Source organism: Spea bombifrons, chromosome 3 (assembly GCF_027358695.1).
Source record: "Spea bombifrons isolate aSpeBom1 chromosome 3, aSpeBom1.2.pri, whole genome shotgun sequence".
NCBI lineage: Eukaryota > Metazoa > Chordata > Amphibia > Anura > Pelobatidae > Spea > Spea bombifrons.
Genome location: NC_071089.1, coordinates 33,696,817 through 33,840,995, shown reverse-complemented (window position 1 = coordinate 33,840,995; position 144,179 = coordinate 33,696,817). Strand labels below are relative to the sequence as shown.

Here is a 144,179-nt window from a genome sequence, read left to right as displayed (position 1 = left end):
TAATTTAAATTATGCATTAACATTAGTTTAAGAAAAAATGTCGGTGCGCTAAGCTAGTCACAGGCTCAAATAATACAAATGTGTAATACGAGGCCTACCAAACAGGTGTAAGCATGCTGCGAGAAACAGTGTATTGGCTGTACAATGTATACAAGAAACAAAAACTGACTGCGCTTCTTACCCTAATAAAGTTGGCAACAAATATATAAACATAATATAAATGAGAGGTTTTGGTTATATGAATTGGCCAAAGCATAATTAAGCTCACCCGCCACGTCAAGGCACACTCTCAATTGGTAGGCCTCGTATTACACATTTGTATTATTTGAGCCTGTGACTAGCTTAGCGCACCGACATTTTTTCTTTTCCCTGTTTGCACATATTTGAGGTTGTTGGCTCCTCATCAGTCTGGTTGCAGCTTGCTGTCCAGGGGTTAATAGGGAGGAGGTTTAATTGCACCTCCCCCAACACATTAATAAGGTTTTGGTAGCAGTATAAACTGCTTTGTGTGCCCACTATGTAGGAGGTGAGAGTAGGTTCTCACCCTATTGAGAGTGTGCCTTGACGTGGCGGGTGAGCTTAATTATGCTTTGGCCAATTCATATAACCAAAACCTCTCATTTATATTATGTTTATATATTTGTTGCCAACTTTATTAGGGTAAGAAGCGCAGTCAGTTTTTGTTTCTTGTATACATTGTACAGCCAATACACTGTTTCTCGCAGCATGCTTACACCTGTTTGGTAGGCCTCGTATTACACATTTGTATTATTTGAGCCTGTGACTAGCTTAGCGCACCGACATTTTTTCTTTTCCCTGTTTGCACATATTTGAGGTTGTTGGCTCCTCATCAGTCTGGTTGCAGCTTGCTGTCCAGGGGTTAATAGGGAGGAGGTTTAATTGCACCTCCCCCAACACATTAATAAGGTTTTGGTAGCAGTATAAACTGCTTTGTGTGCCCACTATGTAGGAGGTGAGAGTAGGTTCTCACCCTATTGAGAGTGTGCCTTGACGTGGCGGGTGAGCTTAATTATGCTTTGGCCAATTCATATAACCAAAACCTCTCATTTATATTATGTTTATATATTTGTTGCCAACTTTATTAGGGTAAGAAGCGCAGTCAGTTTTTGTTTCTTGTATACATTGTACAGCCAATACACTGTTTCTCGCAGCATGCTTACACCTGTTTGGTAGGCCTCGTATTACACATTTGTATTATTTGAGCCTGTGACTAGCTTAGCGCACCGACATTTTTTCTTTTCCCTGTTTGCACATATTTGAGGTTGTTGGCTCCTCATCAGTCTGGTTGCAGCTTGCTGTCCAGGGGTTAATAGGGAGGAGGTTTAATTGCACCTCCCCCAACACATTAATAAGGTTTTGGTAGCAGTTTAAACTGCTTTGTGTGCCCACTATGTAGGAGGTGAGAGTAGGTTCTCACCCTATTGAGAGTGTGCCTTGACGTGGCGGGTGAGCTTAATTATGCTTTGGCCAATTCATATAACCAAAACCTCTCATTTATATTATGTTTATATATTTGTTGCCAACTTTATTAGGGTAAGAAGCGCAGTCAGTTTTTGTTTCTTGTATACATTGTACAGCCAATACACTGTTTCTCGCAGCATGCTTACACCTGTTTGGTAGGCCTCGTATTACACATTTGTATTATTTGAGCCTGTGACTAGCTTAGCGCACCGACATTTTTTCTTTTCCCTGTTTGCACATATTTGAGGTTGTTGGCTCCTCATCAGTCTGGTTGCAGCTTGCTGTCCAGGGGTTAATAGGGAGGAGGTTTAATTGCACCTCCCCCAACACATTAATAAGGTTTTGGTAGCAGTATAAACTGCTTTGTGTGCCCACTATGTAGGAGGTGAGAGTAGGTTCTCACCCTATTGAGAGTGTGCCTTGACGTGGCGGGTGAGCTTAATTATGCTTTGGCCAATTCATATAACCAAAACCTCTCATTTATATTATGTTTATATATTTGTTGCCAACTTTATTAGGGTAAGAAGCGCAGTCAGTTTTTGTTTCTTGTATACATTGTACAGCCAATACACTGTTTCTCGCAGCATGCTTACACCTGTTTGGTAGGCCTCGTATTACACATTTGTATTATTTGAGCCTGTGACTAGCTTAGCGCACCGACATTTTTTCTTTTCCCTGTTTGCACATATTTGAGGTTGTTGGCTCCTCATCAGTCTGGTTGCAGCTTGCTGTCCAGGGGTTAATAGGGAGGAGGTTTAATTGCACCTCCCCCAACACATTAATAAGGTTTTGGTAGCAGTTTAAACTGCTTTGTGTGCCCACTATGTAGGAGGTGAGAGTAGGTTCTCACCCTATTGAGAGTGTGCCTTGACGTGGCGGGTGAGCTTAATTATGCTTTGGCCAATTCATATAACCAAAACCTCTCATTTATATTATGTTTATATATTTGTTGCCAACTTTATTAGGGTAAGAAGCGCAGTCAGTTTTTGTTTCTTGTATACATTGTACAGCCAATACACTGTTTCTCGCAGCATGCTTACACCTGTTTGGTAGGCCTCGTATTACACATTTGTATTATTTGAGCCTGTGACTAGCTTAGCGCACCGACATTTTTTCTTTTCCCTGTTTGCACATATTTGAGGTTGTTGGCTCCTCATCAGTCTGGTTGCAGCTTGCTGTCCAGGGGTTAATAGGGAGGAGGTTTAATTGCACCTCCCCCAACACATTAATAAGGTTTTGGTAGCAGTATAAACTGCTTTGTGTGCCCACTATGTAGGAGGTGAGAGTAGGTTCTCACCCTATTGAGAGTGTGCCTTGACGTGGCGGGTGAGCTTAATTATGCTTTGGCCAATTCATATAACCAAAACCTCTCATTTATATTATGTTTATATATTTGTTGCCAACTTTATTAGGGTAAGAAGCGCAGTCAGTTTTTGTTTCTTGTATACATTGTACAGCCAATACACTGTTTCTCGCAGCATGCTTACACCTGTTTGGTAGGCCTCGTATTACACATTTGTATTATTTGAGTCTGTGACTAGCTTAGCGCACCGACATTTTTTCTTTTCCCTGTTTGCACATATTTGAGGTTGTTGGCTCCTCATCAGTCTGGTTGCAGCTTGCTGTCCAGGGGTTAATAGGGAGGAGGTTTAATTGCACCTCCCCCAACACATTAATAAGGTTTTGGTAGCAGTATAAACTGCTTTGTGTGCCCACTATGTAGGAGGTGAGAGTAGGTTCTCACCCTATTGAGAGTGTGCCTTGACGTGGCGGGTGAGCTTAATTATGCTTTGGCCAATTCATATAACCAAAACCTCTCATTTATATTATGTTTATATATTTGTTGCCAACTTTATTAGGGTAAGAAGCGCAGTCAGTTTTTGTTTCTTATTAACATTAGTTTGATGATCTGAGACAGGTATGACAAATATGCAAAAATAGAAAAAACGTGGCAAGGGAAAATACTTTTTCACAAGATTATATGCGAGTAATGTAATGATCATATGAGTGATGAAGAATCTATGCATGCGAGAGAGTATGATGCCTCTTATATTCAATTTCTTAAAAATTCACAAGGCGTTGGTACACACATTCCTTTGTATTCCTACATCCATCCTCTTTCCGTTTTAGCTATATGTGGACTCAAAGGCACATTCAATTTCCTTCATGTGTGAGCTTGTAACTTTACATCATATGGGTCTCCTCTATTACTGAATACTCAATAAAATAACTTGGTAGCTCATCTTTTGTTTATCTCATGGAGAAACTTGACAGCACTTTCTTGATTTAGTAAATCCCAAACAATGTGTAGGTGACACACCCAAATAAAATAGTCATAGTAACAATATAATACAAAATAAATTAATTTTAGAAGACATGAAAATTAAACACATCCAAACAATAGTTAAACGTATAGCAGCAGCATAGCCCATTAATGAATTCTGAATAAACAGTCACATCTGTTACCCAAGAAAGCTCTATGAGTGGGAGTGAGTCACTTAGCCATGGGCTATATGTGGGTACAACTGAACAATTAATTAATACTTGCTCCCATTGTATTTAAAGAGTAATATCATAGACAAGATTGGATCCCTGAGTAGTAAGCAGTAATCTTACTTAAGGAACAATGAGTAGACTTGTAAGGATTGTTGTGTAAGATACAGGTATCTTAAAAATAGATTGAAAGAGCCTCATCAGCTTTTTTGCTTACCCACTTTTTCTTTCTACCAATGTGTTCTTGCTTTAACGTCCTAAATTCATCAGGCGAATGAGCAAAGTGGTTGTTTGGGCATCAAGCGATTATAGTTCATTTCTTTGGTACATTCCAAGCATAGATATGTATCTAATTCATGGCCTTCAAACCAAAGCAGTCTTAAACATTACCCAGTTACATTTTCTTAAATCCATTCATTTTAATTAGCCCCTATATGATTTCTGCAGCACAAAGTTATCGCACCTGTCAAGTATTTATGTATGTGTCATGCATACAGTGAACACATTCCACATTTGTTCTATTTCATCTACTACCCTTCATAAAAATCCAGATTTTGGAATTTAAGTTGACTGCAATGTGTAATTGTATCAACAACCAAATGTAATTATAATTTAAGCAGAATACTGAGTGACATAATGGTTTATAACAGCCATGTTAATATATATATATATATATGTTTATTTTTATAATATAACAAAATGCAAAGTGAGCGAACAAAATAAAAATCTAAATCAAAACAATATTGTGTGAGACTACCCTTTGCCTTAATACAGCATCAGTAATTCTAGGTACACTCGACAGGTAGGTAGTTCCAAACATCTTGGAGAACTAACCACAGTTCATTTGTGGTTTTAGCCTCAGTTGCTTCCCTCTCTTTGTGTAATTCTAGACAGAGGCGATGATGTAGAGATTAGGGGGGACATACCTTCACGTCTAGGATTCCTTGTTCTTTGCGCTGAACATAGTTCTTAATGATTTGGCTGTATGTTGGAGGTCATTGTCATGCTACAGAATAAATCAGGCCAGACAGTGGTGACTCTAGGGACAATATATAGAGGGGATACATAAGATACCACAGTCAAAACTGGGGGGGGCAATAATAAGTTCCACCATTTAAAAAAATAAATATAAATATGATGCCAAAATACCAGAGTATTGCAGTATGCAATGATACCTTTTTATTTGATTAGCATAATACTTAAAAGACAAGCTTTCAATAGTTTTCCTTTCTTCCTCAGGTATTGCTTTAGACCTAAGAAAGAGGGCAAACTCTCGAAAGCTTTTCTTTATAGTTTACAAATAAGTGCACAGACAGAGCAACAGGCTCTCGCGCTGACTGGTTGTTGTGAGCAGAACTGTAGTTAGCTCCTTTTGCACCAGAGGCAAGAATGCAAAATTGTGCTCCCCTGCTATTTTTTTTTACAGAGGTTATTTTATTGACATTGTCTTTGCACACAACTACTCCTAAACACACACATACACATACACTGCCCTTACACACAACTACCCATAAACACACATATACACATTCACTGCCCTTACACACACCTACCCATGAACACATATTTATATACACTGCACTTACACACGACTGCCCACACACACTGTTTTTACAAACATCTGCCCATACACATACACTGCCCTAACATATGACTGTCCATACACACACATGTACATGAACACTGCCCTGACACTCCCCTGCCTTTACACATACACACACATACACACCAGCTTACAAACACACAAATTCCTACACTGCCCTTGGACACATCTGCTCATACACATACACCTGCTCATACACACACATACATACACTTCCCTTACACACACCAGCTTACAAACACACACATATATACACATACACTGCCCTAACATATACCTGTCCATACACACCCCAGCCTTTACACACATATACACATACACACACCAGCTTACAAACACACAAATACCTACACTCTCACACACCTGTCCCTACACCTGCCAACACACACACACATACATACACTGCCCTTACAAACACCATCTTACAAACATACACTGCCCTTACACCCCTTTCTTCCTATCTTTTTTCATCTTCCATCCCCCATCCTGTTGTGGAAGTGTTTGGTCGGTCATTTCAGACCTCTGCTTAAGTTCTCCCTCATCACTATGCACCAGCTATTGATGCAGAGTGCATGGGTATGACATCATATCCCGGGGCTCAGAATCAATTGCCGCGCGTAGTGATTAGGGAACACAGAACCCGAGGTCGGAAGTGACAGACCTCGCTCTCCCTAATGTTGGGTCAGTTAGAAGGGGATTGTAATCTCCCCAGCCAGCCCTGCTGATCGGGCGACCAATCTTGCTCCTTCCTCAGCACAGCCCTGAAGACCGGCCCAGGGAAGGCAGCCTCTTCTCTCACCCCTCCCCAATATATATATATATATATATATATATATATATATATATATGTATGTATATATGTATGTGTGTATATATATATATGCAACTGTTTTAGGGGCTTTATGGTGAATCACATTTCTGGCAGCAATGTGATTCACCACGGGGCCCCCAGAATGCAGGGCACTTGGGCAACTGCCCAGTATGCCCCTACCTTTAGATGGCACTGTGCCACTTGGTCCTGCAGTTGGGGGGTTTCCAAATTCAGGGGGGCGACTCCTATGGTTTGTGATAGCCCATCTGTTTATCCCCTATGTTATTTTGGCCCCATACCTGTTTTCCCTGTGTTACACTCCATCCCTGGGTTTTTCCCAAGGATTAAAGGCTCACGGACCCTGTATACCCCTAATGTTGGTTGGACTCCATCACACCTGTGCTTGGTGCCTGACCAGGACCTAGTCGCAGATTCATGGAACTGTAAGGCAGCTAGAAACCGCGTTAATGCCTCCTGACAATTAGAACTGCATCGCTACGGACATCCTTTGTCGCTCTTTTGAGGTTACATTAAGCTTGAGGTGGGCAACACTCGGTGGTGGTTGCGGAGAGGTAGTTCGTCTCTGAACCCTTGTTTTAATACCAATCTTTAGGACCAGGGTTTACACAGCCGTGACTATGGAACTGTGGCCCGGCTACTGCGGGGACTATACCTGGGGAAGTTTCCAATGCTGACACTCAGGGTCCTGACGTCAGATCATGTCGTTTTTTGGATCTTCGAACCTTGAGCTCTCCATTGGTACCCCGTGATTGACGCCGTTCCATCTGAATTACCCCGAAATAGAGAATGTCGGGTGGGCATTGCTGGCCATAGAACTGTATGGAGGCATCGGGCTGTCTGGTGGTTGATGAGATTATACCCTTAATCCTATCATGTCCTATGTAAAAATATCTGTGGTGTCTTCAATAAACTGAGTCTGTTTTACCCCTACACTAAGTCTGGGCTAATGTTTGGGGGGGAATATGAGGGGTTAATCCCTTGAGCAATTAAGAGTTCAGCGGCAAGGAATATCTCTACGGCAGAGCTACTCATTCCCAATACAGGTCTCCATCACAATATTGTAAAACACAACTCACCAAGAATGTGGATGACGAACACATAAATGCTATGTCTTTGCAAATTTAAATTGTTGTCTACGGCTAACACGGTACCAACTCTCATTGTTAAATTGCAATTCCAAATGAGATGTTTAAAAGTGAAATTCTTCCTTTGACTAAGGTTATTTTTTTGGGAAATAAGTCCTTTACAGGTCCACTAAGAATTTCCATTCTCCTTGGTTTCTCCATTTCACAATTCATAAGGTTTCCCCTTCCTTTAATCAGACCTGGTGTAACTACAGGATAAAAAAATATACAGCCTGCACTCGTACATGCAAGTGTGTTACAGAGACTAGTCTTTGGTAATGGAAATTATGTCCACATATTGGACTGTTGAGAAGCCAGAAAGATCCTGCACTACTGACACATTTATTCAATGTTTCCAGTACTTATGCACAGAGTTTACAGACAGGATATGCATTCAAAGTGTAATGTGGAAAGTCAAAGAAGAAACAGATTTTTCAAATTTGGCAAAGTAGACTAAAGGGAGGGGTTTCCACTCTACTTGGTTTATATATTTATTAACAAGTGATGCGCATAATATAGACATAATACTAGTTGCTGGTGCATTTTTGATGTCTGGAAAAACATTGAAAATGACCTAAACCACCATGCTGAAAACCTGAAATTTTCTAGTGATCGTATTCCTCAGTAGCTTCAGACATTGCATTTAATTTAATAAGCCCTATATCATCTGGCCTTGCTTTTAGGTTTCCTGTTCCTGCTAATATAGTCTTTCCTCTACGTGGGTTTAGAAGGTAAACCACTGGACCTTATGGGCAGTTTGTACTGGTAATGTCCATGCTTTAGCTTTGCAAGAGTGGTCCTTTTCCATTATCTTGTCTTCTTCCTTTGTTTCTTATACTCTTCTTTTCTCTGACCTCACACGTTGTTCATAAATTCGGCAGTTCTGTTTTATTAAGAAACAACTTGCCAGTTTAGATCTAGGTCAAAATACAGGATTGGTCTACATGATATTCCTCAGAGTATCCAGGAAAAGTGCTTCAGGTCAGTGTCTTTTTCTCCAGGTAGGATGTTTGGCCATACCTCTTCCCTGTTTGAAGTAAACAGGGAAGAGGTATGGCCAAACATCCTACCTGGAGAAAAAGACACTGTCTGGTGCTGGTCTGACCCTTGCTTAGCTAACCTTACCCAATGCGCAACCAGCATCACCTTTAACATGTGGTTAGCACCACCTCCTCATGAAGTCAGCCCCCCCCCCCCCAAAAAAAAGGGTGTACTCTATGTAGTTTACCCTGGGAAGTTTTCAGGTATAGTAACGTGGATACAAAAAAGTTATCTTTAAAGACATTTTTAAATTGGTTTCATAGTTTCTTTGCATTTATATATTCATATGTTGTTTTTCTTCTTCTTTGGTCTTATTTTAGACATGTAAGAGTGGTTCATCATTGTATAACCAGGGGGAAATATGAGGGGTTTCTCTGGAAATACAGAAGCCTTTAACCTATTCACTATCCTATGAACATACTGGTACGTCCATAAAAGGTGAGGCAAGATGTCCCTCAGGACTTACCTCTATGTCCAGTCTTCTTTGACTGCTGCACAGGCTGTCAAATGACAGATCACGTTTAACGGTGCTTGGTGCAAGCAAGCTTTCCCTTGTGGTATGACTCAATGTGGATACCCACCAGAGGGAAGTATTATTTTTTTATGAAATATAACTAAAAAAAAGATATATAACTAAACTATATAGAGACCTGTCACCCTGAGATCACTGGCATCTTTAACAGCTCACAACCTTAGGACATACTTTGACATCCAATAAAACAGGCCCTAGATAACTGAGGTAGTTGTAGGAAGTACATCGCTCTGCCAATACATGGGAGATCATGGTGTCATTTGACAGCCTGGGTTCTTCCCTGTGAACCGATATGGTATAATGGAGCTTACACTGAATAACGGAATAACGCAGAATACCCAAAGAGAAGTTCGGGCAGTCTATGCCGGCGGTGTTGGAAACCACATTAAAAATGAAAAGGCTCCAGGAGGGTCTATCACAGGTACTGCAAACAGAAGTGCAGTGCAATTGAGCCTCGCTTACTGATCAGCAGCAGTAAGGATCAACGTGTTTCATAGTTAAAAAGTATAGAAAAATAAAAAATGAAATAAAATTAAACAGACTCCAGTGATGTCACCATGACATCATAAAAGGTACCATCCAGTTCCAAGAGATTTCCCTGATATCTTTATTGAGGGATTCCCATGTGAAAAAAGGTAAAAAAAAAAAAAAAGAAGAAACAAAGGCGCTCAAACACCTCTCACCCTCCCACTAGAACTATTCTTTAAAATAACACTTTCTTTACCTTACTCCAAAGTTTAAAATTAAGTAAAAAATAATGCATGTAAGGGAGTATTTTGCTCCCTTATAAAATTAAAAACCTCAGGGGATGTTGCTAGATACAAATTGGGGGTAATTTTTTATCAGTACCTAATTTGTGGAATAAATGTTAAGTAAAATGTTCTAATTTATTGTGTTTTGTATACTATATGAAAGACTATTGAAAAAAAGTGGCACAAAGAGAAAACCCTAGCTGTTCTTGAAAAAAACGAGATAGAATTTATGTGGATACACTAAACACGGAAAAGTGGAATCATGGTTAAACAAAGATATCTCTAATGACTTAGAGGGGTGAACCCCTCTTTCACGAATGGGGTAAGATACCCTCAGAGGGATCTCTATCCCTAAAAAGCCTTAAAAAGGATGTCTTATTTGTGTAGGTGCATCAAACACAGTGTGGTAAAAATGAAAATGATGTGGTATTTAGGGTATTAAAAACCCTCTCTACTAAAGAGGTTAATTAGTATTCTGTTACCAATCCATCCAGGATTAGTGTATCTTAATCTTACTATAATCACATGTACTTTGACACATTTAGTGGAAGAAAGGTTTTTCAACACATCATTCTCGCTTTTAATCTTCCACTAAGGGTTACAATTTCAAACTGTGAAAGACGCCCTTCAGGACGTGGGTGATTGTGATTTTGTTATACAGCCTTTGATTTTAATAAAATCACTTTCACAGGAGTGTAGTCCTAAAGGCTGACATGTACCAACCTGTTTTATTGTGCATTTCATCTGAATTTGAACTGTCAGCGAGAGGCTATATTAATGTCGATCAGTTGAGATATACGGAAAAAAAGTGAATTTCAATTTCATTTTTTTTACCCACATACCTGTCGTACACAAGAAAATATGCAAGATCTGATTAAAAAGTTCTGATACCACAAATACAGGTGGTGATATTGCTCTAATGAGCTGCTCTTATGTGTTTTCAAAGTACTAACCTATCCCAGAAACAAACCATTTCCCCATATCTAAGTCTAGTGTTCAGAAAAGGGTATTGAAGGATATGTATCTCTTGTGCTGTTGTAATAAAATAGCTAAGAATGGGGAATTAAGTGTTTGGATCCAGTTTTTGTGTGAAAAATATAAAATTGGAACCTTAGCATATTTCAAAAACTGCCTTTAGTGATGGGTGTCCAAGAAGACCCATGTTATTGGTGACCTTCAACCTCATGCTATGATGAACTGGTTGCTAAGGTGGAAGAAAACTATTTTGAAATTATTAATGGTAAATCATACTGGAGTCTGCTTTGAATTATGTCAGGAGTTTTTGTCAGAAGATGTCTGCATGCATCAGGGTCCTGCAAAGTTTATCCCAAAATTGTTAAAACGATTTTTTCTGTTCCCTAATTAAAAGAAAGCTGAAATGAAATATATGTGATGATATTCTTACCAGGATAACAAACATACCTTGGTCTCGGGGTCAGATTCTTCTTTCTCCAGGTAGGGGAGTGATATCTGGCCATGTCACTCCTACCCACTAAGGCTGTCAAGGGCTAGTTGTATCCCTATACATGTCTAGCCTTGTCTCTTCCTAATCTTAGTCACAACACATGGGTGCAGCAGAGGGTCACACTGCAGCAGTATTTGCCTAGTAATGAATTATAGAAACTAGTTTATAATGAATGAATTATAGAAATGAGTTCATAATGTACTTCCTACCTCTAACTTTGAATGTTTTATAAGTTCAATGTTCTCAATAAGTCTCATGAGACGTTTACTTCCCGTGTGCAACCAAATTTAATAACATTTCCTAAGAACCAAAATGCATGAAAGGTCCTTGTATGAGCTGATCTACAAATATATAGCATATCTGAATACTTCTGAAGTCTCACAGATCCCTTTAGATGTTGGCTTCAAAGGCAATACACAATCATACTACTGTACAATATTCAACAAAGAAAAATTACTTCCCTCTTTGAATAAGCCGCAATGTACAGTTAGTTATTGTTCTTGGTCTACACAACATGTTGATAGTTAAATAAATGCCTTTGAATGTATAGTTGTGAAAAGTAAAAAAAAATGTGAAATGATGTAATGGGTGGATCCCTACTGTCCTTCAAAAAATAGCATATTATCATGAAAATAGAGAGCTTTAATCTCTTTTATGATGAAATAGTATGCAGTGAAAAATGGTAAAAAAAAAAAAAATCTATTGAACAAACACAATGGTTCCCAGCTCAGGGGATCATCACTGAGTCCCCTCGTGCACACACAAAAGCTCCTCTATAGTAAGGACAGTTATGGTCAGCATTATTGGCATCCTTTAATATTTTATAGATCATGTACAATAACTCTTGACAAAAGTGTGCAGTGAAAAAGCTTTTGTCGATGTAACCTAGTACATTTAAACAGAAAAGCACAGTATAAAACAATAAAAAAAAAGAATTAGGAAGTATAAACATGCAAATATTGCTATGGTATGATTATTGTCAACCTCTGAAATAACTCAAATCAGTTTGAAAAGCAGAACTAGAATGTCTGTGCTGTAAAATTAGACTCACCCGTGATAAATTGTCTGTGCGCTCATGGCTTGAATTAGCCAATCAATGATGGCTTAACGCCACTTTTATTATCTTTTCCTCTTATCATCAGAAACACTATCACCAAACATATTCTAAAGGTGTACAAGGACATCTTCAAATTACTTGCCCTCTCTTGGTTAATAGTTTGTAATTAAAACGTTTGCTGCTCGTCGAACTGTCAAGAACATATTGGGATGTGGTAGCAGGAGAAAATTGATCAGCGAAATCCTTGAAGGTTGGTGCGAACTGGAAAAAACACCATGTAAGAGATCCACACAGCTTAAGAATGATAGTTCCAACACACCACACAGTAAACCAAAAAGGGATTTATGGGCAAAGGCCAAGAAGGACCCCACTAGTGAAAGCAAAACATAAAGTGATGATTAATCTTTGCCAATACCTACCTAGTAAAAAAAAACAATTATTCTGGGAAAATGTTGTACGGACAGATCAAAGCAGAGCTCTTTGGCAATGTAGGCAAGCAGTAAGTTTAGAAGCAACAAAGTTAAACTTATAAGGAAAAAAAACACTCTACCTACAGTGGAGGATCTATAATGTTTTGGGGTTGTTTTGCCGTCTCTGGTACTGGAAGCCTTGAACATATTAAGGGAACCATGAAGGATTTCCAAGACATTTTACAGTGAAATGGGTAAAAAATCATGGGTCTTCCAGGAGTTGTGTTTTAGACCGGCCATCTAGTAAAAATCAGCCATTGTGAAACAGAATCCTACAAACATTGAAGAGGTTAAACTCCAATTGAAGAGTTGGAGAAACCGTCAGCAGACCTGGTGCAAGAAGCAAATATTAGAAAAGGTGCTTTTAATGCTGTGCAGGTCATATCTTATGTTACTTCTGTCACATCAGTCGAAATTACTTTTTCTTTGTTGAGTACATTTGGACACCCCATTTAACCTTTCCAGTTATTTATGAAGATATTGCATATGGTGGCAATAATGTTAACCAAAACTCTAAGCTTCACATTTAAACTAGACTCTGATCAATGGACAGATAATTCTGCTTATCAATTGGCAATGGCAAACATTTTGGGACTACAACTCCTGAGTGTGATGAGAATTATATTCTACAAAAGCAGGTGCTCTAGGGGTACCAAAGAATAGCATGCTTGAGGAAATATGCATTGTTCTCCCTCTTTGGAAATAGTGCCCCCTGGTGTATCACTGCTTAATGGGGCAGTTACAATGGAGATCTGGAATCTTTGTATACTATGGTAGCTTTGCTAAACCACCTCTATAACCAGGATTCAGAAGCAAAACTAATTTATGTGATCTCACACTAAGATCTCAAAATCAGGAACATTAAAAGAAGTGGAAAGTTTACCTTGTAATCATGAGAATGAAGATGTTTGTGGTATTATTACTAGTTATACCCAATACTTAACAGAAAATCATATAAATGTCCCAATTTTTATTTCACTAAAGAAAACCCCTTTCCAGGTGACATTCCACTTGAAACTGATCCCCACTAACCCAAAATGTCCCCAGCCACCAGTAATTTGCAAAGGTAAAAGTATAAAAGTATTATCAAAATATTGACAAGTTTTTTTGTATTCTAATGGAAATAGGCCACAAAGAATTAGTGATCTTAAAGTGCCACCTAGTGGATTTATTGCCAACATTTATTTTGTTCTGTTTTTCTTAATACATACATCTTACTCAATTAACCTGTAATGAGAACGCTTAGAAAAAATATATGTGAACCCATTACAGTTATGTATGTCCAAATTCAACGCAATGCAACAATGGTTGTGTTGGTGAATATATAAACATATACTATAAATTATAATAAAAAGGCTAGGCTGAGATATCTGTTAAAGAGTATGTCATAAGTGAACAGTGGTCAAAGTGTACAAAATACCGTATTTGCTCAATTATAAGACGACCCCCCCCAAATTTGAATATTAATTTGGGAAAAAAAGAAAAAGCCTGAATATAAGACTACTACCCTATAGGAAAAAAAGTTTTCCCAGTAAATAATAATTCACATGTAAACTATTTTTTCATATTTAATAAATTATTTGCCACTCTGCCCGAGTTATGAACATCTTCCCCCCAGATATGCCTTATACTTCCCTATATGGCACTCTGCCCCCCCGACATGCCTTTTAAGCCCCTTTTTGCCACTCTGCCCACCAAGATATCCCTTGTACACTCCTATATGCCACTCTGCCTCCCTAATATGCCTTATACACCATATATATCGCTCTGGCCCCAGATATGCCTTTTAAGCCCCTATTTGCCACTCCGCCCACCCAGATATCCCTTGTATACCCCTATATGCCACTCTGCCTCCTCCCTAATATGCCTTATACACCCTATATGCTGCTCTGGCCCCAGATATGCCTTATACTTCCCTATATGCCAATCCGCCTCCCTGACATGCCTTTTAAGCCCCTATTTGCCAATCTGCCCACTCAGCTATCCCTTGTACACCCCTATATGCCACTCTGCCTCCAGAATACCATTATACCCCCATGCCAACCCCCCAACTTACAAATGCATCCCTAGACTTGTCCCCCATGCTTCAGACTCCCTGGTGTCTAGTGGGGCAGCCGATGGAGGTCTGTGCAATGAGTGCAGAAAACCTCCGCTGCTGCTGGCCGATACTTACGTCGGGGCTTCTATGACTGAGAGGAAGTGCCGGCAATGTGCATCCCACACAGACCTCCACCGGCTGCCAGAGAGGAGGATCCAGGTCCCATGCAGCTCTGCGGGGGATTCTGGATCTTAGTCCTGTAGTCAGACGTCTATTTGAGGTCTGATTAGAAGACAACCTCAAATATAAAAGATGAGGGATATTTTTCAGAGCATTTATTCTGAAAAAAATCTTGTCTTATAACCGAACAAATACGGTATTAACCGATGCTGTTCTACAGCATGTGGTCACTGACGTACCTTAGCCAACTCTGGCTAAGTAATGCAACACCACAGAATCAGAATGATTACAATAAAGAATCCCTGCAGTGTTCCTTCTTTAGAATTCAATTTAGATGATATACCACACAGATCATCTGTGGCTCAATCACATGGAGTAGTAATAACCAACAACAACAAAGAAATCTAACAAAGGGTTGCCATTATGTTGTCCGATGTTTTAGACAGTTTTTTGCACTGTAACTACCGTAAATAAGCCAAGAATTTTAGGTAAAAAAATAAATAAATAAAAATACACCGCAAAAATTGGATTCAGCTTATCTCTGTTCATACCATGCCTGGACCTAGGGCTGGTTTGCAGGAAAGACTAATTTTAAGGAATTGGGGTCAAGTATCTTTTCTTGACCCATGCTTAAGAGCGCACTGCATAAATAACAGGCTGAGGCTCCTGAGGGTAAGTGTGTAGCGTGTGTGTATACGCGTGTGTTAGTATGAGTGCCTGGGTAAGTAAGTGTAAGGGTCAGCTTTTCTGTGAGTATATACAGTACTAATTGGTTACAAATTCTAAAAAAAAAAAAAAAAAAAAAAAAAAAAAAAAACAGTTAATGATACTCTCACTTGTACAATCATAGTGGTAGGTCTCAAGACCATCTTGCATAAATGGATCAAGCCTTCAGAGCCTACAATGACTTATTTCCAGTAAAACAGATTTTTTATTTTCTGCATGACCTGTTTGGCGGTCCAGAGAACCTACCCAGAGAATACTGGAAATTTATATTAATATATTATCCCTTACGACCAGACTCCAAATAGAATCAGCATTCCAAAATTCACCCTGGTACATGATACAACTTCTACAGGGCAGGGACCCAATTCCTATATCCACAGGTCTTGGTGTGACTGTCTGATCCATTATTGGCCAGTTCTATAAAGCAGGTTATAGGAGGTCGACCTATTCACCATAAGCACTTACAGAGGGAGAGGAAGAACAAACTCTCTAGCTGTTTTAAGCTTTCAACGTCTGGAGCATGTCTCATCTATACTATACAATACAATACAATACAATACAATAAGGTTTCCTTGAAGACATCAGTAACCATCAGGTAAGTTATTAAACAGCATATCTGCACAGAATAAGGACAGATTTAATTTGCCATAGTAATTGTTTTATTTCACCCTAAAACTTAACACACGTGAACACAATATATTTGGCAGGCATCGCTATGTTAAGTTTCCAAGAAAAGGCAATGCAAGAACAATACAGTAGAAAGAAAACCAGCAATAATTCAAATCTACTTGTTCAAAAGCAATCCAACCACCTTGCGGGTTATTTAAAGATTTTTATAAACAAGCTGCCGATGGTTAGAAAAGCAGCAATTTTTATTTTTTATGCAGATTTACACAACAGCTTTGGACAAACAATTCTGAATCTGGAAAATATTTTTGTATCTGCTTACATGATAGTTTATACTAACCAATAAGATGTAAATCATTCCCTTTAAATGCATTTTCACTCTACCTGTACTATGCATTACATTTTGTGCGTTTATGTACGTCTTTAAGTGCTTTATGTTCTATGAATTAAAGAATATATTATTCTGTAACAACTTGAGGGGAAAACAAAGAGTTGAAATTATCAAACATTCAACTAAAAATTACAATGGCTAACAGAACAATGAGGCGACAGAGCCGATGATAAACCTTTATTTTTTTGAGGACCGATATCTTTCAGCAACATTCTCCCAGTTGATTACATTCCAGATGGCTTTCAGATAGTCAGGTCTCACATTTTTATACTGTAGGTAGTAGGCATGTTCCCAAACATCGATTCCCAGAAGAGGAATAAGACCTAAAAGAAAAAGGAATTAATAATCAACTCCCCTACAGATTTTTTATTCTTTAACATAAAAATGACAAAATTCCAGCATTGTTAATGTACTCTAATGTGAAAGCAAATATTTCATCTCCTGAGAATATTTTCAATCAGGTAAGCTAACGTACACACTCTTATTTTAACATTAAGCCAGAGAATATATGGGACATATTCCCCAAGACAGGAATATGCAGAAGAATTTGATGTTTCAACATCCTAAATGCAGCATGATTTCATCAGGGGCTCATCCTAGTGCATCTTTGCCTTTGTCTCAACAGAACTAGTCTCTACAATATCTAATTATATATATATAAGCAAGGTCTGTATATAGATAATTATTGTGGTACTGGTGGTTAGAGATGTTAAAAAAAATAAATAAAAAAAAAAAAATTTCCTTCATCAGAAATGTCACCTGTTGTTCCTTGTAGAGGATCCTGGTTGGAACATGACGCTAATTGAAGGCGGTTGGCATCTTTGTTGTAACCCAGCCAACCCCATCCAGATCCTTGGACACCAGCTGACAAAGCAGCCAACTTTTCCTTAAGTTTGTCAAAAGAACCAAAGTCCCGCTTTATGGCCTCAAGCAGTTCACCTGATAAGACATAAAATGTTATGCAAGGGAAGGAAAAGCAGAACAAGATCTGTGTTTACCATAAGCTTAGCTTAAAAATGAAACTCAAGTTACACATAACCCAACTACAAGTAATATCTGTGTAATTCAGTAATATCATATGACTCCAAAACATAATTACTGACCTTGAGGTTGTCCTCCACCATTTGGAGAAAGGTTTGTCCAAAAGATTGTATGATTTATATGGCCACCACCATTAAACTTAATCGCTGGCTGAAGAGATACCTGTGCAGTCAAATCCCCTAGGGAAATAAAATTAACGGACATATTCTCAGACATTACATAAGCAATACAGTTTTGATGGCCACTACGTTGTAGAACATTAAAGCATTAATTGATACTAGCCAACAAACTATATAATGTCAGTGAGTGATTTGCTGAAGTATCATGCTCATTTTTACAAACAATTATATTTACATTTAATATTAAAATTATTTAAGAGTAATTCATTATTCTAGTCAATCATATTGAGAGAGAGAGAGAGAGAGAGAGAGAGATGTGTTTACAGCTACCACCAATCACAAATAGAATATGTTTGATGGGTTAAATCAATAAAGTACCGTATTTGCTCGATTATAAGATGACCCTGATTATAAAACGACCCCCCAAAATCTGAATATTAATTTATGAAAAAAAGAAAAAGCCTGAATATAAGACGACCCTATAGGAAAAAAGTTTTACCAGTAAATGTTAATTCATGTAAACTATGTGAACATTTTGTTTTTAATAAAAGCTATGATTGAGAAAAATATTTCGTTTTTATTTCCTTTTTTCAACCTGCCCCCCCCCCAGTTATGCACATCTGCCCCCTGGCTTGCCACTCTGCCCCAGAAATGCCTTATACCCCCAATATGCCACTGTGCCCCATGATATGCCTTTTCACCCTCTAAATGCCACTGTGCCCCATGATATGCCTTTTGACCCCCTATGTGCCACTCTGCCTCCAGAATTGCCTTATACCTCTATATGCCACTGGCATTTAGGGGGTTAAAATGCATATTATGGGGCAGAGTGGCATATAGGGAAGTATAAGGCATTTCAGGAGGCAGAGTGGCATATAGAGGGTTAAAAGGCATTTCTGGAGGCAGAGTGGCATTAAGGGGGTAAAAGGCACTTCACAGAGCACTCTGCCTCCTGAAATGCCTTAGGCCCCCTATTTAACACTCCCTCCCCCTCCCTCCTCCAAACTTACCGGAGCATCTGAGTCCCCGGTGCGTAGTCCGGGCAGCATGTAGAGCTCTACACGATTCGCGTAGGCAACTTCCGCTGCAGCCGGGAGGAGGTGCGACTAGCAACGGGGGTTGTCTGCGTCCATCGCGCAGACCTTCCCCGGCTGTCAGATCACGGGGAACTACGGTAATATTATTTTCTGTTGTAGCTTCCAACATGGTGCAGGCTTACACATTTACCTTTAGCTAGAGCTTCTGCATACTTTTCTTCTGCAATATTCAGGTTATTTACATAAGCAGCATGGTGTTTACTGTGGTGGAGCTGCATAATCTCTGCATTAATATGAGGTTCCAGTGCTCCATAATCATAAGGCAAGTCAGGCAGAGTATGCTTCTGTCTGGAGGTCAGGCATCCCAAGGCCGAGGTTAGTCTAATGTTCGCCCTGTGAATGTGTAGAGAATAAAAAAACACTTTATTAAACCCTTAAAACTACAGCTTACGCCTTTAACAAAGAAATATCTCCCCAGCAGGGATTTGCTTTAACCCCTTAAAGATCAGGCTGTTTTTTTTTTCCTTTTTGTACTCTTCATGACCAAGGCTGTTTTTAACATCATGTTTAGCTGTAATTTTCTTCTTTCTCATTTAGCGTACCTACACAAGTTATATATATTTTTTCCCAGAACTACAAGAGCTTTCCTTATATACCATTATTTTGATCATATCACCTAATGTCCTATAAAAAAATAAATATGGTGAAAAATGTAAAAAATATATATATTTTACTTGTATAGAAAAGCCAATGTAAAAACCTGCTATTTAGATTCTATTTGTCCCGAGTTTAGAAATACCCAATGTTTTTAGCAAATTATAGGGTAACAAATAAGTAAAAGGTAGTGTTTTGATATTTCAAAACCATTTTTTTCCAATTCTGGTAATCCTTTCACCATGTTCTATTTGGGACATCATTGAAGCCGGCCAATTAAATTTACCCCCATCAGGCCACATGTTTGACAATTAGCCACCCCAGGGTATTTCAAATGCTGGTATTTTGACACTCTCTATACACTAATTTTACTAGCAGTCAAACTTTGTGGTAGTAATTTATTTAGATATAAATTTACAACTCCTGGTATATGTCACTTCAAAACAACACCCCAATATGTGTTTAACATCTCCTGAATACAGTGATACCACCCAAGCATAAGTTTGTTTGGAGGCTAAAAAAGTCACATTTGGGAGGTGCAAATGTTTCTTTTTTTAATGCCACCTGGTCAGTATGTGCCCATGTCCTATTTGGGACAATCTGCCCCATCAAATCATACATTAAAGTAGACACCCCACAGATATTTCAAATGTTAGTATTTCCATATCCGAAATTTTTGGGAAGATACAGCGCTAATTTAAGCACTTGCTTATAATAATCAAGTTTTGTTGGGTTTTTTTTATACTTTTACATTTTGTTGGAACTGGATGGTTCTCCTGATGGTGACATCACTGCATAATTATTTTTAAATGTTACCACATTTTTAACTAATTACATTGTGACTAGAAAGCTGGGGTCCATTAACTTGCATGGTTGAATGCAGTACTTGTATTCAACCCGCAGGGTAGGCCATTGTTCTCAGAAGGGTCTGGAGGCACTGGCAAAATCTCTCACAACGGTGGTGGGGGGTTTTGGTTTCACTGATGGCCTCGCTTATGAGTCATTTCAGCAACACCATTTAAGATTGTCAATCTCCTACTAAACTCTTTTAAATCAATATGAGATATATATATATATATATATATATATATATAGATAGATAGATAGATAGATATTATTTATATATATATATATATATATATATATATCTATTATAGATGGTGTTGCTGAATGCCTCAACATCATTTAATGCCACGATGTGCCAGACACATCCCCTGTACGGATAATAGCGGGAGGCAGGCAGAGAGGCAAATGCATATGGTGGATTCTGCAGAAACCCCCTGCAGATCTGCAAAAGTGACTCCATGTAAATTTAAAGGGACCTTTGAGCATGACAGTTGGCGTTTCCCTTTAAATTACTCTTAAGAGGCAAATATTTGTTAAGCTGTTGCACATTTTTTGTTTTGCTATGCGTGGGGTAGATGGCTTAGCCGTACTGTTATATACTTCGGCTTAAATTTCAACACGCCTCCTCCAAAAATTCCTTTTGCGGAAGGTATTCTCAGGAGAGTTTGCCATTGCATTTCTGCAGTTTTTAAGATAAACAAAAACTATATAGGTCATAGACCCCCCCCCCCCAAAAAAAAAATAATCCCTTTTCTTTTCTGGAAAACAGCTCTTGAAAACTTCCAAGCAGCTTAATGTGCCTTAGATGCTGTCTGTCAGCATAACTAGTCTTAGTCGGTAAACAGCCGAGTTTATGCAGACATAACAAACAGTTGCTTTACTAGGTGAGAATACGCATGTTCGTCACTACAAAGTGCAAACTAAGCACCCGGAGGTACATTAATTGCACAACATTATGCAGCAATCGCTTATTAGACATACTGATAAGACAGGGTTTTCAGAGCACGTTATGGTAAATATCCTCTGCACTGTCATGCTCGGTCTAAGTTTAGAGAAAAGTCCTTGAGGGTCCTTTACTACAAGCTATGGAACACTGCAGACTCACCTGCTGCATAAGCTGACTCTGCCAAGCATGTCTGCGGTAATTAGATCGCAGTGCGAGCACACAAAACACCGCAGCGGTTACAGCTAGGCACCAATATCAGCGTTTATGCCCTTGCCCTCTGTCTCCTCCTCTTGCTGTCAAATATCTACTTCCGGGTCATGCTGAGTACACGCCCCCTCCTGCTAGCACGCACCACCCGTTGATTTTAAAATACACAGTTGATGCGTATTTTATTCTTCTGAAGAAACAGTAATTGCAGGATTCATTAATACAGCTACATCACTAGCAATAATACCTACTAAATTCATAGGTTTTTGAAAAATATATATATATTTTTTTTAAGTCTGATTTGAGGTGGGAGAGCATTGACAAGAACATTTTTGAGCAAATAGTATATGTATATATATATATATATGTATATATATATATATATATATGTGTGTGTGTGTGTGTGTGTGTGTGTGCACAATTATTAGGCAAGTTGATTTTTTCAGGATTTTATTATTGACCAACTACAGTGCTCCGTCAAATGTTAAGAAACCTTAAACCTGAATATTTAACAAAGTAAAAGTGAGGTTTTGGCTTTCTAATGAGAATATCTGTGTGCACAATTATTGGGCAACTATTGGCGTGCAGAATTATTATGCAACTAAATGAAAAATGACAATTTTCCAATCGTACGTGTTTATTTTCATCTAATAAAGCGAGAATACTAAACAAACAACTCAAAATTTACAAATAAACATTTGTGACATTTCCAAAAAAATCAGCGACCAATATAGCCACCCCTCTTTTCAATAACAGGCATTCATGGAGTCTGTCAGTTTCCTGATCTTTTGACGATTAACTTTTTGTGCAGCAGCAACCACAGCCTCAGCGTAAATCTGCTGTTTAAGAAGGGCCCACAATTTCTTAATAGGGTTTAGGTCAGGTGAGAAAAGAGGGCATGTCATTATTTTTCATCTTTAAGGCATTTACGGGCTAGCCACGCAGTGGAGTGCTTCAATGCATGCAATGGAGCATTGTCCTGCATAAAAATCATGGTCTTCTTCAAAGATGCAGACTTTTTTCTGTACCACTGCTTGAAGAAAGTGTCTTCTAAAAACTGGCAGAAGGTTTGGAAGTTGAATTTGAGTCCATCTACAACCCGAAACGGTTCTTCTAGCTCATTTTGGTAATATCTGCCCATACTATTACCCCTTCTCCACCTTGCTGGTGTCTGAGTCTAAGTGAAGCTCTGTGCCCGTTACTGATCCAGCCTGGATTGTCAGGAGTCACTCTCATCTCATTAGTCCATAAAACCTTTGAAAAATCTATCTTCAGATATTTCTTGGCCCAGTCTTGATGTTTCAACACCTTGTACTTCTGGACACTCCAGGTAGGATGCAGTTCTGGAATATGACAGCACAGGAGGATAATGGGTTGCTGGTAGCTTCATGCTTTATTCTTCTCAACTCTAAGGCAGGTAATTTTCTTGCGACCCTGTTGACTATTTGCAACCACACGTTTGATGGTTCTGTGATCACGCCCCAATATCTTAGCAATTTCATAAGTGCTGCATCGCTCTGAAAGACTTTTTACAATTTTTGACCTTTCAGAGTCAGCTAAATCTCCATTTCTGCCCATTTTGCCTGAGAAAATTAAGCTGCCTAATAATTTTGCACACCTTGACATAGGGTGTTCATTTCCTTAGGCCACACCCTACCTCGTTACACAAATACACATCACCTGATATGCTTAAATCCAATAAGTATTCAAATTTATACAGCTTGGAGTTGGAAAATATGCATAAAAATGATGATATGGTCAAGATACTAACTAATAATTGTGCACACAATGTATGAGACCCTTCCGGTCCATCTAGTCTGCCTGTTTTTCCTGATGTAATGGCTCGTCTAAATCAGTCCTTGGTCTCGAATTCTTTATGGCTCTGATATTCTGTTAAAGTATACCTCTAGTTTGAGATTATGACCTCGTGTCTTAACATTTGTCCTCCTTTGACATAAACTTCCCTCCTGTACTTTAATCCCTTAACGACCAATGACGGTCAGCTAACAACAATGGCATGTCTGGCACATCATGGCATTAAACAAACTTAGAAAGTGATCTACGATAATTTTCTTCTCTTAAATGGTGTTGCTGTAATGACTTGATGTCAAGGCATTCAGCAACACCGAGATCGGCATCAGGGGCCATGTCTGGCTGTTCCCCGGGGCCTCAAAGTCTGCCATACTGTGTATGGTGGCGGATGCTCATTTTAAAAGAGTTTAGAAGGGGATCAATGATCCCCTCCTACGCTTCAACGGTGTCGTTGAAATGCCTCCATAGCTAGGCATTCAGCGACATTGAACACCCACCCCAGGACACAACCACTTATAAAACGACTTCGAATATAAGACGAGGTCTTTATAATCGAGCAAATACGGTATTAAAAAAATACGGTTTGATGGGGTAAATTGGAGTGGCCGGCACTCGGCATCAATTGCCGGCACGTAGTGATGAGGGAGCAGTAAAGCAGAGGTCTGAAATGACAGACCTCACGCTCCCACAACTGGATGGAAGATAGAAGATGAGAAAGGTAAGAGATGGGGAGAAAGGGGTGTAAGTGCAGTGTATGTGTATTTATGTGTGTGTAAGGTCAGTGTATGTGTATGGTCAGGTGTGTCTAAGAGCAGTGTAGGTATGTGTGTGTTTGAAAGCTGGTGTGTGTATATATATATATATGTGTGTGTGTTTGTGTGTGTACAGGCAGGGGTGTGTGGTGAGGGCAGTGTATAAATGTGTATGTATGGACAGGCGTATGTTAGTATGTGTGTATATATATATATATATATATATATATGTGTGTGTGTGTGTGTGTAAGGGCAGTGTATGTATGTATGTATATGTCTGTGTATGGGCAGTGTATGTGTATATGTGTGTTTGTAAGCTGGTGTGTACGTGTAAATGTGTGTAAAGGAAGGGGTGTGTGAGGGCAGTGTATGTCTATACATGTGTGTGTGGACAGGCATATGTTAGGGAGAGCTGACCCACCCAATCCAAGCAGGCTTTGTATACAACAACCAGCCAATCAGCGGTAAGGTACATCGCTTGCTGTGAATGGCTGGTTGTTGTATACTGCGTAGAGGGGTAGTCTTATACGGCGAGTATAGCCCAAACTCTATATTTTAACTGGAAAAGTTGGGGTCGTCTTATACGCCGGAAAATACGGTAGTAATATAAATGATGAGGCTTGAAGATTTTAAAATGTTTTATTGGACATAAATTGTTCTGATTGATGCTAAAGTTTTGGTTTATTTCATTGTCATTCAGGTTTTTGTCATACATATACTCTTCAGAACTCAGAAGGAGACCTAAAATAGTTACAATGTTTTGTTTGACTCATTAGGTCTGTACAATGTAATAAAACAGGCCAAATGAATGTCTGACTGCACCACACCACACAACACTTCTTCAACCTGAGCCTTTGGATTCTGCTGTTCTACCAATCCTGCCACTAGAGGGCTCTGCCTTTCCGTAACTTTGGACAGTTATCTAGATTTCACTTTGAACCTGTGTTATGATTAAATTTACCTACATTTCTGACTTTGCAATTGATGCCTTACAGTTGCAAGCCATGTAAATGCACAAACTCTGGTTGGTAAGCACATAAGAAAATGTATACAGTGAGATGTCATATTAGGCAGTGCAAAAAAAAACGACTTATTTTAATTTAGAAAACTAATATACCACCAAGTGGCTCCTTCATCATCTCCTACTACATGTGGCAGGAACCCTATCCTTCTTACCTGGTTTGATTACATTCTCATTGGTTAAATAGCAGTATCTGCAACATGATTTCCCTAAAAGAAACACTATTATAATGTAATTTTCTCCACTAAATATGTGTAGTTCGTACCACTATGTGACAGTAGAACTATGATGGAGCTAAACACACACTTCACAAAAGAGCCAAGCTGTACAAAAGCAAAGACAACAGGAAAAGAAACACTCCCCAAATAAATAATGATTGAGTGTTTTCTACAAGGAGTTCGACGCACAATAGCTTTTGATTCTAACTCCGTTATCAAATCAAGTCGAGTTTCCACAAAGTGATAGGCAAAGTGTTCGTACAAAGACACCAGTATCCGAGGCAAGGTTTGTGAAGGTCCATATAACATCATTAAATTAAATCCACCACATACCTCAATAAATGTCCATCATGAACAATGTTAGTTCCTACGCCTGATTTTGAGTGGATGATGTCTGGAAAATTCTTTGAATTCCAAAAGCCGTTTCAATAAAATCAACAGCAGTTGAAAAGATTCGTGAAATGAGTTTGCACCACACACTTCCATTCTAAGGGAAGGGCTGGCAACTTATGGCTCAGTGGCAGGTAAAGCCAAGAAGCCATCAGCCTCTTGCTTCCCCAGGTAACAAATGCAATGGCACACGTACACACTCTCACACATACTGTAACACACACTCCAACATACACTAACATATGTGCACTCATGCTAAACACACACACTTGCATACATACATTCTTACCCTCTCACCTTGGCTAGAGTTTTTCTTTACTTTGTCCCCCTGCCCATGCCTTTCAACATTTCAAATAATATAAGAGGGACACCTTTGTTTTAGTGGTATGGTTATATGTGTGGCTGTATCAACCTTATGACTTCTAGAAAGTAATTTATGTAACCGAGTTAGGCATTTAGACTTTTAGACCTGAGATACACTCATACCCAGCAAACAGTATGAGCACCTAGGAAAGAGGGATCACTTAAAGTCACAAAAACCAGACTTGGGTGCCGGCGGAAAGTTGATGTTCGTTGGAAAAAAATTCTTCGTATTCGATGAAGTCCAACATTTTCCTTTTAAGAAATCAATTAGTTTGTCTGGTTGCCATGGAGACAAGAAATTAACACGTAAAAGTTCAATAGGGAATTTGAAACCAATGGATAGAAGAAATAAGGCCAAAATTAGGTTAGTTATAGGGTTAAGGTTAACTGGTAGTGAACTAGTTAAATTGTCTTGGGACTGCAAGTTTGCACCACCATATGCAAATTTATATATGGTCTGGTGACAGGAACACTATTTGTTTTGTCAAGAGAATCCCTTTAGGAAGAATATTATTTTCTTTGGTCGCTATATTGATGATTTACTTTTAATATGGCAGGGTGAACCAGAACAGATAGATTCTTTCTTTTGTACATTAATCACAACGATATTAATTTGACTTTTACCCATGAATTTCATTTCTGGACCTTTGGCTTCAGGGAGACACATCTAACATTTACAAAAAAGGTGTCTGACAACATACTCTTACATGCTAAAAGCTGCCATCCAGGGCATGTTAGAAGAAGCGTCCCTACCAGTCAATTTGTAAGGTTAAGGAGGAATTGCTCTTTGGACAAAACCTTTGAATCGCAGGCTACTGATCTCTCTGATCGCTTCAGAGCCAGGGGCTATAGAGATAAATACATTACTAGGCCTTTGCAACTGGCTATAGGGAGAACATGCCAGGACCTCTTAGCTAATAAAAATTATGACCAAAATAATAATGAGTTTAATGATATTGTGTCGTTTGTTACTCCCTATAGCCAAGAATTTAATACGATTTGAAGCATAATTCATAAACATTTAGCCTTCCTCAAAACAGATGAGGTGCATGGTAAAATAGTGAAACAGGGCATAAGATTTGTCCCCAAAAAAGCATGCTCCCTGGCCAACAAACTCTCTTCAAGCCAGCTTCCTAGGATCAATAATATTAAAACTCGCAATTGGCTGGATAGTACAGGACTGTTCCCCTGTGGTCATAATATATGCAAGTGTAGTACATTTGTAAATAGGTCTAGAGAGTTTAAATCTTCAGTCACTAATGCGACGCATACTGTTGAACAATATACCTATTTTTTTTTATAAATGTTCCCTATGAATCCTCACATAATTAGGTAAAGTGATGGAAAATCCCATCCAAGTTTATCAATTCAGGTGTCCTGATTTCAGAAATACCTAATTAATATAGTTTTTCCATACTTTCCCAGCACTTATAGGGAACATACTATAAGGTGTACATTATTCGTAGAATTTTTATGCTTATGGCTTAATGGGTCTGGGGGTTGTGAACAGGGGCAGGAGGGTTATACTGGGTAGATGTTGTGTTACGGCAAATCGATGTAAGTTTTTTATTATTATTATTATCTTTTTTATATATTTTTTTTATTTTATTTTAAAAACTTTAGAGAGTCTTAGACACTGTGCGAAATGGCAGGCTGAGGCTCACCAAGTCTCATACAGAAGAATCTCACTCTGTAAAATGCTCAGATGCAGCACAGCAGTATCATATTTTTTTTCTTCGAAAGACGCAGAACAGCCATTGGACAAGCCTTCAGCATGATGTGACAGAAGTGAGCTTATTGAACAAAGATCAGCTCACTCAATGTCTCTCAACAAGCAGGCAAAATGGCGAGATTCTCCTCCTTAGTGTAGGTAAAATGGCGGCCGCGGCAACTAAAGAAGATCTTCATATAGTGCACATTAGTTATTAATTTCTTTTGTCCAATATTGCATTTGTTTGTTAATTCGTTATTTAGAGGAATGGACAATGGTAACATTCAGCATGAAAACGCATTTGTCCGAAAACGAATGAGCATACCTGGGAACTTCTCAGCTCCGGCTACGCGGAGCCTTCCCTTGCGGGACGCGGCCAGTACTGCACACTGACACCCCCCTGTAAAGGGAAAAATGGGCAGGGGTCGCGACCTGGAGGATTCGGGTCTTGACCCGGAGAACCGGAGGAGCAACGCTCAGCCAGCAATCTCCAGGTCAAACCCGGAGAGTTCCCAGGTATGCGAAGATCAGCTTGCCACATATGTTGTCTACTTGCCCAAACGCATTTGTATCATTTACTTGAGATAAATTGTTGTCTGTGTCCATTTAAATGATTTACATTAGAAAAAGTGATATGCGAGTCATTATTAATATGGACTGGCATACAGATTGATTCCTATTTTAATTTGTATGTTACTAAACCAATCCTTGTCAATCTCAGCTTCTTAACAGCCAGCAGTGAGGACAAGATAACGGGGAAGAAGACCTCTGTCGCCATTTACCTCAGCGAGCCAACTCTCTGTATAGGAGGTGCAGTTGGCGGGATAGACAGGCGTAAAGCGGTCACTAGGGGTGTGTCAGCGTGTAACATGGAGGCTGGGCTTGTTTCATTTCCTCCTCCACCGCCATTTTGCGTCGGAGGCACCCAGAGAGAAAGAAAATAGAAGAGGGAAAGTAAAAGAGGTGGATAAAACCGAGCGGAAACCAAAGGAGACGCTGTCACGAAACAGAATCTACCGAGTATACGAGGCGACGTTTTAGCTCGTGGAACAGTACGCGCCACACGCACCAGACTTATCCCCTCGCCCCGGTGTCCGCATTAGCCCTCGGAGAGGGAGGTGTGGGTGAGAAGCAGGAGCCGCCCGGGCTGCGCAGCTCCACTACGAGGTGAGAGGCCGCGGTATTTTAGGCGGTGCACGCGAATTAAGGCCCGTGTGGCGAGGCCGTGGGGTTTTTAGCCGTGGATTCATGTAGTCCAGGATCTGCGTTACGCCTCCACGTTATAAAAATGGCGGAGCGGGAACTTGGTGCGGCCTTAGGATGGAGACAGTCGTTGCTACTAGGCCCAAGGGCAGAGAAACTGCCTCTTATTCTATTTATGTTTTATTGGAATACAAAATTTAGAATCGCGCCAGTGGCCGTCTGGATTACGGCAGCCTGGGGCGCACGGTATGCGGGGACAGCAAGTACATCCAGATATCCTCCTCAGAAATAGAATTATTCAGCCTTTGCTCGCCAAAAAGAAAAAACATAGTAGCCACCGTCACTGTTTTCCACTCACGCTATGAATGCAGAAGGGTTCTTGTAAGATAAACTAAGGCGTCCAAAGTAATATTTCAGGAGCCCTGGCTACGTGATTAGCGTTTTGTTTCAAATGTGGCCATTATTTGAGGGACACTATTCAGTAAACTTAAAGGCAGTCGCTTTACGCACCTGCTTCTTCCAGAATTTCCATTTAATTGCAGTTTTAGTAAAGGAAATGTTTCATCGTTAGGGTTAATGTTTTCTGTGGGACGTTAAGCAATAAGATGGGGACGCTTTTTTTTTTCTACTATTGTGATCTCGATGATGCTTTTGGGCATGTTTTAAGATTTGATATATTGATGGGCAGTTAATGTAAGTCTATAAAAAGATTTTACAGCCATTGATTTTTCATTTCAGTTCAGACCATTACTTGAAGTGCATCTCGATCACATTCTTATTCACGGTGTAGCACGAGGCAGTTTACTGATTGCTGACTTTCGTTGTCTCATCTCGCTAAGTTGAGTGTTTTTTGTCTGGTATGGAGACGCAAGCTGTTCCTGTCATGTCTGTTGTGGATTTCTTAAGTGAGATGCACATTAGAAAAGAAAAATCACATGATCACAGTAATGGTTTAGGTTTCAGTATGTTATACCTTGAATTGAACAGATACGAAGTATCACAGGGCTGCATCTGTGTGATTGGGAGATTTAATAACAAGCGCAGTGCTTCGGCCATTCACCGTTTTGGTTAATTTAAAGCCGAAAACCATGGTTTTGAAGTAGCTCACCGTACCCCGTGTTTATTTCCTGCTTTGTAGACTAAATCTGTATTTCCATCCAGGTTAAATGGAATTTGGCGTTCAGATTTTATGGTTATCTCTTGCTCAAGCTGCCTTTCTGTCCTCTTGGTCGATTGGGATTTGTTAGTGATTTCTGTTTGCATGAAGGATGGATCTCTCCCCTGTGTGACAGTGCGGCAAAGTAAATAATGCCGTATTCTGTGTTAAAATATATTTCTCCGTGAAACAGTGGATGCATTTAGGGGATAACGTGATTTTATGGAATAGTAAAATGTTAAAAAAGAAAAAAGCAACTCGGCAGTAACCGTAATGTTGTTACCATAGCAACAAAAGGGATGTCGCTACTGATGTACAAACTGACACTGAAATATATTTTATATAAAACTCAGTGATATGCCTGCTTTTATTTAACCCTTTATGCAACTGGGCATAGCCTGAGCTGTTGCAGCATGACACTAGTGGGTCACAGAAACTGGCTTCCACCTTTAGAGGATGCAATTTATCTGTAATGTGTGTGATGCTAGGTGATCAATAAACGCTGGGGTAGGGAGCTACATGTCCCGACCCTTCGCACTCGGGTTAAATGCAAAAGCATCACTTTAGACTGTAAGATTTTAATTAGATGGTGCAGCTGCATTATATGGATACAGGTCTCTCAGGGCCACATCTATTCTGAAAAACAAGCTTTATCCCTTGATACTGTGGATCTTTCCCCGTTATTTGTCAGGTCAGATTGTGGATTCTCCAAGATTGTGCAAGTGGCAGTTTAATTTCTTATTTGCAATGGTATGTTTAAGGATTGCAACACTTGGTGTCCATTGGTTTCCCTTCCTCTATTGTAGGTTTATTTTTAGTTGTTTGGTTTTTTTTGAAAGAGTACTCAACAATGACTGATCGGGGGCACTTTCCATGCATGAGTTTTGTTACTTTTTTATGTCTTAACAGCTGTGACTTGCTTATTGGTGCAGAAATCCAACAGGTTCAGCATATCTTGTGGCGAACCTGATAATTGTTTTATTGTTAAAACATGTTGCAAGAAAAAACTTCAGTTTCATTGACTTCAAAGGAGAGCTATAGCCATCCCAACTTTTAGCCAACTAACTTTTATTAACTAGCTACTGGATGTTTTTTCTTGTAATAAAATGCCCTTTGATCCCCCACTTGTCTCTTAATTGCAATTACGATAAGAGTAAAGCTGTAAAAAATTGTCATGTTGCTCGCTTTACTTTTATCTTAGGGGGGGATGCATTTTACTGACATTTAAATGTTTGTTTTTCAACCACTGTGCTTTAAGACACTAGGTTAACAAATAACATCATTCAAATGTTGTCAGTACAGAACCTATCCTCCTAATATGAAAGTAAAGAGTGCAACATGACAACCTTTATTCTATTTTTTCTGTTTATATCAACATATATCACTAAGTGTTTTTTTTTCCTTTTAATCAAGAATCTGTTTATTTAAAAAAAAAAAGCATGTGACAGGTTATAGGCTGGGCCTAATACGCAACCACGTGTTTATTGAAACTTCCTTTTCTTTGTTTTCTCTCCTTCAGGTCACCATGACAAATGAAGAACCCCTCCCAAAAAAGGTCAGTCCACAATCTACTAATTATTCTAAGCTGCATTTCCATTGATGTTCAGTCAGTTTTTTAAATTGGAAACTTGTTTGATTTTCTTCAGGTTCGCCTCAATGAAGCAGACTTCAAGGTGTTGACCAGGGAAGAGCTATTTGTGAGGTAACGTTTTGGTACCTATTGTTACCCCACTGGTTGGTTAATCAATTAAAAGGTGCAAGCTGCATTCTGCTCAGCCACACAGAAGTAATTAATCTTTATTTGCAAACAGTACAGCTTTTCTAGGTATCTAAAATATATTGTCAGCTTGCTGTGATGAACGAGTTGGGTAAGGTCAGAAAGTTGCATGTAAAAGGTGGTACACCCTGGTAACAAATTACATGTTCCTGTTGATTGGGCAGATCGATGTATTGCTATAGTGGTAGGACTACTTTGAGGCCAGATGGAGTTTAGACTGGATCTTTCACCAAAAATAGGCTTGCCTTCTGTAAAGGGGGTTAAAAAAACCCCCGTGTCAGTAAGATTTTTTTTATTATTTAATGTGATTCAAATTAAACATAAAATTCTGTCGTTTTTATCACTAGTACCATAATCACAGTTTTGTGTCTGAAAATGTGTGGAAAATAAGTTAAATGATGATTTCAGTAACTTGAAGAAAGAAGAGCAGGAGTACCTGATGACATGCGGATTATATGGTGCACAGGAAGCTAGTTAATATTCTGAATTGCTATAAATTACCACCACCAGAGCTCCGTTATGTACAATAGTACCAAAAAAGGCTCCAATGTATAGGTAGATTTCTAAGAATTTCTTGGTGACTGGATTTGCCAAAAAGTAAGTGTTGGCAAGTTTAAACTTTTTAGTTAGGTGAACCTATTCATATAGTTAGAAATTTAAATTTGGTTTCTTAAACATGGTGGTCTATGATAATTTAAATGATTAACCATCTGCACCAACTCTGCCAGTAGCAACTAACAAGTAAACATTTCTAAAAATGTAGAGAAATTAATATAAGCTCTGTATGTCTTGTGTTCACATTAACTGTAGGTGGAAGCAGTATGAATCGTATGTGCAAGCTCTGGAGAACAAGTACACAGATCTGAACTGTAAGTAAAAACAAAACAAAAAAAAATAATTCGAATTCAGTAATATGTTACCATGTTATATCTTTTTGTGTTATGGCAAGAATTTAAATGTACTTGCCTCAAACTTTTTGGGGGGGCATGGTAGTGATATTTATTTCAGTGGACTTCTAGCTTCGGAAGGTGTGTAATAACTACACCTTTGTGAAAATACTGTAGTCTCAGTCACAATTGATTTGTGTTCCATATGTTTTGTCTCCAGCCAATGATGTGTCGGGACTAAGAGAATCTGAGGAAAAGCTAAAACAGCAACAGCAAGAGTCTGCTCGAAGGGAGAACATACTGGTGATGAGATTGGCCACCAAGGAGCAGGAGATGCAGGAGTGCACGGTTAGTATATTTGATTCATGTATTGTTTTCATGTTGTTTTTTTAATACTAGTTTTATGTATTCTTTTATTTGGCTCTACTCCCTACTCGCTTGATAAGTGTTACCCTCCCTGTCAGATTTTGTGCACTGTTGCATATACTTTTACATTCAGCAAGTGACATCCGACATCCAACATCAACATTTGTGTTTTTATGTTTAGAGGAGAAAGGGTAAACACTGGGTCTTGTTTGGGCCTGCACAGTATCTATCATTTGAAGCAGGTTTGGATTGTTGTCTGTCCTGCCAACATCTCTTGCCAAAATGCAAGGCATAAAACTCATCCATGAACTCACAAAGGATGCATCTGCAGGTCTCTCTTGCCTAAGTTATGGTCTGTGTTAATGACTCCAATATCAAAAAGACAAAGGGAAAATGTGGAATTAATACAACATGCCATCATTTACGGGACCGATAATTCTACTTTGTTTCCGGGGTACTATTGAGAAGATTTTTGGACCAACTGTTCATAAACTGGGGCATGCAGCAAGACAATAAGAAACACACAAGTATACATCTAAATCCAGATAAAACAAGACGTTCAAGGTTTTGGAATGGCTTTGATCAAACCCCCAAATGTCACCAAGTTAAAGTGGTTCTACATGGAGGAGTAAGCCAAATTTTGCTCCATAGCAGATTGATAGATTAACCAGTAACTAGAAGGAGTTTGTGTGTATTGTTGCTCAAGCAGACATGAGGAGGCTTTGGATCTTAAGAAAACAATGTATCACGTGGGGGCACTTTGTGTTGCTTACAGTTTTACGTATTAACATTCTTTTTTTCATGCCCCCCCCCCATTTTCCATCTAAACCTTCAGTTCCAAATAGATATACATCTCCATGCATATAAAACACCACCTCCTTTTCCATGCTCATCTCTTTGCATGTGAGGGCCTTCTGTATTTGGCGGGTAAATCTGACCCAGAGTCATGTTCAGCTCCATATCAGTCTTCATACCTTTTTAAATGCTAGGTTAATGTTACCAAACTCCAGCATTGTTGAAAAATTTAGAGACCCTTATCTTAGTGGGCAAATCCCCCCTTTGTCTGCCTTCCCAGTGCTACCACATTGTTTTACTTGGTTTTTGGCCAGCTTTATTGAAGATATTTAAACAAGAGCCAGCATGGTAACTGCAACATAGTAATTGCCCTTAAATATAAATTTATAACTGTTGTTGTGACAATCCTAACAATAAAAATAGAACGAGAGACGCATCAGAAACTTCAACACTTAATACTCAAAATCCTAAATAGTACCATTAGGTGCAAATGATGCAGTTTTCACATTTGCCATTACTTTATGTATAATGTTTAACTGCTTTTGATTTCAATCAGTTTTCTTATAAACAAATGTAAAATCCATCAAAATACAATTCAATTGACATCTGCCATTTAAAATGCCAGTTTCAAAAACTTGAAATAGTTGAATGCCCGTGGCACGTATTACATTGCTGCATGTAGCAATTGTTGTTATGCAAACTGTTTCCCAGTCAAGTACTTTCATGGGACTAACTTGAAGCAATGTGGTTTTTATTGTCCTAACTAATGACTGTGAAATGTTGCTGTTATATTGCAGACATTTTTAGAACATTATTTTTAGTAAAATATGTACCATTTGTAGCATTTATGTACTCAAAACAACATTTTTCATATGTTATTATCGCTAACATTTGTACTTGGGAGCACATTTGTTTATGGATCATCAATGCTACCTGCAATTTGTGTATACAAGGCCTGAGATGAACTCGTGTTCTGTAGAAGAAAATTTGTTCTTTATCACCATGACTTAAAAAAAAAAATTCTCTATGCGATTTCATTCTTATTATAGTAAAGTAGATTTTTGCAATAGTAATGTCAGTGTCTGCATATAAAACAAGTTTGAGGAATAGGAAACAAAAACCTACTTTTGTTCACAGCTGTATACAACAATGAGATTTGTTTTTCTCCTAGGTACTTCCCCCTTTAAAACAGTCAGTCTTAATGATTGCCCTTCAGCTGTTAAGATAACTATTTATGGTATATTATTTCACGGTTTTACTGTAGCCACTTTTTAGTTATACCATTAGGCCCTCGGCATCACAAACTTCTGATATTAAAAAAAAAAACAAAAAACTGTAGAAGTGCATATATATATATTGAATAGGTGTAAGATACATTAAACTTTTTAATAAGAATCATGCCTCAAACCACCTATTGCAATATTCATGGTTAGTGGAGACAGTGTCATGTATTTGGTTCAGTCTTCGTTGCAGCCGTATTAGCTATTTACCAATTGCTTGCTTCAGATGGGAACTGTTGTCTTTATAATTATTAGTAATCTATGACATAACATTTATTGTTTTTTTTGGTCAGTGTAACTAAGATATTTAGTTCGAACATTTGCATCGAGGAGCCTGAGATGTAGTAAAAGATTTCAAGCCTAGCATAATCTAATCAACTTTCTGTCCTCAAACTGCATCTGTACCAAAACATTACCATCTGTCTCTGTACAATAACCTTTGCTTTTGTAGTTTTAATGATGACCTTCTAATAACTGTTTGGATTCCTCTGTGCAGAATCAAATTCAACACCTCAAGCAAGTCCAGCAGCCAAGTGTTGCCCAGCTGAGAACAACAATGGTTGACCCAGCCATCAACTTGTTTTTCCTCAAAATGAAAGGTGAACTGGAACAGACTAAAGACAAACTGGAACAAGCCCAAAATGAACTGAGTGCCTGGAAATTTACGCCTGATAGGTAAACAAACCAAATACTCCCCAGTCAAGACTTCCCTGACAATCCCACTGCGAGAATGCTATGGTGGGATGGCCAAGTACTCGTTTTGCACCAAGACTCAGACTATTGTGAGCAACAAAAAGCCACATTCTTACACTGTCCAGCTTGTATTGCTTAATGTAAAACTTATCAGATGAACCTTGTATTTCAGCTTTTTATTTTCCTCCCCTCATTTGCTTCAGAGGCCTGAGATCGTCGGACTATTCCGAAGAAGCGGCCGCTTCCGGTCCCCATTTTCTAGAACACTTAGACACTTGAAAAAAAAAATGGTTCTGATTGAAGAAAATAGAGGGAGCAAAAGAAGTCTGGCACAATGTGTCGGCAGCCATTTATGGAGGAGAGAACCTAGTGATTTTTATTTTTCCTTATAAATCATGAATTGATCATGTAAAAAGTCCCATAAAAATGTAAAAGGCGGAATGTTTTTTTGCTCTTAATTATGAGCCTAGTGACTTATAGACACTAAGTCCGTATTTCCAAGTAAGACTCTGGATTTCGTGATTGTTCATTGAACTGCTGGGCCCAACCTCAAACTAAGGTGATTTTTGCTTTAAATGGGTTATTGTCCAGTAGCCCTGGGCTTGAAACGGTGACTTATCGCACCAGAGTAGTGTATGCTTCAGAACAACCGGCTAGTATAGTACACAATTGTAATTTGTGTGCTTTAAGCATACCGCTCTGATGTTTGATAAAACAATGGACTTAAAACAAAAATGCAAATATGCTAATGGTGTGGTAAAAACCTCCACGGAAACTCGAAGAGAAACGTTTTGCGTTTAATTATTGCAAAGCTAGCTGTGAGAAACAAAAACCACGTGTTGAATTTTTCTTCAGAGAATGCGCTCTGGTCTTTATTTTTTTGAGGCTGTAGGCTTACTTTGAGGTGTTTGCACTTGTCCTAGCATTCTCTTTTTTTATATCGCTTACATAAGCCACGCTGTAGCACAGAAGACCAAGAAAGGCGTTGGTTAAATATACACTGTGCTGTGTTTGAAAAGAGGGATACTTTTATTTTTTTGTAACCCAAACCTGAGGATGCTCGGGTAGTAAATGATTAAGCATACATGCGTGCTGATCTGTACATATGCTATATTTTAAAGTCATTTCTTCTGTGAAGAACATTTGATAAACTGAACTAAAATATTCTGCATTTACCATTTTTCACATTGTGGCTGCAGAAGGTATAAACTAAAGCATTAATGTCTTTCTTTCCCTGAGGTTTGTTGTTTAATATGTGTATTCTGTTCAACCAAACCTTAAGTATCTACTTCGAGCATGATGTCAGGTAAGCTGTCTAGGTTGTGATGGTTCATTTGCAGATGGCACCTTGGTTGGCAGTGATGAACAGGTTCATTTTAAACTGAGTGTTATAAATGGGGGTTTTAACTTGGTCCACTCTTATGGTTTGGTATAAAACAAGTTTAGAAGCTTTAAGTTTTTATATTGAAATTGTAATGTTTTAAAATGTATGTCATGTGTTTTTTTATGTTTTTCTTTAGAGAGAATATGTGCCATTAGGAAAATACTTAGTTTCTTACATGAAAATAGCCTTGTTTGTTAACCCCTCCTTTTTTTTTTTCTTTAACCCAGAATATTAAATACTGGATATTTAAAGTAAGACAAGGCAGCCTATTATATATACTTAAGGCAATACTTATTTGTATTTAGCAATGTAAGGTATGGTGGTTGGAAAGGAGAATTGGTTTGATGAAATTTTTAACTTGGTCACTGAATTTTGTCTGTTTCAGAATTGTTTGCAAATGTTATCTGATTAAGTTGGTTTATTTTCCTTGTTTTGCTTTAAGATGGCCTATTTGGGGGGGGTGCAGACTGTGACCAATGACCCTGATTAAGTTTACTGCTTTGCTCCTCGCAAGCAGTACCAAGTTGGTGTGCAAAATCTTGGTTATTCTTAAAGTAAGCCAGCAAAACGGTACATTTAAGTGTTGGGGGGGAAAACACTTGTGTGACAGAACATAATTCCATAACTGTTGCATCTGATTTGTGGTTCTTTTCCACACTCCATAAAATTGCAGGAAAAATGCTTCTAGCTGTAACAGGAGCAACATTTTGGAACAAAGAAGTATGAATTTGTGGAACGTCTCAAAATCACTGACTAGTTATTTTTGCTTTTAATTTATGGCTATTTTTTTCTTTAGCTGTCTCAAGACATCCTGCTAATTTTGTTAATTTTTGGAACTAAATCATGTTTGTTCATTTAGTCCCTTTTCGTGAAGTGTATTTATAAAGCATAGCCCTCCCCCCAGCCTCATTAACATTCTCTTCCAGTGGCTGCTACAAAGGTTTATACTTTGACCAGACACAGAATTAGTATTTGTTTTGAGCCAATCCCTTTTGCGACTGGATTATTGCTGAAGTGTGTTAAAAAAGTTAGTTTGCATGAAAGTTAAATATTTCAAATTGGGCATTAAAATTGCTTTTTTTTGTTATTTGTTTCCTCTTGAGTCACACAAAGTAGATTATTGGGAGTTGTAAATAATATACCTGAACTTTGATAGCATGATTTTTTTTAAGAGCAGAAACCCAATTTAACGTGAAACCTATTTAATTTTATATTGAAAAGCCGTGGAAATAATTTTTTTAGGTTAATGCATTAATATTCAAGTTTAGTAATGCTCAGAATGGATGACGTTGGCAGTTAAACTGTTCATCCATTGTCTTACCAGTGTAAAACACTTTATCCTAGTTGAGTTGTAAATGTACAACTTTAAAATCTTAAAGTTTATAGCTTGCCAGGAATGGTGCATGAGGTTAAACGCTGCACAGACTTTATACTACAAATTAGAATATTTAGTGGCTTTATTAAAACTACCTTTAGTTTTCAGTCACTGCTCATTAATTTTCAGGTTAAAATGTATGTCCTGTTTTACCTCAACAGTATTACCTTTGGCATGTGGGGTAAAAATGTAAATAAGGCTTGGTATCGCCAATATGATTCCTTATCACTCCTGTTTCTATGGGAAATAGAGGGAAGGAGAATGCCACCACATTGAAATTAGATCAGTTCTACAGTGTGTATAGTTTGCCGAACAGAAAAGGTGAACTGAGGTCTGGGGGTTGTTTTTAAATAAAGGTTAGTCAATTATTCTTTTGAGGGTGGCGAGCCAAACAGTTCAGGTCTCTTTGAAGCCCCTGATTAAAAAATAAACTTTTGCATCTGCCTCTTCTGTCTCGCACACTCACCAGAATGTACCCTAATTCACCAGAATACATCCTTCTAAGTTTATTTAAAAGAAAGACCGTCCCGCTTTTTGGCCAGAGGGTTTGAAATATAGCATGGATAGAAAAGAGGCGAGGTGATTAAAGTTCAGTTTTAAATACACCCAGAGAATGTTTGCTTCCGTGCCTACATCACTTGTTTCATCCAGTACATTGCAGTTGCACATCTGTTAAACATCCATGTTTGTTAAATACCTGGTCATTGAAATTGGGATGTTCTTTAATCTGACCTGAAAATTAAAGGAGTGTGCAAACTTTTTTGCAATAACTGGAAGATCATTAAAATTGCGGGCTCTCTCTCGCTCTCTCTACATATAGCTAGAGAGAGAGAGAGATAGCGCAATTTTAATGATCTCCCAGTTATTGCAAATAACTTTGCACGCTAATATATATATATATATATATATATATATATATATATATATATATATATATATATATATATATATATATATATATATATATATATATATATAGCACAGTTTTAACGTTTTCATTAAATTCCAGCAAAGATTTGTGCTAGATTAAATTTTTTTCTTGCATTCGTTGGTGAGCAAACAGATACCTTTTTGTTACTCATTAACCTGGTTTGAGACAAAAGCTAAACTTTTTAGATTATAGCTGTTATGGAGAGTCATTTTAGGCCATTTCTAACAATAATTTACTAAGCTGTTACAATATAATTACTTAAAGCATCAGTTAAAGGTCCACCCCGACCCCATTTTCATGTTAAGTGTATACTGGAGTCCGTTTTGCATCGACCCAAATTTATTTTACAGCATGCAGATCGATGCAGGCTTCTTTTGTTTATTGGCACTAAATAAAGTGAGATTTCTGTCTCTGCTGGCTGCTTCTACTGAAATCAGGAACATGTAAACTTCTTGCACATGGCTTACTAGCCCTCCTATTCAAGGCTATGGGACACATGCTCCCATTGAAATCAGGGGGAGGCTAGCTCTGGATGCTGAGTTTTAATTGACATACACTTAAATGGTTAACACTATTGATTTCTGTGCTAGCTTCCTGCTAATACTTGCTGGTTTCAGTAGAGACAGCTGGAGATGAGTTAAATGAGGCCGACTGTGTTCATTTCATGAGACCATTCACTCAAATCTGAAATATATTCTTATTGCTTAACAGCCACAATGCTACATGCTCTGGGTGAGATCCATTCTGAATTTACAGGTGGCTTAGGATAGTGTAAATCCTTCTAGAATGAATTGTGAAAGGAGAAGATCGCCATCCTCTGGAAGAACATTGAGTATCTAGGCAAGAAACCTGCCTTCAAAATATTCCTTGAGAAAAGATGAATCGTTTTAAAAATGCTGGATTTCCTGAATAGAGCTTCTTACGGTGGTGCGGCTGAATATGCAGACTAATCAGATGTCAATGTTTTTGACACGTGACTCTTTCTTTACAGCCAAACAGGGAAAAAGTTAATGGCAAAGTGTCGAATGCTCATCCAGGAGAATCAGGAATTGGGGAGGCAGCTGTCCCAAGGCCGCATTGCACAGCTTGAGGCAGAATTGGCATTACAGAAGAAATATAGTGAAGAACTGAAAAGCAGTCAAGATGGTAAGAGCGGTCATTTCATTATAGTTCATAGACGCATCAAATCCCTTTGGTTAAATTGTCAGTCAGCTTGCCCAGTCATACCACAAAGCTAGTAATGTCTCCTTTTTAAACTGCACTTCATTTGTCCAGTAAAGAGAAGCCATTCTTCTGCTAATTTCACATACTTTCTGTGATAAAATATACAGGTAACAAAAAGTGATGTTCAACAGATTCTTGCTGATCTAACAGGGCTAGAGTAGTAGAACCCCAGCAGCTACAGGCCTACCGATTGGCTGCTCCTGAATTATATGCAAAGACTCTAGTGTCACTGGCCATAGTTTTTAGAGAGAAAGCCTTATAACCTGGGATGTCCCAGGGTTTGGTTTAGGGCCACATTTTAGCAATTATGGACTGCATTACATGTGTGCGTTTTACAAACTACATCTTATGTTAGTGTTTTCATTATCCTCGTTTATTTTTAATGGATCTGGTCAATGGTTTGTTTTCCTTGCTGCAGAACTGAATGATTTCATCATCCAGTTGGATGAAGAGGTAGAGGGCATGCAGAGCACAATCTTGGTACTGCAGCAACAGCTGAAAGAGTCCCGGCAGCAACTGTCACAGTTCCAGCAACAGCAAAGCTTGGGTAACAGGTCGCTGTCCGAGCCTAAAGAAGACTCCGAGATTGCTGGCAAAGACTGCAGCCGGCTGCCAAACGGACCGAGTAACGGTGGGTCCTCCCACCAGAGAACTCACAGCTCAGCGGGGCTTTACAGGGAAGGAAGCAGCACAGAAGAGGACTTTCCAGCGTCTCCTGTGAATGAAGGCAAACTTTCAAACCACTCAGATGAGAGAACTGGTAGGGGTGGGAGCAGTTACATGAATCAGCTTAGTACTGGGTACGAGAGTGTAGACTCTCCCACTGGCAGTGAGAACTCTCTCACTCACCATTCAAATGACACAGACTCCAACCATGACTCTCAGGAGGAGAAGCCAGTGAGTGGGAAAGGCAAAAGAACTGCGGGCTCACGCCATATTCAGAATGGTTTGGACTCTAGTGTGAATGTACAGGGTTCTGTATTGTAAATTAAAACTAATTTTGACATTTCCCCCCCCCTTTACTTTTTTTATACATCGTTTAATTTTGAGAACATATTGTCCACAAATAGTGCATATTTTGTCACAGATTTGCCTTTGAGTTTTTTCGTTGGTTAACGTAATACCTCCTGCCAATTTGGACGTTTTAACAGTTAGTTTATTTGAAAGTTAAAAATTGACATTTTGTGTAGACCATTTATTTTATGTGAGTTAATGCGAAATTTAAGAACAAGTTCTGAAATAATATAATGTCTGTACAACTGTTGATATCTAAAATATTTGCTGTGTAAGGGCATTCTCACCAACTTCTCTGAGCTCTTTAGACCTAATCAACTCGTCATGGTATCGTGAAAGTTTGGCTGCCAAAGTTTACCCGTAGTATAGTTTTATCACACACAGTTGGATTCATAGGGAAGTATGTTGGTAATTTCAGTGTTAATTGCAGTTTTTTTTCCTCACTTTATTGGCAACCATCTGTACATACTTATTTTTCTTCAATAAATGGCTGAATATTTGAGACTGTGCAGATAACTACTCAGTTTTAAAATTGGCTGTATCTTGTTTATGCATATGATTCTGTGACTCCAATATTACCTTGCCTGTACTGACCAAACCAAAATAAAGATTTTTAATAATGTCACCTCATATCCCCTTGAATTGTAATTTGTAATTTCTTTGCCTGAAAATATGCAGCATATTAACAAGGTTAGAACTATAATAAGAATTTTTCAGGCATAGGCATGATGAATATTTTGCTTTGCTGCATACATGATGTGCAGACAGAGCTAGCAGCTGCTTAAATGAACAAGGTAAGTGTCCGGTCTATAAGAATTAATTGGGAATAGTTTTGTTTTTTGTACTGCAAGTGGTTATAGGTTTTTCCTTCTTAGCAAACTGGGAATAAAACTGCGTGGAACCGCAATAAGCATGCATGGTCTGCAAGCACTTGGCACTACATTGAGCCTAAAAAACGAACCTTGAAGGACATCTGGGACGGGTGGATCTAAAAGATTGCCATGTATGTGCCAGGTAGTTATAAACCTAATTACATTTTACTAAACTGACGTAGACACTGAATTTAGTCACAGATGAGAACCATTCAGTCCTACTAGTCTGTCCATTTTTCCTGATCCCTTAATCAGGAATTGGTCTTATCTTAGATTCAGGATACCTTTTTATGCCTATCCCATGCATGTTTACATTTCCTCATTTTAAATGGCCTCTACAACTTCTGGGAGGCTGTTCAATGTATCTTTCACCCTCTCAGTAAAGTATTGGCTAACCCCCTTCTATTTAATAGTATCTGCCCTTGGTTTAAAAAATGGACACTGTCATGTTGCAAAGATGAACGCCCCCAAAAGGTATGCAAATCTCTATGCGAAATAGTGGAGACGTAACATTCAGAAAATCTTGAGAAATGTATCACTGCTTAAGCTGCGCGGAAACGTTTTCTTTGCTTAAAGGAGGACTCCCGCCATGTTTAAATAAGATTAAAGTTTTCAAGAGTGTTGCGTTTTGGATTTTTTTTTTTTTTTTTATTATAAACTGCATGTGTTCTAGTGGTATCATCTTACTCCAATTTACGAGACAAACACCCTTTCTTCTTGTACTGCCAGGTGGTAAAAGAATGGCTCAAACGTAATCACCCGGTTGGACACTAACACATCTGTGGAGGAACAGCCTTAATTAGCATTGCCATAAATTAGCTCAGTGTGGTGTTTAAGCAGGGATAGTCGACCAAAATATTGTGACTGACACAATGGCAGCCTGCAGGTAGAAGGAAGTCTATTGGAATCCATTTATCAATGATGTCCTATGTTACTGTGTACAGCACTTTTTCATTGTCCACAGACTCCATAAACATTGGCTCTGAAAAACCTGTAATGATAGATATCCATACTGCTTTTCAAGTGGCTAGAGGAACTGGTACCACAAGGTGCCTACACCCTGTTGTCTCTAAACTTATTTCCTAATTTATGATTATATATATTAATTCTAGAGCATGATTTATTAATTTACCCCAACCGGTGGACAGCTGCTGAGTTGTTTTGGACCTTCTGATTCATTGAAGGAAGAGGAAACCTTCATCCTGTCAACTTTGTTGGGTGGGACTTCTTGGCATGACACAGCTATCATTGAGTCAAGAAGACTGGGTGGGACACATAGGTGCTAAACATCAGTAATTTTATTATTAACTGAGAAAAAGTTTTAAAAAGAATTATTTTAAAACTAGGTTGATTAATTTTGCTATTACATTCGTCATTCGGATGAATTAACGTGATGCGTGCAGGCAACCTCCGCTGCTGCCGGCACTTCTGCCGGGGCTTCTATGGTGGCGCACCAGAAGGTGATTTCATGCTGGCGCTCCGTCATAGAAGCTTCGGGCAGCAAAGCTTCCCAGTAATCATCATGGGGGGATGATTCATAGTATTGCGGGGAACACTTAATTGCCATATGACAGAAAAGCAGGCAGCTAGGTGGTTATCATGGTAACTGAAATAGCTTCTTAAAAGCTCATGTGTTTTTATATGTGATCAAAACCTGTAGATGAAAGACTAAACTCTTGTTTAACACGCTCGAAGAGGAACAGCACCTTTAACTTTAATACATTCTCCGAAGGAGAGCAGCGTGTGTAGAAATGATGAATTTGGTCCTCTTCGCCGACAGGTGGCGATGTTTTCCTGGCAGAGGCGTAGGGCACAGGGAGCAGACAGCCCGCTGGTATATAGGGAGTAGAGGAGCTGTCACGGTTCACATCTAGTAGTCCGGCTTCCTTGCTGCGTGTTGAGATATCAGAACTGAAAGATGAGTCCAGCTCTAGAACCGGTGGTGATCGTCTCTGCAGCTCGCACTCCTATAGGTACTATTTGCATTATTTTGCAACTCTATGAGTAAAGATACCCAATAGCAGAAAAGTCATCTATAGAAATATGCTCTTTCATCTGGTAGACACTTTATGTGTATGAAATCAAGGCGACTGTATATTGGTTGTTATATGCTGTATAATGCACTGTATTCTCTATCAGAAATCTTTGATAATGTTATATATATATATATATATATATATATAGATTATACTACCTAGATCTTATATCAACGTTATCATTATCATATCGAGTTGCTATACCTGTAATTTATCCAGCCTTTTTTTTTTTTTTTAATTTGTAGATATTATAGCATATTTCAAAGTTAGGGTGTGATCATTATGTATGGGGAAAACGTGTTTAATTTATACTGATATGTGTGGTGCAAAAGCTTTAATTCAGATTAAGTAGGATACAATTACTGTTTTTAATTAACAAAAGCAACGTATTACCCTATTGCAGGACTGCTTATAGCGTGCTTTCATTAACGCTATACAATCCCGGCGCGCTCCGTTGTTATGGGGGCCGGGGTAATGCTTTTGGATGTAGTTTATGAATATTCAGCAGATACGAGTGTGGAGTGCGGTGAGGTACAATCAGCGTTAATGCTGATTGGCTGTCTTAGGTAGAACCATGTCAGTGTTTTACATTCTGATTGGTTGGTTACATGACAGGTTTCCCCCCTGGGTCCTGATTGCTTGTCTGGATAGAATCGTTTCATTTTGCTGTGCTTTGATTGGCTAGGCGGATCTGCATGAATACTGCATACTGCTGAGCTAAGGCGGGGTTACATGGGGTCATACTTGACACAGAATAAAGTAAGATTTCGATTTCCAAAATAAATACTGTTAAAAGGGACACTGTCGGCATAATAAATTCGGGTTTTTTTAAACGGTATTTTACTTTTTGTGCAGTCAGTGTAATTTGCTTTTAGCGTATTTATTTTAAAATTAGAAAAATGGAAGCTGAGATTTGTGGCAAATTATGACAGAAATGGCATTTTTTGTTGCCCTCATAGTATTCCCCCCCATTGTTTAAGGGCATATTGTTATTATTTCTTATTATTAATAATCATATCTTTTATTTATATAGTGCCAACAATTTATGCAGCGCTTAATATAATACATATATTCGAGGCATATGAAAAGACTTGTATTGACCAAGTAAGACAAACAGACACGTTAGGTGGAGATGGCGCTGCTTACAATCTTGAGGAATATATATGAGACCATTGTTCTCATTCTAATGCTGTTTATTCTTTCATTGTCAAGTCAAATTATGTCATATACTACTTGTTATGCCCTGTCTACCCATTTTACAGCGGTATATAAAACAATAAATAATAATTGTGTTCTATATCTGTGTTCCCCAGCTTTTTTGAGTGGGCCGTAGATCACAAGGACAATTGTTCTGGAGAGCTGGACTAAGGCACTTGAGAACATATAAATAGCTCTAGCAGGCCATGTGTCAGTCGACCTTTAGCCTTGGTGTAATGTTCAATGCAAATCCAAATCTCTCCATGTCTTCCCCAGGTTCATTCAATGGAGCTTTGTCCAGCTTACCTGCTCACGTCTTGGGCTCTACAGTGATCACAGAGGCTTTGAAACGAGCGAACGTTAAAGCCGAAGAGGTCTCTGAAGTAATATTTGGACATGTTTTGACTGCAGGTACATGGTGTGAAAAATTAACTGAACCCACTTTATTATAGTCTACAGTGCTGAGGGGGACAGTTTATCCAAGAAGAATGCATACTATGGTACTTTGTGCTTTAGTATACATTCTTTAAGCAAAAATAAACATGTGCTTAGGTAGAAGCTGCAGCTACCTACCTCCTCTGATGATTCTCACAACTGATTGGCTGCTTGAAGAGAGCTTTCTGTGCATGCACTGAAGCTGACTGATAGTAAGTATATCACATGCAAGGAGATGAGTACAGTGCTGTACCCATTTTTTTTTTTTAACATATGTTTTTCACACTCAAATGCTTCAGATCATCAAACTAATCTTAGTATTGTATAACCCGAGTAAATTCAAAATGCAGTTTTTATTTAATTATCATTTCATTTATTAAATGACAGTAAAAAGTTAATCCCCAGAAAAAAAACATGCAAAAGTAGTAGCCTTGTTTCTAATACTTTTTTAAAAAATATTTTTCAGGTGCAGGGCAGAATCCCTCTCGACAAGCCAGTGTAGGTGCTGGTATTCCTTATGCTGTTCCTGCCTGGAGTTGCCAGATGATATGTGGATCTGGCTTAAAAGCGGTCAGTTTAGGGGCTCAGTCTATAATGACCGGAGAATCAGATGTTGTGGTGGCAGGAGGAATGGAGTGTATGAGCCAGGTGAGAAGTGCATTTTAATTTTTTCAATTCTTTGAAAAACCAGCTAACAGCACATGTATTGCAATGACATAATCTAGATACTGTGGAGAATCCACATTAGACAAGATTGTAAACTTGCAAGCAGTGCTATCTCCGCCTTTTGTATCCGCTTGTCTTAGTCTGTCAGTTCTAGTCTTGTCGTACCCCTTGAATGTATGTATTGTAAGAAGCGCTGTGTAAATTGTTGGTGCTATATAAATAAAAGATGATGGTAATATTAATAATAACAATTTGACGAAGTATTGCATATTCTTCCAAAACCACATGTTCTAGGCTTTATTCATCTATAATTCAATAGTCTGATTATTCCTTAATATTAGATTAAAAAATATGATGTAGGATAGTACATATTGGCTTTGTTCGCGCTGCATCACACCTCCCAAATGTCCCTCATTATGAGGACAAGCGCCTCTGAGATGTATGTACAGTATCACAATTGTTAGATATTTCTCTATTTATTAAAGTTGCGGGTAACCTTAGGAATGGGTCAAGCCACAGTAGCAGTACCCTTCTCAGTACCCTTTTCACTACAGGTTTTATTTATTAGTACTTCCCTTTAAACAAGAATGGAAGCTGTTGACTGCCTTTTGACACAGGAAGGATAGATGTATTAAAGTGTGAACAGTGATGAGACTCCAACATTAGTCAGAAAAGCTGCACCTTCAAAGCACTCACTTTCCCATGCAATATATTTCTCTCACAAATGTGGTTTCCTGACTCTATTTCCAGGCTCCTCATTTAGTACACATGCGATCTGGAGTAAAAGCTGGTGATGTCTCCCTACAAGACAGTATTCTTTGTGATGGCCTAAATGATGCATTTTACAAATACCACATGGGGATCACAGGTAAGAAAGTAGTCTCAAACATCTCCTGCCCAATAATTTTATACAAATCCATAGAAGAAAACCACAGCACGGAGCGCTTATAGGTTCGCCATTTTAGCCTTTAGACAATTTTTTTTATTTCACTGTAATTGCCATTTAATTATTTTTAGTGCCAGATAAATAAGCAATGTAGTTCCATCTCTATATAGCTACTGTAAACTATATTCACAGCACCAACAAGAAGGAACCTAGCACATGGCTATAAACCTTATCAGCATTGAATGGATGTACCTTGCAGTATGTTCTGATCTGAACAACAACAAAATGTTCCTCACTTGTCTTCTGGACCAAACAGCACTTTGGTTTATGTGGGAAGTTTCTTGTATATCATCTAATTTGTGTGCGTTATACTGGACAAAATCCGTAGTGCTTCCAATGGGGTGACATTTTCCTTTCCTGGTGGGTCTCACTTAAGGGAATACGCATCTCTCCAAATAACCCTTTGGCCAGTTGCCTCCTTTTACATAATCTGTTACATTTTATCTTTTCAGCGGAAAATGTGGCCAAACAATGGAACATCTCCAGAGAGGAACAGGATCAACTTGCTGTTCAATCCCAGAACAGGACAGAGGCGGCACAAAAGGCTGGCTACTTTGACAAGGAGATTGTACCTGTTTCAGTGCCTTCCAGAAAGGGTAAGCAACCATATTTTTATGTTATATATATATATATATATATATATATATATATATATATATATATAATAAATTAGATTTTCTTTATTCAGACATGATATAAAATAGTTTGTTTTGTTAAATCCTTTTCCTGACAATATAAAAACGAACTCCTTGATTGATAAACATGATGGATGTTTACTAAAGTGAACTCTGCTCCAACAGCCCTTGGTTTAGTTGCAACTAAAGAATTGGCTGAACTTGCTATTGGGTTAGTTATGAGTATCTGCTCAAAGTCTATATACTTTATAGGAGTTTTTACAATTGTCATAGTAATTGGTACACATTTCTAATCAATAAAGCATTAAGAAATTATTTCTAGTACAATGGACTGTTTTAACTCTTCCTGGAAATAATTCTTTCCATCAAATTGTCTCGTTAATCAGTTTTGCCTGGAACGCTTAATTGCCATGTGACACAAAGGCATACAAACTGAAAAGTTGTTGTCTTCTGTGTTTGGTGTGTTCAAATTGACATTTCATTATTTATCCAAGGACTCATCGAGTTTGTGGCTCTCACTAGTAACATTTTTTCCCCCCTAGGCCCCGTGGAAGTGAAAACAGATGAGTTTCCAAGACATGGAAGCAGTGTAGAACAAATGGCAAAACTAAAACCTTATTTTCTTAAAGATGGAAGTGGCACAGTAACTCCCGCTAATGCCTCAGGTCAGTTACAGAAAAAAATGTGCATCTGTGGTCTCAATCAGTCTTATGAAATATTCTCGCAACCTTTTTTCTTACGACTGACCTGTCTCTGCCAGGTATCAATGATGGAGCGGCTGCAGTGGTTCTCATGAAGAAGTCTGAAGCACAACAAAGAGGCCTTTCTCCGTTGGCACAGATTGTGTCCTCTGCCCAGGCAGGAATCGATCCATCTATTATGGGAGCTGGACCAATCCCAGCAATTAAAAAAGCTGTGAGTTTAATTTCAGTACAGCCAATAGTCGCAGTACTCTGTTATTTTTGGAATATAATGTTGCGAGGCTTCATTGCTCAAGTTGTTTTTGTTTGTTCAGGTTATGGTACTTAACAAACAAATAACATACAATGTTGGTGAGTTTAATAACATTTATGAAAAATCTATGTGCTTTACATAGAAACATAGAATTTGACGTCAGATAAAAACTGTTCAGCCAATTTTCCCTGATGTAAAGACTCCAACAACAATCAGTCCTTGGTCTGGTACCATAGTCATGATAGGATAAATTTATGCCTATCCTGTGCGTGCTTAAATTCACGCACTGTATTAGCCCCCTCCACATCTGCTGCATAAAAATAAGCTTCCCTCCCGTTTCTATTGTATCTTCCTTCTTCTTTCCTCAAAGCTAAACACATTACGATCCCTTAGTCTTTTCTGATAATTTATATCCTGCACATTTTTGTAGCTCTCTCCAATGTGTCAATATCCTTCTAGAGATGGGGTCTTCAGAACTATACAAAATACAGGCCTCATGGGAGCTGTAAAGTGGCACAATAAACTCCCCTTTCTACTAATGCCTCTTGCTTTATTGCATAGCCTGCTGACTTTTACATCAGAAATATTTACTCCTAAGTCTCTCTCTTCCTTTGTCATTATCCCCAATGCTATATTCTGCTTTGGGATTTTTACGTGCCAATTGCATTATTTTACTTATCAACATTTAAACAGCAGCAATACTCTCGACCATTCTTCTAATTTACTTTAAATCGTTTGCAATTTCACTTGGTCTATCCTGTTGCAGACCTTGGTATCAATACATACTTTGCCATTAAGACCTTCTGCAATATCACTAAGATATTAAGTACTGGTCCCAATACTGATCCCTGAGGTACCCAAGTAGTAACAAGTCCCTCCTCCGAATAGATACACTGTTAACTACAACCGTTGTTGTGTTATCAACTTTTTTTGAGATCCAAAGACTACAATGTATTTACTATGGGTGCAGTGTGGCAAGCCTTACTGAAATCTAGATTAACTACTCCTCCCTGGTCTATTTGTTACCCAGCCAAGAAATAAATAAAATAAAATCTTGCCGATCTAGGCTAATGCTTGAAACTTGGGTATGGCACTTAAATCTGAAATCTCATTACATTTTATTTTTAATATTGCTCTCTTTCTTTCTTAAACGGTTCTTTTGTATAATGCATGTATGCTTATTAGTCATTTGTTTTCTAGCTCTATCTTAACACTCTGACCTTTTATCATACTGCCTGCAGTAAACAGTAGAATGGTTCATTACTAATCATTGGGCTGTACACTGACAAAAGGTAAAGGACTTCATTAGAATCATTTCAGTGTAGTGATTGAGCAGGGAAAGTCACCCAAAATATCATGATTGACAGCTAGGGCATCAAACAAATCAGCAAGTAAGGAACAAAATGAGATAAAACCAGATGTTTGCCATTACTGTATATAGCACTGTATTTTATGCTTAAATATTTTTTTCCCTTCCTAGGGGTTTCTGGTAAACAATAATATATAACAGTGGTCATATATGTGTTTTCTACTTATAAATGGGTGCATATCATGCAATATTTCCAAGACCATTTCAAAATGGATAGGAATGAACTTGCCTTTTCCATTTTTTTCCTTTGCTTATAGGTTGAAAAGGCAGGATGGAGCCTTGATGATGTGGATGTTTTTGAAATAAACGAGGCTTTTGCAGCTATTGCATGTGCAGTGACTAAAGAGTTGGGGATTAATCCGGAAAAGGTAAGGTTTAGACATCAAGTAAAATGTACTTACCAAGGACTTGCCTGCAGGAGTTGCATCTGCCCTGGAGAGGGAACTTTTCACATACCTCATTTTCTTAGACATCTGACCCAATCTCATCCTATGCTTTTGTCCAGCGGCTGTATCTAGTATGATCACTCACCAGGGGCAGTTTCTTAGATATACTCTTACTAGGTCACACAGAGAAGTAGCTACTTCGTTTTGTGCCCGAGGCAAGAACAGAACTGTATTTCTACAGAGGTTATTTTGAGGAAAGTAGATGAATAAATAACAAGAAACTAATGATAGTAGAACTGTTTATTTCAGTTCCATAAGATTCATAAAGATATGTTACTTAGCATGAGTAACTTGCACGAAACAAAAATCACAATTGTCACAACTTGTATACAAAATAAACTTGGGTAAACAAGGTATCAAAAATACCATAAAAATACAATTTTACACAAAAAAGTGTTCTCTGTATTCATAAATTTAAGTATTAAAGTGTTTTTTTCATGGTAATTCATGAAATATATAACCATAATTGAATACTTACAAAAATAGAAAAAAAAATATAATGCAATAATGTTCAGTAAATAATAATAAAAAAAAAAATCTATAACTTTCACATTGTAAGTGTGCAATGAGTGTTTATAGAGGGTTCCTTTTTAGTTGCATACCACTGTGTTCCTCAAGATAGTATACAAGTATCCTCATTGTCTATGAGAATATATGAACCAGTGCAGTTCAGATATATTACTTCAGGTATCCATAAATCCACACATGTAACCATAAGGCACAAAACAAATTCTCGGATGTCAAGTGTCCAGAGATCTAAAACATCAATCAATATAAATAATTCTAAATAATAAAAAAAAAAAAACAAGGAGCTTATTAATTAAAAACAAAGTGTGCCAGCAAAAACTGCTAACAAAAGGCAAATAGGCAAAGATATATTTTATGTAAATAAATGCAGTGAATAGGTTTAAATAATTGCAAATGATCAGTAAGTTAGCTTTGCACTGTAGATCCCATCATCCTCTGCCAGACAAAAGTATGTGTGATGTGAACCATGTCAGCAGTGGGTTTGTTCTTACTTTTCTTTTGTTTTCACCTAAAACTATAATTATATGTGATGGAGTAAGAGTATATTTAAAAAATAAAATATGGCATATGTATATGGTCTAAACACCCCCCCCCCATCTCTTTGGGTTATTGATGGGGTTCCTTGGTAGTCCAAATAGACACTTCCCTAATGATCGTTGGTTTGCAGCATCACAAGCAGCCACGAGCATTGCGAGTGGTAGGTATATGGCTTCATATCTCTGCGCTTCTCTGAATGGCTGGGCGTGCAGCTCAGGCTAAGCAGAAGACAGAGATTTAACCCCCCCATCATCCTATCATCAGTCCCTTTTTCCCCTCCTTTCTTATGTCACAACTCTTTTCCTCCCCCAATGAAGTTCAGTTATAGATCTTCTGACAAATCACATGCATTTAAGGTAAAGATTAAATAAATGATGCATGGAAACCCTAAACTGAAAGCATAGATCACAGGTTCCACACTCCAGAAGCCAGCCCTAGCACCCAGATTGCTCTCATAAGCACTTGCCCCAAAGTTCAGATTGCACCTCTTCTGGGAGGTCATCTGACCCCTGACTAGGGATAGGCATGGACATTTTCACAGTTGCTATACCCAACAAAGTTTCATTTCTTTAAAAGGGTACTGAATCATTCTATGGCCTTTCGGGCCCAAGACAGTAACGGTAATGGATACACACTCACACTCTCTCTCACTTAATGGATACACACTCACACTCTCTCTCACTTAGGGCAAGTACATCTAATGTACTAACACTTTCAAAACAAAAAAACACACTCCCACAATTCCTTCCTTATCACTTTGATCCTCCATTCTTTCTTACTCTTTGATTTTTTTTTTCTTCTTCCTCATCTTTCATCACTCCCCATCTCTCTTCTCTTTATCTCCCTCCCTCATTAGTTTTCCATTTTCTTACTCTCTCTCTTTCTCCCCGTCCCTTACCTTTCTGAAATCATGTGGTCTGTCCATACAGACCTGTCTCAGTGCTCCAGGCCCGTGCATCGGCATCAATAACTGCCACCCTTTACACGGAAGCAGTGAAATAAAGTATTCTTTGTGAGACTTGCTGTTTCAGATGCTTATGAACTTGCCTAGTTGAGCCAACGGTTATGTGCTTTTTTGTGATCACTTAAGAAAATACTGTGTATCATTGTACACTTGTGTTACACTGCCCCTGGTAAAACACTTATTATGTATATATATATTTCAAAATCTTTGGTTCACTTTGCTGTTTTAATGGGAAAACAAGGGAACTTTTTAGCTGTGCTAACATAATTGCAAAGGGGGTTTTGTAATGATCAAAACTTGGATTTGCGAACACAATGTGCCATCGGATCACTGGTGAGATGGTTGCCGATAAAGAGTCTCTGTATGACTATGAAGATGTTCCATAAAAGAAAAACAAAATCAGCTGTTTCCAGCACGGAAACAATCTCTTGTTCTTCGCTATATTTCTGATCTTTGATGTTATTTTAACAGACATATAAATAGGTATGCTTACACAGAAGACATTGTTAGAGAACAATTTTTCTTAAGCATGATTCTTTTTCATTTTTTTATGTTTCCATGCCAATTTAAGGACAGTGCTTTCTGTTGGTACCATTTTAGATGTATAGTCCAGTATTTAATGATTATATTAAAATCAAACTAGATGAAGGAAAAAAAAAACACATTTTACTACTACTGTCCTAAACCAGTGCAGTTGAACAAAATACCATAAAATATGAGCACAAAATGGAACATCTCCGTTCCCTTTTCCAAACATAAAATTTCCAAATTACCTTTCGTTTGGGACGGTTTAGCAGTCCACCAGCTCAAAATACCCCCACATAAGTATATATTTTTGGAGAGGAGCCTACGAGGGGCATTTGGACACCAATCACTGGAAGAGGGCCCGCTTAATTTTTACATGTTTTTATAGGATTGTTTGTGAAGAAAATGAAGAGAAACCCACCAAAGTACAGCCAGATTATAGAAATACCCCGCATGCAATAGTTTCTGCATATGGTTTGAAAGCTACAGGGCACACATGACCTGTGCATTGCATCACAGCACACAGAATAGGGTGATAATACACTATACAGTTTAGATAAAAAAAGTATGCTCGTTTTTTGCTTTTCGTGTTCAGCCGATTTTGTAGACCACAACTCCCATTACCCTTTTCAGCTTGGCTTAGGGTGATGCGAGTTGTAATCTGAGTCATCAGCCCATTTCTAAAAAGAAAAAGGTAGTGTTTAGTGATTTTCTAATTGGGTGACTGCCATGTTTGATCCCCTGCATGACAGCAGGGATCAGCCTGTTTCTTCAGTGTGCCAGCCAGCTGATCTAACTATAACTTTCAAAAGCTGCTGCTCAGTCTGCAAACCAGCAGCACACCCAGATGAATGGAGCATCAAGTTTATTGTGGACATCATGCAAGACTTTCTACATAGGGAGGATGAATGGCAGTTCCTGAGGGTGGATGTCGATCACAGCAGTCATTTTCTAATTTACTGTTAACTTTTATTAACTAGGTTCTATGCTATATATATATATAAATGTTTTTTAAGGCAGATTTGTTCATGTCATAATCATGAAGGTTTTAAGAGGTTAAGATTGCAATGGCATTCTTTAGGCAACCCACATTAAGTTGTAACACTATAAAGCTTCCTGCAACTGTAGTTCAGGGCAGAGTTCAAAATAAAAATAACTAGCACTTATGTATTTTATCATATTGAAAATACTTTTTGCTCTGTTCATAAAAAGGTTTACATACACTTGATATTTTGCATCTTTCAAGAAAAAAAAGGATTACATAGATCTATAGTTTTAAATGTGATAAATCTTCTTCGTATTCCAGGTAAACATTCAAGGTGGAGCCATATCCCTGGGTCACCCTCTAGGAATGTCTGGCTGTCGTGTTTTGGTTACACTTCTGTATGCGCTGGAGAGGACAGGTGGAAAGAAAGGGGTAGCTGCACTTTGCATAGGGGGTGGCATGGGAATAGCCATGTGTGTCGAACGAACAGGCTGATTGCCTAATTTCATGGTATATGGGTATATCAAGGCACCCGTAATCTCACATTCCAGGAAGTCAAACCGCTTGTTACTTTGGGCATTTTGGGAACTAATGTGACACTAATACAGTTAATTTTAATTAAACGTGTTGATTTCTTCTTTTTTGTGGTGCTACACAACTAAGGAGCTGCCATAACTTGCCAGTGTGTGAATTGAGAGGCTGTGGGAATGAAGAAAAACCTAAAATATACACCTGACCCAAGGTTGTATTAACATATTAGGCTGTTTAGTGCTGTTGGCAGCATGTAAACACATACAGAAGTTAACATGAAAATGCAAAACCACTACTACTTCATTTACCAAGATTTTAACACTACACAGCATTTAAACTTCTTAAATTCCACACATCCTTTAACAGCATGAGCTCCCCTTTAACATCTGCTGAATGTGAAGGTATTTAATTTAGCCACCAATGTCTCAGTAAACCTAGTTCATCAGGTTTTTACAAAAATAAATAACTCATTCTTACACTAGTTAAATCAGTTGCCATGTTATGTTTATTTAAGTGTTGAGTTTTGGTGCAAGACCAAACAAGTGCAAGATGAACAGCTATTACTTATAAATTAGGGAATACAAAAAAAGGAGAACAAAGATACGGCAAGTTAACCTTCAATTGACCCAGATTGAACCGCTTCATGATATTTCCCCTTCTCCTCTTTTGCTTCTGGGTGCAATTTAATTAAATCATCAATCCGCAGAATAGTAATTGCAGCTTCTGTTGCAAATTTTAAACTCTTTGTCTTCACCATTGTGGGCTCAAGGACACCTGCTTGCTTGTTATCACGCGGTTTACCATTCAGCAAGTCAAGGCCAATCCTAAGATAGAAGCGCAGAACAGATGAGCATGGGTTTAGTAGTCTGTCACTAGATATTTTCACTTGTTACATAAAGCGAAACACACAATATATAAGCTTTCTATTACAATTTGACTGTTCCGTGCCGTACACTACATCTACACTTTTCCCCAAAGACCCTGTTCCGTAAACTCTACTGAATCACGTTTTTGCAATACAGCTTTAAGAGCATCATCACTAATGTAGTTTTATATGGCAATAACTCCACTTTTACTACTGAAGAACCTAATATAATCAGGTTGTTTTATTCACTGCAAACTAAGGCATTTACTATACCAGAGCTTATAACTACAAGGCCATATTTTAGTAAGGTATCCCTGCAAAGCAGCATACGCTTTTTGGAATCTTAGGTTATGCTTTCTGGTCTTACCACTTCAGGTTCTTGCGCTCTGGGTTGACCTGGGCTTCATTGTGGAAAGCACGAAGCTTCGCAACCAGGTCAGTGGAATCTTGAGCGGCATTCACAGCTAGGGTTTTTGGGATAACAAGCAGGGCTCTTGCAAACTCTGCAATTGCCAACTGTTCCCTGGATCCCTAAGACATCAAAAGAGCAGGATTAGAAATAGTCCAGTTACACACATTGCCACAAAGCTGTTCCTCTGTTACACATCAAAATGAGAGGGAAATGACTGCAGCACTAATTGTGATTAAAGCCACCATACAAACCAGTGACACTATACACATTTCAGCTGTGGTGCTGCGACAAGTAATATCTTACCATACTAGTAGCATAATTCTCAAGGTAAATGGAAAGGGCAGCTTCCACAGCACCTCCTCCTGGTACCACAGACTTGGACTCCAGTACTCTCTTGACTACACACAGAGCATCATGGACAGAGCGCTCCATTTCATCACACATGAAGTCATTAGCTCCACGTAGAATGATGGATGCACAGGTTCGAGCCTTGGTGCTATTAAGAAATGAAAATGTTATAAGATTCTCACATTTTAATTAAGCAGCTGGCTTACCAAGAGAAAATGATGTAGCCTACACAAAATACAGCAAATTCATAATTATCAGGTCAGGTAACAGAATAAAAAAGGGCTATTGACCAGTACACTGAACACTGTGTGTGACAGTCACCCCAGCCTTCTATACGAGTACAGAGATCAAGGAGTGCATGTAATTCAATGCTCAAAATTGTCATTAATATTGATGAGCCACCACTTAAAACTGCAGCAGCATGCAACAAAGAGTTGCATGTGCAGATAACTCATCTGTCAGAATAAATTCAGCTGCCTTAGAATTTTAAAACAGCCAAAAAAGAAAATAATTTACTCCTGTGTGTGCAGCCTCTGGAACAGGAATAAGCCCAACTGATTATAAGCTCACCACAACTTCCAGAGGCAACGCATTACTTTATCCCACGCGTATAACTGCACATAGCACAGACAAGCAAGGCAGCAATTAAATGGGAAGAGTTTGGAAAAGATGCTGTTAGCGATTTACACTTACTTTTTAACGAGGATCAGTTCATCATCACATATCCTTTCTTGTACAACCTCTTCAGCTTGTCCCAGCATTGATGCTTCAAAACTCTCTTCTCCATCCAAATTAGCAAGAGTTGAACAAACAGTAGCTGTTTAAAGAAATTAGATCAATTTTAGCATTGTGCAAATATATATATATATATCTAATGTATTGAAATCGCATCAGAGAGAATACAACATCCATTAAGAACTATATAGCAATGATGCAGAGGTGGGGTAAAATAAAAAGTAACCCCGATGCAAACCTTGAGATGTCTTATTACCTTAGCAACCAACAAAAATGACTACTTTGGTTACTACAGAGAAAATCAATTTTCGCTCAAACAAAATAAAATAAATAAATAATAAAAAAAAATGAAGAGCCCTGACAAGACTTACCTCCAGTAGCTTTAGCAATGCGCTTCAAGTCCTTCTTCAGAACTCTACGTACTGCCATGGCTCCCACATCCACAAAGTACTTGAGACACATGTCATCAATGCCACCAGTTGTAAGTATTACATTAGCTCCAGTAGCCAAAATCTTTTGGATTCTCTCTTTAGTAATATCAGACTCCCTGGAACATAAAAGTAATTTATGAAACATGGAAAAAAAAATGTGTCAGGAAAGGAAAAAGTAGAACAAGCAACATGTAGAGACTGCCCCGGTGGTAAAAACACAAAGTAATGTTACCAATTACAGGAGTAGCTACATTGATTTATCCCACGCGTATAACTGCTCATATAACTCAATATATATGGCAGCAAATAAAATGGGAATGAATATAATCCGGGGAGCTGTCAGCTGTGTTGCAAGTACAGAATTTAAGTTTACAATCATGTTTAAAGGGAAAAAAAAAAATGTATGCACATATACCTTTGCCTGATCTGATCTAATTTGCTTGGGTCAGAAATAATGACTTGGACTCCAAGTTTCATTTTAGTCTTCTGCAGGCTGAAGTCCAGACAGGCAATCTTTGCATTAACAATTCTTTTTGTCATTCCTGATGAATGAAAGTATTGCACATTAAAAGACTTTTTTCAAGCACATAAGTGTAAAAAATTACACAAGGATACAGAATACATACTATGATTGTGATCTTAAATAGCACAGTACTTACCTTGTGAACCCACTGTACAGTTAAGTGCATAGCCATTTACAAGAATACTCTCTTTCTGACTTCGCCCATGGGCTTTCAGCACATTTACAGAATTGATTGGGTACCGGGCTACACCCCTGGGATCAACATACTTTACAGCAAGTGCGGCATCAACGACCATAGTGGCGAAGAAGTCGCTATCACTGTGTACAGTTGTCAAGGCTTAACCAAATAGAATGAGTAATTAGCTGCTAGAGAAACAAAGGTGCAAAGAAACCAAAAACAAGCTTAACAGGCTCATTTTTCTTATTTAATAAAGTGTCAAATTAAAAGCTAGGCTAACCCTTCCAAAAAATGTTCTTCCAAGATATTCATTGCACTCACTAGTAGGTGAAAGTGACAGATCTGCTAAGATGTTTGCTCAATCTGGTCCTAAGCCAATCAACTACCCTAGTACACTACATTGGGAGCCTACGGCTCCAGCATGAATAGGATGGCATCCTGTGTCCCACTTTGACAATCTCATACCACATAAACTTTTGGCAACGAAAGGGTTAAAGGCAAAAGCTATAAGCCTGAGAAATACATGAACACAAGTAAGATTACTTAACAGAGACAGCTAGCTACCAAAGTAAAACTTGTCAATTGAAAGGATACACGCCAATAATTTTAGAAGACATTGATGTTTTTGCAGCATTAAGGAGACATTCTCTTCCAAGTTCATCAGTATTGATGGTCAGGTTCTCATTAATATACCTTACAGCTTCCCTAGAAAAAATAAAGTACATATTGTTACTTAAAAGTAGTATTATGCTCAATGTTTGCATGTTCAAGACTACCAACTGACAATGTTATCATGACTTAATAAAGTAAGCATTTTCTACATTGAGACTAATTAGGAATAGACACTTATAAGACACAAAATAAATATGCTGTAGTACAAATTAAAACATAAAAATGTCTAAGATAAAATACAAACTCACTTGCAAGCAAGACGGTAACCACCAATAATCGAAGTGGGATGAATTTTTTGCTTAACAAGCTCATCAGCATTCTTCAGAAGCTCCGCGGCAATGATGACCTGTGCAAAAGAGCTGTTTTCACTACGTGTTGCAAAACAGAGCCAGCAAAAAAGTGATGAAACGAGTAAGGGGGTTTGCCACTAAAAACCAGAGTTTAGCATTTGGGGAAGCCAAGGGTAACCTGCAGCAGGCATTATTGGGAATGCTTGGTGAATAGCTTGTCCAGCATCTACTGGCATCCATTCACTATTTGAATAAAAAACCAAGACTTTAAAGAGGACTGAAATCATTGTGGTCTCCAATTAATATTAACAAATAAAGACGCCTTTGCCTAAGGAAGGTAGAAGAAACTTACCACTGAAGTTGTGCCATCTCCGACTTCGTTGTCCTGCAGATCAGCCAGCTCACAAAGGACTTTGGCTGCTGGATGTTCAACATCTAGCAGTTTCAAAATGGTAGCCCCATCATTTGTTATTGTCACATCCTGACACAGAAAACCAAACAGGTAATTAAAACTCTAATTAGCAACCTAGATCTACAGTATTACATTATTTAAAGGAGGAGAGGTGAAATTTTGTAAAGTTCACCACCAATAATAGAAGATAATACTTCCTACAAAACACTAAAAGATAAAAACTGTAACCGAAAGCTATACTATTTAAGAGGACCAGTTTAGCAGAAAAGCAAGGCTTTGGCCAAATCTCTTCTCATGAAGAACAGATTAAGAATTATCCTGACAATTCATATAGAGAAAAATGGATGCAACATCTTTCCCTTCAGACGATGGCAGAGATTGCTCTATCCCATTAGCATAGCCACTAATTCTGTAGAGCGAAACAGCGGTACTAAAATGGGAATATTTAAATTGACTCTTAAAAAGTTTGCATTATCAGTAAAGTTAAAATTTATACATTAGAACATTACACACACACACACACACACACACACGTGTGTGTGTGTGTAGTTGCTGATTTAAAGAGACAGGGTCACCCAGTTATAGTGGTGTCCAACTGGGATGTAACAAGAAATAGCATTAAACTGATGTAAGTGCACTTACCCCAATATCATCTACTAGCATTTTATCCAGACCAACTGGACCTAAGGAGCTTTTAACGATATTCGCAATGGATGCTGCTGCCATAACTGCGGTGAAGAAAATCATAATAAATCAGGTTTAACAAGTTATCTTTGAGATTGTGGTACAGTTGACAGTTTACAGAAAACAAACCAACACGAAAAGGTGACATGCCAAACATTATAGTTGCTTTTTGATTACATCACTTGACTGTTTAAGACCGCAGGACTGAGACAAATGGATTAAATTGGGGAAAAAAAGCTAATGCCAGCTTATTACAAATGCAAAGTGCTATTTAAAGTAAGAGGGAAGTCATTTTGCTAGTTGCATCATCTATTGTGTATCTCGGTTTGGTTTTGTCTATTCTAGTTTCGTCGTAGCTTTTGAATGAATGTACTGTAAGAAGCGCTGCTTAAATTGTTGGCGCCAATAAAAGATAATGTTGCATTAAATCTAGGGCTGCAACTAACGATTATTTTAATAATCGATTAATCGGCCGATTATTTTTTCGATTAATCGATTTATCGGATAAAAAAAACAATATGCAAATTTTTCGTTTATTTAAAAGAATTTAATGAACTGGATGTTAAAAAACAACTTAAAATTTACATTAACATTCTTATTTTGTTATGATGTAATAAAAAACAATATTTTCAAAGTACAAGAACCCAAACACAATATTTATGAAACAAAATAACCCCAAACATTCTGAAAAGAGGTGGACTATTACTGTTCAAGAAACTTTGCCCCAGCACTTTGCACTTTGCACCCAGCACTTTGCACCCAGCCCTGGCACTTTGCACCCAGCCCTGGCACTTTGCACCCAGCACTTTGCCCCAGCCCTGGCACTTTGCATCCAGCACTTTGCACCCAGCATTCAGCACTTTGCACCAGCACTTTGCACTTTGCACCCAGCCCTGGCACTTTGCACCCAGCACTTTGCACCCAGCCCTGGCACTTTGCACCCAGCACTGGCACTTTGCACCCAGCACTTTGCACTGTGCCCCTGCACCCAGTCTCTAACTCTGCCCTGCACCCAGCCCTGCCCCCACATTCTGCCCTGCCCCCACACTCACACTCTGCCCTGCACCCACTCTGCCCTGCACCCACACTCACACCCTGCCCTGCATCCCCACCCCCACTCTGCCCTGCACCCAGTCTCCCACTCTGCTCTGCACCCACACTCACACCCTGCATCCCCACCCCCACTCTGCCCTGCACCCAGTCTCCTGCCCTGCACCCCCCACCCCCACTCTGCCCTGCACCCCCACCCCCACCCCCACTCTGCCCTGCACCCACACTCACGAACCGCTCTGTGCGAATGGAGCCACTCGCACAGAGCGAACCGCTCTGTGCGAATGGAGCCACTCGCACAGAGCGAACCGCTCTGTGCGAATGGAGCCACTCGCACAGAGCGAACCGCTCTGTGCGAATGGAGCCACTCGCACAGAGCGAACCGCTCTGTGCGAATGGAGCCACTCGCACAGAGCGAACCGCTCTGTGCGAATGGAGCCACTCGCACAGAGCGAACCGCTCTGTGCGAATCGCTCTGTGCGAGTGGCTCCATTCGCACAGAGCGATTCGCTCTGTGCGATCTGTGCAGAATACTTACCTCCGGAACGCGTCACATCCGTCACGTAGCTAGAAGGCGGAGACTGCAGAGCATGTAGCAGAAGCGGGGAACGCTCGCGGAGGTAAGTAAAAGGAGCCGAGTGCTCCAACAACGAATTGATCACTCGATTAATCGATAACGGAAATCGTTATCGATGATTTCCGTTATCGATTATTATCGATTTTATCGATTCGTTGTTTCAGCTCTAATTAAATCATTTAATAGGGTATCAGCCAGACCTTGCTTGTGAAAGAGGACACATCTTTGCCCAAAAAGCACCTGGTATTAGAACTGTCCTGCCAATTTATTTAGAGAAAATGAACACAGCATCTTTCCCTTCAGACGATGGCAGTTTTGTCTATCCCATTAGCATAGCCACTAATTCTGTAGCGTGAAATAGTGGTACTAACATGGGAATTGTTAACACTCATGATGTTAATGTATCAAGTGTGCATAAAGAACTGACCGCGGAGGTGGTATATTTCCAGTAAGGTTTAAATACGGTAATTGGATTATATTAATTAATACATAAGTATTTGAACACTGTGATATTAGCACATGTACGCATATTTAAATTTCCACTGCCTAAAATATAAAGGCAAGAACAGTGATCAGCAGACCCTACAGTAACTGTATGAAGCACTCGTACACCATATAAGGATCTACAAGGCACTCATCGCTAAACATTAGGGATTCCTGTAAGTGAAATTATGCAGCTTTCAGCAAGAACATTCTCCTGGTAGCTATGGTGATTGCACCAAAACGGAACTTAACTGAATCCGTGTCTCTTGAGTTTGATGACGTTAAAAAATTTGACATGCCTTGCATCGGATGCTTCAGCAAAACATTTTTTACGGTCTAAAAACCCCCACAGTACGGCGCTGCGGGATACGACAGTTATAAAGCAAATATACTATATATATATATATATATATATATAGATATATATTATAATATGCGTGCATGGATATATATATATATATATATATAAAACAAATCTTATAAAGTCGTGTCAACAGCCTGATAGCCCACGTTGCGGCCTTCTTTCCTCCATTGTGAATGCTGCTGACTCAAGGCCTGCGCAGGAGATCACTTAAGAACTGTAAGGCATCATCTCGTTCGTGAAGAGATAATCGTAGTTACCATTCTGACTCCTTACAGCATCCCCGGTGCTGCGATCTCCAAACACTGCTAGCGGGCCGTCCATTTTTCGTTCTTACTCAAAATCACGCACACATCGGCTGAATACCCGCTGCAGCGTGCTCAACAACCGCCGCCTGGCCGAAAAGCACGCTGGGTAACCCCACCCCCTCGCCGTCACCCAGGGACTTGGTCCCGCCTACTAATGCTGTTCCGAAAGTGCCGGGTTGGAAGTACGCAACGAGATAAAGTAGAAGAAAAAACATGTCTCATTAAATGGGAACGAAGGGGTTACGCGTTTTCGGATGTCTACGCTATTGGGCGTGGCTAACGAACGCTTATGGAACGACACTGAAAGACTGAGAATGTTCTAGTGCTGGGGAGTGTGTGCGCGGGCTCGTGCCCGGCGCCACGCCTAGTTATCCAGTCTGTATTCTACAGTTGCTGTGAATCATGGCAGTTTTGAGAACCAACAATCGGTGTGAAATCTGACAGAAGTGAAGTGAATCAACGAGGATTCTGGCGCCCTTTTCAGAAGATGTAGATAAATTAAACCGTTCTTTGTAGCAAAGTGAAGTATACTAGCAGACGTGTAATCAAGCTTTCTAGACACTGTCTGAAGAAGAGACCTGTATAGTCTCGAAAGCTTGCAATCTAAGAAATATGGATTGTAGGGTATAGCAAAGGTTTTCTCCCTGAGACGGGTGCAAATTTTGAACTATGGAGCTAATCACCCTGTTGGGCAATCAGGCTCCAAGTAGCTCAATAGTCCAATGGCTTGTTCTAACATTTCTCCTCCTTTCAAATAAGTCACCTCGTGACTCTACTACATTCTTATTTAGTGACATCCTAAATTCTGTACAAGGATGATATTTTAGGTAATTGGTAGATAGGCCAACAAGGGAGGAGGCTATGCTAGAGTTAATATTTATGAATTGAGACTTTATTTCAGATGTTACTGTAGGAGAATAGTTGGGCCCCAGCAATCATCAGTGTGGTTTAATAAAAGGAGGTTGTGTTGCACTGCACAATAACGTTTGTGATTTCAGAAAGGCTGATTTTTCCTAAAATGAAGAGATATGTAGATGGGTCTTTGATGGTCTAGACATCTTTTGATGGATGTCAGAAAAAATTGAATTACTTGAGAGACGTTCTGCTAGAGGCAGCAGAACATTGCATTAAGAAACTTTTTATCGAAGCCCAACATGCAGATGCTTCATTATGAAGAATGTGTTAAGATGATTAAGAGCTGCAATGGAAACTAGAACCCCAACATCTTATGAGGAGGCACTCCATATGGCGTTATGCCTCCCCTTCCTTCTGTCAGATATTTTAGGCTGGAAAGAAAAGTGTAGTATATTTTAGCATATTACACGCACACAAACATAATTGGTGGCGCTACTGAGATATTTCCTTTAAAATAATTCAAATTACATACATGTCTGTGTCCAGCAAATCGAGTACTGTTTCTGGTAAAGATATTTTGATATCTGAAAAGGAAGTGCTGGCACATGTTCATAATGTCAAACATGATATTATGAAAGGTTATCAAAATATACAAATTTAAAGAGACTTATGAAGAGTGGCTCCAATCCCTTAAGGGTGAGGTCATTTTCTCTAATAAATTAATGGTCTGAAGGATCACCTTTGGTTGGATATTTGAATACTATTCAAAATATATCAAATTTAAGGGAGAGAGAAGGGTTAATCCTTTCATCATGGCCCTACTTTCTTGTTGTGGCTTCTTACTTAATTGTCTAGTATCCAAAAAGAGTTAGATGCTTTTAAGGCAGCCTTAGATCAGGCAAAGGAAACCCAGACAGAGTACAAACAGTTGAGATTAAGGTTTTATGAACTAACCGATAAGCATTTTACACTTAATCGCCAGTGCTCTGATTTTAAGAGCAGGAAAACGGATTGTCGGTAGGATCTTGATAACTGTCATAGGGAGATATGAGAACTCCAAGCCCAAATGTCTAAAGACTAACAGGATAGTGTACAAATGCCTTAGCTATTTTTGTATGGTGAAGGCGATGAAGGGGTTAAAAGCCACACCACTTTGACAGAGTTTACTGTTCAAAGTTTGCGTAAGCAATTACAAACTGTACAGAAACAGGTTAATCATTTGGCTTCTGTCCAATCACAATAGGATCTTAAGGTTAAATTCTCTGATACATATGATTCCCCTGATTATGATGAAATAAGATGATGGCTGAGAGTGATGAAAATCAGGAGAGTAATAAAAGTGATGGTGACTTCTGAAGTGTGTTCAGAAGGTCATATTTCAGGCGATCCATCTGTGATGTTACAGGGTACCACTACGGCCAGAACACACAGATCATACAGGTATAACTCTAGAGGAGTGAAAAAGAACACCAAGAGGTTACCCTACCTGTCTATGATAATTGGATTCCTTAAGAAGATGTTCCTGAATTCTCTAAAAAGGCACAGCAGACCATTTAGAATAATTTGAAAGGACAATGTAGTTTTTAGGAATGCATGATGATGCCCTCTGTGCACAGTGGAGGAATGGAATGAAAACCCTTGGCAAGGGGGACATTTTACAGGACTAATAGGGACAGATCTAGCCAATCTGAGTCAGATAACGTCCAACAACCTCTGCCATACAACTCCAAGCCAAGTAGGAATGGGAAAAACTATTTACGCCACCATGTCAAGCAAATGAGTTAAACTATGGCTACAGCAACCACCAATCCTTTTTTAAGGGTAGGTTCTGCTACAATGCCAACTCCTCCACAATGACGGTTATCAGATGATGTACTGATGGTAAAACCTATGTGGTTCCTCCACTCCTGAATATGGGGGAGTTGTCTGTAATTTTTTCTTCTATATTGCAGTCAGACCAGATGGGCTGGCAAGCTAACTTGTCTTTTAAAGCACCTAGTTGCCAGGAACTGGCTCTGAAGGGGTTAACCGATGAGATGCCAACTGCTAGTAGAAGCCTGATTGCTCAAGACGTTCCTGAGAAGGAAGAACTAGTGGGTAAGAATGTGCATACATTAGTGCAGGTTAGAACTACTGCTCAGACAAGTGACATGGAAGACAAGTGATATGTTGACACATTCTAAGTTCTTATGTGAACTAGAAGAACATGAAGGAACAAATTATATTTATGTAGACATACAGGAGTCATTACCACATCCTTTCATGGGATTTATAAACACCCGGTCACAGGCAATCATATTGTCAAATGTGTACTTTCAACAGGTAATGGACTTGGTAGCGGAAAAGCTGAATTTAAGACGCTTCCCAATTTCTCTACTGAGTGTTGGAGGTAATTCCCTTCGTGTCATATGTTCTACCTGGTTAAAGTTTACAATAGGTAATAAGACCTTGAGACACCCGGTAATAGTAGTAAATCTCCCCTATGACCCATTGATTCTGGGTATAGATATGACACAATCATAGATTGTGTGAATGGGATTGTCTGGGCACAAGTTAAAGTACCCATTGCATATGGTAAGTCCAATCATCAATCCAGGCGTAATTGCCATGTGATTGAAGAAAGGCCGGACTCTATTGAAGTTTATTTTAGGAATAGTCAGTCACTTGATACAGTTACAGTTCTACAAGATAATGATTTTATTTTCCCTGCAGATGATCATTCCATCGCAAATGTCTCTCTGGAAGGTGATGTTTTAACCAGTTCTCTTTGCAGGGATCATGTGGAGTAACCAGGTCATGCTCAATTCCTTGCCAGAATTAGAAGGGTTAATAACACTTAATTTTTTCTGTTCAAGTGAATGATATAGGGAGAAGTAAGAATGCCAAGCTGAACTTGGAAAGTGAAAACAGCTATATTAGCAAGAGTCTGTTAAAGCAGATTGCTAATCCTAAAATGATCCTATATCATTCTCCACAAGAAAGTTGGATCCATAATGTGGACGCCGACTCAGAAAGTCATAATGTTATCGCAAAGTGTTTATTCATTTCCATTGGATGTAAGACAGCCAAACACCTGTTCCATGTGTTAGACTACCGTTACCAGATTTATGTTGGGAATTATATCCTACATCGCTTTGCTATCTATCTTGACTTGATTAATTCTATTATTTTGACCATGTTAAAAAGGGATCCATGAGGATGAAGCCATGAAATAGGCACAGGTATTTCCATATGCAGTCAGTATTCAAGTTACTGGAGATGTAACCATTCCGCAAGGGACTAGTAACTTTGTTTTAGCCATACATCTTAACAAAGGTCAGAGATTGAGAAATCCTGACACATTAATCTTCTTATGCAACCGGACTCAGCAGCTAGGTATCACCCACGCCAATGGTAAGCTTTTGTCAAAACCCTATTTGTGTTGTTGTAAACAACATACAACCTCATGATGTTGCCTTATCCAAAGGTACTGTTGTAGGTTTGGCATTGGATTCAGAATGTTATACTTTTGGGTTCCAAAATCAGGTTATCGGTCTCATCCCTCTCAACACCTGACAGAAGAAAAGATAGTGGAACAAACTTTTTATCATATACCAGAAGGTTTATTCACTATCCAATCCATCTATCCTTTCAGTATAGTTGAAGGTTAATACAAGATTGAAGAATCTATCGTCTTTTACCATCCGCTTAATGAGCAGGAGTCACAAGAATATCATGACCAAAAGGAAAAAGTAAGTCCATCCGGGAGGGATCTAACCTCTAAACTTGAAGAATCCTTTGAAATAGGTCAACCTGAAATCTTTCCTCGATTTCAGGAAAGGGTGGGAGAGCAGATATCCTTGGCTGATGGTTCCTTTAATGACAATGAGTTAAGGGAAATCCTAATAGAATTCCAAGAGATCTTTGCCAAAGATTCCTATGACTGTGGGTTTACTAACCTTCATGTCACTAGAATCCAGACTGATCCCAGTCTGCCACCTATCTGTATCAAGCAGTATAGACTTCCTTTAGTGTCCTATGATGTGCTACAGGATATCATTTGGAATTTAAACGGCCGGTGCACAGTTCGTATAATAACCCCATCCTAGGAATTCTAAAGCCTAATGGTCAATGGTGTTTATGTGCTGACTTAAGACATCTAAATGAACATGTATATATGCCTGGCTGTCCTGTGCCATACATAGACCAATACAAGAATCCAAAATACTCACTGCCTTAGATTTTTCCCAGGAATGCTGGACTATTCCGGTACACAAGGAGGACCACTTTATATTGACCTTCACATTTGGGAAACAGCAATATACTTCGACCCGGATGCCTTTTGGTTACATAAATTCTGGACATGAATTTGTGGTGTTCATGCATAATGCAATGCCTGATGGATTCGAAAGGGGGACCTTAACCTATGTGGATGATATCTTACTCAAAAGTACTTCTTTTGACAGACATCTTGGAGATCAGACATGTCCTTAATCAGTTAAGAGAGGCAGGAGTTAAACCTTCATTACACAATGGTGTAGTACCAGAGTCAACTTCCTTGGACATGAGGTAACTGCTGGAGGATTAAATCCACAGAAGAAGAAAGTTAAAGCTGTTCTAAATGCCAAAACTTCTAGCAATGTCAGGTCGTTCCTAAGAATGACCAATTATTCCCATAAATTTATTGTTAACTATGCAGAAATAACATATTTTACAACTGTTAAAAAAAAAGATGAAAGTTGGAACTGGGGGGAAGCCCAGGACAAAGCTGTAGATGAGTTGAGGATACAACTCACTCAGGTACCCTGCTTAGCATATCTGGAGGCAGGTAAGCCTTTCTATCTGGAAACAGGGTTTACTAATTTAAGCATAAGTGCAGTTTTGTATCAAAAAACAAACAAGGTTATTGCATATGCTAGCAGATCTAGATGTGTCCTTAAAAATCGAAATCAAGTAAAAATGTGTGTTTCTGTATGGGGTCCTGTCCGCTATTTATGCGTAGGGTGTGTTCTAATGTGAGACATCCGGGGGGAGGAGCTGTGTAAAGTAGTGTCGTGTCTGTGGATCCAGGGCTTCCTGACATTACGTTGTGTAGGAGGAGACACCAGGTTTCGTAGTTGCAAACTTATTTGAAGAAGGGAGGGGAGTGGATGATTGGGTCCTCAGACCTCCCTCCCAGGCAGTCACGAAGAATCATCTAGGGGCGTCTCCTCAGTTGGCTACCCTGCACAGATGGGTTCGCGCGTAGCTCCACCAGAGATGATTTCAAGGGACAATTGCTTTTGCCTTGTAAAGTTTATGACGAGGGATATAGGTGACCACTATTATGTGTATACATAGATGGTTGCTCATTTCATACCACAGTTGGTAATGAACGGAAACTGGTAGCAGGTATTGGAGTTGCCTGGATAGGTGATTAACCAAATATATCTGTAGGAAACAACATTGGTCCCCAAAGTAGTCAGATAGCTGAACTCTGTGCAGTATATAAGACCATCCAATTGGCAACTGAATATGGCATTAAATAATTTGTTATCATAGTTTGCAACACTTTTGTCGAATATCTACCTAGCTGGAAATGTAACCAAATGCTGGAAAATAACAATAAACCTGTCATGCATGGTAAAATTGATGAACTAGTAAACAAAATTGGGTTAACCATTTAAAACCAGAAAAACCAAAAGTAATTCTAAGATACAAAGTATTGATAAAGAAGGCGATGACTTGACTAACTCATTAGCAAAACAGGCTGCCGTCACTGGAGATCTTTTTAACATTGATGATCTTACTGGACCACTTCATATTGAAGCAATAACTAGACGGCAAGCTAGAAATAAAGTGGACCTTAAGATTGCACAATTTAGTCAAGAATTTCCTAACAAGGATTTAATCACTACTGTAGTCAAAAGAACAATCCAATTATTGGTTGGTTCTATGAGTATCTAAAAGATCCTACTGCCAATCCTATTACTGATGATGATTGTAAATATAATGAGGACTTGCGAATCTTAATGCAACATAAAGTCCAATTTAGTTTGATGGATAAAGTGCTGATCAGAACATCCAAACATGGTATACAATAATGGATAGTTCCTAATGTTGCATATGCACCCACTTCTGGTCATCGTGTGGATAAGATCACCTATGAGATACTGTGTGATTATGCCTACTGGCCACATATGCTAAGAGATGTGCAAACCTATTGTCGAGAATGTTTGATTTGTCCGCAATTCCAACCTCATGCTCAAACCCATCGTGCACCACCTCAGAAATGGGGAATGTCTGCCTTGGTCTGATATACAAATTGATTTCATAGGACCTGTAACTAGATCCTCAAGCGATAACAAGTATATGCTTACATGTATGTTCACAAAATGGGTAGAATGTATTCCATGTAAAGAGAACACTCGTTCTGTGTGTGCCGCATTATTAATTAATCATGCATTTTCCAGATTTGGCCTTCCTCAAAGGATCGAGTCAGATCGTGGAAGTCACTTCACAAGTGAAATGATGACAAAAATGTGAAAGGTCATAGGTGTAAAGCGCAAGCTACATATCACCTACAGTGCAGCCCCTGGCAGAAGGGTAGAGCGTAATAACCAGTCCATAGTTAAAATACCCAAAAAGTATGTGAAAGAGTCTGGTAAGGAATGGTTAAGTTGCCTTTAGTTTTGATGGCTATTAGAGCTACACCTAGTACTGCTACAAAAATGTCAATTGATGGTAGGAAGATGGTTTTACCTATGGTTTTTACCTATGCTATATCGTACATCTGATCATAATTTGATCAATGCTGCAACAACCCACCAATGTTGAAAATCTGCATAAGCACCCCTAACATGCATTTAATCTCATTTTTAATTTTGGTGTGATATGAAAAAAATAGGATTAGAGATAAAATATAGGGTGTCTCTTTAAATTCATAGTGTGGGTGTGATAGAGTGCCAGAATTTTGTGTATGTGATAGAATATTGGTTTTGCCTAATTTATCTCATTAATATCCCTAACACTTCCCTCCCAGACATGAGCTTGAAGGAAGGCTGGATCTTCTTGGTCTTCCTCATAGTGCAAGGTGGAGGACCACTGTAAACTTCAGGAAGAGGCAAGAGCCACAAGGCTTCAAACATCTCTCCCACTAAAAAGCCGGGATCCAGCTTTACTGCGGCATTTCCAGTGTCCAAAACTGTGAATCAGTGTCTGTATCTATTTACACCATGGAAAATCATTCAATGCTTAAAAAAACATACTATGCCCATGTGCACACAAAGAAGTGCAATCAGCCGGTATAAATGTTTTGTCCTCACCTGGAACAGAAGGGCCAGGGAAGTGAAAATAAGCTGTGTGGCATCAGGGTGATCTTCATACACTTATTTGCGCCACACAGTGATGAGCCCCAATCAAAACTGTGAGTGCGCCCAGAAAACTGCACTGGGCACTGCACGGCTTCCTCGGGCTTAAGGCCAGAGGATTAAGTTTCCCCCGTCACAGGTACTCACTTGATCTTAGCCAAAAGACCGAGAAGCGATGGAATTCACAGATGTGTCACATATATTAAAAGAGGAGAAGGAAACATTAATGAACTATAAGCAGACTAAGAATAAGGTAGATGACTGCAAATATAAAGCTAACCTAAAGGAGATAAAGTCTGTTATAATATGAGTGTAAACGTGGAGGAGAAAATAGCTTAGATGATAAAAGACCTCCTGGTCTTGCTACCTGTGGTGTAGCAGCACTTGAGTGTTGTGCACTCTATGCACCCACCTCAGAAATCCCCAAGACCAGCACACGCTTGGACTGCACCCTCTACAGTACAATGTAAATTATTACTTAAATTTTTTATTCTTTTTATTTACATTTAAACATATATACAAAATCAGGTCAGTACAGTTCAAGCATTATACAGTTTGATGTAGTTTGACAGGTTATAAACAAATACGTGTAGTCCATATCTTATTGCCCTGCACTTAATGTTAAGTGTGATATTTCTCTATGTTAGAAACATTGCCAAGACATCATACTGCTGCGTGGGAGACCTTGACAGCCTGGACTAACCCTGTTAGCAAGTTACATGAAGAATGCGTGATTGGGCATTCCCTTCTGGGAGATGTCTGTCTAGACCTCTACTGGTCAATCATATGTATTGCAATTGTCAATGAGCACTAAAAATAATAAAATAAGCAATAAAGTAAGCTAAGTGATGTAATTGTGACATCACTAGCATAGAAACATATTTTCCATATGGCACCAATAACGGCAAAAAATAATAATAAACCTTACATCCCATTGCCCTTTCTCTTCTTTTAACTTAGAAAGACAGAAGTTCTAGTGCTTTGAAAAGTTCCCTGTCTTCCACTGTAGGTTTAGGTAAGTAGTAAGCTTTTTGTAGTAAGGACATTCCCATCACTATGTCTAAATAAATAAAAGCTATCATTAATACTTTTAGGGTCCATTGATGGTGGAATTATCTGCAAAGCAAATATGTGTAATGTTATGTCTTGAAAACTGAGGCTTAATAAGCCTAGTGAGATTACCTTACTAAATGTAATTCAAAATTTGTAGAAATAGTGTTTCAGATATCCTAAAGTGCTAAAAGTCATTTCAGGGAGGTGGCTTCATCGGCCACTGCGACACCCCCTTCCCAGCCACCAAACATGTATGAACAAGGACATGGCATTGTATTATGACCGAACACGATTAGTTAACAAGATATTACACAGTCGCTAATGCAAATAGCTGTTCTACTTATTTTGCAAACTTTCATTTTGCTGGAAGTCTCAACCTTGTAGCAGTCTGTGTCTGTAACATAGTAACATAGTTCATAAGGTTGAAAAAAGACCAAAGTCTATCAAGTTCAACCTATATACCTATTGTGTGCCTACTGTGTTGATCCAGAGGAAGGCAAAAAACCCTTATGAAGCAGATGCCAAAATCCTAATTCTGATAATCTTTCTGGGTACTGGAGTCCTCCCATTCCCCTTATTACTCTGGTTGCCCGTCTTTGAATCTTCTCCAGCGCCACTATATCTTTCTTGTACACTGGTGCCCAGTACTGTACACAGCATTCCATGTGTGGTCTGACTAGTGACTTGTACAGTGGTAGAATTATTTCCTTGTCGTGGGCATCTACGCCCTTTTGATGCACCGTCTCAACCTTGAATCAGTCTTCTGATTCAAACTCTTTGACTCAAAATATGAAAGAAAAGTTGGCCATTGGTGCAGCAGATGTTCCAAATCTTTTCCTAAAGAAGGTCAGCGTGTAGGGCAATGCTTTCTAATGTTTGACTTGAACAGCCAACATTGTAGATATGAGGGGCTAGTGCTTTCACTCTTGACAGAGTTGTTTTTGCCAATCATCCCATTGCAGTTGTCACTGCTAAATCCTACACTGATAGACCATTCAAGGCCTTTGTCATGTATGAATGATGGAATGCAGTTGAATATGTTTTCAGCTTTGGCATTATTGCACACTGGCATGTCTGGAAATCCAACTGCTACTTTATCTTGTGTTTCATTATAGTACCTGGCTAAAATAGCACATTCCTTCTTACACATGATATCATTGCTTTCGTCAACCAAAATACTGTATGGCCTATTTTCTGTCCGGATTAACTTGTACAGATCCCCTGAACATTCAGGTTCCAGTGCCATGTTCACAAAAGCTACTGTCTTGGGTTATGAGCAGGCATCGATTTTTACTATATCTGAATCTGGAAACATTTTCCTGAATAGCTTGCCTGTGGGCTTACATACCTGGAATGGCAGGTTATGCTCAACAATGAAAGATGTTAAGTACACTTCAGCTCCATCAGATTTTGGTTTTCTGCTGAGAAGAACTTAACTTCCTAATACGTAGTGGTCCCTAAAAGAAATAAAAGCATAAGGTGTATCCTTATTATATTTTCTTATGTAACGGAAAACATACATACTTTGTTTTTGTGATGTAACCTAATAGAAGTCTGGTATATGCGGAAAATGTGACATTAACCTTACCTGTGGTGGTCATTAACCTTACCTGTGCCCTGGTCCTCCTCTGTGGTAGACGGTCTCGGGAGAGGGAGTGACCCAGCGTACGTCCTTATTTAACACAAAAGAGAAACATCAGTTCCAGGATGTCTGTTGGGTTTTTGCGGGTGTCAGGGAGACGGTATGAAAATGTGGAAGACTCCCGGAACTTCCAGGAGAGTTGGGATGTCTGGTGTTTGGTATATTCTACAATATATTCTATGTGACTGGGCTCTCTTCTTCAGAAATGTGTCTAATAAGAGCTTTGACTGATAGTATTGTCTTTTCACTTCTGCAGTAGGAGGTATGAGATTATGCGGATAAAGCATCTTTGCCTTTACCCTAGGTTTTTTTGTTTCCCCATATAAAACTTTATATGTGTTTTTGATAAGAGTTAATGTTTCCTTCGGAACATGAATTGGTAAGTCTCTGAATAAAAAGAATGCGAGGGATCATATTCATTTTAATGGTGGCTATTCTTCCGACACACAAGATGGTCAATGGTCTCCACAATTCTAGGTCTTTCTTGACCTCTGACCACGGTTTAAGATAATACATTTTGAGGGTCCTTAGTAAGCTTTATCCTGTTGACATAGTTCTTCAGTCAAATTGTGTCTTGCTGGAGTTGTTTTTGCAATAGGACACTTATGAGAATAGTTTCTCCAGGAGCTGTGGAATAGAGTAGTGTGGGTTTGAGAGGGCCACTATAACATCATCTGCAGAAGGGCCAATTGCTGCCCCCTGTGACAACCCCACCTGGTCAACGTCAATAATGGAGTCGATGTTGTTCATGCAATTGGCCGGGAGTCTTACATAGAGGATGGCATCAATATTTAATAGAAAGATTGTGTCTCTCTAAAGTTTGCTGAAATGTTTGAGGTCTTCCCAGGTTTTGGGAGTGTGATATCTGCAAACTTCCAGTAATTCCCCTGGGGTGTTGACAAAAAAAAAAAAAATAAATGTCAAGTGGGGTATGAGTGTTGGTTTGAAAGTGTGATAATAATTTGTGAAACCGTCAGGGCCCAGAGTTTTGGAGTTTTAGAGAGCAAGTACAGAATCTTGGATTTAGTTTGCCTGCATTTCAGCCTATTCACTAGTATTTTCTCTGCTTTGTTATTTTGAGAGTAGACTTTTATCTAATATTGGCCTAATTCTTGGTATTTGTTCTTCTATCCCTTTTTTGATCTGTAACATGTGTGCTTCTCTCTGTTGCATGTTCTGTTGAAGGTAAAGTTTCATACATTACTGCAATTTAATGTCCAGGTCATCTAGTTGCTGTGTCCTTTAATTTTTTTGATAGGTGGGCACCTCTCTGAATGAGTAGTCCTCTTATGACAGCTTTGCGTGGGGGCCAGAGGGATTCAGCCAGCCTCTCCCTCAGTTCAGCCTTGAAATTCAGATTTTTCAGTAGCGAATCATTCAAGAGCCAAGCCTGTGACCATTAACACTTCTACCAGGGCATGGTCTGACCAAGTGATATTGCCCAACGGGATTTTTGCACATTTTGTAAGATGAGTTGCTCTAAATATTTAAATGCTTCTATCACACCTCCCTCTCTCTTCTTTTCCCCAGGCTATACCGGGCTTAGTCTTTCTGGAACTGGCTCCCTATATGTGACAGATAGGCACATTATCTATGGTTCAGTGGCTTGAACCATCAGAATATTTAAGAAAGTTTGCGGTGTGTTAGATTCAGGTAATCCAATTAAGCCTCTTCAAAAATTTCAGTGGTGAAGTCTGATTACCCCAGAGAAACATAAAGAGAACCAAAGTCCTACTCTAGCTGGAAATGGATACCAAGGTAAAGATTGGTGTTCACTCATTAATGGTATCCAGACCCAGAACTTACACCTAAGGTACTAATTGGCTAATTACACTGTTGTGCTTGCTCTTGTAATGCAATGCTATACTGCTATTCACACCTATGCTGGTAATATAACAAGTTTGCAGACGTGGGACTGAAAACATAGACACGAATTAGTTTAGGGTGCTAAAACAGGATTTAACAAATAGTTCTTAAATCATTAGCATTCTAGTAAGTTATAATTATTGTCTTATTTATATAGTGCAAACAATTAGCGCAGTGCTTCTTACAATACATATATTGTATATGCCAAAAGAATTGTCAGAATTGCAGTGGTCAGTATCAAAGGTAGTCCAAGAATGGAAAAGCGGTGAACCAGCACCAGGGTCATGGGCAGCCAATGCTCATTGGTGAGCAAAGACTGGCCCATGTGGTCAGATCCAACAGATCAAATTGATGAAAAACTTAATGCTGGCTCTGATAGAAAGGTGTCAGAACACACAGTGCATCTCAGTTTGTTGCGCATGGGGCTGTGTATCTGTAGACCAGTCAGGGGCGAAAGCGTCTACAATGGGCACGCAAGCATAAGAACTGGACCACAGAGCAATGGAAGAACGTGGCCTGGTCTGATGAATCACATTTTACATCACGTGGATGGCCAGGTGGGTGTGCGCTGCTTATGTGGAGAACACATGGCACCAGGATGCATCCATAGAGGCCTCACCTTGCAACTTACAGGACTTAAAGCATCTGCTGCTTACATATTGGTTCTGGATGCCACAGCACACCTTCAGAGGTCTAGTGGAGTCCATGCCTTGACAGGTCAGGGCTGTTTTAGCAGCAAAAGGGGGACCTACACAATATTAGACAGGTGGTCATAATATTATGGCTGATTGGTGTATTTTTCTGAGTGGATATGTGAAGGAAACAAAAAAGTATTCAGCAATACTTCTTCACATTTATTGCAGGTATCAGGATAAATATCTTGTACACATGGCAGGGTTTTTGCTGAAGTTTCTTCCCTTCTTCCCTTTCTTGGGTTTTGGGGCAATTTTTGAATTGTTTTTCGTATCGTTCCTTCTCTGGGTTTGGTGCCTTTTTTTTATGTCTCTCATTTTTAAATGCTGTTTTTGGTGTCTCTCCTTCCTTGCATGATAGACATGACAGTGTCATTGAAGGGGGTTAACGCTGCGTGATCACTCTCGTGGAGCGATTGGGCAGCACGAGAGGGTCAGGGCTAGTCCTTACACTTGTGTGGGGACCGAAGAAACAGTCACTTCTGGCCCTGAAGCTGCAGCTGTGACTCGATAGCCGGGAAATTTCCCGGCGATTGTCAACATAACCCTGCACGATTGCTCCTGTGGGTGCAATCAAAGGCTCATAGAGGCTCCTCCTCACTGTTGCTGGTCTGCCTGGACCTGTAGGCAGACTGCTTCAGCAGTGCCCCCCACCCCCGAAAGACACGTATTAGCCCCTAAAATGGCATTAAAGGGGTTATTACTGCTCCTGCGATCGGGCACCAGGGGAATGTTGGGACTGGTCCTCATGAGCAATCCCCGACAGCCCCTTTCCCTGAAGCTGCCGTGATTGCTGGTAAATTGGCGATTGTGAGGTTGCTAGTAAATTGGCGATTGTGAGGTTGCTATTGTTGGACCACATAGACAAACTTTTTTTTTTCCATGCCTTGATTTGTGTTTGTTTTATCAATGATATGTACAATCAATGGTAACATTTTAGTATATTTCTAATTATATACCGTATTTATATCAGACCATTTGCTAGATATGACCATGTGGTGGAGCTCTTAATTTGCACAAACACTATGAAAATATATTTTTTAGTTTAATACACTTTAATGCATAGGATAGATATGAGGTCCTTTTTAAATTCCACGGTGTCCCCCTTACAGATGCTTGGGGACATTCTGCAGAACCCTCATAATACATTTACCCCTTTCTCCACTCCCCCAGATATTTGTGTTCAGCAGCCAATCAGTGGCTTACAGGTTGTGCATACTTACAATTCAGGGGCTCCCTGGGACACTAGAGTGTCAGTTGATGTGATGTTTAAGTTATTGCAATATATATATATATATATATATATATATATATACATAGACCATACAGTATGGTGGACTAGTAGCACAAGGTGTAATTTGTCATTTATGGGTGCTTCTTGCCCTACCTGGACATCGTGCATAGCACAGAGGCACAGGGGCATTTTTTAAAGGTCACATGTTAAAAGAAAAGGAGTTACACAAGAAGGTCAGGGCCTTCTTTTATGCAGGCCAATGAGCCTGCAATAACAACGGTCCCCAGCTTACCTCTATGTTCATACCTGGTAACTAGTGGGCTCCGGCTAACTGTAGCCTTCCCTTGTGGGATGCTGCCAGGACTGCCCACCAACGTCAGTTGGCATTCCTGCTGACATTGCGGAAAAACCCAATATTTAAAGGGGAACCCGCAACCCGGAGAACCAGCGCTTCTTCCGGTATTCTCCGGTCCCCAGGTATGTATATGTTGCTTGCACACTGTGAGAGTCATCTCTCTTCAGGGGCGTAACTAGAAACCTCAGGGACCTGATGCAAAAATTGCCCCTGGGGCCCCCAACAGGTGGTCCATGCTATCATTGCCCCCAAATAACTTGTCTGTGCCTTCTTTGCCCCCCCCTTCCAACATGCACTCTGGCACACATATGTAAACACACTTACACAAACTACACACACAAAGGACACATTCAAACACACACTCCGTCTCGCCTCACATACATGCTCACACACACAATTACACATCCATGCTCACATACACACACAATTACACATCCATGCTCACATTCAAACATTTGACTGTGGTACATTCCTGTCTCCTCATGCCGGTTCAAAATAGTGTAGAAAGGGCTCTTTGCGAACCTCTGCAATTACGCCAGTGCCCCTTTTTTCCGCCCAGGAGAAGCAGGAATACAGCAGGGTCACATTAGGTTACATCACGATATGTCACCCTGCTGTTTTCCTGCTTCCCCTGGGTGTTAAAAGGGAAGACTGCTGGCCCAGGATCCAATAAATATTAAAGCGTCCCTGACAAAGTTCAAAATCAATTTTGTATTCATTACCAAATTATGTTTCGTTTCTACACGATTTGTGCTGCTACAACATAAACACCTAAATTCTAAAAATCTCAGTAGCCATACAACCCTATTTTGCTGTCTACTTGGTAACACAGTTATACAAATACACCTAATACAATATCGCTGTCTGTGTCCTATCCCATTGTTCTTTAGTGATGAATTATAACTCGTGGTCAGCATTAGCAATACACCAATGATCGTTCAGAACCATCTTCGTTAGCACACTCATCGAGGGAGGCGGAAGTGTAAGGTAGCCGCAGATCACATGGTGTATGGCAGGCGGTGCTGTCATGTGACGGTCACATGATGCTGTGTTGGGCTGGTCGTGCAGCTGCTCAGGGAATCTGCTCTGTGTTCGGCCGCATCATGAGACCCCGGGGACCCGCGGTGTTAGTACTTATCCTCTTTATCACGGGAATTACCGGCAGCTATGGGCAAACCGGAAATGGAGCCCCGAGCGAGCTCTGCGGGTGAGTGGGGGTCTTTGTAACCTAAAAAATACTGACATATGCAGATACTTCCTCTCTCAGCAGCACTGTCATCTGCGACTATCTCAAACCAATGACCCAATAACCAGCCTTAAAGTCTATAGGGTGTCTATGATAAAAGCTATAGTACCGAGCTATGCCTATACACGCTGCTAATGTAATGCTAATAATACGGTTATTCAACCGTATTATTTGTGTTTACGTGTGTATCAGACTACACCTTGTACAATAAAATACATATATTGTATAAAGTACTTATGCTTAAAACAAGCTTTTTATATCTAATATTTAATTAATCCAGATTACATGGTTTATATACTTATATGATGTCACAACACAACTGGTGCATCAACTAAATTAAGTACATTTGCTTCCTGCGTTAATGTAATTTAATCACAAGAATTTGCATCCATCAAATAGTCTTCTTATGCGTGTACTACCGGTACCTATATTTCTTTTACATATAGGATTCTATCTTTTAAATCGCTTTTTCCCACCTATGTTTTAGTATTTATCATTGTATATTTATTGAACAATTTTTCCTTCATGTGCTTTGAATTATGTTATTTAATTTGCTGGGCACACCCTGAATGTGCTGTGATCAGGACTAATCGTGTGTATATGTATATGTGTGTCTGTATATGTATATATATATATATATATATATATATATATATATATATATATATACATACATACATAAACACACATAGTGCACATTTAAAGCTTATTGATTGAGATGTTGCAGTAATGTCATTGCATATTATTATGCATGCACACACACAATCAGTAATTAACATGTATAATGTTGCATATTCTGCTGTAAACCTAATGATACGTTTGCCGTCCTGTGGTCAGTACAAACCAGTATATTACATTACATTTATTTATATATAGCGCCAGCAGATTCCATAGCGTTGTTCCAACAGAGTCAGTACAATAATTTAAAACCACCCACAATAACAAAGCTGATACAAAAGCAGGAGAGGGCCTTGCTCTTGTGAGCTTACAATCCAGTAAAAATATAGCAGCTAAGGCTGATGGTTGACACGTCCTTAATGTCACAGGTAAAGAGTCTTCAGAATAATAAAATCATATGACCACATGCAGTCAACAGACAGAATGCAAACACAGAGCCAACTATTGCCAGCTGCACATTTAGTGACACAGTGTCCACGTTATTGACATAACTATTGGCATGTAGTCATGCACCTGGTACTATAACCCGGTAGTGTATCCTGTCATTTACACTACTGTTTAAAATTTTATGGTAACTTAGCTAAAAAAGACAATTTCTGGGTGTGTAACATATTTGAAAATGTGTTTTCTAATCGCGTATCCTTTCAAAAGTAAACGTGGATTAACTAACACAGTCGTGTTGTTGGAACACAGGAGTGACAAAGGGCCTCTGCACGCCTATGAATATTCTCCATTAAAAATCAGCCTTTCTAGGTACAATAGTGATTTACAACAACATCTATACTTTATTTCGGATCCATTCGATAATATTTTAATGACCAAAATGTCCTTTTCTTTCAAAAACAAGGAAATTGACCCCAGACTTTTGAAAGGTAGTATATACATTAATATTGGTGTTTGGTCTGTAGCATCTCACTAAAGTCATCGCTTATATTTCATTATACATTCTCTCTGTGTTATTTGTTTACATGGCCTCTGGTATTTTACCAAAATATTCTGCTTTTGCCAATTATGTAGAAACCCATCTGACTAGCAAAGTCAATGCTGTGGGTATTGAGAACACTTATTTTTATGATATTAAAGCATAGTGTGTGTATATATATGTCAATCCAAAAATTTATACTTTATGTTTGTATTGTTTATGTTTAATGGGAGTTTGTACTATTCTCAAATCTTACTATTGATCGCCATAACTAAGTTATAACCCATAGTTGTATTGAAAGCTCAGTATTAATGCATTTTGCAAGACCTCAGGTCACATGATGCACAGCAAAAGTTGACTATTGCAATTCAGACTGTTTTTAGACGCCATTAAAGCTGTGCTTCCCTGGAGTTCAATCACAGAATTTGTCAGTCCTTGTTGTATAAGACTTCTATGGGCTAGAAGTGTTATTTCTCTTATTAATATAGTCTTTTTTTTATTTTATTATAGTGCTGACATACAGTGTAGAGCCACTTAGATGTGTCATTAAGGTGTGACAATCCCTACTTGCTTGTTTTTAGGTGTTTTGGCTTTTCCTTAAGATGCTGTGACAACCATAAACATGCGAGTGATCTAATCTCATGTAGCTGTTGTAATTCTAATGAAGGGAGTATGGGGAAATGCCATTACAGTGCCGCCATATTTTCAGCAGTGCCGTTTATTGCACTCCCCTAGACATCCAACTGGTTTGAGCTTCAGGATGGCATTTGTGGCTTAAAGGGGTAGTTTTGGGAAATAAGTAATTTCAGCCTAATCGCATATATTGTATTTATTTATGTATGTTATTTGTATTATGTGCTGATCTTTAAAAGAAACACTACGATACTGTTAGCTTTAGTAAACACAGTGTCAGCTTTTTGAAACACATTGTATATGACAGCTTTAAAAGTGCTTCATGTATGTTTTGTCAAGAATAGCTTATCCCATTATGTAACATAACTCTTCTGTCTTCTTTCCTTGCGGTAAAAAATAAATAAAATATGGTTAAATGATGCGGCTCATGAGGCCTCGAATCATTTGGACTCCCATGTTAAAGTGTGGAGTATGTGGTGGCTCCGTGACAATGTGGGGGGTAGAGGGACCTGATGTTTCGCGGCGTCTTTTGCGATAACGCAGGGGCATTATGTGTGTTTTTTTCTTTTCCTTTTGCATGGCAAGTACCGTGTATTTTGTTATGTGTTCTTTCTTTTTATTTCTTCCGTACTACGCAACGACCCTTTACCCACCTGGGAGGGGCTCGCTTCAACATAACTCATCGACTCAGAGACCGCGGTTCTGTTTTTTTTTTTTTTTTGTTTTGTTTTGTTTTTTTTGTTTTATTGTTTCTATGCAATACTATGACACAAAATGTATCTCGCAGTATCTTCACACTATTTTATGTATCGTTGTCTCTGTGCCGCGATGTGTATTGTACCGCTTTACGCATGTTGGATTTATTTGTTTTCAAATAAATGTTAAAAAAAAAAAAAAAAAATATATGGTTAAAGGTACGATGAGAACTTCATAAGTCCTGCCATAACGCAAAGAATGAGGTTTGTGGGAAGTGGTACCCAGATATGTCATCAACCACTGTGACCACTCCAAGCAAAACGTCTATTGTAACTAGAAAGAAAGCACACTTTTCAGCACTTTGTGTTTCTTTTGAACTTATAAGTAGACCTGTCATGCGTGAGAATATTATGAGAATGAGTAGCACATATAATCAATGTTTTATAATTGTTCTACCCAAATGTGCTTTGCAACATTTGCAAGCCCAGGACTGGGGCATCATTGTGTGCTGGGCATCACTATGTAGTGTCATCCATCCCTGGCAAATTGAAGGCCGAGTATGACTCTCTTTGTGGCAAAGCCCTGCAACACCATGTGCCTTCTGCATTAAGCCACATCCCCATGGGGTGCAATATTTAACCTAAACCTGCCAGCTATGAGGTCAGCGGTACTTTTCATGTTGCTTGCATTCCTTTTTGAGAACACAACAGAAAGAAAATTGTGATCCTGAATATCGTTTTGTTTGGACACTGCAGTTCTCTTTTTATGGTTTACATGAAATAAAAAATCTTTAGACGTGGTTGTGTCTTGGGATGTGAGGACAAGTACACGTAAAATTACATTACATTCGCAGCTTGCTTATGTTTCCTTTAACTACTTCTCATCATCTCCTTGTTGGCATCACTGTAGTTCATGAGCACACTCACAGATGAATGGCAATGGACATTTTGCAGGAGAGTTTGTATTTTGTATTTCTTTTTTGTAGGAAGGCCTGAGTAATTTATGGTTGAATCAGAAAGATTTCTTCTTTTATGATTTTATCTCACAGGTATAACAATGCATTATGTGTGTCAAACTCAGCTCTTTTTTTCCTTTCAAGAGAAGTTAGCTGAGGTTTGCTATTCATATTTCCTCCCTTAATAGCTTGAAGCATCTACAATTTTTATGGTTTAGTGAATAACTCTGTTGCTTGTCTTTTAATGGTAGTTGCTGTACCATACACACAACTCACTGAATTGCAGCCGAGTACAAGCGTTAAACTATTGGGCAACACCACAAATCTGTTGAAATACCGTTTTTCACATTAATCTTGTCCTTATGTGTCGTTGGCTATTACAGGCCAATTTCTTTATGTAGAAAGTTGTGCAATTAAGTGAACGGTACTCCCTCAATAAAGGGACACTCCAACTTTCATATGGACATTTTCATGTATATGATAACTGAGAGGTCTCCTTAAATTTACATCATGTGTCCCATTTCCACAGAATCCCCCAATATGCATTTGCTCCATTTCCCGGCCCCATTTCCTGTGGATGACGGGTGTTCGGCTAAACGCATCATATTCTGGCATGTGAAATACCCGCTGCCGATACTTTACTCAGAAAATACTATAACTGTGCGTTCTTTGGTTAGTCTATCAGGGTATTAAAGTATCCCTTAAATTTTCGGATGTATTTTTATCATTTTGCTATTAATATAGGAATATCATACATTCCGCTTATAATTTATTATAGTAGAAAATATATTGTCTTAAATAGTGATAGATTCTGGACTGCACTGACAGGCACTTGCAAGTATGGTTTCCAGCACTGTTTTCACAAGATGAAAGTGCAAAACTGAAGGTTGACACTTTGGGACGTTAATTCTTAATATTGACACACGGGAGTAGTAATGTAGGTAAACTTATTGATCATTTTTAATCAATCACAGTTAGTGATTTCTCATCTAAATTGGGAAACATATTCCCTATTATTGCAAAATAGACTTTCCGTTTTTGTCTTTGTGTTTTTTGCCATTCATATAGACACTCAACAAGAAACACAAAGCCAGCTTGTTCATATATATTGTTTATATAGTGAATCATACAGTCCATCAACCCACCAGAGATGTGAATTTAAATGGAAATGCAGCTCTCTGTAAAATAGAGCGGTTCCCTATGCAGCGGCACTTGTGACTGATTCATCTTTCATGTACAAACAGCAGTTTGATCATTTCACACTGAACCACATTAGCTAATGAGAGCAGCAGCTCGTGATCATGTTGTATGTCAATTCCCTTCCACTTTGAGTAGAGGATTGAGCATAGTTTCCTTTTAGGTTTATTGCTTGAAGTAAAATTCTTGTAAGTTACTTTATTGTGCATTATTTGGCAGTATTCTTGATAGGGATGCCATCAATTAGGTTTGATGGCAAGGTATCCCACTCACACCTTACATAGTGTATCCATAGTGCTGAAAGCACAACTCGGAGAAATGTTCTTGACTAAGGGGAATTAAGTAGACTTGTAGAATTCCAGGGGGGGAAAAAAAAATACTGTAATACATATATATGTATATATAGATAATGCTTACAAGCCAAGCTTTTAACGGGCCCCTTAAAAACCCTGTTTTCTACTATTTAAAATGTAATTTGTGGTGATCAGCAACAGAAATAAGTCTGATCTATTTGGATAAATCTGATGGGTTTTACAGTGTAAGGATACATGTTTGTCTTGCACCCCCCCCCGAATAATTTTGTTTTGAAGATATTTATATTCAGTGTTTACTGATAGGAAAATGGGATCTGTGGCATATAGTGGCCAAACTAGCATATCTTACTGATCTCTTGCCATGCCGTTCTTGCTATATACACACACACACACATATATATATAGATAGATAGATAGATAGATAGATAGATATTAGATAATCTCCCTCTCCTCTCTCTCTCTCTAGATATATATAATATATACATTTCTGTGAGAAGTGATAAGTTATAAATTTAACAGCTTCAGGTATAATGTCCTTTGGATTTGCACTACTGGGCACTGGCCCACCTCGCATTTGCCAGGCCTGGCCATTATGATTTTATGGGAGAGCTGTTAAAAAGTGTTGTACATATCACAGTTTATGCCGACATTGTTTGCCTTTTATCTGTTATTCGCCATGAGCATTTATAGCCACCCACAGACAGATATTTAGTTATTGCTGGTGTAGAACAAACACAATCACATGACAGAAGGCATACTTCGTTCTGGAACCAAACGATGCCTCATAATTTTTAGCGCTTCCTGCACTTCTTACTATGAAAACATATTTAGACTCATTGGAAAAATATGTTTTGGGAATATTTTCTTGTTCTGGGAACATTTCTCTTATACCTTCTTTACGCCAGCAATCTCTGGCTGCGTCTCGTTTGCTACTAAATATAGCATGTTGATAAATGACCTAACATCTCCAGAAAAGATTCAGTAAGAGGCCTGAGATCTTTCTAGTCTTATTATTATCTTTTATTTATATAGCCCCAACAATTTACGCAGCCCTTCTTACAATACATATATTCAAGGGGTATGACAAGACTACAAAGCTTTTTTTTTTTTTTTTTTTTTTTACATGTATGAATGTGTTTTACAAAGCTACTCTCTCTGTGCGATGGAAGCAGCCTTTACTTTTCGATGATCGAACACTCAAAAAATACAAGCTTATAGGCAGTTGTTAGAAATTAATTTAATTATGCTAAAAACTGTAAAGGTGATGGTTCTACTTGTTATCATATCTGGGAACTATCCTGTGTTTGATACAGTGTCTCCTGGTGAAGCTCAACTTCTCTAGGTCTTTAGGCCACTTTCTTCTTTCCCTGGGCAGTGTTTGACCATGCCCACTTGCTTATGTAAGACTGAGGCTAGCCTTGCCTCTACGTATGGCTAGTCCCACACCCTTATGAACCCACTCCCCCCAGAAGAATGAGAGCTCCAGGAAGCCTATCTTTTGTTGAGCCAGACCAGAATATGTAGCAAAGATGGCATTTGGCTCTTTGCTATGAGATGAGTAGTGTTATGTGCTCTTAGAACCCATAATTCTTCCTCCTTTTTTTTTTTAAATGTTTTTTTGAAAGTCTGTCCATATATATATTTTTTTTTTACATACTATGTAAATATACTTCTGAACAATATAAAAATGGCTGACGTACTAAATGATCTGCCTAAATGTATCTTAATCATCCTTGTCCTGTAGTTCGTTATATTATTGTTGTAGCCCATTTAAGCTGTTTGTGTCATCTCCCCAAATACCTTTTATTGGAACATTAACGTTTTAATTTGTATGTTCGTACTGTTTCTATTGCAAAGTGTTGACACACAAATCAGCCTTTTAGTAGGGTGTGTGCGAATGTGAGCTTGCTTGATAACTGCACCACAAAACTTGGTATCCTATATAAAACTAATCCACTTTGTTTCAGCCGTCCCTATAAAACATAGCAAAATCTGACAAGTTAAGTCTTTTATCTTTCTCATGTTAGTACCCATCCCAGCCATTCCCAGAAAAGCAACTATTTGGCTATCATGGACTATAAAGATTGTAAAGCTTTACCTAATGGTCTTAGTCTGTCAATTCTAGTTTCAATGTATGTGCTCTAAGAAACACTGCACAGGTTTTTGGTGGTATATAAATAAGATACAATAAACTTTTAATGAGAAGAATCAGAAGGGATCTGTTTTTTTTCTCTCTCTCTGTTTTTGCAGGTAAGCAGTGAATTATTGTACTCCACACTGCTTGCTTTAACGTCTAGATTTCTTGTTTGTATGAATTCCAAAGAATTTACTATATATATATATATATATATATATATATATATATATATATATATATATATATATATATATATATATATATATATATATATATATATATATATATATATACTTTGTGTCTTATTGACATTACTTATTATTTCTTTATGATGCAGGCTTATAATGTCTGAAAGGTTTTCTTGCACAATATGTGGTCAGGCTCACAATCTATATTTGTTGGAAGACACTTAAGGTATTTGGTAGGTGATATGTTTGCGTTTGTGCATTTTTTTTAATATACTGGTTGAAATACTACCTGTCAAATATGTGTTTTAAAGAGAAATAGGGAAGTGAAAAGATTGTACCCTATCTGTCTGTTGTGTTGCACAAGGACGTTACATGTTTTGCAAGGTTGCCTCCGTTACTGTTTGTGACCTTTTTATGCTGCAGCATAATTCTTCTCCAGTTTAATGTTAAATGTTTATTGGAATCCATGTTGCATGAGTGAGTAAAATAGCTATATATTGTTGGCCAGCTATTGGTTGTTTGCCGACAAAAGAATGCCTGTATCAATTTGTATGCAGCAAATTGAAGCGGCAAAATAGACTCCAACATGCGTTAAAAACTTTAAAATAAGAAAAAAAACGTAAGAAACCGCAGCTTCCTGTCTCCTAGGTTGTCTAACAATTCTGGCCACAGGGGAAGCAGCTAATCAGTGGCTCCTGTTAAAAAAAAAAACAAAAAAAAACCTGGGGGATGGGGCAAATGCATATCGAGGGTTCTGCAAGGATACCCACATGCATTTGCATGTTAGACACTACATACATTTATAAGGACCTCTCAGCTAAATGATGGCTGGAGTATCTTTCTAACTACCATTGAGTAGAAAGAACCTAAGGTTTCTGAAATCAAATCTGTTACAAGCACACCTGGGAACTTTTAGGCTCTGGCCCCACCAACGTCGCGGGACACCCCCCATTTAAGGGGGAAACAAGCGGGTAGTGAGGCATGTCAGGACCCCACTCCCGCAAAACCTGGAGTTCTCGGGTATGGTAACAAGGAGGTGGTCTTTATCTGGGCTGGATAAATTCGAGCCAGGTAGCCTTGAAATCTAACTGTTCTGCCACTGCTACCAACGTTTCAGCAAAGTGAAAACTGGCTCCAAAAAGTTTCCAGCTTGTTTCTGAACTGTGTATGGATTTGCCTAGCCCTGGTGCTCATGTTATTTGGGACATGTAGGACATCGCATCGATTATTGCCTTTTAATACGTAGTGGTGACTGGTTGTTAAGCCGAGGGTTTGTAGGTAGGTATTAATATTATTTGTTCTGCTTAGAATCCCCACAAAATGTAATCCATCACGTTCTTTCTAAAGGGGCAGTCCACTAAATAAAAGTTTGGAGTAATGCAGTAATAAAGGTTCCGGTAGGCTTATTTAGCAATTAGGATTGATACTAAACAAAATTACTTAAAGGATATATATATATATATATATATATATATATATATATATATATATATATATATATATATATATATATATATATATATATATATAGTTTTATTTTAAAGGATATATAGTTTTATTTTAAAGGATATATATATAAATATTTTATCCACGCTTCAACAAATATCTTTTACATTGTGGAGCCAAAATGGCTAATAGATATACTTGCTTCAATCGTAAACACCACAGTTAAATCTGTTTTTGTAGCTGAACTTTTCTGTAAAAATACTTCCTCATATAAACCAGGCTAAAGTCTATACAGTTCACAAAGGTGGTGATGTTGGAATGCCTTTTTTTATTTTATTATAACCACGTCCAATTAAGGCATTAACTTGGTGCCTGGCTGAGCATCATAAGAGTTGTACATCTCCTCAGCTTGAATGCCACAATTTGAAGGGTACCTGGTTACATTTAAGGTGCTTCATTCTCAGACATATGTATAAAACAATGCATTTAAACTATCGAGAAATAGTCCCACTAGGCCTTAAAACCTAATCCCCTTTCAATTATTTGGCATGTTAGCCTGTCTAGCAAGTCAGTGGGTCAGATGGGTGTAAATGGCAGATTTTTTTTTAAGAAAATGTAGCTTCAATCTAAGTAAAGCAACAATTTGCTTGCTTCACAGCTCCTTCAAGTGTCACTGAGTTGTAAAAAAAAATCTACTACTCCAAAAGAATCATTTTCTTTCAGGCTGTGGCACTGCAGGGGTTAAGCATTGAGCAGGATGCAAACCCCTTTGTTATTTAATGGTATTTTCTTACCAATTAACACAAATCAGGGGCATTTTATGGGAATTCAGATGTCATTTGCTAAAGACTGCAATGACTTAAGGAGAAGAAAATAGGAAAATGATTCAGATGAGCGGTTGCTGTGCAGATTACATAAGTATTCTGTAAGCCATGTGAAAGAACACATTGCCATGGTACCGGCAACTTGAGTATTTATAATTAACGCTTCATTATCGAGTCAAGAAATGCGGGTTGCTTTGGTTAACATATTATGGCTAAATTGGTTTCCCTTCAATAGTGTTTCTTCTATCACAGAGGTCATGTGACTCTAGAAAAAGTCATTTTAGGGTTAGTAATCAGACTTATCTTGTCCATATACATTGCCAGACGCTACTTTTCTATATTCTTCCCAGAAAGATAAAGAATAACAATAGATATTTGACTACTAACTCTTATTTTTACACACAATATAAATGTAATGGAATTTACGCATTAAAAAGTCTATACATATACCTTATATCTTTATAATACTTTTATAACAATGTAATGTCACTATACATTAGTAGAGTATATAGGTGTACCATAAGGTATACAGTATTCCTTATGGTACACCTCTTAAGGTCTACTAGTGCAAAAGAATAACCAATCCACCCATCGCAGAATGATGGAGCGACAAAGACAATACAATAAAGATGCTCTGACATATTACTCAAAAGGGGAGAAGGAATAGTAGTATGTTTCTTTGTGAAATAATGATACTGTATGTAAGTTCATTTTGTTAAGCTTAACCTTAATAAGGAGTTAACTCATAGGGATACCAGACCCTTTATAGGAACTTGCAAGGAACTGCTTTGGAATCCTACTTAACACCCTGCTTTATTAAAAATGCTGCAATTCCCTTGGGTCTAACTATAAGACTTCTGAAATATGAGAAATACACACTATTAAATTCACAGCTAGTAATGCTGTTTCTACTGTTGGTGTAATTAAATTCACAGCATGTTAAGGGTGATAATTCAATGCAAAAGGAAAAAAACACCTTTCCCACGCAATGCATTTTTTACATCAGGATTTAGATGTTTTAAGGCTCAATTCTGTGACCCATCTAACATATGGTGTAAAGTAAGAATGCTTTCAAAAATAGACACCATATTAGTTTATTTTTATCATTTAACAAACTGTAAAGTAAGTGAAGAGAAGAAAAATGTAAATCAAATCAATATTTGGTGTGGCCACCCTTTTGCCTTCAAAATAACATTAATTTAACATAACATAAATTTACACAAAGTCAGGATTTTGTAGGTATGTAGTTAGGGGTATGATTAAACAATAAAATCAAACAGGTGCCATTGATCATCAATTTAATATGTAGTTTGTAACACAATCATTAGCAGAAAAAGCTGTGAAGGAGGAATAAAACTGGGTGAGGAACAGCCAAACTCACTAATAAGGTGAGGTTACTGAAAACAGTTTAATGTCAAGTCATACACCATGAGAAAACAACAAGGCTTTACTGCGTCTCTTTGAGGCAGAAATACAAGGCAAACAAGATGTCCAGCTCAGCATTGGCAGAAGACAGGGAGACCCTGGTATACCCATCTACTCTCCTGAGATGTCTGGTTGGAAGTGGTCATCATGGAAGATTGGTGACCAAAAAAAGCCCTACCTCCGACTTGGCCAAGCAACTGAACTAATTAGGAAAACACAGGAACTGGGGTGCACGGAAAGTGCCCTTATTTTCAAGTAGCCAATCGCTGTTGCTAAAATGGGATTATGGAGGGGGTTGTTGTACTTTCATTTTTAATGCATATTAAAGTACTTAAAGTACTTTTAACGTGTTTTTTTTGCTGGTTCCTCAGCATAGGTCACTAGACTGGCTTTACCTATTATCTGAGCTATACTACTTTTTTTTTTAATGTTTGTGTTTAAAACTTGTTTTACTACTTTGCTGAACTTTGAAGTTGCTTTTTGTGTCATGGAAACACCCGCACTTTTAAAAACAAAGTCCTAGCAATTGTATAGCACGCTAAAGCATATATTGCATATAACTGAATTATATATTTGTGTGTATGTGTGTTTATATATATATATATATTATCAGACATGAGTAAAAACAATGCAAGTAAAAGTTTGATAGATAAAGAAGGTTGATTATTTGTTTGCTCAGATCGGAGATCCAATAAACCTCTGATTGCAGCTGTCCACGAAGGCAACACAAAGGTTTACTAGCTATTGTGTGTGCTATGTATACACCGTAGATACGTGGAGCTTGTCTGAGTAGCAATGCTGCCTCATTTTATTGCATTGTACAAAAGAACTGCTCGTTTAGGATTGGGCTGACCAAGGGTAACATGAATTGTTAACCCAAAGGGGGACATTTAGCCCAACACTGAGAATAGGAGATGACATTGTTTTAAATACTTGAAACTTAATCTGTCCAAAATGGAATTTATCTCCACTCCAGTATCTGAATTATCTGTCTCCTTTAACAGGACTATCTCTCCAATTAACCTGATGCCTTGGGGTTATCGTCAACTGAAACCTCTTTCATCCTTCTCTAGAGCCTCTTCTCTTGTATCTACCCATTACTCATCAAATCTCAAAACACACTTCTTCAGGGAAGCATACTATTTTTGCAGCTAGATTTTATCGGCCTCTAATACAAGACCCCACACTATCTCTCCCCTTTCTCCATACCTTATGTTTCTCCTCATTCCATTCCCTCTCGAGTGCAAGCTTGGAAGCAGGATCCTCTAGCCAATCTGTCAATTCTAGTCTTGTCATTCCCCTTGAATGTATGTATTGTAAAAAGCACTGTGTACATTGTCGGTGCTATTTAAATAAAGGCTAAAAATAATAAAATACAATGGATATACACATTTTTTATGCAGATCCTCTATAATCATAAGCTATTATTCCCTATGAGCGTAATGCGACTTTTATTATGTCCTTTTTTTAGTACGGTCCATTGATGTTTTTCGATTAGGACATGCTTAAGAGGGGGTGCAAAATATGGATTGCTTATTGAGCTGCTTATATGATACCTTTGGAGAAGACTCTGATGTTAATGCTGCCGGACCCCATTATACAAGGGGCAGCAAAATGAGTTTTTGCCTAGGGTGACAAATTTCCTTCCACAAGCCCTGTTAGTCCTGTTAATTGTTTAGATGACATATAATGCAACATTTAGTATTTCAAAAGTCTACTTGTGACTTTTTAAAATGTAGTCATGATTGACTTAATTTTCATTATATTTGCAATGTCCCTCTGGCCTGGTTTTTTTTTTTTTTTTGTTTTTTAACCTGTTGCATTAGTTATGATGAGCATGCCATCAGTGATTTGTTACACATGACATAATTCTTTACCAAAACCTTTTTTATTCTTTTATGAAAAAACATCTTATTTTGCATTTTTGTCATGTATGTTTTCAGGGAAATAAAAATGTTACTTTGTGCCTGTAATGAAATTAACGGATATCTTCCTTTTCCTCTGTCATTTTTGACAGGTACACTTGGGAGGCGATTGATACAAAAGAACATGTTCACTATCGAATTAATGTGTGTGGCAATCTGCCTGCAGAATACTGTGGAGGCAGCCCGGCTGCTGTTTGTGCTCACAATATTGGCAAAAACACCTTTGAGATAGTTGGTAAGTCCTCAGTTAATCAAGTTATTTCAAAAAGTGTTATGTTTAAGCAGGTATGTCAACCTGTGAATGTTACCATCCTGTACACTAAATAAACCCATGCAATGGTGCTTACAGATTAAAATGAGCAATATATATATTCACTATCTGGGCAAAAGTATTGAGACATACATTAAATATTGAATTCAGGTGTTTCAATCAGACCAATCAGACCCATTGCCGAACAAAATTAAGCACCTAGCCATGCAGTGTGCATTTACAAACATTTGTGAGAATTAACCCCTTCAATCCCAGGGGTTTTTGGTACCTCAAAACCCGGAGCAATTTTGCCATTTTTGCGTCGGTTCAGCGATTATTCTCTTTTCCTGTGAATAGTGTACCCATGTGAACTATATATTGTTTTTTCAAGGAGAGATAGAGCTTTCTTTTGATACCATAGTTGGATGATTAGCTGAAAATTTAGAATGAGAAATTTAGTAAAAACTAGCGAAAATTAGAAAAAAACTAAACAATTTTTTTTACATTTTCCCTCTGAATCATCACAAACTTGGGTAAAGTGATGGAAAATCCCCTCCAAGTTTATCAGTTCAGGTGTCCTGATTTCAGAAATACCTAATTTATATAGATTTTCCATACTTTCCCAGCACCAGGGAGCATACTATAAGGTGTACATTGGCTTAACGGGTTTGGGGGTTGTGAACGGGGACAGGAAGGTTATACTGGCTAGATGTTATGCTAGGGCAATGGGATATCATTTTTTTTTTTTTGTTATCTTTTTTATATATATATATATTTTGTATTTTTTATATATATTTTTTTTACACAAAAATGGTTAGAGGTCCTCTTAGGGACCTCCTGAACATGCCAGTGATGTCACAATGACATCAGCTCATTATTATTTTTTTTATTATATTATTTAATGATTTTTTATTATATTTTAACCCCTTAAGGACAATGGGCGGTCCCTAAACCCATTGAAAACAATGCATTTTGAGCCCATACATGTACGGGCTTTGTCATTAAGGGGTTAAATGAATTAACAGGGTTTTTTTCTGCTTCTCCGTTTCAGGACGGGAGGGGGGGTGAGAGACATGGTTTCTCACTCCCCGCGATCCCCCTACACCGATCACACTGTGATCTCTATGCAGGTCCTCACATGATATCTTATGATATCGCGCGATCGGGCAGTTTGAAATGTAACAGCTTTCCGGCTTTCAGTTTTTTATTGTTAATGCCATCATGTGAATGACGGCAACGTCATTTACAGGATGGCACTTGTGGCTCCTCTTCGGAGCAATCACAAGGCTATCGGGGTAGGGGGGTTGTGTTGCTACATGCCTCGATATCGAGGCATGTCAGCAACACAGTTTATGCTTGGGAAGCGATTCTGATCGCTTCCTAAGCTGTTTTAGCCCGCGATCTTTGATGATCGGTGCGGTGGTGGCCATTTTTCTTCCGAGGAGGGCTTTCCTCCCCGGATCCACGGTCAGCCTCACTTGTGAGGCTTCCGTGGATGCTGCAAAGCCGCCGATCGCGGTGAAAATGCCGCAGTTGCGGAGGTGCAGCTATTTAACGGCAGCCCCGTACATGTACGTGGATTGTCGTTAAGGGGTTAATTGCCGCTGTCTCTGTAAGGTAACATTACATCTAAGCCTATGAACTTCTAGTTTTAGATTATCTTCTTCTTACATTTCTACTCTGAAATAAACTATACAATTAGGAGCAGACTTCTTAATTTCCTGTTCTTGGGAGTCTTCATTCATTCCATAAAGTTATACATCCCCAGTTAAGTTGCTGGTTATTGTTGATTGGTTCAGGCATCCTTTCTAAGGTAAGGGCAAGGAGAAGAGAGAGACATTGGGCAGAGGAAATGGAATAGATAATGCTGTATATGCCACATTGAGACATACATTTATTTTTCAAGGTAAAATTACCAAAATATGTCTTAAACACAAGAAAGCAATGACAAGTAATGTTTTATAGAAATGTAACATTGTTTTTTGCGGACTGTGCATATTTATTCCCCCATCATATGTATGTATGATACAAAATGTATTTTGTTTTACAGGCGAGTCACCTGCACAGGTTACAAATAACCTCATTGTGTTTAACACGACTCGACAATGTTCACTCGCTTCTCATCATATTCAGAGCAGCATCAATTTAATCTGTGGGAAAACATTGGTGAGTTCTCAACAGTATCGCACTATTTTCAAGGAAGGGTTTAGGCAGCACAGGTAGCTAGCTGTATGCCATAGGGTTTTCTAAACTGGATACGTTTTCAGAGAATAACATATTTTTATGTATAGTTTTAAAAATGTTTATTTTTATATGGCTCTAAATAAAAGTTTAAAAGTCATGTATATCAAATGTATGGATGTGTTTCTATACATAAAACCAAGAGCTTTACATGGGTTCTCTTCACGGGTTCTCTTCATGGGTTATTTTACACAGAAGGAAAACATGTTTGCTTTGTGTGTAGCTATAGTGTGGCCATTTGTGGTGTGTGTGTGTGTGTGTGTGTGTTACATGAGCACAAACAGAGCTATACAGAGATTTTTTTTCCCCCTGTAGCCCTGGTCACCGGTATAGGCAAGAAACACAACCAAAATGAGGATCGTAAGAAATTAGATTTACTTTTTCAGATTTTTTTTTCAAAAGCCAGAAATAACTGACCAAAATAAAATGCCACGTTATCTTCCTTGATACTTGTTTATTTGATGTAAGTAGATGTTCCCTCTTATTGCTTATAACTTTGCATTAAACTTCTTAAGGAGGCCAGGATCAGGGATTTTGTTGAAACTATATGTTTCTGTCTCTAGTTTCAGATGTATATTTATTCTGTACTGACTGTTTTGCCTTACAGGGTACGCCTGAATTTGTGACCTCTGAAGAATGTGTGATTTACTTTGAGTGGCGAACCTTCGTTGCCTGCAAGAAGGACATATTTAAACCAGCTAAAGAGGTGTGTACGTTTATTTGATTAATGGACTTTTTAATGTTAGTGGCAGAGCTTTGCTATCTATATATGAGCATTAAACACAGATTCATGGGAATTTTAGTCCAGTAATAGCTCTGGGTCTGCATACACCCACCGACCAGCCCTGATGTAGGATAAGACACTGCTGCTAGGGTGGGATCTTTGTCTTCTGGAGGCTACCATTGATATCGTTCATGTGTTTTTGTGTTTCTGGTTTTTTGTTTTGTTTTTTTTTTCAGTTCCATGATGATACGCAATACTGAGTCTGTTCTGCCATAGACTTTTATTAGTTAGACTGAGTGGGTGAATAAGACCAAGTCCCTCTACTGTTTACCATAAGGCAGTTTGATAAAGAGGGTGTTCATCTAGTGGATTGTTCTACAATAACAGATATAGAACACATTAGAATAGCTAATAGCTTCCTGAAACCAATATATTATCCCAAAACTAGAACTGTTTTTAAAAAAAAAAGTAGTAAAAACAATTATGAGAGTTCATAGTACACATTAACTTTAAAAATGCAATTTAGTTTGGGATTACATAATTCTGTTAGGCTGCTTCTGTATTTTCCAGATTAAATTGTCACTTGATTCTCTTTTTTTGGCAAGCGTTGTAGATGTCACTTTTAATTAACTTCACAAAGAATTATTATATGTCCCTAGATAGGTTATCAAAGCACAAAAATCGGTTAAGTGTAAATCATGGTTATTTCTAAAGCTGCACATTTTTGTACACTCTCGTTGGTGGTATCATTGGCAATTTCAATATAACTCTTTTCACGTATGTGGCTTTTTTTTTTTTTTTTTTTAAAGCCCTTGGGTTATCTTGATTCGCACCAAAGAAGTAGAACGGCATTATAAACACTGGACAAATGTGTAAAAGGTTATTTGTTAAGAAGAATTGTTAGTTTAGAATAATTGCTCTGACAACTGTGTCTGTGTTTTTTGTTAGGTGCCCTGCTATACTTTTGATGAAGACTTTAAGAAACATGATCTAAATCCGTTGATTAAGGTTTCTGGTGTATATCGTGTCGACGACTGGGACAGTGATGCTGACCTGTATATAAATATTTGTCGAACAATTGGTAAGTACCTTGGTGTAAGCCTGTTCGCTCAAACTAACAATAAAATGTCTGGCACTAAGTCTGTGTTTAAATGCAGGCTTGTACAAATTTTTTAAAAAAGACACATGGAATTTGACTGCCCATCTAGTCTGCCCATTTTACCTGCTTTAAAAACTCAGACCTTAATCCATCCTTGGTCTGGTCTTTTATTCAGGATAGCTTTAGGTCTATCCAGTCCATGTTTAATTTCCCTCACTGTAGTCTATACAATTTGCCGTGAGGCCATTTATGTACCGCATTCTTAGTAAAGTAAAACTGCCTTACATTACATCTAAGCATCTGGCCCTCTAGCTTTAGGTTAGGGCCTCTTGTTCTAATTTAATTTTTAGGAGCCACAAAGGAATATGTCCATAGCGATTGTTATAAAGTAGGTTAGATTAGGTTACCATTTTAGGAGTTTGATGTTGAATATCGTTTTTTCCCCGTTTGGACGAGAAGGCTTGATGATTAAAATTTCAGAATAATCACTCTGCAATGGAAAAATAAACCCAAGTCATCCCCTTAAGAATCGAAGTAGCACTGTAATGTGGTGTACAAATAACAAGTAGCACCACGTGGCCAAGAGTCTGCTTTTTATGGAGCTTTGTAGCCTGTAGACTTGTGATTTTGTAAGCCCTGCAAATCAGACGATAGGTTAAGGCAGCATTGAATAAGTTGCAGCGTATATTTCACAGGTGTACACGTTTATTATTTTTCTAAAGTTATAGGGGGGGGGATTTACCATCTTGCAAGATGGTTTTATTTTGCTACTCCTGATCTTCCACTCAACCACATGGCAAACCAGGCATATTGAAGGTTATACATTGGATCACTTTTCCTCATTATGGTTTACCAGTGCATGTCAGTGCCTTGTCATTGCTGCTGTAGACAGAGCCGATCGGTAAAGGTGCTGTCGGTATGAGTAAGCTCTGTTTTGTCCTAATATTCAGAAGCCTTGTAATTTAATGTATGTCCCAACATTTTGTTTCTTAACAGGTATGTCAAAGGGGGAAACCTCCTCTTGTCCTGCTGGAAGTGCTGCCTGTCTCATTAAGAATGGAAAGGCTTATGATGTTGGCCGACCCAAGGAGGCGCTTAAAGCAAATGTCAAAGACAGGTACCAGTTTGCCATGAATGTCAAATATTTAATTTGAGAATTTTTTATCACGCATGGTAGATTAAGATGTAATTTTGAAACTCCAATGATCAAATGTTAATTGAAGTGTTTAGTCATACTAAATTGCATATTTCCCATATGATACCAGGGAAGGAAGTGTTGCATGTAAAACATTACTTGGAACCTAAAAGAATTTTGATACTCGCTCATTTTCCTGTTTTAGGAAAGAGTCTAATAGTCAGTGGTTGATGCTGCATATGATTATTATGTTTGATTATGGTTTTTCTAAATTAAAAGTGTCCTCCAGCAAACTGGACAATTCTGTACCACCGCCGGACATAATGGAGATGCTGCTGAGGAGACAGGGATTATCCGTTGTGTAGGAATCTGACTTGTTCAGTCAGTGAGTTCTGTATGTTTTTTTTTTTTCAATGCACATGTATTGTCTTTATTTCTCTACCTAGACTTATTCTACATTATGTTACCGAAGACACTGATTTAAGCAAACCAGATTTTTGTAACGGCCACCAGCCTGCTGTAGCCATAACGTTTATCTGTCCTTCAGATCGTACAGAGGTAAGTTTAGCTTTCCACTTTATTCTTGTGTACCCTTATCATGCCTTTGTTTAGCATCTTAGCCTTTGTGTTTGCTTATTTCATCATTTTAGAAGACAGGCCCAAGGTTGACTGCAAACACCAACTGCCGCTATGAGGTTGAATGGATAACAGAGTACGCGTGTCACCGAGATTACCTGGAAAGCAATAGCTGTACGCTTACAAGCACACTCCGCAATATTTCTATTGACTTGTCCCCACTCAAACAGAAAGCAGGTAAATATCCACATTTTCAGGGTGGGGTTGTATTGGTTGAAAATTGTTAGGTTTTGGTTGTTCCCATATCAAAAAACATATACATGGCCTGGTCCCTCTCTCTACACTTTTTTAAATAGAATTTTAGTTGCGTAAACATTTAGCTGCTGGAACAGATCTGCCACTACTTCCAAATATATATAGTATTACAGAAAATGCTGGTGCGTGTGTGTGTATCCGTATCTCTCTTCTTCCCCCTCTCTCTCTCTTCTTCCCCCCCTCTCTCTCTTCTTCCCCCCTCTCTCTCTCTTCTTCCCCCCTCTCTCTCTCTTCTTCCCCCTCTCTCTCTTCTTCCCCCTCTCTCTCTCTCTTCTTCCCCCTCTCTCTTCTCCCCCTCTCTCTCTCCCCCCTCTCTCTCTCTTCCCCCTCTATATAATATATATATATTTATATTATTGACAGTTCCTCTTTTAAGCTCCAGAAGCCAAAAACCCTCAATATTCTGATTGTTTAAAACAATACAATGTTTTTCCACCTGGCAGGAGATGTCTCTTCATACTCTGCCAAAGATTCGAGTGGTGAATACATGTATTACCTGAACGTGTGTGGTGAGACAAAGGCTGGTGCTTGTGAAGGGGATGGTGTTGCTTCCTGCCAAGTCAAAAGTAACAGCAAGAAGGCAGCAGGTTCATACAAGAATCAGACCCTCAGGTACGTTTCTATGCTGTCAAATATGCCATTTTATATATGACACTACTTCTAGTGAACAATGTATTGAAGAAACAAATACAGTACATTTCACATGACTTCTGGCTTTATTTATAATAACGTCCCTTAAGACTAATATTTACACTTTCTGTCTGTCATGCCAGACATTTTTTTATGTCTAATACATTTAATGCAAATAGGGTTGTTTTGGGAATCCTGTGTTTGTGAGGTGAGCTGTTAAGAGGATCTAACGCTTCTTTTACTAACAGAGATTCTGTATTGCAAAGCCAAAAGTGAGATATGGCTACAATAATTAAACACAACGCTTGCCCCAAGTATGAAGTTGCCACCTCTACTGGGGAAGAAATATACTGTTGTGGCTTCAATATAACTGGTATTGGCATGTTTTGCTTTGTTAAGCTTGACATTGGTAGCTGTTGTAACATATGGTATAATACTGAAATGGAGGGCCCAGTGGACATTCATTCTTCTCTGTTCCAGGTATTCAGATGGTGATCTTACATTGACATATCCTGGTGGGCAAGCATGCAGCTCTGGTTTTCAGCGAATGACAATCATTAACTTTGAATGCAATGAAACGGCAGGTGAGAGACGTTTCCTCTTCCTCCTCGCTGCTTTGACAGCGGTTGAGTTGGCTGTCGTTGGGATTGTTTACTTGTAAAAATAGAAGTCTTTTTATATCCTGTTTTGTGTAGAAAGCTCCTTTTTAGGGTCCTGGTATACAATTAAAGTAACTACTATGATTTTGCACTACATTCCCTTTAAAAAATAGACTCCTAGTTCCTTGGTGTGGAAAGCTGTAGGGCTGGTGGCAGTATTGGACGCCACTTAGTTCAATCGTGCCACTAAGGCAGGTTGCGTATGTGTCACGGTTATAGAAAATTAGTTTAGAATAATGCTGTGATGACCAAATCCATAATATCAGTTAATCTGTTTGAATATGGATTTATATCTGCATGTGTTCAATAGCAATACAACCCTTTGTTGCAAATAACAAGTGTGTGTTTTTGTTACTTTTAAAGTGAATGAAGGAAAAGGTGTTCCAGAATTTGTTGCAGAAGTTGACTGTACCTATTTCTTCACTTGGGAGACCAAATATGCATGTGTTAAAGAAAAAGAAGACCTTATGTGCCAAGCCACAGACAACAAAAAACGATATGACCTTTCTGACTTAATACGCAACCCAGGTAAGCGGGTGTATTCCCTTTACTCTGTAAACTGTGTTTGTGTGCGGCTGTCAGTTTACATTGGGTTTTCAGATGCCATGAAACACATGTATAGCAATGTATATTCACTGACAGGCAGGGATTTAAGGACATCACATAAAGCTTCTGACAACATTCTGATTTCCCTGCCCTTTCAAAAGTTGTTAACAATATATAAATTGCCTTTGAACGTATATAATTGTGTGTTAAGCTGCAGGAAAACTGCAGTTTGAAATTCTGACATACAGAATGTTGTAAACTTAATATAACCACAATGCACATTTAGTGGGGAGAGAAACGTTCTGTGCTTGAATAAAATAGAGGGATGTATACAATAAAAGGATACACAGGGCATCCAGTTCTGGATCAGAATTTTTGTGTTGGTGAGTGGTAGTTTGGTTTGAGAATTGTGTGTTTTTGAGGCTGCTTTGATGCCTTTCCATGCCTTAGAACCACATTGTATTCTTGCTGCTGTTAAGTTGAGCTTGTCTGCTCATATCTGTTTTAGAATCTGTGACCGACAAAAACTGGGAAGCTGTTGCTGCAAGAAAAACCCACTTTTTCATCAATGTCTGTCACAATGTGTTACAGCAAGGGGATGCAGCTGGTTGTGAGGAAGATGCAGCCATATGTGCCGTAGGTAAGGATGAGTTTATATGGACTACAGCTTCCTCTTCTTGTGCAAGGATCAATTGTGCTTTAAGAACATAGTGTTTGCTAAAAGGATATGTGTTTAAATGTGGTTTTATTTATTTTAACATGCATGTTTAGTTATGCCAAATCTATCAGTACTTAAAGCCTTCTCATGCTCTGCACATTGTTTCTGGGTGAAACATTCAGCAGAACAGGTCCCTCATTACATTAAATTACATTACATTTATTTATAAAGTGCCGGCCGATTCCACAGCGCTGTTACATTCATTAGAGTCCCTCAGAGTTTAGTCCTGAACCCTGCTATTAGGGGTACAAGCATTGGGAGCACACAAACATAGAAGCCCCAGTGGAATTGCCGGCAGCAGCGGAGCATGTCTGCGCGCATTGCACAGACGCCCAGGGGCTGCCAGAGAGAATGATCCGGGTCCCCTGCAGCGCTGCAGCACATCCTCCTCTCTGGCTACCGGTGAACGTTGCGCAATGCGCGCAGACAACCTCCGTTGTGCTGGCCAAAACTTCCGCTGGGGGTTCTATGGTGGAACACCGGAAGTTCACGTCACGCTGGTGCTCCATCGTAGAAGCCCCGGCGGAAGTGGAGGACAGTAGCATAGGATGTCTGCGCGCATCGCACAGACGTCCACCGGCTGTCAGAGAGGAGGATCCGGGTCCCCTGCAGCGCTGCGGGGGGATCTGGATCTTAGTGCTATTATCCGACCTCTGTTTGAGGTCGGATTATAAGACGAGGAGCAAATGCTCAGAAAAAACCCTCATCTTAAATTCGATAAAATCGATTCAACTAATCGATAATAAAATCTGTTGGCAACGATTTTCATTATCGATTATCTATTTTATCGATTTCGTTGTTGCAGCCCTAGAAAGTATTATTTAGAATATCTCCCAGTGACATTAAACTGTCCCTTAAACGAATAGACAACAAAAGAATAGTTGGAGAAAAAAAATCATATCCTTAGGTTGATTAGACAGGCTAGACCATTTGTATCCAGATTAACTGGTCTTTCTTTTTGGCAAATGCTGGGTCTAATGCTTCCCTGGTACCCATTCTTTGCATGTTTTTCTTTTTTGTCATCTAGATTCTAAAGGGAAGAAAAATTTGGGGAAGTTTATGTCTCCCCCTAAGAAGGTTGGTGATCATATTCAGCTTGTATACACAGAAGGGTCTTCCTGCGGACAAAACAAAACGATTCAAACGAACATCGTGCTTGTGTGTCGTCCAGGTATTTCACATTACGTTTTATATCTTATGGTGTACTACCCATATTAAGGGGCTGAACCCCAATCAAATATTCTAGTCGCTTATGAAATAGAGCACGAAACTAAATAACTTCATTCCACTCCTTTACCTAAGGTTCAGTGTGTTTCCATCTTAGGTCCTTTAGACATGATGTATGTTCTCAATATTCTTCTGCTTGTTTTTAGGGGATCTGGAGAGTCCTCCTGTTCTCAAGGACACAGATCGAGACGGTTGTCTCTATGAATTTGAGTGGCATACAGCTGCTGCTTGTGTTCTGTCCAAGGCAGAAGGAACTGATTGCAGAGTTTTTGACTCTCAAGCAGGTGAGGAATTTAATTTAGCTTTTTCTTTCATACCACTATACTAATGCTAGAACATATCTTTTAAAGTGAATATGTCCCAAGGTGTAAAAAAAATCTGCTGGCACTCTATAACTAAAATGTAATGTGATCATTCTTCCACCAGCCCTACCTGGGAACATTTACCAAATCACTCTCCTCTTTCCCTGCGGCATAGGAGTGATGTTTAGCCACGCCCACTCCACACCAAAGTTCCCTCCCACAGCCAACACATTTAATGCTATTTATTGCTAACCCTACCTTTGTGTATGGCTAGCCCTACCCCCTTTGCACAGCCACTCCCTCAGCAGAGCCTTGGGAAGCCTACCATGTTTCGTTACGACCCAGGATTCAAGTCTCCAGCCATTGTTCAATTCACCCATGATGTATGCAGTTATCACACTTTCCTCTTTCTTATTACAAGAATTAGCGAGTTTTTTTTAAAAAAAATTTACATTAAGATTTGAAAATTGCTGATTGGATCTTTTTAAGCTCTGATTCTTCACAATAATTAGTTAGTCATTCTGTGCTCCCACACATGCTACTACTCTTCAGTGCCTTTAGCTTATGATCAACTTTTTGTCCCACTTGTTTGTTTTTATTGTGGTTTATTGATATTATTTGATGACCCTTTTTTTTTTTTTTGTTTATTCAAACTTGATGCAATTTATTTTAGTTTGTGGCCATGAATTCCATACTCTATTAGTAAAGGTAACAGTTAATGTCCTGATTTCCTGCTGTTAAAGAAAAAAATAATACATTAAAAATGACCAGCCATGAAGAAGTCTGATTTTTTTAAAAATTATAAAACACATTTTTTTACATTTGCTTTTTATTTCCAGGATTTTCCTTTGACCTGTCACCTTTGACAAAAAAAAGTGGGAACTACATTATTAGCGCTGCAGACTATGACTTTTATATCAATGTGTGTGGCAGTGTAATACAAGCACCTTGTGAAGACAACTCTGGGATTTGCCAAATTGCAAAAACGTAAGAAGCCAGCACAATAGTCAACTTTATGTAGATTGGAACTAAACACTGTAATCCTATTAGCTTTTAAATGCTGCCTGATTGTATGGCACAAAGGACTTTATTAAAGGAACAGCTATCTCGTGTTTCTGGTACTTTAAATGAAAATTGCGGTTTTCCCACCGCTCCCCAATCTTTATAGCTTCCAATGGCCTGGTGATAAAGTGGCTCAAAAAATGGTAATATGCTATCTAGTCCTTTTCAACATACATTCCCCAAGTAGAACTTCTTGCCAGCCTTCTCCTACTATGTCCTGTAGAGTGCCTCTGTTTGAAACACTCTGCAAAACTGATGGCTTCACAAGTTTCAAGTTAATGGTACACATGAATGGCTACTGGGGGGGGGGCTCAAACCTGACCCCCAAGGATGATGTATTCCCCTCAAGTCAGCTCCAGTGCTGGCTCTGCTGCACACAGCACGTAGGGGTCTGTTTGTGTATAGTATTCACATTGGTTTCAATTTGAGTACTCTCCTGCCACTGATTGGCTGCTTAAGCTGTCAATCAGCGACAGGAATACTGCCATTGATTTCATCGAAAGTTCGTCAGTGAACCGAACCATGCCCTGTCCACACCATATTGAGGCGGTTAGATACCCTCTGGAGCCGGGTCTGTTTAAAAAAAAAAAAGAAAAAAAAAAAAAAGAGGCTTAGAAACTCTACAAAAATACTTTTAAAATGATGAGTTGACATCTGCCAGTTATCTTTTTCATGTGTTGTTCTTATTATTATTATTTCTGCAGTAAGGATAATCACTGGAACCTTGGTGTCGCAAATTCGAAGCTATCTTACTACGATGGAATTATCCAGCTCAGCTACAAGGATGGCACACCTTACAACGATGAAAAGAAAACTCCTCGTTCTTCTCTCATTACGTTCCTATGTGACAGGCAGGCAGATATAGGGCAGCCTGAATATCAGGTAAAAATAGACTCTAGTTTAATTATTACTAACTTGTTATTGCTTTTGTGGGGGGAGGGGATTATTGAGAGCACAAATTCACATTTAAATGCTTCATTGATTGTTTTTACAGACAGAAGATAACCAGACATACAACTTTAAATGGTACACTAAATATGCCTGCCCTGAGATACCTGTGGAATGTGTTGTTGTGGATGAACATACAGATGAGCAATATGACCTATCTGGGTGAGAGTTTGTTTTTTACAATCTCACCCCTAACACTGTTTGTTTAGATGTTGAAATATAAATTACTGTAATGATGATAGGCTGTAAGTCTCAATCTCATGATTTTAGACTTTATGGATTTGTTGTCGGAGAGACCCCAAGCTCAAGAATTTCTCTCAGTGGAGCACCCAGAGCTATTCATCTAACTATACCTAAATTGGTCAATTTTGCTTTGTTGTCTTCAAAGGAACACTCCAGCCACCATATGTACTTAAATTCACATTTTAACTTTGTGGTCCCTTTACATTATCATGGGGGGGGGGATTCTGCAGAATGTCCCCATATATATTTGCTCCTCACCCCACCCTTAACTGTTTTCTGTTTGAAAAATGTGTTTTGACGAATACATCTCCTTGCACTTGATTTACTTACCTCTGGTCAGATGCAGTGCTGGCTCTGCAGACCTCTATGTACATATGCTCTCATTAATATCAATAGGAGTGCTTTGCTGGCACTAATGGGCTGCTTAAAACAACTACTTAGAGTATGAATTGAGGAGGGAGGCAGCAGCAGAAGTGCTTTTTGATTTATTTTCACTCTTGAATCATGTATATTATACCTTGAAAGTAATATGTATTATTATTTAGCTGGCCTGTCTTTAAGGTTTATTTTTTTGTAACTTAGTTGTAACTATATGTCATGTATTTAAATTGTAAAAATCGGGGGGCATGCCCAGCCAATTAGCCTAAATATTAAAGGGCCAAAGCACTCGCTCTTTGTCCTGTCTGATGCACATACCCTAAAATGAACAGTATGCAAAGAGCCAAAAAAGGATCACAGAATCAAGCACTGATTTAAAGTCCTGGTATTCTTGTATAATAAATTAATCCAATAATTCTAATAAAATCATGTTATTGTGTGTTACCTATTATATGAGTTGAGATACTGCAATGGTGTCATACTCTGATGTTCTCTAATGCTTCTTAGGTTATCTAAGGCACTAGGAGATCATGATGCAAACTGGTTTGCAATGGACACCTCCACCACAAAGCACAAGAAATATTACGTCAATGTGTGCCGATCACTGCTCTCAGTGCCAGGTTGTGACCATTTTTCCTCGGCCTGTCAGATGGAGTACAAGACTGAAGGTGTACGTAATTTTTTTATTTTATTTTTGTTTCCTGAAAGATTATTTCCTAGTATGTTTGCATTTCAGTAGTAGAAAAATAGTAAAAATAGACCATTTAATTCAGGAGCCATACATCCCTATGAATAAGGGCCTCTACTTTGTTTTACATTTGCTTTACATACTACTAGACACAAGTAATCAGAAAATAAAAACCTATAAGCTCATATAAATTTTTAACATAAGACAACTCTGTAAGTGTGTTAGTCTTAATGTGTAAGAATGCCCTATAATCTTAAAGGGGAAATATAATCTATAGTTGACTTCACAGGACCTGTTAGGAGGTGCCATGTTGAAACTCTTATATGGAAAAATGGTAAGCTCTCGCCGAACCCTCTTTTTGAGAGATATGCAGTTAGAAGGTGTCTGAGAAAGAAACAGACAAGGCAGAAGGACTGATTCACTAAACGAGTTTTTGTAAAAGCAGAGGCATACACAGAGAGAGAAGCAGAGAGAGCTTTAAAGAACTGACTCTCAGTGACTTCTCAGTGAAAAAATTCTGATGTCAACTCAATGCAAAACTGCTATTATTTAATTTGCTGAGTTAACACCAATGTTATTTTCTAAGACCAAGGACAATTTGTAAAGTTTTTTTCTTTGTTTTTTTTTTTTTTGTTTTGCAGGTGAACTTTTTCTTTTTAAATTCATAAAATGTAGCGTGGTTGAGTGTCACTGGTCCCCCCCCCCTTAGAGTTTCACTCACCATATTTTCTGCGCTATGCTATGTAAATATTTCACTTCATTTTTATTGTCAATATTTCAATACCGGTAGAGTGAGTGCTGAGTGTAGAGTTTTTGCACTGCATTATGATTTTCCAAGTAAGAAAACAAGTCGTTAAAGTAATTTTGCACTGCAATTTCCACTTCTTGTCTTTCCACTTCTATTAAGTGCGTTCTAAATTGCAGGATTCGTCCTATGAGGTAGCAGCCATTAGTAATTTAGGGGTTGCAGAGAAAGGCCCCATTATTGAAAGCCGCGGCCGAATACTTCTAGAGTACTCAAATGGATCTGAATGTACCAATGGACAAGGCGAAAAAACCTTTTATTCAACAAGGATACATCTTATTTGTGCAGAGAGAGCTATTGTAAGTATATGCGTTTGTCTAGCAAAGTTTTGTAGTTCGATTAGACCCTTAAAATGGCATAAATATTCTATTATAGAGTTCTATATATATATATATATATATATATATATATATATATATATATATATATAGAATTATTATAATAAACTGCCCACTTAAAACCTGTATGTTTATATTTGTTTTCTAGTCAAGCAGCCCAAAGTTCATCTCTAATCAGGATTGTGTGGTCACATTTGTATGGGAAACAGAAGCTGCCTGCCCGGTTATGTCGACAAAAACTGGGAATCAAGTAAGAATAGTCGCCCATTAGTGATGTGAAAGGAAGAATCCGCCGTGCTGTTCTGTGTGTACATATGACATTTGCAGCTTTTTATTCCATGCGGTGCAGATAAGCCATTAAATCACTAGAGGGTCTTCAAAGATAAGTAGAAAATGCTACATAAAATGTATTAACAAAGCAACAATATAATATAGTGTGCATTTCAAGGGTATAAAATTACCTTTATGAAATAATCGAAAATCCATGTTTCTCTCTGTAAATGTAAAAACTCTTACCCCCCGCGCTAACTCACGTGCATTGACACACATCTACACAAACACATACACTGTCACACTAACATACACAAACACTCATGTTAGCACACATTTACACAATGAGGGCTATGCTATAACCTGCTTGTGCAAAATAGGGATTATAGTACACAACCTCTAGAGCGCCAAAGGTTACTTTACTGACCAGCGCCAGAGATGAATAATTTGGGAAATGGGAAATTTTTTTTTTTTTTTTTAAATTCTCTGCAGCTCTAGTAATATATAAATATAAATATATATATATATATATATATATATATATATATATATATATATATAATATGTGTGTATGTAAAATGTATTTGTCATTTATCTACCTTTCTCAATATAACATCTGTATAAGTAAAAAATTTCACGTGCCTGATATAGATGTTGCGCTGCATATGTACATACTGCGTACTAAGGATATGTTCGTGATTTCATCTCTGCCATAATAACTAGGTGTAGATAAATTATGCTAATTATGTGGGTTGGGTAGAGTGGGTGGAGATTTGGGTGTGGTAAATTTTTCTTCAAATGTTGGCAACTATGAATAAAACTCTGCAAATACAACAAGAAAGATTGGGTCTTTGATAGCCATAATATGGGCTTTGATTCAATAGAGTGGTTATTGCTCGTAAGAGTACTGGAAAGCTTTGTCACACTCTAAAGGGGGGTGTAAAAGGCAAATCCAGACAGTTGCTGTGTTTGCGCCTCAAGCTTGGAAAAGCTTGGTTGAAACCTTTTTTGTAGTATAGTAAAATGGATATTTTGGGGATGGGCTGTTAAATGTACATTTCTTCTCTTTAGACATGCTCTGTGGAGGACCCACACACTGGCTTTATTTTCAACCTTCAACCACTGAAAAATGATTCAGGATATGTTGTTTCTGGAAATGGGAAAACTTTTAAGGTAAAACAAAACCCATTAATTGTATTTATTTTTATTAACTTATTTAGATAGCATGCTACTGAAACTTCCAGGACATATCCTCCATAAACACAGGTCCTTGCGAGACTCAACAAGGCATACAGAAGGACAAGGGAAAATAATGCAAGAAGCTTCAATCTTCATTTATTCTTTATTTTTTCAGCTTAATATCTGCGGCCCTGTAAAAGAGTGTGGTTCGGTCAATGGCAAAGCCGCAGCTGGATGTGAATATGAAAAAGAAGTAGCTACAAGACCAGTAAAAATTGATCAGTCTCTGGAGTTGTCTGCTGGAGGCCAGATAACCCTTACATATCGTGGGGAACTTACAGCTTCATCAGGTGAATAAAAAAAGGTTTTCAATTTTTTTATGCAAACAAAAATCTAAACACATTTATTCACACCATTCACACATTTAAAAATGTAATTTAAGGTTAATCATTAGAACTGTTTTCTTTGGTGCTCCAGTCGATTTGGTATTGTTTCACTGAATTGATTTGTTAGTAAATTCATTGGGTACTGATGCTTAAAATCTTTTTAGGGTATTTCCAGTATAAAGCGTTTTGCTGTCTAAACAGGGCTCTGAGCAGAGCCATCGGTTAGTGAAGGACTCTGTAGCCCCTCGTAACTGCCCCAGTAGCGTACCCCAGCGACTTGAATTGTGGAGTTTTTACATAGGATAAAAAGTGACCATCACCTGGAAAGAGTTACATTGTAATAGGTATTTTCCCACAATATATGTATGGGACACCTGACAATTATTTCTTATTTGTACTGATCACCAGTAATCTAGCCTCCTCATGCCCTGCATAGCGAGATGCTTCATAATTTGGCAGATTAGCATTTATGGTGGCATGAATTGGCCTTCAAAAGAAATGTTTAAAAAAAAAAAAAAAAAAAAAAAAAAAACCTGTTCACCCAAACTATAATCATTTTGTTTTGTGTTTTACAGGGCAATGGGACACATACACTATACAATTTGTTTGCAGTGAGAACCTTTTCCCTGGTGAGCTTTCATTCCGAATGGAAGCGATTAACAGTAACAATTACGATTCTTACTTTGAATTCAAAACTGCCCTGGCCTGTCTTCCAAAACAAGTCAGCTGTGAAGTCACAGGTAAATTCAGGGGGGGAAAAAGAGAGTCCAATTCATAGACAAGAAATGAAATGTATTGAATTTGCCTCTACTTTATGTTGTAGATTCTGCTGGAAATGAGTATGACTTGAGTGACTTGGTTAAAGATGGAGAACCATGGGTGGCTATTGACACTTCGGACAAAGCAAATACAAGAGATTTTTATCTCAATGTCTGTCAACGTATACCGTATGTCCGTGGATGTCCAGGCAAGTTTTTTTTTTTTTAAATTTTCATCTCTTCCCAGGTCAGGTAAATGTACTACAATATTTACACGCATAAATTGTATATTAGAATGACCTTGTTTCTTCACAAGCAGCTTTATGAATATTATTTGATATATGTAATGCATTGTACTGTTTACTGTATAAGATTATGATTTAATTGTCCCCCAGGTGGTGAAATCGGATCATGCATGAAGACGGCAGAAAATAAATTTTTAAATCTTGGATATATCCAAATGAGCCCACAAGCTTCTGTTGATGGGTCTCTTAGTATTGTTTACATGAATGGTGACAAATGTACAGACAAACAGCGCTACTCTACCCGGATCATCTTTCAATGTGATCACAGCATAGTAAGACTTCAGTTCTATAATAACCACAAATCCGCAAGCTGAGTTATTCGCTAATCCACCAGTCTGGTGTGATGTGTAATACACAAAAAAATGCTATTTGTTATATGACTAGCTTGGTTTGAGTGCCTTTTGTCAGTGGATTTTGGTTTAGGAACATCCCATGTGAGTTTATTAAGAGATGTAGGCAGGGTGTAGAAAATAAGCAACTACAAGCAGGTGGGTAAAACCTTTTAATGTCCATGAGTTTCATACATTAAAAAAAAAAAAAAAAAAGTTCTTACATAATGTTTTCCTGTAGCAATTGCATATTAGCCATTTCCATGCAGGGACAGACTTGCCTACCGGGAAACTGGGAGATTTGCTGGTGGGCCCATTGGTCCAGGGACTGGTGTAGCAGCACTGGGGCCGGGGCAGCTCCACGTCCTCCTAATGTTATTAATGTGGTACCAACCATAGTTGTAGGGCCCCCTGTGGGGCTTGCATGCCGTGCAGGCAATCTCTCTTCTACTGCCCAGAGGAAGCTGGAATGCCGCTAGGTCACGCAACGTAATGTGACCCCTCTGCATGCTGGCTTCTCCTGGGCGGTAGAAGAGAAGTTGCTTGCACAGTGTGTGAGCTCCACAGAGAAAGCTGTAGGTAAGGTAAGAGGATGCGGAAGGGCGTATGAATGAGTGAGCGAGTAAATGAATGAATTAATTAGTGTGTGTTAGGATGGTTATACTTTGGGGTAGAGATTGCACAGGCAGGCTGTTTGGGGGCAAAGATTGCACAGGCAGGCTGTTTGGGGGCAAAGATGGCACAGGTAGGGTGTTTGGGGTCAAAGATGGCACAGGCAGGCTGCTTGGGGTCAAAAATGGCACAGGCAGGCTGTTGGTTGGGAAGTCAGGGAGACGGGGGTCTGTTCACTTGCTACTTATTAGGGCTTTTAGGGATTTTAATGTGATATTCTGTTATCGTTAAGGAACAATTTAATATAATTTTAAAAAGATTTATAGCTATTTGGATGACAAATACTGTGACTCAGCTATGTATAAGATGTGTGGCGTGTGGGTACAAGAGCTCGACCATGCGATAAAATATGTGGGGCTGGTGTCCAAATATTTCCACTGCTGCTTTTCATTTCCAATCCCGACCTGTTTCCATGCGTTCTAGCGCTGTTATTTTACCCAAGTCTACTAGACAAGCACTCCGACTCCTTATAATACTGCCCATTGTAAACAGAATGTCACAATCAAGCCTGATGCTGTGCCTAATGAAAACCAGTGGAGGAACAGACTTTATTAGCATTGCCTTAAGGCGCAATGCCAGGTCAATTTAGTGTTTGAGCAGGGAAGCTTACACAAGAAATCGCAGGAGGTGTGCAGGTAAAGGATGTTTCTGAAAATAAAATAAAAACAGGTTTTATTTGTTTTAAAACTAAACTTTATTATTCTATATTTACTGCTTAAATAAAAATTAGTTTTTCCACAGGACTTCTCCTTTAAGAAGTGTACTTCGTGGTTTAGTATTGATAGTCTTCATAAGGCACATTAGGTTTTGTTAGGACCACAATCATGAGGAATATATTATCTGCACGATGTGCTCAAATGCACTGAAGTACCACCGATCTCTTGTTATTTATCTTTATAACTATGAGGATTATAGTAAAATGTTTGAAAATGCTTAGATATTGACATATTTGCTTTGTTCCTCAGGGTTCCCCTGTTTTCCAGCAACAAGATGGTTGTGAGTATGTCTTCTTTTGGCGGACTCCAGAGGCTTGTCCTGTTTCAAGGGCAGAGGGTAAGTTAAAAAAAAAAAAGTGTGTGTGTGTAAATTTAAATTATAGTATAAATGCATATTTGCTAACTGTGCCTACTCTTGTTAATTTATTTGATTTATTTGCATTGTTCCACAGGTGACAACTGCCAAGTAAGGCACCCGAAATATGGCCATGTCTATGACTTAAAGGCTCTTGGTGACAAAGACATTGAAGTAAAATCAAATGATTTCACTTACCAGTTTAGGGTCTGTGGTGGGATTACTTCTTCTCCGTGCGTGGTCAAAGCCAATGGAATGGCTGTATCTTCATGTCAGGTTAAGGGCACTGATGCCAAGATAGCAGGTAACGCTGTCTTTATTGTCTACATAGTGAGGCGGCACGTTTAATCAAAAAGACTTAGACATGAATTGAACTCTTGTTAGACAAATAGTTTAGTAGATCCATAATTTTATTCTTTCATATTAAGGTTTAGTTATAGTAAAACAAGCTTCTTGTTTCTATGGCAAAAACCTATGAATGCCTACTTTTGCGTCCCAAGACAATTGTTCCATCAAAATATATGTGTGAGGCAAAAGTACTATGAATGATATTTCTAGTGTTATATTTAGTGACAAATTGTTATAGTCAGCAGAGTGGATCAGGTTCTCATCCCTTTCAGCAAGGTATAGACAGATTTAGTTGGAAACCTTTTCTTAAGTCCCTACTTTTAAAGCTGGTGTGATTTTGACATTGATCTAGTTGTACTTAACTGAAGGAGAAATGATGCCTTGTCAGTTTGTCCCCTTTATATTCGGTAGGTCGATCTCAGTTATTTTTGCTGTTCCCCGTGTCTAACGTTTTAACCCCTTTGCTGTTTACCAAGGATCCAAATACAGAAAGTTGTTTGTTTGTCTTTTTCTATTAGGTTTGGTGAACCAAAAGCTCACATTTGAAAACGGACTTATTTCAATAAATTATACAGGGGGAGATCGATGTCACAAGATATATAATCGTTCAACTGCTATCCTGTTCTATTGTGATGGCGAAAACAAACAGGTTGGTTTTGTCACCTAAAAATGTATACAGTTGTGGATCAACACAAATTATCCAGGATTAAGTAAATATTAAAATCAAAGTTATGTATATTACTCAAAGGGTGGGTAGGGACCTGGCCAAAGGCAGCACCCGAGCTACTCCACTACCACTTACCTTCATGTCATTATCCTCTATGCTACACTGGATTATAGGAAAGCCTCCATATAGTCCTCCATATAGGCTGGATACAATGGAGGTCACTGATCTCCCCATCTGGCCCATGGAGCAGGGAGTTTGCGCCTGGTTGTGCGGCAGTGGTTGCCTCTACTCTGGTACTAGTCGGCCTTGGCCAGAATACTCCACTGGATATCGGCTTTACAGAGAGTTAATGACTCCCTTTTCAACCAAATATTTCCCAAGCAATTACAGAAATGGGAAACCAAATAGCATACACTTCCATGAGTCATACTAATTTTAATAATGCTACTAGTTATTATTATTATTGTTTTATATAGCGCCACCAAATTCCGTAGCGCTGTACAATGGGTAGACCTGACATAACAAGTAGTATATAACATAACAAATTGATTTACAGAGACAACAGGTGAGGGCCCTGCTAAAACGAGCTTAGAGTTATGATACATATTAAAGGAACTTTGGGTTACCTGACAGTTCAATTTTGTCTTTTTGAGGTGATGTAATAATAATCGCTCAAAATATTTTCGGCTAAAAGCTGCTGCTAAATAAAAAGCACACTCTTATTTTAATCACTATAGAAACCAGTGCGCTATAATTTTGCATTTAAACTTTAAGGACATTTGTCTTTTTACCTTGAGCAGAATTCTGCTTTTACCGAATACACACAAGTGAAGTAATTAATTGCCTTTGACAGAGAATGAAAGCTGGGTATTAACAAGCCTTCATCTAATTCATGTTTTGTTTTGTTGTTTTTTCTCAGCCAGTGTTTTTGAAGGAAACACCAGACTGCACATATATGTTTGAGTGGCGTACTCCCCATGCATGTCTGCCTTTCAAACCTGTTGACTGTTCAGTGAGGTAATGCACTCGATCTGTTCCTACTTGTGACGGCTAAACCAACCACACATGTTTAAAATGTATAAAAATAAAAAATATGTAAAGATACAATTCAGGAATGTCTATAAAGTTGACCACTATTTTCATTGACAGATTGTTGCGTGTGTGTTTATAAATCCTCTTTTATGCAAGTCTTGTTACACAATGTACTAGCCATACAAGGGCCAAGTCTCACTCTGGCTCAGTTTTATACACAAACCAAGCCAACTCTCTATTCCCATATAAGTGAGGACTCATTGCCAGAATGGTAGGCAGGACCTAAGCTCATCCCTTTTGTGTTCTAGCCTGCTGTCACCACCCTTCTGCCGAGCTAGGCATCGTATTAAATCCTCCAATAGTCGGTCCCTCTTTTGTGTAGAATAGTGGAATTGATAGTTGTTTAGTTGTTGTACATTTTGCATTAGTTTTATACACTAAGTAATGTAAAGTAATATTTAAAAGTTAGGTGTCCACATTATGTGTGTAACTTCCTTTTTTAAAGAACTACATGTTTTTTTCCTCCCATTGACTTATCTCTTCCCGATTGCTAAATTCCATATTGTTTGGCTCAGCCAGCCTTTGGAAACCGATTACATAATTCTTCTTTTGTCATGTTAAGAGACGGATCTGGGCTTCTCTGAGGAGGGCTTTTAAAGTAAATCTTTTAAATCTGGACAAAAACAAAGTTGGTCCGCTAAATGTTGGACATTAGCGCTCCAAAACAAAGTATCCACTTAAAATTGGAGAGTTTTGGAATTAAATAATAATGGAATAACCTTTTGTAAATATTTTTTTTTTCAGGGACACATCTGGAAATTCTTACGACCTTTCATCATTATCAAGATATAATGAAAACTGGGAGGTGGAGCTTCCATTAGGCTCGACCAAAAAGTACCGTTTGAATGTATGCAAACCTCTAGTTGAGGAGACAGGTGAGAACCATTATTTTAAATCGTGCCTTTTTCTTTGGCAGTGTAAACATTTTACAGATAATGGTAATATTTCCCTGTGCCAACAGAGCAAAAAGAAGGGGCTGATTTTTGTCATTGTAATTCTGTTTTGTTTTTTTAAAAACAGTTATAGTTTTTGCATAATTTTGTTGGATTCATTTAATATCCCTAGATGAGCAATCATAAGGTATGAAAATAGTTTACAAAAAATAATTTAGCTTATAAAAGTCATCTTAGTGCATAACTAAGATCTCGTTAGATCCCTGTCCCCTTGCCGAGTAGTCCTCCAGATATTGTGTATTGTACTGTGTTAGTTTTCGTATGTTTTAGGCTAGGTTTCCACTTGGGTTTTTGTCCGGCGTTTTTTTCTTGATGAAAAACGCCAGGAAAACTGCCAAGAAAACTGCCGCTGCATTTACCTGCGTTTTGGTGTTTTTTCTGCAGTTTTTTCTGGCGTTTTAGCCTTTCTGTGGAAATTGCTTTTTTTGACCTTAGGCAGTTTTTTCAGCCTTTACAAGTTAGAAGTTTCACCCAGCTAAAAGGGATTAGGATAAATGGCAAGTATCTGCCCTCTCCTGCTGTCATTTACTTGGTAGACCCTTTTGTCTCTTTTCTGTGGTTTGTAAGGCATGCTTTATTTCGAATGTCTGCTCCTCTGGGAAGATTGGCCCCAAATGATGGTGCAAATTGTTTGCTGTTGCTTTTGGCACGCAGGATCCGGTCGTGTATGTTTGTTTGTAATGGCATGTTTGTTCCAAATGGTGAAAAATTCAATATGAACCAGTCCAGGACTTTGTTTTGTGTGAAACTGTTTGTTTTCAGCCTATTTCTCATAGGACACACAGATACTGGGTCCATCCTCTGCATTGTAACTGTGGAAAAAAACGCCATAAAAAACGCCAAGGCAATAAACCCACATGGCTTTTTCATGGCGTTTTTTCTCTCCCATAGACTTCTATTGGAGAAAAAAAGCCAAGATTTCTTGCAAAAAACGCCAGAGTGTCAACATGCTGCGATTTTGAAAAACTGCCACAGAGCCCAAAAAAGCAGAAAAACGCCAAAGAGGACTGAAAAAACGCCAAACAGAAAAACGCCAAGTGGAAATGGCATTTTGCGATTTCCTATTGAATTACAGCTAACATCTGGCTGCATGCGTTTTTCACAAAAAAACGCCAGGTGGCGCTATTGGCGTTTTTATAGGCGTTTTTAGCAAAAAAAACCCCAATGGAAACCAAGCCTTATGGAAGAATTACCCGTGGGATTGTATACAGCAGATAAATGATATCTTTGCCTGTTTATACAATACTGTAGGGGACTGAATTGTAAGATTTTATGTTTTTTTTTGTCTATGTGGAAATTAATTAAAAGATAAATTTAAAAAAAATAATTTAGTGGAACAAAAGGAGATAAAACCAAGTTTTTGTCAGTGTTAACTCTATTTTATGCTCAAGGAGAAACATTTTAATTATATTGGTGTTATATACCATTAATGTTACATCTGCATCTCTCAAAACACCCTACCTTACTTTAGCACTGCTCTATGCATATAAATGCCGCACATTTTACAATATGGTTCCGTAAACTTGGTTTAATTTTCTCTCTTTTGCCCAGGACCGGCTTCATGTCCAGATGGTGCAGCTGCCTGCCTCTTGGAGGGATCTAATTCCACAAATCTTGGGGAACTTGTAGAAGGATTAAGGTGGGAAAAGGATGTCCTGGTCCTAAAGTATACAAATGGAGATCTGTGTCCTGATGGAAAAAGGAGGAAAACAACCACATTACGTTTCAAATGTGACGAAGAAATTCTTGTAAGTATGTTATGTGCTCAAGTAGCTGTAAAACACAGCCTAATGTATCTGTTTGTCTTAGTCTGTCAATTCTAGTTTTCCTACCCTTTGATGTATGTGGTGCATACATTGTTAATTGGAACAGTTTAGGTAGAATGTAAATATTGATAATAGAATTGGTGTATCAGTGATAGAAGTATGTAATCTACAGCACAAATGTTGCCTGTTTATTAAGAAAAGTGGATATAGCCGTGTTAGCCATATAGGAAAACTGAGACTTGAGTTGAAGTTGACACGTTATATATGCCAACACAGAAACAAGAGTTGCCCTTTAGTAAGCCTTTGAGATGTCTGAGGTCTCATCTACTCTTATACTATGTTTGTAGGACAGCAGGCCTCAGTTCATCACAGCTTTGGAGGATTGTGAATACACCTTCATGTGGGTTACCGCCTTAGCATGTCCTTTGAAGATCACATCACATGACAAATGCAGAGTGACAAACCCTGCCTCAGGTTAGTAGCTGGTTGGTTAGTGGAATTTTGTGTTGTGCAGCCTTGATTCTTCTAGTAATGTTGAACTATACCTGCCATTGTGTCCAAACAATCACTTCCTGGCTGAGGAAGACTGTATTCTATGCCTTGCTGGAATTGTTTTCCTTTTTCAAAGTCAACAGGATTCTCTTTAACAACCAATATATTGCTGCCTTTTCTTTCCATACCTTTCCAGCTGTCAGTGGGTTGTGGGTGTGTTATGTATATAGCGCCATCAGATTCTGTAGCACTGTTACAATCAGAATCAGTGAAACAATTTTAACACACACAAACTGGTACAAAAGAAAAATAGGACCCTGCTCTTGGGAGTTTATGATCTAGTCATCTCAGTATTCCTGTGTTCTATTACTTTAGGTCACACCTTTGATCTTTCTTCATTGACTACTAATGATGGATATGTGATTAAAGATAGAAAGCGTTCTGTTCAGCTGAATGTCTGCAGTGCAGTCAAAAGTTCTTGTGATGCTGGAATAGGTAAGAACCGTGCATGGTTTTTTAAATTTCTGTCAGTTACTTCATTTTACTGATTTTCTAAGAAACTTATGATGCCTTTTAATTTCTTAAAAATGCATTTTTCTGAAAGCATTTCTGCTCATTTCTTGATATTATAGACTTGAAAACAAGTGCTTCCTGGGTGTTTTATTTCACAGCTTTTGGTGGTTTGCTGGAGACAGTGTATATTGCTGTACTGTCACAATAATCCTCACCAATAAATACATTTTACCCTCTTAATGACAATGCCCGTACATGTACGAGCTCAAAATGCATTGTTTTCAATAGGTTTAGGGACTGCCCATTGTCCTTAAGGGGTTAAAAAAAAAACTAAAAATGTAAATCCCCAAATTAATAGACTGTTCAGAAAATATCAATAATCCCTAAAATGCCATTATTTTATTTTATTTTTTAGTATTCACAGCAGCTCTTGAAATTACTCAATAATCTTAAATAGGTATTGTTGGGTATTTGTTTGGACTAAATATTTTAAATGTCTCAGTGACCAAAGATCCAACCAAACTACAGTTTCTATGTCTAGTTTTGTTGTTACTTATACAAAGCATATGTACGTACGGCACCAATTGATGACATGTAAAAACAGGACAATGGAAGGTGGGTGCTGTATGCTCTTGATTCTTGAACCAACAGAGGAGAAAGAGTAGGCATGGTGGAAGACATAGGGTAGAGGGTGACCTTGCCCTTATACCCTTCTGCAACAGCAAGGTGAAGCATTCTGGTAGGTATCGTTCTGCCTACCGCCAAACACTGACTTACAGATAGTGAAGTGTGATTCATAACTCCAGAGTACACGTTTTCAGTGCTCCAGATGCCGGTGGCAGTGTGCTTTATACCAGTTCAGCCGATGCTTTGCACATAGTGATCAGGGGCTTGTGTGCAGTTGCTGTGAGCGGAACCTCATTTCTTGAAGCTCCTGACGCACAGAGTTTGTGCCGATGTTGCTTCCAGAGGCAGTTTGGAACTCTGTAGTAAGTGATGCTACAGAGGACAGGTGTTTTTTTACACACTATGTGCATCAGCATTCTGCAACACTGCTCCGTGAATGTGTGGTCTACAGCTTCATGGTTGAACTGTTGTGAAGTGAAAGCATCTTCGAGTAACAATGATAGCACTTACAGTGGACTGGTTCAGACCTAGCAGGCAGACATTTCATGGACTGATTTGTGGCAAAGGTGGCATCCTATGACACAGCTGCACCCATTGTGACTTTAAATGTGGCACTAACACCTAAATGCAATGATTAGGGTTGGTGCCCACATACATTTTGTCTCATGTACCCACTACATCACACAAGAATTCCAGAGCAATCCTCTGATAGTTCTGTCACCTGATTAAAAGGCATATTCATGGCACTCATTAAATCAAATCTTGGAGATGCATTGTGTAAACTAAGTATTCTCTAATCATCTTTTTAAAACTTACAGTGCTGTGCATATTATTGGTAAGAAAAATAAAGGTGGACTTCTGTTTCCTGTACTAATGTGCTGAATGTGTCTATTGCCTGTTCTAGTTGAAAAGTTTTTCACTTTTAAAAACAATTGCCACAGAAATCAAAACTGTTAATTGTAGACAACCCTAAAATGTATGATTTGGTGATTTAAAGTGGCTTTGAGGTGATAGGACAGTCAATTTAGTCTGAGACTCTTCTTTTTGATGGCATCACATTTTCTTTCTAACTGATGATAGGATAAAGGTAAACTATTTTTGTTTTTGATTTCTTTCCACGGGCAGGTGTGTGCATCACTGAAGGGGACAAGCACATCAACGCTGGAAAGTCTCAGGATAAAATCACCTACGTGGATCAGGTTTTGAATCTAGTTTATCAAGATGGTGACCCATGCAGTGCCAACCCCAATCTGAAGCACAGAAGTGTTTTTAGCTTTGTGTGTGCAATGGATACCAAGCTAGGCAGTCATCCAGTCCTTGTGTCATTTGATGACCAAACCTGCACATGGTACTTTTCTTGGCGCACATCTCTGGCGTGTGAACAGGAGGTATGGGAATTTCAATGTATGTTGTTTGTCCCCCATGTTCAGGGGTGCAGTCCCAATTGCACCAAAATCACTTCTTTTCCAACAGTTTTTGGGAAAGCATTGCTATAGTTTAAAAAAAAAATCATCATTTTACAGTCAGAGACATAGAGGGATTTTTAAATACAATGAGACAGAATGGCTTATATATAAACACCAACATTTCTTTGGACTTGTAAGACTTTCAAGGCATAAGCAATATATTTTTGTAGTAGGTAAGATTACATTGCCTTTAAAGGACAGGGTAATGCATACCCAAGGTATGTAAACACCACTTGTCAGTATGGACATAAGGATGCTCTGAAGTTGGTACAACTAACCACATTCAACAAAAAACACTTTTTTTTCTTTAACAGGCAAAGTGCTCCGTGTGGAATGGTACATCTCTCATTGATCTAAGTCCTCTGAATCACATGGGTTATTATAAAACACAGAAGACTGGTGATGGAGAAGACAAGTTTGATTTCTATGTCAGTATATGCCAACCTCTTAACCAAATTGCGGGTGTGCAGTGCCCTCCAGGAGCAGCAGTATGCATGGATCATCATAAAGGACAACCAGTTGTAAGTAGATTTTTAGATATGCAAAATAAGGGAATTCAGTACAGCCGTTTGTTTCAGAATGTGGGACGTTTTATTTTGTTTTCATAGTACTTGCATTATAGTACCTTTGTTGCTGACATCACTGGTTGGAATTTCCCAGACCAGTCCCATGTGATTTGGATCAAGATTTGTACAATGTGATCAGATCCCCTCTTAGACATCTCTTTTCAAGTGAAAACAAGTTCAGTTTTTCTAGCCTTTTTTCATAACTAAAATTCTCCATTCCTCTAATTAACTTTGTAGCCCGCCTCTGCACTTGCTATAGCCCTATAACATCCTTCTAAAAAACTGGTGCCCAAAATTGCACGGTATATACAAGGTGATTCCTCACCATTGCTTTATAAAGAGGTAAAATTATATTTTCATCTCGTGATTTAATACTCCTCTTTATGCATGCCAATACCTTACTGGCTTTTTCAACCGCTGGCTGGCACTGCACTTTGTCTATGGTCTATAATTATACCGAAGTCCTTCTTGTTTTTTGATTTTCCCAATGCAATGCCCTTAAGAGTGTAAGTTGCATGCTTATTTTTCAAACCAAAGTACCATTACCTTACACTTCTCTATATTGAATCTCATCTGCCACTTATTAGCCCAGTCCCCTAGTTTATCCAAATCATTCTGAAGAGATGCTACATCCTGGTCAGACTTTATAACCTTACCTCATTTTGTGTCATCAGCAAACACAGACAAGTGACTTCCAATATCTGTTTCAAGATCATTAATAAATAAGTTAGAGAACTGGACCCAAGACAGAACCCTGAGGCACCCCACTTACCACAGTTGTCCAGCTTTAAAAACTTTTACTTGAGTCCGCCATTCCAAAGAGTGATTTAAGGTTTCCGTAGTGCTGGTTCTTCCTTCTGCCCTTTCCTGATCCTCACTAATTAACTTACCATCTCCAGATTTCAAAACACCTACATTGTCACTCCTAAAGTTTGTGGCATTAATGTACTTAAAAAAAAATATTTTTGGATTTGTTTTGCTCTCCTTGGCTATCATCTTCTCATTGTTAAATTTAGCCAGTCTAATAGCTCTTTTGCAAGTTCTGTTGGCATCTTTATACTTGACACATGATGCCACTGAGCCCTCTGACTTGTGCATGTGATTGTAAGGGATATAACTAAACAGACAAAGAACCAAACACAAACAAAATATACATATGGTCGCATAATAAAGACAACAAACTGAAATTGGATAAACAGGCCGTGGTCTTTTATTTAGCTTGTAATACAATTACCAATAAACCATAACTTATTCATATATACCGTATTTGCTCGATTATAAGACGACCCCGATTATAAGACGACCCCCCAAAATCAAAATATTAATTTAGGAAAAAAACAAAAAGCCTGAATATAAGACTACCCTATAGGGAAAAAGTTTTACCAGTAAATATTAATTAATGTAAATTATTTTCATGTTTAATAAAAGCTATGATTGAGAAAAATATATTTTTTAAATTTCCTTTTATTTGCCAACCTGCCCCCCCCAGTTATGCCACTCTGCCCCCAGAAATGCTTTATACCCCCCTATTTGCCACTCTGCCCCATGATATGCCTTATACCCCTGTATGCCACTCTGGCATATAGGGGGTTAAAAGGCATATCATGGGGCTGAGTGGCATATAGGGGGGGTATAAAGCATTTCTGGAGGTATATAGGCATATCATGGGGCTGAGTGGCATATAGGGGGTTAAAATGCATTTCTGGAGGTCCAGAAATGCATTTTAACCCCCTATATGCCACTCAGCCCCATGATATGCCTTTTAACCCAGCATGTACTGGCTGCCTTGGCTTGATAGGAGTGTGATTGCTGTTAGCAGTTTGATATATATATATATATCAAACTGCTAACAGCAATCACACTCCTATCAAGCCAAGGCAGCCAGTACATGCTGGAACCTGGGGATGATAGCAGTGGGATTACAGCCTCCATATGCCATGCTACAACCCCCACCCCCCTTACACATCCATGCTATCACACACACACTCACACTCATTCACAAACATTTAAATACTCATTCATTCCCTTAATCACACACACTTCACACATACTCAAAAACCCTCCCCCACCCCCTCACCTGAACTGCAGATCTCCCACTCGCAGACTTCTGCAGGGGACCGGCTGTAGCAACTTCTCTGGCCCCGCCCTCAGAGGAGGGAGGGGGGAGATAGAGTTCTGTGAGGACGCTGCAAGCTTCCTGTCCTCCTGCTTCTAACAGAAGAGACGCTGCTCGTGACCGGTAAGCAGCATGGCGCCAGCATTTTTTTGGGGTCTGATTAGAAGACGACCCCGATTATAAGACGAGGGGTATTTTTCAGAGCATTTGCTCTGGAAAAAACCTCGTCTTATAATCGAGCAAATACGGTATAAATGATTTGTAACATATTAACACTCTTGGCCCAAACCCGGAGTGCAACTAACTTTTTAACATTTAACAATAATCCAGGCCATCCGCCCTAAAGCCAGAAGGCATACTGAACCACCAGTTCACCTATTTATATATATATATATATATATATATATATATATATATATATATATATATATATATATATATATATATATATATATATATATATATATATATATATATATATATATATATATATATATGAATCAAGCACTATATGGGTGGGAGGGTTGGTCGCCGGCAAAGAAGTTCCTCCATCTTCTCCTTTGGGGTTGTTTCCCGCTGACGTCAGTGGGAACTCACTACCGACGTCACGGGACCGCCCCCTGATGTCAGGGGCAGTCCTGGCCGCGTCCAGCAAGGGAAGTTCTCAGGTATGGTAATCTGACATGCAGAATCCTTTATACGAGGCATTAACTCTGGTTTAACATAAAAGCACACACCCCCTCCTTTCCCAATTCCTCTCTACCTCCTGAACAGTATATAGCCTTTTAAATTAACTTCCAGTCATGGGTTTCCGTAATGCCAAATTATATCAAAATGTTCTTCATATGCAAGTATCTCTAGTTCTCCCATTTTGTTAGCCAGGCTTCATGCATTAGCTAGTAGATAATTTAGTTTGCCATCAGTTATTTTCTCATGAAAACAATCTGCATCAGGTGCAACCTTATTCTTTATGCTACTACTATCTTTAACCCCACTAACCACCCTTCTATCTACACGAATATCCTCCCCTCTTGGTATAAATGCTGCTAAGAACCCAAAACCCTCCTCCTTAAACCAAGTCTTCAGCCTCCCTGATCTCCCGCTGTCTTTCTGCAGTTGCGCATGGCACAGGTAATATTTCAGAAAATATTACCTCGGAGGTTCTTTTCTTATGCGTGCTACCCAATTCCCTGAACTCACTCTTTAGGACCCTCCATTTCCCACTAACTTTGTCATTGGTGCCAACATGAACGAAGACAGCCAGATCCTCTTCAGCCCGGCCAATAATCTGTCCACACGATCAGCAACATGCCAAACCCGAGCACCTGGAAGACACCAAGCTGTCCGGTTAATGCGATCTAAGAACACTCTAATAATTGTACTCTCCACATTGAAATACGGCTGTATGAGATTTACAGAATATAAATTGCTCTCTTGTCAGTGACATGCTATCAGAAACTCCAAATTGTTATTATTAAATTATAATTTATAATTATGTATTATCTTACCTGTTCCAAATAATTGCAAGTATTAGCAACCATTGCAAAGTCCATACATACGTTTTAGAAATCTGGAATCATTGCCCTGAAGCTAGATTTTTCATTACAGGCTCTTATGTGACTGCGTGAGCACCTGCTAAATATTATGCTTTTTTTTGTTGCCTTCACAGGATGTGGGACATGTATCCAGCCCTCCTCAGTTTAACCCAGCCACTCAGAATGTTCTAATTACTCTTGATAGTCCAACAGCATGTGATATAAACCCACAGATGAACTATTCTTCCATCATCATATTTCATTGTAAAGCAGGGACTGATTTGGTAAGTCCAGAGCGTGGCAAAAAATGTACTTGTGTTTTGCTAGGCCAACTATACTATACTTCTTATAGCTGGGCCTAATAATTATCGCTATTGTTTGATTGCTGTTTAGACTGATGGACTGAAAACAATTTCTGGACTCTTCTGGTGTTTTTTTTCTGCAAGATCCATAGGTTTCTGAACGATGATATGTATTCTAGAGACAAAATTTACCATGGATTATGAAGGCATCCTAGTTGAGTGTTTCCTTTGAAAAGGGACAATGTGGCCCTTTTAATAATGAATTGTTAAATCAAAGGGTGATCTTGAATTACTTTTTGCTCGTTCAAGAGTGCATTTTGCAAGCAAAATGTGCTAGGTGAGTGAGTTTATTCCATCTCACAGTATAGTGAATAAACTCAACTTTTTTTATTATAAAGTACTGTGTAACTAGGTTACATTTACCCAATAAACTTGAAATACTACAGTTTTTCTGGTAGATATATAATATCCTTTTTATAGAAAACTGGTCACAAACTGCTAAAAAAAATTTCACTTTTCTTGTTTTTCAGGGAAAGCCGAAAATTGTGGAAATGGGTGCCTGTAACTTTGTATTTGAGTGGGAAACCCCAGTAGTGTGCCCAGATGAAGTGATTAATTCAGGGTGTACTTTAACAGACGAGCGCCTCAAGTACACGTTTAACTTGACCAGCCTTTCTGGGGTTGATTACAGGGTAAGAAAAGCATTTGTCGTATTCCAGAAATGTTGCTAGTAAGATCATAGATCACTTACCCACCCAAGTACATTCATAAAGGTAATGAATACCAGATGTATAAATTTTACACGGCTGATTTATATTTAGCATATGTATGTGGTCCTTACAAAGGAATACCAATAATCGGCAAAAAAAAAGAAAAATGTGTGTATGTATGCAGGTCCTGTTGCATTAAATAAGAATTTAAGAAAAACAATCTTGGATAGTAATGTCTGGTCCACATCTGTATCTTCATATGCATTTTACTACAGTAAATGGTATCAAAACGTGTTCATAAATGGGGGAAAGACCACATACTGTAAATGAAGAATTGGAAGTATTCGTAGTCATTTGTCCTCCTGCATGTAACACCTTTACCATCCTGGTCTTTGCAGGCTTCTGGTCCCAGCACCTATTACATTGGCATATGCTCAGCAGCACCAAACGTGCCAACTGGTAAATGCAATGGAGCTGTCTGCCTTACATCAGCAAATGAAGTCGTCTCTTTTGGCAGCGTAAAAACCATGAAAATGAACTATCTGCATCAAGAAAAGACTCTAGTACTGCAGTACATTGGGGGAGACCCCTGCCCACCAGGTAAAAATCTTCTCAGATAAAGCTCAGTAATACCAAATTGTCATCAAAATGGTTAGTTTTCCATATATGTTTTAAATCAAGTTAGGATTACAAGAAGTATATTTTTATATTATATTTTAAATACATCTTGATACTTGCTTTTAAACATTACTTGGCAAACATCATAAGATAAGTTTTAAATACCAGAATTGCAGCAACCCCATAGACTTTGGGCTATGGGTTCAAGTAAGCAGGGGATTGGGGATTACTCTAGCCTTGGTGTAGAGTTAATCTAAATTTTATTAAAGACAGGAGGTTAATATTTGCATTACATCTTTACTACAAAACCTCCAGCAGCAAAGAAATGGTTAACAGAAAAAACAACCAACCAATCAGGAACTGAACAGAGTCCATAAGTAACTCCTCAGAACCTCCAACTTCCTCTTCTTTGATGTGCTAAAGAGGTAGCACAAACAGAAACATTAGTCGAACTCGAAACAAACCATGGACCACAGGAACCGAACTTCCGAAAATAATCTGGAAGAACCTCCCAGTGTAATCAAGCTGTGTGTGTGGGGAAAAAAAAACATTGTGAAAGTTAACTGTATACATAAAAGCGTAACCTAAGCACAAAGAATCCATCAGTAGAAACATCCACATATATCATAGAAAATCTCATAGTGAAACATACAGATAATCAAAAAAACAGCGGGCCATAGGGATGGAGAAAACAGGGAAATAATGGCAAGACAGAAGGCTTGATATATTGCCGTTTTAAAGCTACCCCATAAACGCAAAGAAGCATGCGCAGAAGGATGGTAATAAAATGTACGAAAGGTTGATTCCCTGGACCAAATTGCTGCAGAAAAAATATACCATAGAGACCTGCCCAAGTCAAAAGCTGCAATAGCCGCACCCCTTACCGAGTGTGCCCCAAAGGATCCATCCACTTAATCCACCTGGCAACCATAAGAGCTTACAAAGGTTTGAAAGGAGAAACATAAGAAATCAGCAAAGGGCTCAGACAACGACTGCAGATTCGCCGTGGCAGAGAAATATGCAGGAACACACCGCGCCACGCCAGGACGTCCAGGGAAATAGGGATACGACACCGTAGAAGAAAAACAGTTATACGTGAAATCAATACTCTAATGACATTTGGGGAAAGGAAGGAGACCAAACAAAGCAAGAGAGCCAGCTTCGCTGAAAGTTAGCGTAACAACAAGGCATCAGTATCTGGCCACGGTTCTAAAGAACGGAGAGCATCAGAAACCTCCCAAAAAGTTGCATACCTCGAAGAAGGAGGTCTAGAAACCCACACCCCCCCGAGGAGATGACAAACAGTCTGATCTTTCCAGTCACTCATCCCCGCGTCCGGAACATGCGCAGCTGAACCGATATGATTTCCCTAGCGAAAAAAGATGCGCTAAGAAATTCAAAACCATCACCGCTGGTGCCGAAAAGGGATCCACGTGTTGTTCTAAACACCAGCTCCCCTGAAGGTAAGATCTTCTAGTGCCCAAGAGTCCCAGAAACCATCCAGGCTACCAATGGCTGATCGAGGAGCACCAGCGGGTGAGGCTTGCCCTCCGGGTCAGGGAGCAGATCCTGAGACGAAGGGAGCAAAAGCGGGTCGGCACATGACAGTTCCAGTAGCAGAGGAAACCAGGGTTGTGCCTTCCAGAACGGAGTGATCAACAGCAACGTCACCCGCTCACATCTGCTCACCTGGTGTAGAGCCCGGAGGATCATCGAGAATGGGGAAAAGCATACGCCCCTGAGGTTGGCCACACCTGGAGAAACGGGTCCACTGCAAGAGACGGTGGATCCGGTAGCCAACTGAAGAAATCTGGCTTCTGCCAGTTTGTCCGGAATGCGAACAGGTCTAGCCGCAACGGACCCCAAGCTTGATCTAGAGCTCTGAAGACGTGGGGTTGTAAACGCCAATCGCTGGTGTCTCTCAAGTGTCTGGAGAACCAGTCCACCACCAGGTTCTCCTTCCCCGGAATGTACTCCGCTCTGATGGAAAAATTGTTGTCCAGGCAGTATTGATACAGGTCCGCGGTCAGATCTGACAGGAGATTTGATCTCGAGACACCCAGGTGGTTGATGTACAGTGAACAACAAAATGTATTTGATCTTCTGCTGATTTTGTACATTTGCCCACTGACAAAGACATGATCAGTCTATGATTTAAATGGTAGGTTTATTTGAACAGTGAGAGACAGAACACCAACAAAAAAATCCAGAATAACACATTTCAAATAAGTCATAAATTGATTTGCATCCCCTGTCAATCAGCAAGATGTCTGGCTCCCAGGTGTCTTATACAGGTAACGAGCTGGGATTAGGATCACTCTCTTACAGGGAGTGCTCCTCATCTCAGCTTGTTACCTGTAAAAATAAATAAAAAAAAAGACACCTGTCCACATGTCCATAGAAGCAATTAATCAGATTCCAAAATCTCTACCGTGGCCAAGACCAAAGAGCTGTCCAAGGATGTCAGGGACAAAGAAAAAGTGCAATGTGCCACACAGTAAAAATAAATCAAACACCCACAGTGTAAATGCAGCTATTCTAGACACTCCTCTCAGTGTCCAAATACCGTATTGGCTCGGATATAGGCCGCCCCCGTATATAGGCCGCACCCTAAAAGTTTGGTGCTTTTTTAAAGAAAAAGTTTTTTTCTTTAAAAAAACCCCAAAAAACATGCTGCCACTCTGTCCTCTCCCCCCCTGAGATATGCTGCCACTCTGTCCCTCCCCCCAAGATTTGCTGCCACTCTGTCCTCCCCCCCCCTCGATATGCTGCCACTCTGTCCTTCCCCTCGATATGCTGCCACTCTGTCCCCCCCCCCGATTTACCAGAGTAGACTCCCGGGTGTCTTACGGGGCCAGAGGGGGACATCTATGCACATCGTGTATACAACTCCCGGTGCCGGCACTCAGCGGAAGTGCCGGAACCGGAAGTTGTATACGCGTATTGCGTAGATGTCTTCCGCCGGCCCTGCAAGACACCCGGGAGTCTGCCCTGGTAAGTCAGGGGGGTTAAAATGCATCGTGCGGATGTTCACCGGCAACGGTGCATCGCCGCTGCCGGTGAACGTCCGTGCGATGCGCTTAGACAACCTCCCGTGCCGGTACTCCCCCCGTGGAAAGTGCCGGCAGGGGAGGCTATCTGAGCGTATCAGACAGTAGGATACAGGTCTGTATCCTAACCCCGCTGCCTGTCCGGCGCCCGGGACTGCATGTCCCGGGCGTCGGGCGCTAGACCCCGAATATAGGCCGCACCCCCACTTTAAAGACTTAAAGTGGGGGAAAAAAGTGCGGCCTATATTCGGGCCAATACGGTAATACAAATCTCAAGGCAATGGATAGCGCAGGATCATATGTGGGGGGAAAAAATCAAATCATAGTGTAATACATAAATGCATAAAACGAGTGTAAATAATAAGATGCACTCACAAGTGTAGGTGCAATAAAGGCTTCAAACACGGAATAGAGATCATCTAGGTTCATGAGGTATTTCTATATAAAAAGAAGTGTACAAAATAGTGCCTGTTGTTGTGGTAAAGCAATTTACAGTAAATCAGCAAGTTATGCATACCAGCCAAACCAGATCCCTTGCCAATTTGCTCCTGATGACGCTGTAAACGTCTACATCCAGCGAAATGCATAAAGGGGCTTGATTTTCTATTTTAATCCGGTTTGATTCAGAGGAGAACTGTATGAAAGTGTTGTGATCAGATGAGACCAAAATCAAGCTATTTGGCATCAACTCAACTTACTGTGTCTGGAGGAGGAGGGGAGGAATGCTGCCTATGACCCAAAGAACACCATCCTCACCATCAAACATGGAGGTGGAAACATTATGCTTTGGGTGTGTTTTTCTGCTAAGGGGACAGGACAACTTCACTGCATCAAAGTGACAATGGATGGGGCCATGTACCATCAAATCTTGGGTGAGAACCTCCTTCCCTCAGCCAGGGCATTGAAAATGGGTCGTGGATGGGTATTACAGCATGACAATGACCCAAAACACACGGCCAAGGCAACAAAGGAGTGGCTCAAGAAGAAGCACATTAAGGTCCTGGAGTGGCCTAGCCAGTCTCCAGACCTTAATCCCATAGAAAATCTGTGGAGGGAGCTAAAGGTTCGAGTTGACAAGAGAGGATCTGCAAAGAGGAGTGGGACAAAATCCCTCCTGAGATGTGTGCAAACCTGGTGGCCAACTACAAGAAACGTCTGACCTCAGTGATTGCCAGGACAGGTTTTGCCACCAAGTACTAAGTCATGTTTTGCAAAGGGGTCAAATACTTATTTCACTGAGTAAAATGCAGATCAATTTATAACATATTCGAAATGTATTATTCTGGCTTTTTTTTTGTTCTGTCTCTCACAGTTTAAATAAACCTACCATTAAAATTATAGACTGATCATGTCTTTGTCAGTGGACAAATGTACAAAATCATCAGGGAGTCAATTTTTTATTAGTTCCAAGCAATTTATGTGGAAGCCTCGTTTCGTCTCTGTCTTATGCAACCAGGTTATTGTGAGCCCCCCCCCAAATATTTCAGTTTGTTTTGCAATTGAATTGTTCATGTTATAGGTCACATTAAAGATGGAAAAAGTTGTGACATGATTTTTGTCTCATTCTTTAACATCGCAAGAACCTGGTGTTGTTAGGGGTGTGTAGACTTTTTGTATCCACTGTATGGCCGCATTTGCATTACACAGAAGACAGACATTGCGTTGCATCCAGGTAGGGGTCCACCTTGGTGCTTTCAGACATGGCCTTGTCAGCCATGGACAGTATCTGAGTCAAGGGGCCCGCTACAACCAGCATCTTTCCCACTCCTAGTCATAAAAATGACAAACGTGGAGTCTAATTCAGGCATACTTGTCACGGAGCATAGGAAACGGGCACTCTGCACGCAGCTTTTGGCGAGCCTCTTTCTCCAGTGGCAGCAGCAGCCAGAACCGGAGGAGCTCCGCAATATGGGACAGTGGTGTCCATTCGGAGGACCTTGGATGCCTTAAGGTTCGTGGGTAAGAACATAGGGAGACCAGCGGAATCCAGAATTTCCTTCGAAGATGCCTTGGAGGTGGAATGAATGCAATCCACGGCCATCTTGTGGACGTAGGAGGGCTGTGCCACAGGTGACCCCTGTCTTGAGACCTCAGCAGAGCATTCGTCGATCACCTCATATTCCTCCTCAAGATCCTCTGCTTCAACTCTGGACGTTGACTGATGTGAGGGAGGGGGGCCTTGCCCTTAAGCCATGGCTTGGCATCTGTCCACTGACACTTGCGAGGACGGCCGTATCGCTGCGACCCCTCGGAGTCTGATCCCTCCAAACGTGGAGATCCGTTGCTGGGCGGAGATCTTGGGCCAGAGCAGCTGATAGGGACTTGACCAATGCAGACTTCAGCCATGCCTGGAGGGCAGCAGGCATAGGTAACTTGTATCTGCAAAACATGTACAGAGAGAGAAAATTGGTTTCCGATCACAGCGCAAGGGTCACCCGAAGGTGCCAAAGAGGGTCACTCAGACAATGACATAGTCTAGCGTAACGTGTGTAGCACACTAATATCGAGGGTGCTCATCTGGAGGCTAGCAGCAAAGAGGAAGTTGGAGGTTCTGAGGAGTTACTTTTTGTGGACTCTGTTCCTGATTGGTTGGTTGTTTTGTTCTGTTAACCATTCTTTGCTGCTGGAGGTTTTGTAGTAAAGAAGTAATGCAAATATGAAGCCCCCTGTCTTGTATACTATTAAGTGTTCGCTAAAAGTGTCATATATTAGAATCAACCTAGGTTTAATTTGCCATTAACTAACTGTCATGTTACAGTACCAGATCACATTGCGCCTCTTGGTATGATGCAGGCAGTACCAAGCTACACTTAGCTAGGATCAATGTATGGTTTCTCCCTTAAACCTTATAAAACAGACTTCAGGTTCGCTCACAGCTAGATAATGTCAGAGATTATGTATATTGCTTAAGCCTAGCATTATATATGACCTATTTGTGTGATTTCAGTGACTGAAAAAGGTGAGCTGTGTGTCCTTCCATTTAAGTCCAAAGGAAAAACCTATAATACATGCACCAGTGAGGAGCGTGGACGAGCATGGTGTGCAACAACCTCTGAGTATGACAAGGATGGGAAATGGGGCTATTGTGTTAACTGTAAGTGCTATGATCATAATCTTTTAATAGATGATGTGAACCAAATGTGTGATTTTTGCGTTTGATAGAAATTAACAGTTAAATATGAATTTAACTTTGGAGGATTGGTAAAATCCCCATAATATTGGTTTACCATTTGCAGGAGAGTTGGTCAGACACAATTTACGTAGTGTTCTTATTGCCATAGTAACCTAATCATTGACTGCTATGGGATAACACCACGTAACCCCCATTGTGTTATGTAGCGGTGTCAACTTGCTTTACTTTAAGTGGGGAATTCCCGTCAGTACGTCTATTAGACTATGGGTTCCAGCTGTATCTTATCCCAATCTACTAGACAAATATCCTAGTTCCTGATTATACTGCCTTGCCATAAGCAATAGAATGTCTCAATACCAATCACCCAGCCTGACACTCTGCCTAGCGAAAGTCCAGACTTCATTAGCATTGCCGTATAGAATCAGCTCAGTGTGGTGCTCGAGAAGGGAGTCAGCCAAAATAATACATGACCAACATCAATGGCAGCCTCCAGGTCTGCAAATACAGGATATTTATTAATACAAAACAAGATAACACCAGGTTTTTGTCAATGCTAATCTACATTACTGTATGCAGCCTTGGGTTTTATGTTTAAAAAAAATGTTTTAAGAAAAATAAATATATTTCTAGGCACGTCCCCCTAATTAGTTTTAGAGAACTGTTATGTAAGTAGTGTAATTGCACAGTGTCCAGATATTTCTTAAATTTCTTTCAAAAGGGAGTTTATCATTCGTCTTTTCAATATAATATTGCAAATGCTGGAACACAGGCTTAGAGCTAGCACCAGAACGTGCAATTGAGCCAGTATTAAAAACCCACGTTATCACAGTGGAGCACAATTTGTAACTTGTTCGTAGTGTTAACAATTTGTGTTTGACATATATTCATCTTTTTCAGCATCTGAAAGAAGACAATCAACCATCTTGTTTAAATGTGATGAAAGCTCTGGAAACGGGAGCCCTGTACTGTTAAGTGAATCTTTGGGCTGTTCAGCTACCTTTGAATGGAAGACTCAAGTTGTTTGTCTTCCAAGAATGGTAGCATGCAAGTTCACAGATCAGCAAAACACCTATGATCTAAGGATGCTCTCCTCCCTGACAGGTTCCTGGTCATTTGTTCATGAAGGCAGTTTGTAAGTAACTATAGAAACACACATTGGTACTGTAAACAGCCATCATAGTGAAGAGGGACATATGTGATCTGAAGGGCTAAGCCAGTTTTTTTTTGACTGACCAGGGGTAGATCTCTTCATTATGTATATGTGGTTACATAAAAATGTTTGAACTAACTCATTTAATATCTCACTTTTACCTTAACCAAATCTATTTGTCTATTTGTGCTGTTTGCACCAAATTAATGTCTAATTGTGTTTACAGATTACAATAAGGCATGCAAAAAATATACTGATTGGCGGACAAATAGCACAACCTATATGAAGATACCTAAATGCATTATTTCAGTTATAGTAAAACCTTAAAGACTCAAGCACTTACAACCCCATTAGGTTTCCATTTTTATTTATAAGGATTTAATACATTGATACACTGCAGTTAAAAATAGAAAATGTATCAATGACATCATTGTAAATGAAGTTGGAGTGCACGGCTCTTGAATTTTAAAATAACTCTTTAAGTCTTTTATGTTTTTCTTTAAAACAAAAAAAGGTGGCTGGATAGGCAGTGTGAACAGAGTTTTTATATGCAGGCGGTCTGACATGACACGTGTCAATTTTTGTACATAGTTACTACCTGAACCTTTGCCAGCGGGTGAATCACGGTCCCCCTGGTTGCTCTGCAAGTGCCAGTGTGTGCCGAAAAAGCCAACATGGAGATGTTAAGGTCCTGGGACAAGTTCACACACAGACATTCCGTGTAGAAGGTAAATGTAGCCCATGTTCATCTACAGATTTGGATCACACATGTCAGAAAAGCCAATCCAGTGATCCCAATATTCTATAGGGCATGTCTGAACAATGTCTGCTTCACTGAAAGTAAATGCTTCAAACAGCATAGTGGACTTTCTCCTTGGGGTAATCCAGTTTTCACTGTACAGCCTAAATGTGAAGGCTGTATGTCTTTTGGTAATGCACTATTTTCATTACACTGTAGACTTAATGCGTTGTTTGCTTCTATTCTGTCCTGTTTTCTTACTTGGCACTCAAGGGATTTTCCTAGAGCTCTGTTTGCCACAATGTAATTTAAGCAACCGGAAGTTGGAGGGCAGCTGTGCCATGGCAAATGTATTGAAATGCACCAGTTTAGAGGACTGCATTGGGAGGCGGGTCCCGTGGGGGAGCGGGCGGTCTTGCTGGGGCATGCGGGCGGGAGTGGGCGGTCAGGCACTGTACCTGCGGGTCCCGGTAATCCAGCGCAGTCCCGCAAGGCTGCCTTCTCGCTGCTCCATTAGTGTCTCCTATCTAACAAGGAACAAGGCGGAGCCACGTGATGACGTCACTTCCTGTGACTCCGCCTTGTTCCTGGGCGGAGCAAGAGAAGAGACACTGAGGGAACAACTCGAGGACAGCCTTGCGGCACTGCGCGGGAAATCGGGTAAGGAGGCGGGCGTGATTGGCCACAAATGTGGCGGACGGGATTGGCCACAAATGTGGCGGGAGCGGAACACCCACATTGCGGGAGCGGGATTAAAAAAGCAGTCCCGCGCAGGGCTCTACTACAGTTGCCTAGAAACATTGTCATTCCTCCCCTGTGTATAATGTCACAGCAGCCCAACTGCCTACTGGTATACCCACCTACCATTTTATGCTCCTGCATGTGAAACGGAAAAGCTTCAAGGTGAAGACCAGTGAGTGTGATTGAGTGTGGTATTCTGTGTGATAGGTGTGATGAGAGTTATTAGAAAAGCTTAAAGAGGGCAGGATTTAGAGGCCCAGCTGAAATGTTTTCAAAAAGAAAATATAGCAAAATTGTATGTTATTTAAAATACAGTGAACAGCGCCTTTAAAAAGAAATTAAGGCGTTTATTTTAGAATTATTTATTACATTGAATTCTTCATAAAACACTTTAAATTATTAAAAATGATTGTAAATAATCCATTATGTGCATGTATGCATTCAGAATATCCTGAAACCAAATACATCCGAGAGCAAACGCCTGTAGCATATAAACATTGTGTATTAACCCCTTCAATCCCCTATAGACATACCGGGACGTCCAAAAACCGCCTATTAAGAAACCCCTATGTACGTCCAGCCCTTCTTGCAGTGTCAGGGACACATCCCTGCCGCTGCACGGGAGACCAGGCTGTCGTTTGACAGCCTGGACTCCCCACTGACAGCAGAAGCCGGCATTGCCGGCTTTCTGCTGTCCAATCTGCTGTAACAGCTTCCGGCATGAAAGCCGGAGAGCTGTTACATTTCAAACTGCGCGATCGGGCATTCCCTTCCGGGTTGCGTCACTGCTGACGTAACCCGGAAGGTCATCGGAGGACAGGATATCCCCTGCATAGAGATCAGTGTGATCGGTGCAGGGGGATCGCGGGGAGGGGAGTGAGAAACCATGTCTCTCACTCCCCCTCCCGTCCTGAAACAGAAAAGAAGAAAAAAAAAAGTTTATTCATTTAAAAAATAATAGTAAAAAAATCATTAAAATAATAATATAAATATTAATAAAAACATAATGTGAGCTGTGACGTCATTGTGACATCACTGGCATGTTCAGGAGGTCCCTAAGAGGTCCTCTAACCATTTTTGTGTAATAAAAAAATATATATATATATATATATATATATATATATATATATATATATAAAAAATACAAAAAAAAATTAAAATAAAATATATAAAAAAAATATATATATATAAAAAAAGATAATAAAAAAATTATTAAAAAAACTTACTTCCCATTGCCTTAGCATAACATCTAGCCAGTATAACCCTCCTGCCCCCGTTCACAACCCCCAAACCCGTTAAGCCATAGGCATAAAAATATTTATACCTTATAGTATGCTCCCTGGTGCTGGGAAAGTATGGAAAATCTATATAAATTAGGTATTTCTGAAATCAGGACACCTGAATTGATAAATTTGGAGGGGATTTTCCATCACTTTACCTAATTTTGTGAGGATTCAGAGGGAAAATGTTAGAAAAATCATTTTTTTTCTAATTTTCTCTAGTTTTTACTAAATTTCTCATTCTAAATTTTCAGCTAATCATCCAACTATGGTATCAAAAGAAAGCTATATCTCTCCTTGAAAAAACAATATATAGTTTACATGGGTACACTATTCACAGGAAAAGAGAATAATCTCTGAACCGACATAGCGCAAAAATGGCAAAATTGCTCCGGGTTTGGAGGTACCAAAAAAACCCTGGGATTGAAGGGGTTAATTATCCAATCTACTGTATTGCATTGATTACATTTTTGTTAAACTTTTTAGTCTTAAATCATTTAAAGGATAATAGAATCCAGGTTCATGTTTTTACATTTGAGTGTTAGATTTCACTTCATACAGCAGAACATGATGATTCCTCTGCCTTGTAGACTCCTTTTTTAATTTTTCTTTATTTTTTATGGCTCCATAAGGTAACACTGTTTTCGTGAGATATTCAAATGGAGATCAGTGTAAAGGTGGCAAAAATCTTTCTACCACTTTGGAACTAAAATGTTCACATACAGTCGGCATACCAACCCTCCAAAGGTAAGTTTAAAAGTAATGCTTGGTATGTAATTACTGATTGAGGCTTCCAAATATAAGGTCACTCTATGGTCTAACTTCCCCCCATTTTCCACATGGCATCACTTAGAGGTGGAGAGGCCCCTGAGCTCCAGCTCTGAGCCACGTGCAATCTCTGAACTTTGCAGTTGGACACCAGAAATAATTTCTTACATGCATACAGACATTTGCAACAGCCAAACTACTGGAGTGGTGTTGGGTTTTCTGTTACTCTAGTTTTGCCATGCTAAGCCAGGCATCCAGAAATAACATCGCTATTACCTGCGTCGTCTGGGATGTTAGGTTTTCTTTCCCAACTTTTCCAGCCAAAGATCATGTTTGTAAGTGATTTGCATTTGGCTCAGTATTTATTAGATTAATTAATTAAATTTGCCTTGTGTTCTAGATTTGATGAAGACGCTTGTGAGTATCACATTCTGTGGCAAACAAGAGCAGCCTGTGCCATAACCCCAAAGAAAGTGGAGATGGTAAATGGCATAATTCATGTAAAAGATGGAATAAATGTTAACCTTACCAACATTTATTTCAAGTAAGTGAAATCTTGGGTTATTTTTCTAGATTTTAGTTTAATTTTGATTTCTTTTCTATATAATCAAGGTTTGTGTGACACATAAAATGTTTCGACACATTTTAGTACTAAAGGAAAATCCATGAGTATTAGTAAAAAAAAAGAAAAGAAAATACAGCTTCTAGGCAACAGCTGCTGTGTCCATGTTGTAGCTTGTTCAACAGAAACCATTTCCATCAAAATGTTTACATATATTAAAATTATCAATATCCTAATGTCTTCCACTCTTGCTTACATACAGGACTAGTTGTGTTGTTTACATATTATTATTATCTTTTATTTACAAACTGATACATTAGGTACATACAATACAACCAGCCAATATTATATATTATACTTTTCTCCTGCTATTAGGTAGTTTTTGAAACCACTCTTAAGTCACCACAGAAACAAACCCTTTACTGTACAGGCAGATTAAAACAAAGCCAGTCAGTAATCTTTCTGGTGCAACAACTGTGTGGTCATTCGGTTGTCCTTAGGTTATTAGTCATAGTGCAGAAATATTGTAGGGTACCCTCCTCGTAAATAGTAACACTAAAATCCATTTGCTTGAGGCGGATTAAAGTGTCCCAAACCCTAATACTCTCCACAAGCTTAAACGATTGAAGCTGCAATGATTTATTTCCTCAATACTTTTGCAAATAAAACTAGACTCGTTAAATTGTTTTTTTGAGCTTGAAACTTTAATAACAATAGTGAAACTGATTGTGGTGTTTTGTGCAGATCATATAATGCTACAGGCGATGTACTTCGGAATGAAGCTAATGATCAGTATGTGTACGAAATTAAACTTTCTGGGACAGGAAACTCACCTCAACAGACATGCAATGGAGCCAGTGTGTGCCAGATAAAAACCAATGGCAACTTCGCCAGGGCAGTGGGTTCTTCAGAAACGGTAAAATACTACCTTAATGGTGAGTACTTAACCTTGTGAAACAAACCGTGCTTATGGCAGCGCCAAATCTTTCTATTTTATCTGACCTATCTGTGCATTTTATTTCAGATGATGACTTGGATGTTGTATTCACTTCAAAATCAAAGTGCGGTAAAGATAAGTCAAAGAACGCAACCTCCACCATTATCTTCCATTGCAGCTTAATGGTGGGAGAGGGAAATCCAGAATTCTTTCATGAAACAACAGATTGCCAATACATCTTCACCTGGTACACATCGGCAGTCTGTCCTTTGGTGTAAGTGAACATTTAAGAACTTGTACACTATAACGTTTGTGTTGGGAAAGACGCAATAGTACCGTGCCATAATCATTCCAATATAGTTAGATGTACAGAATTAAACCAATGTTCTGTTGCTGCTAAGTTATCTTTGTTTTTTTTGTTGTTTGTTTTTTATCTTTGTTGTTTGTAACTGCTCTGACCCACAATGACATTTTGGTCCTTTAGTGGAGCACAGCAGTCTGGTTGCTCCCCATGTTTATATTTAATACATTTCAGAATTGCATAGGAAGCTCTCAAAAGTAGTATGCCAGACAAGATTATTTTTAAATATTTATTTTAAATATATATATATATATAAAAATATATATATATTTCTCAATTTTAGTTTTTGATTTTAGGCTCCTAGAACTTGGCTTCATAAATGACATTCCGACAACATTTGTACAAACTGCTTTCATTTTGTCTGAATTAAAATATATCATTGAGCCTTATATTTCAAACCTAAAGACAGTTTTACAGATGTAAACACTCCAGCCATCGTATGCACTTTAATGCATGTGATAGCTGACTGGTCCCTTTAAATATTTGTGAAGTCTCTTTTGCAAATGCAATCAGGGATTGGGGGATTCTGCAGAATCACCTTGAATGCATTTGCCCCTTTCCCCACCCTCGGCAGTTTGCCCTGCATGACTCTGCATCTCCTGACACTAGACTAACTTAAAATCAGTCAGTTCCAGTACTGAAGTGTAGTGGTGGAGTGTCGGAGTGGGTCTAATGAGACACACCATTTAAATATGTGGAAAGCGTTCCTATTGATTTCAGTGGTAACTCTTGCCATTGAGTGGCTGCTTCAAGCAGTGTGCAGAGCTTTAGCTTCTATGAAAGGTAGGCAATTTTTCTTTGAGGTTTAATGAATGCACATTAACGTTTTCACAAAGGTACTTTTAATATTTCCTGGGACACTAAATTGCCAGGTTTTTTTTCCTAAAATTAACAATGCTGAATTCTCTACGGGCACAATTAATTACATCCCAGGCTCTCCGGTCTTTTGTTGACCTACAATGAATTGTGTTAATTTTGTTTTAATTTAAAACAACCTTTGCTGTGGGCTGTGTTTTTTTTTATGTATGTCATATACATGATAATTTCCTACTTTTATTTGCATGGCAGACCACAAGGTGTAGACACTGTTAACAGCCCTGAAGACACAGATACAAATTTCCAGGGTCTTTCTGGGAGAAGCCAAGCTGTAGGTGCCATATTGAGTGTACTACTGGTGATCCTTATTGCTTGTTTGGTCGTGTTGCTGCTTCACAAGAAGGAACGAAGGTAAATAGTTAATGCTATAAACATGACATTAATGAAATATGTGAGAAGTAGAAGCAAGTTTCAATGGCATTTCCTCATTTGGTACATATTATTATTAACTACGGACTAAAGTTTTTTAGGACCCCTCTACGTTTTGCTGGATTCTCTCAAGCTGAACAACCATAATAATTGTATTCTCAAACATTGCCTTTTTGATTAAATTCTTTTTTGGAGTTTTATAAGCGTTCTCTGCATAAAACTAGTCCGCATCCTGATCCATTGAGTTCATCTGCATTTGTCTCCACTTATTTATTATCACATAGCACATTGTTCGTTTCCAGTCTATGGTACTAAGATTTTGTTAACCATTCTTCATTTTTGGCAATCCTTTTCCTACGGTTACTCGAGAGCTCTTTGACATGGCCAAGCAGCCTTCTGGGGAACTTCATGTCTTTCCTGCTACCATTAAATTATTCATATGTGCAACATTAGTGCTAGCCCAAACTGCAGATTGTCCTCTCCGTCCGTGGTAGTGGACCTTGTTCCAAAACCCAGTTAAGTGCTAATAACAAGTTCCACTTCTTATGTGGTTTGTTAATATAACTTTTAAGATGGATTAAAAATTGCTAAAATATGGTGTGAGAGCATTTTAACAAATATTAAAATATTAGTGTACAATTTATTTTTGTTGATGTTTATTGTTGTTTGTAGGGACACTATAATGTACAAGATATCCAGCTGCTGCAGGAGAAGTTCAAATGTATCTTACAAATACAGCAAGGTAATGAATGTCACACACCCCTTCACCGATCTTTAGTTCTCTGTATTATTTTTTTTAACATAGGTTATTTAGAAAAAAAATCTGTAGACAAAAAATGACAAAGTGGATCTATCCCTTTCCTGTGCTTTACAGTTTATAGTTCAGTATACTAAATAAACCTATATAGTGGAAAACTATATATATATATATATATATATATATATATATATATATATATTTATATTCTATATATAGTAATGTAAATGTACACAGCCATCTTCCTGTTTACATGATTTATGGAAGCTGGTTGATTAAGGTTATCAAGACATGAGTTTTTTTTAGTATTTCAGGCTTTCATGTTAACATAACCAGCCAGGAGAAAGAAGGATTTATATATTTTACTCATCTAGAAACATCTAGCGCTGAAATTGAACCCCTTTGCCTCCTCTTAATGATGCAGATCAATACAGAAGATGATGCAGATGAAAATGAAACTGATTGGCTCATGGAAGAAGTGTCCTCTAACCACACAAAACCCCATCATGAGAATGGGCACGTCAGATGTACTAAACCTGGAGCCTTTACTTCGCTGCACATTGATGATCTGGACAGTGAAGATGAAGTTTTGACAGTACCAGAAGTCAGAGTTAATTCTACAAGGAGCAAAGAGAAGAATTCTAACAGGCCAAATAACCAGTACCGTTCTGGTAGTGATGAGAACTTGATAGGGGTGTTAAATGGAATGAAAGACAAGAAAGGAAAAACCCGGTCCAGCCAAAGTGTAAAAGGGGATGGCATGAATGTAGCTTCTTTTCATGATGACAGTGATGAGGACCTGCTTAACATCTAGAGACATTGGTTACCTTTCCTTTATTCCTTTGTGCCTAAAAAATAAAAAAAAATGTTTGAATGGACAAAGCTACCGCAACCAAAAATATGTAACTAAACATGAGTTTTCCTGCGGGAGATGGGGTTTGTATTTTATGTGTTTATTTTATTTTGCTTACTTTTGACTTTATTGGAAAGAAAAATATTATTAAAGAAAGGGAAAAGGCCTTCAATTTACCATGATGAATAGTGGCTTAAATTCCCTTGCACAGCTCATTGTTTTTTTTTTCTTAAGATTCTTGAAATGATCAGCTTGAAAGATTTTGGACAATTCAGTAATCTGTGGAGAACCCGATGGCCATATGTTGCTGTATGTTTCTTACCTTATCATGAGAGCTGGCGTCTTCTTGTATCATTGACTGTACCTTCTAATTCTAAAAAACAGAATCAAGTTTTTTGAATTCTTTGCTAGGAGTGACACAACAATCAATTTAACTACTGGGATTTTTCAAATTCCTCTTTATTTATTCACTTGAAGTACACACAACTCAGGTTGGCTGAATAAACAGCAGCAAGTTCTTCCTGCCGGCAGGGTCTTCTTCAAAAATCATATTAATTGTATGGGACTGATCCAAGAATCCAAAGTAAATGCACTCTTCTTGTACAACTGGTACTTGAGCTTGAGTCAGGCCTGTAATTTAAGCTTGCATTGTTTGATAATAATGACCTTTTGTTAGCATTTGAAGCATTACATGAAAAATTAACATTTGCTACGAAAATATGTCTGTGTGTGTATATATGTATACATATATGTATGTATTGTATGTGTATATATAGTCTGGAATCTGCTGCTTTGTGCACAACATCAAACTGTAAAAGAAAGGTATTGAAATGCATATGTATTGGAAAATATGTTTAAAAACTTGAATTGGATTAGCATACACCTTAATGGGACAGTGTTTTTATCCCTGTCAGCTTGTCTGGAAGTTTGGCTATATTTTAGCTGACAAACCAGTGAAAGCTGTATTATCCTCCTATATGTTTAAATACAATATTTACATTAGCCTTAATTTGCACACATGGAGGACCTTTGTTAGGCAGTCAGCAGGGGGGCAAGATGCAGTGGACTTGATACATTTTCCCTTGCCACTTAGGCCAACGGGCTCCCCCAACAGCAAAATGTCTCCCGCCTCTATTTTGTTTTCATTAAATCCGTTTTAGAGATGACGTAGTCTTATGCCAATTTTTATCACTTGAAATTGGCTTGTTCAATGGTCCTTAAAGAATGTTGTGTAGTTCACAGATTCTGCTAGTTTACAATAGTAATGTAATGAAAGTTTGTGTAGCACTCCAAGCTAAACAAGTCTTGAATGACCTGTAAATGCAAAAAAAATAAATAGGCAAGCATATGAAAGTAGAGCCCTTTTTTTTAAGGTCTCCATGTTTTCCACTCATATA

General features: G+C 38.8%; 5 protein-coding genes and 2 non-coding genes across 8 annotated transcripts; 3 read left to right on the top strand and 4 right to left on the bottom strand.

The window, feature by feature from the left end:
* Positions 1-16,431: 16,431 nt before the first annotated feature.
* On the bottom strand, positions 16,432-21,763 carry SOD2 (superoxide dismutase 2). The gene is made up of 5 exons (XM_053460164.1): positions 21,616-21,763; positions 19,201-19,403; positions 17,917-18,033; positions 17,573-17,752; positions 16,432-17,136 (listed from the first exon to the last, which is right to left on the bottom strand). Exons 1-5 carry the CDS (start codon positions 21,642-21,644, stop codon positions 16,991-16,993), a joined length of 675 nt encoding a protein of 224 aa, XP_053316139.1. The 5' UTR covers positions 21,645-21,763; the 3' UTR covers positions 16,432-16,990.
* Positions 21,764-28,732: 6,969 nt separating this feature from the next.
* Positions 28,733-42,645, top strand: WTAP (WT1 associated protein). 2 transcript variants are annotated; one of them, XM_053460162.1, is made up of 8 exons: positions 28,738-29,097; positions 31,809-31,844; positions 31,936-31,991; positions 32,877-32,935; positions 33,174-33,301; positions 35,891-36,069; positions 40,769-40,923; positions 41,420-42,645. In XM_053460162.1, the coding sequence occupies exons 2-8, from the start codon at positions 31,815-31,817 to the stop codon at positions 41,986-41,988; spliced, it is 1,176 nt and encodes a 391-aa protein (XP_053316137.1). In that variant the 5' UTR covers positions 28,738-29,097; positions 31,809-31,814; the 3' UTR covers positions 41,989-42,645. The 2 variants fall into 2 exon arrangements, with proteins under 2 accessions (XP_053316138.1, XP_053316137.1); XM_053460163.1 differs by lacking the exons at positions 40,769-40,923; positions 41,420-42,645 and adding an exon at positions 36,291-36,919 and having other exon boundaries at positions 28,733-29,097.
* Positions 42,646-44,719: 2,074 nt separating this feature from the next.
* On the top strand, positions 44,720-55,733 carry ACAT2 (acetyl-CoA acetyltransferase 2). The gene is made up of 9 exons (XM_053460161.1): positions 44,720-44,860; positions 46,397-46,531; positions 47,022-47,203; positions 47,972-48,089; positions 48,620-48,763; positions 49,345-49,467; positions 49,563-49,717; positions 51,383-51,493; positions 55,432-55,733. The coding sequence occupies exons 1-9, from the start codon at positions 44,806-44,808 to the stop codon at positions 55,603-55,605; spliced, it is 1,197 nt and encodes a 398-aa protein (XP_053316136.1). The 5' UTR covers positions 44,720-44,805; the 3' UTR covers positions 55,606-55,733.
* A 395-nt stretch (positions 55,734-56,128) lies between these two features.
* Positions 56,129-64,079, bottom strand: TCP1 (t-complex 1). The gene is made up of 12 exons (XM_053460159.1): positions 63,923-64,079; positions 61,150-61,235; positions 60,448-60,576; positions 60,054-60,151; positions 59,728-59,838; positions 59,092-59,273; positions 58,848-58,974; positions 58,373-58,548; positions 57,960-58,083; positions 57,222-57,414; positions 56,874-57,037; positions 56,129-56,465 (listed from the first exon to the last, which is right to left on the bottom strand). Exons 1-12 carry the CDS (start codon positions 63,984-63,986, stop codon positions 56,252-56,254), a joined length of 1,668 nt encoding a protein of 555 aa, XP_053316134.1. The 5' UTR covers positions 63,987-64,079; the 3' UTR covers positions 56,129-56,251.
* Positions 60,815-60,950, bottom strand: LOC128488294 (small nucleolar RNA SNORA29). The gene has a single exon (XR_008353718.1). It is a non-coding gene; the product is annotated as a small nucleolar RNA SNORA29 (small nucleolar RNA).
* LOC128488293 (small nucleolar RNA SNORA29) lies at positions 63,065-63,197 on the bottom strand. The gene has a single exon (XR_008353717.1). It is a non-coding gene; the product is annotated as a small nucleolar RNA SNORA29 (small nucleolar RNA).
* A 15,972-nt stretch (positions 64,080-80,051) lies between the features above and the next one.
* Positions 80,052-143,645, top strand: IGF2R (insulin like growth factor 2 receptor). The gene is made up of 48 exons (XM_053460165.1): positions 80,052-80,202; positions 93,674-93,816; positions 95,882-95,997; positions 96,680-96,778; positions 97,745-97,877; positions 98,892-99,012; positions 99,477-99,588; positions 99,681-99,843; positions 100,365-100,533; positions 101,032-101,135; positions 101,574-101,738; positions 102,265-102,396; positions 103,502-103,645; positions 103,848-103,985; positions 104,843-104,990; positions 105,770-105,947; positions 106,060-106,175; positions 107,142-107,304; positions 108,247-108,426; positions 108,614-108,715; positions 109,807-109,908; positions 110,090-110,264; positions 110,876-111,040; positions 111,124-111,267; positions 111,454-111,635; positions 113,330-113,417; positions 113,533-113,739; positions 114,302-114,432; positions 115,370-115,467; positions 116,287-116,417; positions 118,047-118,243; positions 118,609-118,735; positions 119,129-119,248; positions 121,019-121,281; positions 121,674-121,880; positions 125,711-125,860; positions 126,409-126,570; positions 126,987-127,188; positions 133,204-133,350; positions 134,287-134,521; positions 135,131-135,267; positions 137,932-138,046; positions 138,468-138,611; positions 139,374-139,564; positions 139,654-139,840; positions 140,996-141,154; positions 141,845-141,914; positions 142,354-143,645. Exons 1-48 carry the CDS (start codon positions 80,099-80,101, stop codon positions 142,741-142,743), a joined length of 7,356 nt encoding a protein of 2,451 aa, XP_053316140.1. The 5' UTR covers positions 80,052-80,098; the 3' UTR covers positions 142,744-143,645.
* The last annotated feature ends 534 nt before the right edge of the window (positions 143,646-144,179 follow it).

Bases quoted from the DNA above. Each gene is read 5' to 3' on its own strand.
- ACAT2 (XM_053460161.1), top strand. From the start codon at position 44,806: ATGAGTCCAGCTCTAGAACCGGTGGTGATCGTCTCTGCAGCTCGCACT. The intron at 47,204-47,971 runs GTGAGAAGTGCA...CTCTATTTCCAG, and splicing joins GAATGGAGTGTATGAGCCAG to GCTCCTCATTTAGTACACAT. The intron at 48,764-49,344 runs GTAAGCAACCAT...TTTCCCCCCTAG, and splicing joins TTCAGTGCCTTCCAGAAAGG to GCCCCGTGGAAGTGAAAACA.
- TCP1 (XM_053460159.1), bottom strand. From the start codon at position 63,986: ATGGACGGCCCGCTAGCAGTGTTTGGAGATCGCAGCACCGGGGATGCT. The intron at 58,549-58,847 runs GTATATGTGCAT...TTTATGTTCCAG, and splicing joins TTAGATCAGATCAGGCAAAG to GGAGTCTGATATTACTAAAG. The intron at 58,084-58,372 runs GTAAGTCTTGTC...TTCTTTAAACAG, and splicing joins CATTGCTAAAGCTACTGGAG to CTACTGTTTGTTCAACTCTT.
- WTAP (XM_053460162.1), top strand. From the start codon at position 31,815: ATGACAAATGAAGAACCCCTCCCAAAAAAG. The intron at 31,992-32,876 runs GTAACGTTTTGG...CATTAACTGTAG, and splicing joins AGGGAAGAGCTATTTGTGAG to GTGGAAGCAGTATGAATCGT. The intron at 32,936-33,173 runs GTAAGTAAAAAC...TTTTGTCTCCAG, and splicing joins CAAGTACACAGATCTGAACT to CCAATGATGTGTCGGGACTA.
- SOD2 (XM_053460164.1), bottom strand. From the start codon at position 21,644: ATGCTTGGCAGAGTCAGCTTATGCAGCAG. The intron at 18,034-19,200 runs GTAAATGTGTAA...TTATTTCCCTAG, and splicing joins TGCAGAAGCTCTAGCTAAAG to GGGATTTGACTGCACAGGTA. The intron at 17,753-17,916 runs GTCAGTAATTAT...ATGTCTTATCAG, and splicing joins TGGTGGAGGACAACCTCAAG to GTGAACTGCTTGAGGCCATA.
- IGF2R (XM_053460165.1), top strand. From the start codon at position 80,099: ATGAGACCCCGGGGACCCGCGGTGTTAGTACTTATCCTCTTTATCACG. The intron at 101,739-102,264 runs GTAAGCGGGTGT...TATCTGTTTTAG, and splicing joins TGACTTAATACGCAACCCAG to AATCTGTGACCGACAAAAAC. The intron at 113,740-114,301 runs GTAACGCTGTCT...TTTTTCTATTAG, and splicing joins CACTGATGCCAAGATAGCAG to GTTTGGTGAACCAAAAGCTC.